At 41.3% G+C, this 109,982-nt stretch overlaps 2 protein-coding genes across 5 annotated transcripts in view; both read right to left on the bottom strand.

Annotated features, from left to right (window-relative positions):
* Positions 1-3,611: 3,611 nt before the first annotated feature.
* Positions 3,612-91,564, bottom strand: ARHGEF6 (Rac/Cdc42 guanine nucleotide exchange factor 6). 4 transcript variants are annotated; one of them, XM_075835910.1, is made up of 22 exons: positions 91,313-91,563; positions 81,063-81,146; positions 78,581-78,665; positions 75,564-75,691; positions 74,551-74,752; positions 72,804-72,874; positions 71,796-71,890; positions 70,478-70,573; positions 67,584-67,706; positions 62,668-62,806; positions 57,409-57,468; positions 44,187-44,333; positions 42,604-42,690; positions 39,142-39,217; positions 37,025-37,164; positions 34,349-34,504; positions 27,578-27,598; positions 18,978-19,071; positions 17,188-17,277; positions 13,508-13,607; positions 11,818-11,872; positions 3,612-9,292 (listed from the first exon to the last, which is right to left on the bottom strand). In XM_075835910.1, the coding sequence occupies exons 1-22, from the start codon at positions 91,475-91,477 to the stop codon at positions 9,170-9,172; spliced, it is 2,337 nt and encodes a 778-aa protein (XP_075692025.1). In that variant the 5' UTR covers positions 91,478-91,563; the 3' UTR covers positions 3,612-9,169. The 4 variants fall into 4 exon arrangements, with proteins under 4 accessions (XP_075692025.1, XP_075692028.1, XP_075692026.1 ...); XM_075835913.1 differs by lacking the exon at positions 91,313-91,563 and adding an exon at positions 85,765-85,833; XM_075835912.1 differs by having other exon boundaries at positions 9,267-9,292; positions 11,818-11,886; positions 91,313-91,564.
* A 17,834-nt stretch (positions 91,565-109,398) lies between these two features.
* The window catches only part of RBMX (RNA binding motif protein X-linked), a 7,192-nt gene continuing 6,608 nt past the window's right edge, over positions 109,399-109,982 (bottom strand). The window contains exon 9 of the mRNA XM_075835909.1: positions 109,399-109,982. This exon is cut by the window's right edge and continues 24 nt beyond it. Within this exon, the coding sequence (XP_075692024.1) occupies positions 109,702-109,982 (281 nt within the window). The 3' untranslated portion in view covers positions 109,399-109,701.

The raw sequence follows: 109,982 nt of genomic DNA, 5'->3' as shown, positions 1-109,982 counted from the left end.
TTCCTACAGGAGTCTATAGGCCTCCCAATTGCTAGTACATGATTTCTGTGATTGTATCCATCCATCTTCTGGTCATCTTTTTTTCTCTTTCTATTTTCCCTTTAACGCTTCAAAAAAACATATTTGTAACGATTGCAGATCAGCCCCATTCACTTTAAGGGTATGTTCACACGGGCTATTTTCAGCATTTTTTTGGGCCGTAAACATCCCGAAAAATCGGAAGCAGAAAGCGTACAAACATCTGCCCATTGATTTCAATGGGAAATACGGCGCTCTGTTCCGTCAGGGCGTTTTTTTTTACACCTCATTTTCAAAAAACGGTGCATAAAAAGACGCCCTGTAAAAAGTGCATGTCACTTCTTGAGCTGTTTTTGTAGCCGTTTTTCATTGAAACGCAGTGGAAAACGCTAATTTCTTAAAAAACAGCTGAAAATCAGGATCGGTTTTCCCTTGAAAACCGCTTTGTATTTTCAGCCATATTTTGTTAAGCGTGTGAACATACCCTTATAGAGCTGAGCTGCAATACCAGATACAACCTATGGACAGGTGTGGTGCTGTTTCTGGCAGAAAGCAGCCTTGTTTTCTAACTCTGGCCAATCACTTTAATCATAGCTATGTCAAGTTTATCTGTGGTCAATCCCTTTTTATGACAAACTGATAACGGTCTTATTGGCATGTGATCACCTACTTCCCCATTGCAATGTTGCTTTCCCATTGCCAGAGGGCATGAAATGACTTACAATGTAATTGTGAGTTAATTCAATGATACTTTTATAAATGAACATAGTCCTAAATAAATGACACAAACGTTATCTGTTGTTGGGATGTCTAACAATGAGGTTGTAATGGTGTACAAGGAATCAGAAGATTTTGTATGTTGTAGTTCTGGCTACTGACATCCGAAGGTTTGAAAAGTGTAGTGAAGCAGATCAGGTTCAGTTTAAGACAAAAATCTTTAAAATTATAATTCAGCTAAATTCAATTCCAATGCCAATGTTGTAACTGTACAAGCTGCCACAATGCGTTTGATGTTTTTGAATTTGATCAAGAAATAGTGCAAAAACATAACACACATGGTAAAGTATTCCTTTCATAGTTTTGTATACTTCAAAAGCATCTCTCTCATGACATGTGTCTGCCTAAGGAATCCTCGCATTTTCTAAATTTTTATACTTTCTATGAACCTAATCAGCCTTAAAGGGTATGTCGACCATTAAAACCATCTTCCATTGCTCCAATGGATATAAAATAAAAAATAAACTTAAATAGTTTTGATTAAAAATATTCTACTAGTTTTAGTATACAGCTTCTTTGCAGACTTATATATACTAGAAAAAATATTTATGTAGTCTAATCTGCAATCACGTTAGGCCCCATGCACACGACCATATTTTCATCTATCCCGAAATACTGTCCGTAAATACGGTCCGTATTGCATCCGTATTCCATCCATATATATTGATCCGTAAAAAAAAAAGGAGGATGCAAATGATGTCATCAGCATGTTGCATAGCAACGCTTCCATAAATACGGACGGTGTACGGATGCACATCAGTAGCTGTCCGTATTTATGGAAGCTCCCATAGACTTCTAGGATAGGTTCTATTACTTTTTCAGCACTGACACCCATTAGTAAAAATACTGAAAGGTGTCCGTGGTCAATAGAAGTGAATGGGTCCGTATTTACGGTCAGTAATTACTGTCCGTAATTACTGATGAAAAATACGGTCGTGTGCATGGGGCTTTACTCTTTTCCGTCTGGTAAGGATTGGTGAGATGAAAAGATGTAACACATGACTGCAAGATCAGACTACACACGGTTTGTTTGTAGTCTGTAACCATGGAGACAAATGGGTCTACATAGGGGCTGCAGACACAAAACTGTATATATATTTTGAATTAAGACTATTTGCATCTCATTTTATTTTTATTATATTAAAGAAACAAAATTGATTGCAAAGATGTACATTCCCTTTGATAATTTCCCAGTCACGATACTATAGTAGGATTATTCAATATATAAAATCAAGCTAAAAGTTATTTAGGTTGGGAGCCCAATTAGAAAAAAAAAACTATGCTACGGTTACATTTATTATATGCAATCTCTATGAGATACAATTCCAATGCTGACGGGTTACTATTGATGAGATTCTTGGATCTCAACAAGGAAAAAAGAGCTAACTGATCCTTCAAGTGTGGTTAGAAGGTATGTTGCAAGATGTATAGACTAAGAATTTCTGTGCTTTTTATGTACATTATAACTATTTATAACGTCATTCAATTGTCAAGTTCTTATAAATGCAAAAGAAATGAATTGTACAGTTTTTAAATTATTACCACTGATGTACATACAAATAAAAAAAGTTGTTTTATCAGGTCTGCTTGTCTTATGTTGTCATTTGTGTTTAAGGGGTTAAAGGAAAATATCTGACTTAGGCCCCATGCACATGACCGTAAAAATCCTCAGTTTGATGGACCCAATCACTTTCATTGAACGCGGACACCTTTCCGTAGCGCTATGGATGAGTGTCCGTGCCGTAGAAATGTTCCGAAAATTATGGAACATGTCCGTTCTTTTGCATTTTGCGGGCCGTGCTCCCATACGTTGTATGGGAGCACGGCCGGAAATGCGGGTGGCAGTCGGCGGCCGGCCGTGCCCGCAATCGGGGGCCGTGATTGCGGGCACGGTCGTTGTGCATCGGGCCTAAGGCTTTATTCACACTGGCCTCATGGCAAACGTTCTTACATGATTCATGACAGTAATTATGGTTTTGATCATTGATCCCATTGACTTATAATGGGTCGATCAGGTTTCATTGTTTTTTGTCAGTCCAGCATGGGCCAGTATTCCCTCTGGGTGGCGACTTTTGAATCACCTGCAGTAATATTTTACACACCTGTTAAAATTTAGGCAAAACTTTCAAAACTGAGAACTAATTTATGAACGATACTGCCCAACCCCTCACCCTATCCCTTTGGTCTCCAAAAAGGTGCCAACAACATATTGTTTGGTTACATTGCTCTGGCTTGTGATCTAGCGTTATTGGCAACGTATGCCTCCAAACATGACATTATCATGGCGTGATGCACATCTTGCTCTGAGCCGTGAACAGCAGCTGCAGAAATTTGCTTTACAACAAAATTAATCAGTTGAAAATTTTGCTAGCAGGTGGAGATTCACTGTGAAGGGAATCTGTGAGCCGTATTGAGCCCTCAAAACTGCTGACCGCGCTTTATACAAGATGGGGAGAGCAGCGCAACGATACCTAGATAGTTGGTCATGCAAGTTGCCAAGAAATCCATGTTTTAATGTCTCAGACGCCGTGATCACAAGTGCCACAGAGGCGACCTCTAATATTTAGCGCTCTGGCCTCTATGTACTGAACGCTGCCAAACCCTCACCTCTGCGTCACAGCTCTAGTGTCCAATCAGGAGAATGCTAGAGTCATCTCTCAGAGCAGGGCACTTACCATCGCTGTGTCTGGGATATAAAAACGTAGATTTGCAACACAGGATCCCTTTAAAGTTGGACACTGCTGGATCATGGACAGATAAAGGTATAACTGCAGTGTAAATGTGTAGAATAATCCAAACAAATGAATACATTTACATTTATTTAAAAAAAAAAGATATTTATTGAAAATGTCAAAAAGCAATAAAAAAGTAATAGCAACAAAACACATCACAACAGGTAAAACGGCTGTTTACATGGTTATAGCATAACAGCAACGCATAGTATTTACATATTCTGTGAACAGGCCTAAAGAAATACATATACGGTGTCTATTATTAAACCCAAGGCTTACCTTCCTTTGGATCTTTGGATTCTAGTGATTGCATAAAAGGTTCTTTAGGAAAATCACCAAAACTGATGTTCCACCTCATTGGAGAAGACCACAGACCTACTGAAGTCTCAATATGTTTATTAAGGATACCTCTATACCGGAAATAACTTAGGCTTGGTTAATAAGAAATAAAGTAATGGTGCTATTACCAGATGTTATTGTACATCAACCCCACAGGATCATTATATTATAAGTAAATACTGATGTTACAATGAAGTTTCATTTAGATGGAAGAGGTCTACAAAAATTTTCAGATGGTTTTGAAGATCTGGATACATCACAAAAAAGTAGAACGTCACAAACTAGATCACAAAAAGGTAAGCCAATACTTATTTGGCCACCATTTAAGAGAAACTACATAGTGATACAGGCCAAACACAAAATTAAAAAGAAAATGTGTCGATTCTGAGAGTTGGCTAATGCAGGAACATCTCTCTTTAAAAAGGGGCTGTCGCACGAAGACAGCCCATTTTGATGGATGTTCCAGGAAGGGGTTCTCTCAGGACCCTCTTAATGGGTCAAGCAGAGAGCTGCTAACATGGCTCTCACTCTAGCGGACCTAGTCCATCTATGTATAACCAAATGGCCATTTATTGAGCGGCAGATATGCATGACTGGGCACAGACTCCTCCAGAAACAACAAAATATCATGGGAGGTTTCTGAAGCTGGAACTGCTGCGATCAGCTTAATTTCCAATAGCGGTTGTCAAGATGAGACCAGCCCTTTAAGTTTCTCTTTTCTATACATCTGCATATACCTAGACATGGTAATATATTGGAGTATAATTCTTGTTAAAGGGGTTTTCCCATCTTGGACATTTGTGCCACAGCCACATGATATGCCATAAATGTCCGATAGATGCGTGTCCCAACTCTGGGTCCCGCACCTACCTCTAGACCGGGACCCCCTGACCCCTGTCCTACCTTCTCTTGCTCTCACTACTCTCCAGCGACTGAATGATGAGGTGGTCAGAAGAGCTAAACTATGCTGTTTCCATCACTCCCATGGAGGTGAATGGGGGTTACTGAAACTGCGTAGCACAGTGGGCCATGCAAATTACATAGCTCCTTAGTTCCGGAAACTGTGTAAATCACGGTGCTATACGGTTTCCATAGCGCACATTCACTTCTATGGGAGTTACAGAAACAGCGTAGCTCAGCGAGCTCGGTTGTTTCCGTACTACTGACCACCTTGTCAGTCAGTAGCCGGAGAGCAGCGAGAGCAAGAGAAGTGAAGACGAGGGTCTACATAGAGGTGCTGGTCCCAGAGGTGGGACCCGCATATACCAGATATTAATGGCATATCCTGTGGATATGCCATAAACGTCCAAGATGGGAATACTTCATTAAGTCACATCTTACAATTCTTTCTTATTTTTTCCCACGGCATGAAGTTCCTGCGACCTACGCACAGCCAACCTGAAACCACATTACTGCTTCCAGTATATTATCCAATAGCTCTAGGCGATTGTCAACGAAGCAGCAGCATTCACATGTATTCCCATTGGGATCATGATGATTTATTAAAGGCGATCAGTCACCAGGACAGACCCCTTTAAATAAATTAATGCAGCCAAATTATGAGGTGTAATTACATCTACCAAAATACTGATTAAGGGGCCTAAATGAAATGCGTCCTATGTGTAAATGTGGCATCCTGTCGGTCAGTGAGCCCTCTTGGCTAGCAAGATGATCAATAAGGGCTCACATGTTTAAATTTTTCGCCATTTTCAAGATCTTTATAGCTGTGAGTGAATAGGATCAGTCCGGTTTGCACTGAAAACCAGTTCAGACAGAGCTAGTCGTGCTCAGATCCTCTGTGAGCTAAACAACTTTGACTCGAAGCTGATCATTTTTACCTTTACTGATGCATTGTAGCAAACTTTTTAGCTCACAGAGGATTGCTTAGACTAGGTACAAGCCTGGACAAGATATCAGCCTCTGGATTTATCCGTTACCTCTCCTGAAATGTGTTTTAGTAAATACTTGTATTCCCCATGAAATAACAATTCTGGGGCACCTTTTCTTATAACTCTGCGTTGTGCCGTTCCTCTTTTATTCCTTTAATATTCCCCATGTCAAAGGGGCGTGTCCTTCATTTTTCACAGTCGGTGAGCACTGATAGGACATTGTCAGTCTGGGTAGGGACACACTCCCAACTGGTAACACCCAGTTATCAATTTATTTATAAATTTGCAGGAGGAATAACAGAGGAACGGTACAACACAGTTCTAAGAAAAGATTCTCCTGAATTGTTATTTTATGGAAAATACAAGTATTTGCTTGGACAGACATCTTAGGAGAGGTGACAGATCCTCTTTAGGAAGGAATGATTTGTGGACAACAAGCAGAGATCTTGAAAATACTGAGGAAATAATGCACTAAATATATCTGAAAGTTTCATAGCTTTTCATTATACATTGAATAAGCTTTATTTACATAAAAAGTAAAAGCCCATTTAAAAGGATCTTTCTTTCCTGTGACAGGATTTTTCATCTTTATCCTTTCGGATTAAAAACATATCACCACCAATCTCTGAGAAATGCAATATCCAAAAGTAACTCCTTGGGGAAGCCAAACATTTGGGCAATGTCTGCTGCGGATATCTAGTTTTATATCAGCCAAAGAAGTTATGTTCTATGTGTTTCACTGAAAGCTTATAAGGAATAAGAAATCAGAAGAAAAGGATATTTTACTTACATTTTACGCAACTGCACTTCCATCAAACTTTTGATATATCATAGAGACCTATCAGAAGCTTTGACGGGCTCACATAGAAAGTCTATGAGCCCGTCTTCAGCCTAACAAGAAGAGCCAATTACAGCTAGAGATGCAGGGCGCTCAGATTAGCGCTTCTGCCCCTCAGTTTTAGATGATGGGGGTCCAATATGACACATCAAAAGTTTCTGAACGTGAAGTTACTCTTCAAAGCTTAAGTTATTTGATGAGCCAGAGTTTATTTAAGTAAAACCTGGCTCATTTTATACCGATATAACAATCAGTACGGTTAGCCGGTACCCAGTGTCCTATGTTCATATCGACCATTTTAGGACTGAGCTTTTAATATTCCCATAAAATAATACAAATAAAATACGGTGGTTAGATGGTTACTTATAATAAGAATACACATATGATTGAGAAGTAATGAACCAAAAGATGTATCACAGTCTATGATTGCACATTAAATCTTATTTAAACTATTAATGTGCAGCTATACAGTCTGATGCCTTCACAGAAAGGTAAAAATGACAGTGCCGAATCCGGTTTATGTACAATTATTACTACCACATGAGCACTAGTGCAGGATAGACGTAAAATAAGGGCCACAAGGACACTTGTCGAAGAAATCACAATGCACTGTGCAATATTGGTGCAGATTATGGCTTAGTTTAAAAAATGAGCTCTGATTGGTTGCGATGAGCAACAAGGCCAGTGTTGATAAATGAGGTCCAATATTTGAGACCTGAAAACATTTTTTACTTTGCTGGTTACCATCGCTCTGCTAATTGGGGAGAGATATTTATTTGGGCTGGTGGTGTTATTATTTTAGAAGTATTGCAAGGAGTCCTAAAATTATGAATATGTAGGTACTGTATAGTAAAAGAGGGAATATTGTGAAGATAGATAGAGAGAGGGAGGGAGGGGGAGAGGGATATAGATAGATAGATAGATAGATATGAGAGAGAGAGGGCGAGAGAGAGAGAGAGAGGGCGAGAGAGAGAGAGAGAGAGAGAGGGCGAGAGAGAGGGCGAGAGAGAGAGAGAGAGAGAGAGAGAGAGAGAGAGAGATTTCCCTCAGTTTCCCTCGGACTCATGTAAAATTCTAAATATAAATACACTGGCCCATAGCAAACAATCAGAAGCCACCTTTGCCTAGTGTAGACTTTCATAGGCCAACTATAATTTTTATCCCAGTAATTCCTCCTTTACTAGGCACAAAATTAAATATCTTGCATTAAAAAGGTCACTTTAAAGGTTTTGTAAAACAAGAAATCACTACTACAGGCACAGCCTGTCCACCAACAATTCCCAACATTTCCAACATAATACATAGGACAAAGGACAAATGTATAAAGACAAGCGTGAGCGGTTTTCCCTACAGACCAACTGGAATCCTGCTGTCATTTTTGTAAGACAAGTTAAAAATATTAAAGTTGGGGTCTTGCAGTTTATTATGGTCAGAACCCCTTGCTTTTGTCTACACTTTTTATTTTTTTTTACTTGGCGAGGCCCATTATCCTTATTATAAAGTCATGAAGGTTTTTCTTGACAATATTGCACTTTTGACTTTAAATATAAATAACCAAACATTTCTTCACAAGTGCTTACAAAATAGGACGTCAATAAAAACAACGTATCACCATGTGAAATTTGTCCCAGCGACACATGGCCAATCCTTCCCCTTAACCTGAGTACCCTGGTTAATGTATTGGGACACGGCCACATCATGAGTGTCAATGTGAATATGTTGAGCAGATGACTATAAACACAATGAATAATTGTTCTAAAGTCAACGGGATGTACCTGCATTCCTGAAAATACTGTGACATATTGCCTTTGTGGCTCCACTTTTTATCTACAACGCTGCATTAGATATGGCCTTTATTTAATTATTTCACCAATGATAAGATTATCCTTAGCTTGATAGAAAGTAGATTCTTCCTAACCTATAGTTACGAATGACAACTCCTAGTGCGATATCCCCAATGTGGATTCCATTTATAGTGCGACTGTTAATATACATTGAACGGCCTGTTAAAATAGTCCAGCTATCAATATCATTGATGTCACTATTGTTGTCCAGTAATTGTAAATAAAGTTTATTGAAACAAGCGCTCTGTGGGCCCTTACTCTGCAATATATTCCTTGGAGGTCTTCGGACCACGGCTTCATAGAGTGTGCAGTTTGTTCACATACAATAAAACCATGGACGAGATGTGAATATATAGGTCAACTTAGCCGTGTTCCCTTAGATCTCCTCTGGGAAAACAAATCAGTTTAGCGATTTTTTTTTGTACAAAGGAGCACAGAAAATGCCTGTTTCAAAAACCAGATAACCCCTTTAAGAGGACAAATAGTCGAGATATGATTCACCGTACAGTGCGATTTAACATTAGTCACACAGAACCTAAATAAGAAGTACAAATAGATCCTGGCCATGTATCTGTTCTTTCTAACACACCATACTGAAGGTTTATGGTGCCCCTCACATGCTGAGAAGGTCACGTATGGCTGCACAGATTCATTATTCCGAGTCCTCCAAAGTTCTTAACATGAAATCCTTACAGTAAGTGTCACTGATGACTTTACAAAATGAAGTTGGAACTAATGTGTGGGGTCGTCACGTGCGGTTTCACTGGTTTGTTTCAACATTTTGCGAACCAACTTTTCTAATTCCTTTCTTGACTTTTGTTCTTCGTCCAAACTTTGCTTCATCCTTTTATTCTCCTGTGTAATTAAATAAACAATAAATATCCCTAGTCAGCAAAATAAAGCATAGGTCCATATGTCTGTATTGACTTCAGATATGTAACCCTTTTTAAAAGAACTACGCCAATCACAACTAGTGTAGGATCTAAATTTAAAGGGGTTGCGGCTTACAAATCCTGTCTGTATGACCTATTAGAGGGGGGGGGGGCACCCTACTCAGGACTCTCCCCTATTAGCTAAGAGCAGCTCCCGTTTTGATGGACATTGTCTGGCCATGTATTACATGGTCATCCATTCACTTGCATATTACATAAGTTGCTACCCACAACATTAAAAAAATGAATCAGCAGCTAATGCCGGGGGTTTGAGAAACCAGAACTGCCGCGATCAGCTGAATGCCAGGACAGCTTTCTTCAAAGACAATCTTTTTAAGTAAAACTTCAAAAAGAACTGTGCTCTGAAACAGGAGGCAACATTTAGCAATTTACATTACGGAGGTAAATATTTGAACTTGGACACTGGAGTCTTTTTTTCTTCTTACATAAGTTGAACCTGCAGTTTCCATGGGCAGCACCTAGAATCTAGGAAAGGGAAACCCATTCTTTCAATGGGCAAAATATTATTGATGAGGGATGAAAAACTGTCAAAAACTCCAGGAAACTCATGCTGGCACAGTAAGAACTAGGTTCACTACTCTACGCTATGGCACATCTGCTAGTACTAAAGTGTGAAAAAGAGACAAATATGTGTTACTACAAACAGAATTTCCCATGAATTATTCTCCTCAGTGCAGTCAAGTGCAAATTATTTTTCTACCTTTATAAATGATTTTGACTTCGAGACAAAGAATCCTTTACTGGACTAAAATATTTCATCTTCCAGTTGCTGTGTAGGAACCCTCACCAAATGGTAATGCACCCAATAGGCCAAACTATAGCTGATGAAATTTACACTTCAGATTGAGCTTATGGACAGATTCCATTGTTCCTCATAATTGTCTTGTTTAATGCAGAATTAATTTTTCTTTCAAGAATCTGAAATAGTTTAGACGCAAAGCACCCCACACATTTCAATACCACAAAGACCTTTGGTATGATGTTCCTACTGGGGTATTTTGTTTTTTACATGAGACCTGTGTAGTCCAAAGAGTTCCAGTCTTGACGTATCTATCCACAGAACATTATCCAAAGCATGATGTGAATTATCAATGTGTTATGTATATTTGTATTATGTGCTTAGGTTAATCCTAGTATTAGCCAAGCATGGATAATACTCTTAGATAGCAGAAGCTTCTGCTCTGTTGTTGGCTAAGAAATCCCAATTTGGACCAGTACCGGAGGCTGAGGAGGTCTTCACCTCTTTGTATATTCTTCTGCAATGTTTTGTGCATGAGCTGTCACTTCACCCTTGGGAGTAATTCTGATGGGCCGGCTACCCCTTGGAAGTGTTTATTATTTTGAGAAATGTCACTGTAATCCTTTCCCAGACTAATATATTATAACAGCTTTTATTCCTTATCTTATGTGTCAGGTTTACTGGGATCAATGCTTGCAAGTATTGAGGCAAAATCAGTTATTAGGTTTAGGGGGCAGTTCTGCTGTCAGCTCTCCTGAAATGTCTATCTTAGTGAATACTTGTATTCCTTATGACATAATTCTGGAGCATCGTTTTCTTAGATCTCTGTGTTGTGCCATTCCTGATATTTCTCTTCGAAATATATGTATAAATTGACAACTGGATGCATATATCCCCCTTGTCAATGGGGCGTGTCCCTACACAGTCTGAGACTGTGAGCACTGATTGGACATTGTCAGTCTGTGTGGGGACACACCCCAACATGGTGGCACACTGTTGTCAATTTAAAGGGGTTGTCCAGTCATAAGAAATTGATAGCCTATCCTCAGGATAGACCATCAATATTTGATCGGTGGAGGTCCGACTACCGGCAGCCCCGTCGATTAGCTGTATTGAAGAGGCCACGGTGCTCGTATGAGTGCTGTGTCCCCTTCATTCCTTACCTGCTCGTACTGTGAATCACTGGCACACTTGTAGCAGCAGTTCACAGTATTGCAGCCTTCTCCCATTCGAGTGGGAGCCGGACCCCTGGCCAGATATTGATGGTCTATCCATTTCTTATGACTGGACAACCCTTTTAATGATGTCTAGTGGAAAGGAGATGAGAGTTGATCGAACAACACCCAACAGCATTTTCCTATCAGGCTCCTCATGATCAATAAGCATTTTTTGAAAACTATGAAACATAGTGCTTAATTTAAAAGGAGGGGGTGGTGACGTTCATTAAATATAATTGCTTTAAAATAAACATGATTTTATGCCTACTACCTATTGGAATCTAGATTCAGATGTCGTAACATACAGTGGCCAAATCTTGGTGTCTTTTATCCACCGTTAGTGATATTATAGGTTTTAGGGGCAATCAGACCTTATGACATTCTGTCTAGAGTATAATATGATATAGGGTACAGAATACAGACAACAGATAGGTCAGCTGTACAGGTTGGATCTTCCCCTATTATTCATACCTGTTTTAATTCCTTGACTTCATCTCGTAACGCATAGACTGTGTCTACAAGACTCCTACAAGGCAAAAACTGCAAATTAGAAGAAATACAAAATAAGCTTTATCTGTCTAAAAATGTTTTAATGTAGAAATAATCAATATTAAATCAGAAAAAGTCAATATACTTGCATGTAGTACTTGAATGGGCAACTTGTGCTTGATACATAACACAGCAATTAAAAATAACCATTTCACAAACTCAATTGTTCTGGCAAACAATAAATTACACACAAAATGATACAAAAATCTAAACAAACAGTAAAGTGTCAGTGAACCAGGCCGAGCTGGGGCTGCAGACATAAAAGACACTTCTTGGTTGGAAAGGGGAAGACTACCTCGAGATCCCATGTTTGTAGCCGTGATAATATACAGTATAAAGAAGGCTAAAATACCTGCACAGTAAGCAGAGTGCTAATATAGACACTGTTAAGGGGATATTTCCTATTGTGATCATTCATTGGTGAATCTTTTATGCCATCTTGCCTGAGCTACTATTCTGCTCTGTGAACAGCAAGCAGTTCAGAGATTTGCTTTACAGCAATAACAAGGCATGCTAAACTGGATTCTAGAGAGGACTTGTATAGGAGAGTGTTGTGGGCATGCTCTGTGCCATGTACAGAGGTCACTGTGCAGGGAGGAAAAGAAGGGGAGCGGTGTCAATCACCTATTGTCAATAGTGGATCCTGTGTTTTCTATATAGAGGTTTTACCTTTCATTGTAATCCTGCCTGTGAGGATGAGTGGGTAAAGTGAAGAAAAAATGGATCTTATGGAGGTGCTGCTGCGTGGAACGGTCAATGGAAATTCAGAGAGATTCAGTCCGATATACAGTATGTTTTATTTAGAACAGGGTGGCTACGCGTTTCGACGCCGGACTGGCGTCTTCATCAGGCCTGAATTTCCTTTGACCGTTCCACGCAGCAGCGCCTCCATAAGATCCATTTTTTCTTCACTTTACCCACTCATTCTGTCAAGCGGTTACCTACGTGAACCGGCACGGATCTGGCAGCAGCACCTGTGGACCACCATTGCGAATTGACTTCTGGCTTTTGGTGAGCATATTAACGTCTGTTCCATACCTGCCTAACCTATTGACCTACACCATGTGGCGCCGTGGTTTTTGCTCTTTTCTTCACTGCCTGTGAGGATGACTTTGTATTCTACTGCTGAACTTTATCCTTAGAGGTTCTCTAACTATTTTTGAGATATCTGCATAATATGAAAGCCTGAGACAGGAACAATTTTTGAAGACCATACAACCTATCCAAATTTGAGCTGATCAATCAAGTTGTGTCTGATTGTCTGGTGCTAAGAATATGATGGGATACACTTCCCAAAACCAGTTTTTCAAAAGGGTTGTCAGGATCCCTAGTAATCAATATGTCTCAGATTACTCCGTCCATTAACGCAAAGTACATTTTCCTCTTACATTAGAGCAGAGGAAGAGCAAGGAGGCTTGACAGCACTTATTCTCCATCTGCTTCTACGGCATGAACTTTATTAAGTAAAATTAATGTAGGTGGAGGACCTCATTAAGGTTTGTCCTAGCAGTGGTCCTGGATGCAAAACCGGCAGGGGGTACAAATATCTGTATAGTTATGTTTTTTCCCAAGGCTTCTCTACCCTATGTTATACAGGTAAAGACTAACTTACTTTTCTTCTGGAACGGTTTGTCCATTGCTCCTCATGTCATCAATGATCAGACTTTCATCCTCAAGTAGCAGGACCTGTGGGATGGAATCTTTGCGAGTACCTGTAATAGAATCACAGAAAGTGAGTAATGATTGCATACTCCAAGTACGTTGCCTAGACTGGATACTATAAATCTACTTCTTAGCCGAGACCAGCATTCGGTATGTCTGGGTTTCAGCCTTTAAATGTTTCTATTCACGGAGAGCAAAAAAATATATTGGTGAGTAATAGAAACGCAATGTATATTGGAAAATATAAAAATTAGAAAACTATTTTGACCCTGGACAACCCCTTATCATCTCACTTCTTTGCAGAGACATGATCACCTTAATTACCAGCCCAAAGCCGGAGGCTTCACTACTGAGAAATGTGTTTGGTGCAACTTTTGAATTACTTTTTATTTAAAAAAAATTAACGTTTTTGAGATCCAGCTGCTTTGTATTCTGTATACAGAGGAGCTGTATCGTGCGCTGAAACCTAAATCCGTCAGGTCAGCGGGACTAACGGGTTCAGTGACCGCGGGTCCTGACACACAGAATCCACCGGTTATCTATTACATCTAAGTTATGAACTTAGATGTGATCGGTAATCGCTCAATCTTGCGCCTGTCAGTGCGGCTGACGTGACCGATTCAGATCTCAGCACACGATACAGCTGCTCTGTATACAGAATACAAAGCAGCTGTATCTCTTAAAGTAAAAATATTTTTTTTATAAAAAGTAATTCGAAAGTTGCACCAAACACACAGATACAGTTTTATTTAAAAAAAAAAAACTAAAAAAAACTTTTTCAAAGGTCTACATAGCCCTTAATGATTCGATCTTTATGGACAATTTCATGTTCTGTAGTGCTGGACGACATAAACACAATGCATCTCTAAAGACAAATGGCAAGATAACTTTCCTCTCTGGCTTTTGTAATCCTATTTTACTGTTGTTTTCTGAATTAAAGGCTATAGGCTGTCAATAAACAGCCCACGAATATGCAAAGCAATGACAGGAAATGTGAACTTTCTCATAGCCCTGACTGTGCATTAGCAGACTGTTACCGCTGCCAACAACTATTGTAGAATTGCTATTTAGGCAATTTCCAGAACATTCCCATGTAGGTTCTCCAAACCATCTCTTATTTCTATTGAAATGATAATGTCAAAATCCCACAAATGTATGTATTGTACCATAAGCCCGCACTTACAGAAGCAAACACTCATGCACTGTCCTTGCATGCACCTCACTAAATGTAACATTTTTGTAGCAACAGAACTATTGATTTAGAGATATTCTTGTTTTGTAGCATACACAGGAAGCAACAAGATTAACATCTCTCACTTACAGATTTAGAAACTTTCTCTTCCTAAGGCTACATTCAGACACTTTCTCCCGTCCGAGGTGCACCCGTGCTTGATGCATAATCACGCATCCCCCATAGACTAGAGTCTATGGAGGGATGCGCGAAGTGCAAAAAAAATAGGACATCTATTTTTTCACAGACCCTTCACACACTCCGTTGAAACAACGGTCGAGTGAATGGCCCCATTGAAATACATGGTTTTTTTATGGAATGAAATTATCCCCAAACAGAACAGTTGGTTATAGATATTCCTAGTTAAATCGTATTACCTGCCTGATTTTCCCTTATATAGAAGTGCAATGGAGTCTTCTATCCTTATTTTTGTTTTCTACATAAGGTACAGTGATTTACAGCCTCACATATAGGAGAATTTGCTACTTCCAAACAGGAAATCAGATGTGTATCTAGGTATGGGGGAGGCGGAATAATCTGCACAGTGAATAACACGCGGCACCACACAACCGCCTAACACTTTAAAGCAACCCATTTCAATCATATAATCAGATTTTTTTTTCTTAAAATGTTTCTTGATTTACTGCAATGAATGACTTAATTATTCATGACTTGACTATTAATGACTTGAGGCAAAAGTTACATCAACGCTTAACTAAGTTGGGCAATCTCACCCTCCTAGAAAACCAGTCACAGAACCACTCAACTCCTTAAAATCAAGGAATGTTCAATACTGCAGGGAAGTGAGTAAGGTGAATCCCCCCCCCCCCACCTTAGCTTGGCTCAAAGACCTATGGGGCTCAGACAAGCTTTTTGGTAGCCCCATAGGGACTTCCGAAGGTATCTTATTTGGTGCTTAATGGTTAAACTTCTGTTATTATTGTTTTACTACTACTGATTGAAGAGGACGTATATGCTATTTTGTAAATTTTATTGTGCAAATAATGTGAAAAAATATACTTGGCAAGTTATTATTTGTCTCTACCCAACTCTTAAAGAGAACCTGTCACTAGGTCCTACAAAGTGAGTTAGTGGTCTCACCTAATAGCCGCTGTGTCTAGCGGTGTTTGTCCTGTACTTGTGCGTCTCTCCGTTGCTGAGCTATGAACCCCTTTATGTAGCGACTAATATGGAAATTACTCGCTGGCTAGCCAAGTGGGTTTGGCCACCAGCTATTCTTAATGGGCGGAGCTACCACGGAGCCTCTAATGCTGACCTATCAGGCTATTAGGTGAGTCTAATAACTCACATTGTAGGACCTAGCGACAGGTCCTCTTTAAGGAAAGAACACCATTGTGCTATGTAATGCATTTATACAGGACTTGTACATGATGTGGAACCATGTCGGAAAAAAAAGCTATTGCTCTTCAGCAACTGTTTCATCAAAAATATTTTCCACACAAAGGGGAACTTTGACCCTGTAAACGTATATTTTCTTTTTCAATCAGTCTTCCATCAGGCAAAATCACACGACCATGAAAAAAAACTGGTGAGTACATCCTGATTACCTGGACACATTGGCAACATCCATAGAAAGGGAGAATTAAATAGAACACATTTTTGTGATATCATCACAATATAAAAAGCTAAGGTATACATGTAAACACTATTGAGACATCACAAATATAGAATACAGTATATGAGTAAAGACAACCACAATTGTGACATTATTCCTTGGCTGTGTTATATATTGAAAATAATATAAAGACAAATAACATTGCGACGTCATCGCAACACAACACAGCCTATAAATGATGACGCACTCTATTGTGACATAGAACACAGCCTATTAATGAAGACACACGCCATTTTGACATCATTACAATAGAGCACAGTTTAGGAATAGAGGCAAACACTATTGTGATATCACCGCAACAGAACACAGCATAGGAATAAATTAGCACTATTGTGATATAACCATTATAGGGTATAACCTATTAATAAAGAAAAGTATTGTGACTTCATCAATATAGAACACGGCCTACTAATTAAGACATACGTTATTGTGGTGACATCTTCACAATATAACACAGCCTATAAATAGAAATGTATTATAAGTCTATCTTATTAATTTAGATACAGGCTTTTGTCACCTCACAATAAATATTTTAGGAATACAGGCAAACAGTGCTAACCCATCACCACCATAGAATACAGGTTAAGACAAAACACAAACCCTATCGTGTCATTATCATAATAGACAAAAGCCTAGAAATACAGGCAAACACTATTGCAAGATCATCTCAATAGAACAGCAATATTAACATTATTAATAAAAGTAAAAATTCTATAAATAAAAAAAAACGATAACGAAACAGAAGACAATGGTGAAGATTTACCAGAATTAAGGCTTTGATGAATGCCTGCTCCTGTGCAATAGGCCTCAATCACTTTGAGAATCTGTGCATCTTCTTCCAATGCTACAGTACCTGTGAGAGAAAGCACATTATTAAATATCTATCTCTTCTTCTAAAACAAACAAATTAGAATTTAAGAAAAATGTGTGGCAACTCTTCAAAAAAGACACTTAGCATAATTTTGGCTAATGTAGTAGCAGGGTTATAGTATCATTCATAAACCTCAGTAGTATCCAAGGGTTCAGCACCTAGGGGAGCAAGATAATACGGGCCACCAATAGACCACAGCTGGACAATGTTGGCAAAGCAGATTCATTTCTATTACCTTTTCGCATTTAGGAGATTTATTGGCCAAATATTAAACCTATTATTTTCTTGCTATACTGATGGACAGAACATCAAATGTAAAACACAGCAAGAGTTACTTACCATACATTACTAACAGTTCTAGAAAGTGGCAAACTAGGCAACTGCCCAGGGCCTTATTTCCTAGACGATTAAGGAGCAACTTGAGAGTGGAGCAGGAAATTATTCTGCTCCACTGTCAGTTTCAGTCAGAGCTGTAATCAGGGCAGTGCAGCCGATACGGTAGTCAGGGGCCCTGCCGCAAAAAAAAAATGCCCGTTAGCATCTATTAGCACCCATCGCTGCATGTTTTTTTAGTAACTTCCAGCAGGGCCCTAGCTGTATGAAGCTGCCAGCATCAGGACCTTGTGAGCAAGGTCCCACCAGTAGTTACCTTGGAAAACAGAATGGTCCCATTACATTAAAGAGCTTGTTACAGATAGGGCCCTGCTCAGTTATGAAGTAATGCAATGGCGGCGGACAGCAGCAGCATGACACATAGTGGAGCTTGAGGTGGGGCCCAGGAGTGATAAAAACATAGAGGTCTGCTCTGGGGTCTGAATTTTTTGGGGGGTGTGGTCTGGTGTCTGATTGATTTAGGGGTCTGGTCTGGGGCCTAAATAAATTAGGGGGTCTGGTCTGGGGTCTGAATTCATTTTTGGGTCTGGTCTAAAGTCTAAATAAATTATTAGGGTCTGGTCTGGGGTCTGAATAAATTATGGGGTCTGTTTTGGGGTTTGAAGAATTTCAGTGAAATAATTTTTTTTATGCTGCCTCCCCTACACCTCCAAAGAACCAATGCACATATGCGGTCTGCCCCCTGCCGCTCCACAGAGCTCCTGTCGCGTTGTGTCTCCCCCCCCCCCCTGGTCTCCCTCAAACCACATGCCCCCTTCTGTTCCCCTTGCCCCCAGAGACCCACCACCTAGTCCCTCCTCTTTGCCACGGACAGAGCCCCTGTCCACCTACGATCTCTGGCCTGCCCCTTCACAGAGTCCTTGCCAGCTTGCGTCTCACCCCTGCCTCCGTTTCCCCTCCCCCTAATGAGAGGCCCAGAGTGCTTGGCCTAGTCGGGCAGAGTAGAGCTTATATGTGTTGTTTTAGCTGTGGAATATAGCTTTGGAAATTACGAGAAAATATGGTGTGCAGGGGGCTCCATTTTCTATTAAACTAACCCTGATTACATGTACCACCAGGACTTCTGGTTCTAACTACAAGAGAGGATAGTGAAAGCTAGGACCCAGTGGTGCTTTGTGGATTTTTCACTAAGTATTTTATAGGTGCAATAGGCTTTGTGTTTCCCTGTTCTTTTATTCATATGGATATTCAGGGAATTTATTTCTATGCAACTTCGTTGTATTTTTGCAAAATGTAACTGAAAACTTCCTGTAAAAGAAAAGTTTCAACATAAAATAAGCGCAGCATACTTTTCCTAAAGGCAGATTCATCGTCAGACGCTTTCCTTTCAGGTTTTCGCTTAGGAAGGAATTTCTTGACATTTTTGGGGCTTTTGCTGGAATCCTGCAAAAATGTTTCAAGAATTTATAAACATTCGCTTAGTCTCCACTTGTTCAGTTAATGTGTTGTGATCAAGTGCTAAGGCATAGAGCAAAAGTACAAATCTGACAAGCTTTACAATGCTTTAAGGATATTGCTTGTAATAGACGAGCAGCAGTAAATCCTAGCAACCTGTAACAAATCAGAGGGTTTGTCAGGTTTTACAGTATGTTTAAAACCCTTAATGATTGTATAATGAAACGTTACATAACTTTCTGATATACCTTACAATTTGTCACCATTTCAAAGATCTTTGCTTGCAGTCAGTGTATGGGAATATTCTTGCGTACACCCAGAGGCTTAAAACCTGTACTTCTAACCAGTATCATAACTTTACGAAGTGAAAAGTTAGCAATGGCACCTGGGTCCTGGTGCCTGGCAGGGGTCCAAAGGCCTTTCTACCACATAAGATGATCACATGGTAGGTAGGGGTCCTGTAATAGATTCTGACAGTAGAGAGTTTGCTACATTTCTACCCAGTCTAAGGTCCTATTCACACGACAGGGATTCTCGGCCGTCCGACAGACGTTTTTTGTGACGGCTACGGTAAGAACAATAGACCCCAAATGGGCCTATTCACACGGCTGATTTTAAAACCGGGCCGTCAAAAAATGGAACATGCCCTATTTTGGGCCATTCTCCCGGCAGCATAGAAGTCTATGGGGCCATGTAAAGCACGGCTGACACTTGGATGTGATCCGAGTGAAGGCTGTGCTTTCTGCCACTCGCTCACTCTCTTCTCCTCCTCACAGTGTGAAGGGCATGTGAAGAGGAAGAGGAGAATTTTTGGCTGGGGATTCCGCCCTAGAAGTCCCTGTCATATATGGACAGTGACGTCAGGGTCTTCTACTGGAACAGTTCCCTACCCCTGCATTATCTACAGGGGGCTGCGTGGCACCATCTACGGGGGGAGCTGCGTGGCACCATCTACGGGGGGGCTGCGTGGCACCATCTACAGGGGGGCTGCGTGGCACCATCTATAGGGGGGCTGCGTGGCACCATCTACAGGGGGGGGCTGCGTGGCACCATCTACAGGGGGCTGCGTGGCACCATCTACAGGGGGAGCTGCGTGGCACCATCTACAGGGGGGGCTGCGTGGCACCATCTACAGGGGGGCTGCGTGGCACCATCTACAGGGGGGCTGCGTGGCACCATCTACAGGGGGGGCTGCGTGGCACCATCTACAGGGGGGGCTGTGTGGCATTAACTACAGAGGGGGCTGTGTGGCATTATCTACAGGGGGCTGTGTGGCATTATCTACAGGGGGCAGTGTGTGGCATTATCTACAGGGAGCAGTGTGTGCCATTATCTACAGGGGGCAATGCGTCGCATTATCTACAGGGATCAGTGAGTGGCAGTATCTACAGGGGGGCTGTGTGGCAGTATCTACAGGGGGGCTGTGTGGCAGTATCTACAGGGGGGCTGTGTGGCAGTATCTACAGGGGGGCTGTGCGGCAGTATCTACAGGGGGGCTGTGCGGCAGTATCTACAGGGGGGCTGTGTGGCATTATCTACAGGGGGGCTGTGTGGCATTATCTCCAGGGGGGCTGTGTGTGGCATTATCTACAGGGGGCTGTGTGGCTTTATCTACAGAGGGAAGTGTGTGGCAAAAAATTGCCAAATTAAATTCATCCATTTTTAAAACGGACATGGAAAAAAACAACTGCAAACCGGGTCAAAATCGTCCGTTAATAACGAAAACACTGTCCTGAAGGGAAACGGGACGGGTGCAAAACTAATACAAAACGTCCGAGAAAGACGGACTAAAACTGCCGTTTCTAAATCGGCCGATACTCGGACCGTGTGGATAGAGCGGCTGGACTTCAAGTTGTTACATTTGACCTACACTGATACATTGTAGCAGGCTATCAGGTCAAGAGATAGATTTGTGGTGCTAACATATTTAGATAAGCAAGGATTGCTTAAGGGCCTCTTACAACGGCCGACACTCGGCCGGTGTAGAGAGCGCCAATCAACGAGACATCTTTGATCGGCGCTCGTTTGCTCCTGTCACACGGAGCTATGGATGGGGACGAGCGGTCGTTACTCCGATCCCTCGTCCCCATACATTATTATCATGTCGACAGCGCGTCTCCCTGTTTACACAGGAAGTTGTGCTGCCGACAACTATAATTTTTTTTAAATGATTTGCTCGTTCATCTGGTGATCGCTGCCCTGATTACACAGGGCAATTATCGGCAACGAGCGTTATGAACGCTTGTCTGCCCGATAAATCGCCCAGTGTAAAACCCCCTTAGACTGGATGCAATTGTAGGAAACTCATCTGGAAGAAACGTCTGTACAGGATTCTAACCTTTTGTCTATAAGCAAGAATGGTTCCACTCACTGTCAGTAAAACAATGATGTTATAAATAGGGGTTGAACTGAAACAAAAAGTATATTAGGAAGGTGCATATGTTTTCATTATACAAAAAAGTAAAGCCCCTTTATCTTCCCACAACCATACATTTGCAACATACAGTATATTATAGTGTGACACATAAAAGCTTTGAGCAGCATTAATTCCAAAGACTGCCGAGACACCATCAACCAAAAAGATTGACCAAAGAAGCAAAGAAATAAAAAAAAAAAAAATGCAGAAGGATAAGTAGCAATTTCCTAATACTACATAATGTTAATAACAGAAAAGTTTACTTTAGATTTGGGAGTATTCCTATGATATGATGCAGGGAAAATCAAATTCCCAATCGTTGTCATATAAAGCTGCTAACAGAATAAAGGCTGCTATTTATAGTGTATAGATTGCCAATCCCATATAGAGTACAGGATTTCATACACTTCTTCTTCTGAACCTGCAGAGGCCACCACAGGGAATTTGAACATTTCTGCAGCCCTGTATTTTATTATTTGCTGCCACAAGGGTAATTCTGATAGTATAAGCTCATGTTATGTTACTGGTCTATTTTATTTACTTACGTATTCACTGAAAAAGTGTAGTATTTGGTAACTCCACAAAATCTGAAGGGTGTACAGTCACTAATGGTGTAGTCAGCACAGCACTCACTTCTATGTATTCTCTGGGTTACAAGGAGTTATGTGGGTTGCAAGTATTAAAATAGAATTGTAAATGTCTGACGTTTATTGTAGTTTCTCGATCTCTGGATATATTTCCACTATTAATGGGAGAGTTTTACTATGCCACAATTTACAGCCATTTCCTGCAATCACTAGTAAATACTAATAATAGTCCTAAGAGGCCGGAATTACTCTTAATCCAGCCTTGTATTCTTGCCCGTCACACCAATGACTGGGGATTTGATGGCAGAGCTAGTCAAGTGGGCGGTGCAGTGTGATACAACGTCTATCAAGCTCTTTCCTCTAGCCAATCAGCATCACAAAAAGTTTTCTCTGCATTGCTGATTGGCCAAGAAAAGGCAAATAGGTATTGACTCGCTTACACGTCACTGCCCTCCCCCTTAATCTGTGGTTTCAGGGGCTATGTAGTCAGTATGCCTAGCTTATGTATATATTTTTGATTTGGAGTTGGAAAGTACTCTCTCACTTAGAGTACCACCAACATACCGACTTTATGTGTTGTTTTATACAATTCATTAATTAATAGATGCTTTATTGACTGACAAAACCCATCATTTGGATTATTTGCCTTCAGATAGCTGTATTACAGATCCCTACGGGAGCATAGTCTACACTACCGTTCAAAAGTTTGGGGCCACCCAGACAATTTTGTGTTTTCCATGAAAACTCACACTTATATTTATCAAATGAGTTGCAAAATGACTAGAAAATATAGTCAAGACATTGACAAGGTTAGAAATAATGATTTTTATTTGAAATAATAATTTTCTCCTTCAAACTTTGCTTTCGTCAAAGAATGCTCCATTTGCAGCAATTACAGCATTGCAGACCTTTGGCATTTTAGCTGTTAATTTGCTGGGGTAATCGGGAGAAATTTCACCCCATGCTTCCAGAAGCCCCTCCCACAAGTTGGATTGGCTTGATGGGCACTTCTTGCGTACCATACGGTCAAGCTGCTCCCACAACAGCTCTATGGGGTTGAGATATGGTGACTGTGCTGGCCACTCCATTACAGATAGAATACCAGCTGCCTGTTTCTTCCCTAAATAGTTCTTGCATAATTTGGAGGTGTGCTTTGGGTCAATGTCCTGTTGTAGGATGAAATTGGCTCCAATCAAGCGCTGTCCACAGGGTATGGCATGGCGTTGCAAAATGGAGTGATAGCCTTCCTTATTCAAAATCCCTTTTACCTTGTACAAATCTCCCACTTTACCAGCACCAAAGCAACCCCAGACCATCACATTACCTCCACCATGCTTGAAAGATGGCGTCAGGCACTCTTCCAGCATCTTTTCAGTTGTTCTGCATCTCACAAATGTTCTTCTGTGTGATCCAAACGCCTCAAACTTCAATTTGTCTGTCCATAACACTTTTTTTCCAATCTTCCTCTGTCCAATGTCTGTGTGCTTTTGCCCATATTAATCTTTTCCTTTTATTAGCCAGTCTCATATATGGCTTTTTCTTTGCCACTCTGCCCTGAAGGCCAGCATCCCGGAGTCGCCTCTTCACTGTAGACGTTGACACTGGCGTTTTGCGGGTACGCTGGACGCTGCCAGTTGAGGACCTGTGAGGCGTCTATTTCTCAAGCTAGAGACTCTAATGTACTTGTCTTGTTGCTCAGTTGTGCAGCGGGGCCTCCCACTTCTCTTTCTACTCTGGTTAGAGCCTGTTTGTGCTGTGCTCTGAAGGGAGTAGTACACACCGTTGTAGGAAATCTTCAGTTTCTTGGCAATTTCTCGCATGGAATAGCCTTCATTTCCAAGAACAAGAATAGACTGTCGAGTTTCACATGAAATCTCTCTTTTTCTAGCCATTGAGAGTTTAATCGAACCCACAAATGTAATGCTCCAGATTCTCAACTAGCTCAAAGGAAGGTCAGTTTTATAGCCCCTCTAAACAGCAAAACTGTTTACAGCGGTGCTAACATAATTGCACAAGGATTTTCAAGTGTTTTCTAATCACAGTTAGCAAACACAATGTACCATTAGAACACTGGAGTGATGGTTGCTGGAAATGAGCCTCTATACACCTATGTAGATATTGCATTAAAAACCAGACATTTGCAGCTAAAATAGTCATTTAGCACATTAACAATGTATAGAGTGTATTTCTGATTAATTTAATGTTATCTTCATTGAAAAAAACTGTGCTTTTCTTTCAAAAATAAGGAAATTTCTAAGTGACCCTAAACTTTTGAACGGTAGTGTATATATCCCATTATTTGGATTATTTGCCTTCAGATAGCTGTATTATAGATCTCTACGGGAGCATAGTTTATATATTCAATCATCTGTCCAGATAACTCATGAACACTAAATGGTTGGCTCATTGCTGTGCATTGGCCAACCACTGGATCCAAGTTGGCAAAACATGTACATTGCAAAATACAATGCATTCAGAAAGTCTTCAGACCCTTACAATTTATTCACATTTTATTGTGTTGAGGCCTTGTGCTAAAATAAAAAAATTCACGTTTTTCCCCATCATTGAGCACTCAATACCCCATAATGACAAAGTGAAAACAGAAGGTTAGTAATCTTTGCCAATCTAATGAAAAGGAAAAACTAAAATATTGCAGTGACATAAGTATTCAGACCCTTTACTCAGTACTTAGTTGAAGCCCCTTTGGCAGCGATAACAGCCTCCAGTCTTCTTGGTTATGATGCCACAAGGTTTGCACACCTGGATTTGGGGATTTTCTGCCATTCTTCTCTGCAGATCATCTCAAGCTCTGTCAGGTTGAATGGGGACCGTCGGTGGACAGACATTTTCAGGTCTCTACCAGAGATGGTCATAACAAAATGTGCAAAAAATTGAAAGGTTCTGAAGACTTTCCGAATGCACTGTATATAGATATGTAGCTGTAGTAGCCACATCCAGCATATACAGGGCCATCAGCAGTCATGGTCTGATTACCAGCAAGGCCAAGAATAAAAATACTGAAAATTTCTATGCGAATATTGTTCAACACAGGGGTATTTTGGGGGCCGCACACACTATCTTGGATTAATATGCTGATATTGCTGCAATTCTCTCAGAATTTGAGGTCTACGCACAATGGCCTTGGAAGACTTCAGTCACCAGTATGAATTATAGTAACGTCACATAAAAAGAAACTGATGTCATCTCAACTAGTCAGACATTGGTTTTCCAACCCACAAAAAAGGAAAAGGCTCTTTTTTGAAAATAACAGTTCCTTTGCTCCAACTCTAGACTGTACGACTGCTTACAAAACAGCGGCAGAAAGATTTTATCATGAAGTAGTCCACCATACGCAACACTTCACTGACATCATGGCTGTACCCAGACGGACTCCTTTCATTGCAATTGGACTAATTTTGGCTTTCCAATCCAGAGTAAGTATAAAGTTTCCTTTCAAAGACAAGTATTGCAAAGCATTTTCTTACAGCATTTAAAAAAGCAAACATAATTTACTCTCATTGTTAATGTAAGATAATGCAAAGAAAAGCAAAGACTGTCTGCAGAAACAGCAATAGAACACACAATACACTATTTAAGCAGAGCCATATTTGTATGCCATAGAGACCCCATTTGCAAGTACTTTACCCTTGTGACCAGATCCACTTTAAATATAACATCTTCACAATTGCCTTGCAAATAAGGAATAATTGATACTAGAGTCCGAAGACATTTTAGCATAGAACATGTATTATTCATAAAGGGAGAATTAGAATAATTTAACCAAATAGTTGGTTTCCATACAGTTCAGACATGATTTTGGTTTTTATATATTTATTTTTACCAACCACCTGTACACAGAGTACATTTTGTTTGCAAATTTGCCCATAAAATCAATAAAATTATCTAGAGATATAATGCCCAAGTCTTCCTCTTGTGTCAAGTTCTTTCTTAGCTGGCCATACACTTAAGATAAAGTCGGGAAGAGGGTTTGTGTGTAATGGTTTTTAAGTCTCCCCATTGAAATAAACACGCACACTTGGCCAAGCTGAGCATGCATGCGTATAGTGGTGCCGAAAGAAATAGATGTCGGCCAAACAACAGCTATCTTAAGTATACGTCAGGATTTAAGGCCCTTTTACACTGGCCAAAGATCGAGCAAATGAGCATTCATATCATTCATAGCGTTCCCGATCATTGTCCTGTGTAAACAGGGCAACGATTAGCCGATTAACAAGAAAACGCTCGTTCATTGGCTGATCATATCGTTTATGCAGCACAAAATATTATCATTGTCATCAGTACATCTCTGTAGACAGGAAAATGTGCTGCCGCCATGATAGAAATGTATGGGGACGAGTAATCGTAGTAACAATCGCTTGACTCCATACATTACCTATCATAGCTCCTTGTGAAAAGAGAAAACGAGCGCAGATCAACGAGCTGTCTCGCCGATCTGCGCTAATTTTTACGGCCAATATTGTCAGGTGTAAAAGGACTCTTATTAAATCTACTCTTTTATCATGGTTGCCTGCATGGATCACAGATGGGATAAAAGTTAATGGGCATATGACAGTAATGTGTGGGAGCCATATGTTATGTGTATATATAAAATATAAATTAGATCAGATCAGTTCCCATCATAGAAAAAAGCAAGGAAAAAAACTTTCCCAAAGGTATTTTTTGGAAAGGTTTTCCTTCTTTCCCATGACTGGATCACATCCCCTACAGCCATATGAATAAAGCCTTACATCTCACAGCAGTGCATGTTTCTATGCAACCCAGGGTCTATGGAAGACCAGGCTACAACCTCTATGGCACGGTTATGCCTCTCATTTGATATGATCACCCTGCATCTGTTACTCATGCATGACGCCACGATAAGGGTATGTTCACATGGCAAACCCAAAACAGCTGTAAAATACGGAGCTGTTTTCAAGGCATACAAAATTTTCTATGCATCAAACGTTTTTTGATGCGTTTTTTACGGCCGTTTTTTAGCTGTTTTTCTATTGAGTCAATGAAAAACTGCTCGAAAAATGGCTCAAGAAGTGACATGCACTTCTTTTTTACGGGGAGTTTTTTTTACGAGCCGTTTTTAGAAACGGTGCATAAAAAAAACGCCCTGTGGGAACGAAACGCCGTTTTTCCCATTAAAATCAATGGGCAGATGTTTGGAGGCGTTCAGCCCCGTATCTTCACCCATTTTTCAGGGCGTTTACGGCCTGAAAAACGGCTGAAAATAGGCCGTGTGAACATGCCCCAACTCAGAGACAACCAAACTGAACATTAAATGTTTCCCACTGGAGGACGACTCAGTGACTTATATTTGCAGGTAATTTTATTAATTCAAGGGAAATATTTTTTTTTTTTTTTGCATTGAATTCTGCATGGACGACACTGGGATTGGCAGATATTAAAACAGAGAGAAGCAGAAAAACTGAAGGCGAGGGAAAGAAGCTTTTTGATAGCAGCGTAATGGTTCTACCCTTACCTTAAAGATATAAGACATCCTCTAAAATAAATATGTAGAAAGAGAAAAGAATACGTGTAAGAAGAGAGCAAACGAAAATGACAGTAATTACTTAACCACCCATTCCAAGAAAAGTATACAGCGCTATGAAGAAACAGCTTTCCTGTGTGTTCTGTGGTGTGAACTTAAAGGCGACTCAGCTATACATTGTTTAACGGTCTTTCCTGTTCCTCCAGGGTGTATATTCATCTGTGAAATTCTGAGTGAAACACTATGAAACATAACTTCAGATACCGCTTACCATTCATGTAGCATTACTGAAAGTCAAAGATGTTAGGAGTAGTAGTGGGCTTAGGACCCGATTTGAGCATTGATGAATTACATGTGCAATAAGAGTTCTGCGATGTAAACTGTGTTGAGTTACTAGGACCACACAAGCATTTCAGCGATCTGTCAACTAAGAGAAGTAACAGACCAAAACTTCTGTGTACCAGAACACCTTTTACTATTTGAGATACAGCTGTTTTGTAGTCTGCAAGATACAGCTGCTCTGTATACATTTTCTCCTGCATCAGTCAGGTCTGTGGTAGCGGTTAACGATCACATCTAAGTTCATAACTTACCGTAGATGTGATCGATTACAGGTGGATCCTGCATGTCAGAGACACATAGGACCCACTGTCACTGAACCCGTCAGTCCCGTGGACCTGACGGATTCAGGTCTTAGCGAAAGATACAGCTGCTCTTTATACAGTATACAAAGCAGCTGCAGCTCAAAAAGTAAAAATGATTTTTAATAACATGTATATAGGAAGTTGCACCAATAACACTGATGCCAAATTTTATTAAACAAAACAAAACAAAAACACAAGAAAACTATGTCAAAAGTGTACATAGCCTTTAACACCTATTGCACATGACGTAGTTTGAGCTGTGAAAAACAGTCCGTGTGTTGGCCACATTACCCGGCCCGCCAGCGGTACAGGTGAGCGGGACTCCTGGCATCATAGACATTTTATTGCTCTGACTCTCCCCGACACCGCTGTTCCGTACAGAACAAAACTATATAGTACAGAACAGCAGTTCCGTGGGGAGGCAGAGACTCCTAGAATCATAAAATGTCTATGATGCCAGGAGTCCCGTTCACCTGTACCGCGGTCTGCTGGGAAATGCGGCCGATACGCATACCGTTTTTCACGACTCGAACTCGGTCGTGTGCAAGAGGTGAAAGGGTATGTTCACATGGCAAACTAAAAATGGCCGTAAAATACGGAGCTGGTTTCAAGGGAAAACAGCCCCTAATTTTCAGCCGTTTATAAAGCATCAAGCGTTTTTTGATGCGTTTTTCTATGGAAGTTTTTGGATCTGTTTTTCTATTGAGACCACGAAAAACGGCTCCAAAAACGGCTCAAGAAGTGGCAAGCACTTTTTACGGGGTGTTTTTTAACGCGCCGTTTTTTCAAACAGCCGCGTAAAAAAAAAACACTCCGTCGGAATGAAACACCGTTTTTCTCATTGAAATTAATGTGCAGATGTTTGGAAGCGTTCAGTCTCCATATTTTGGGCCGGTTTTCAGGGCGTTTACGGCCCGAAAAACGGCTGAAAATAAGCCGTGTGAACATACCCTTAGGGTGAGTGTAATCAGTGTGTCAGTTTTATCCTGTCCGTGTAGCATCAGTGATCATCAGTTTTTCACATCAGTCAAGAAGTAATGCTGCTCTGGCAGTACTTTCTGCTTTCTTTTCAGCATCTGCTAGCGACCCAGCGGTGAAAAAGTTTCTCACTGACTCATTGACTTGAATGGGCAAGTCTTCTGTAAAAATCACACTAAACTGGTGCATGCTGCAATTTTGATCCGTGCAGAAAACCGGACACATGAATTGGCCAAGTGACTTTATAATATGTCAGTGTTCAGTCGGTGTGCGGTCCGTTATATACTCTGAGAGCACACGGACGTGAATAAGGCCTACACCTGCATGACCGATTTGCCTCAGAAAAAATACTGAATGTTTTTCATCCATATGACCGTCCGTGTTGCTTCCGGGTGCTTTTCATGTTTCATCAGTTCGTGTTGTCCATTTCTTTTCTCCTATGCAAGCACTTTCCGGTTTCACTTTTCTTTTTTACTCTTTATTTCTTTAGCAACTGATCTGTGAAAAACGGACAGCACACGGATAACGTCCACATGCTGTCCATTTTTTTCATTCCACTTTCCATTAGTGTTCTATATGACAGCATGCTTCTGTGAGGTTGTCACGTGTGGCGCCAAAATTGATACATCACTCACAAAGTGATGTATAAAGTGGAACAATTTGTGAAACTAGGTTAAATGGACACTGCTATAGGAGCAATTCAGAAAGATTAGCGAGTGGAGCTTCTCAACCGCGTAGAACATCTCTCCCTGAATGTCTGGGATCTTAGGATACCTAGGCCAGTCTCATGCACAGCGAAGAGAGTTTGCCCCGCAGAGCATTCATTAATGGCCCATATGTTACTTTCCTGTAGAGTAAGGCTACATTCACACGAGCGAATCAGATTCACGCGCGTGTAAAAATGCGTGTGTGTGTGTGTGTTGCGTTATGCATCAGTGTGCTTTGCGGGTGGCATGCGTTATTCACGCACTCGCAAAGCACATTTATTTTTTTTTCAATTTAATCGATGCGCAAATCACGCACTGCACACGGATGTGCATCCGTGTGCGGTGCGTGGTTTTCACGCACCCATTGACTTCAATGGGCACGTAGGTTTGTGAAAACGCACCAATATAGGACATGCAGTGAGTTTCACGCAATGGACACACGCTGCGTGAAAACTCACGCATGTGTGAACGGCCCCATTGAAATCAATAAGTCCGTGTGCTGCGCGTGATTTCCATGCGCAGCACATGGAAATTATTCACGTTTGTGTGAATGGGCCCTAAGAGAGCAGCATGTATGTGTTTCATTTCTTTAAACAAGGGCAAATTGTCTGTCATTGTTATGGAGGCACTGTGGCTAACACTGTAATAGGAGCCCTAGAGCTGTCACTGGTATCAGGGGCACTGTGACCATCACAGATATGGAAGCACTGTGACTGTGACCGTCACTGTTATAGAGGCACTGTGACCGTCACTGTTATAGAGGCACTGTGACCGTCACGGTTATAGAGGCACTGTGACCGTCACGGTTATAGAGGCACTGTGACCGTCACTGTTATAGAGGCACTGTGACCGTCACTGTTATAGAGGCACTGTGACCGTCACTGTTATAGAGGCACTGTGACCGTCACTGTTATAGAGGCACTGTGACCGTCACTGTTATAGAGGCACTGTGACCGTCCCTGTTATAGAGGCACTGTGACCGTCACTGTTATAGAGGCACTGTGACCGTCACTGTTATAGAGGCACTGTGACCGTCACTGTTATAGAGGCACTGTGACCGTCACTGTTATAGAGGCACTGTTATAGAAGAACTGTGACTGCCACTGTTATAGAGGTACTGTGACTGTCACTGTTATGCGGACACCGGGTCTGTCATTCTTATAGAAGCACTTGGGCTATCATTGATATACAGGCAATGAGGCTGTAGCACAATGGCTGTCACTATTTTTGGGGTTGTTGTTGCCAAAAGTCTGTCCAGCAGGAGCGTTAGGACATAGACCATCTTCCAGTAATTTATTTCAGATTTAATTAGTTGTTCATATGTCACATTCTTGTAGGGGAAGACCGCAGTGCAGGTGTGTGGAGGGAGAAGGTTTTTCCTTTATTTTCTTCAAACATGGGAATCATCGTTAAAATATGGTTGTTGGGAGCACATCTTCTTGTGTAAACAGGGGATGTGCTACCGACAATAATGTAAACGGATGGGGACGTGCGATCGTATTATGGATCGTTCGTCCCCATACAGTAAAGCATTGGCCTGTGTACAAGGGAAGCGAACAAGTGCCGATCGACTTCTAAACCCATCTTAAGACGGGGCATGAGGTTTATGTCATGTATAATCTGTCATCTTGGTAACTAGGAAGGCAGAAAGTGTCATGTTCCTCAGCCGGACCGCTCACTAAGTGTAAAATAAAGTGTTTGATGGCTTACCACATTTGTAGAAAGAAAGACCCTTGAGAGGATCCAGGCCTCGCACATACTTACACTGCATGTTGGTAATAACAGACAGGAAGTCTGACACTTTCCATAAAATCACACGTGTCATGTCGTCAGCTTTTAGACTCTAAAACTCGCTCTAAGCAAAACTAAATGCGCGTCTCGGGTGACCTTCAAGCGCTTCCTGTTTGCTAGTTGCACATATCCAGTAATAATATGATTCTCTAATTACCATCAAAATAATAATGAAACATAAGCAAAAATCCATGTTGACTATCATAACATCTGTATGAAGCATCCACATGTAAGAATTTCCACAATATATATCTATTGATATTATTTATGTCATGATTAATTGACCACACTATATGTTTTCTTATATCTAGGGCTGGAAAAATCCCAGAAACCAGAAATTCTAGAAACTAGACGTTAGCCACTGCCGTCTAACTTTTTGTATTGTTTTGTAACGTGGTCTATGAAAGTTTTATTGCCTGGCCAATATGCCTAACTTTCTCCAACGGTTCTCTAATTAGCTCTTAAAGGGAGTCCCCGTCAGAACTTTTGCCTCCCCTCTCCTCTTGAGTGATGTCACTCAAGAGCAGAGCGGTTGGGAAGGTATGATTAAACTCGTTGTGTGTGTGTGTGTGTGTGTGTGTGTGTGTGTGTGTGTGTGTGTCGTGAAAACGTGCGTGACACTCAGTGGGATAGAACATGTCCTATTTTTTCACGGACCATTCACACGCTCAGTTGAAACAATGATCGTGTGAACGGCCCCATTAAAATACATGAGTCCGTGTGACGGCGGTGGTTTTAACGGCCGGCACACGGACGTGATACACGCTCGTCTGAATGAGCCCTAAAGTTTACATCATTGGGTCTGAATGTAATCAGGTTATTTCCCATCCGAACATATAGCATTCATATATGATGTGTGATTGACCCCTTAATGCCAGAGGTGTTTAGTACTTCATTATTGGACACTTTTTAGCAATTTTATGTGCTGGTTAAGGTGGACCTGTCAGGTATCCTTACATGTCTGTTTTAGTAAATACTTCTGTTCCCCATGAAATAACAATGCGGGAACATCTTTTCTTAGAACTCTGAGTGATGCCGCCTTCTGTTAATCCTCCTGGAAATGTATGAAGAAATAGACAATTGGGTGGTAAAATTCCCCTTCTTAATAGTGTGTCTCTACACAGTCTGACACTCAACACGGAATGGACAGAGTCAGAGTCTAAAAACAAGGGAATTGTAACACCCAGTTGGCAATTTATTCATATATTTCCTGGAGAATTAAGAAATGGCAGGCATGGTAGAATAGAAGCATTTACTAAAACAGACATGTCAGGAGAAATGGCAGGTTCCCATTAAATGGCTATTATTTTTTTGTTTGTTTGATTAAAAAAATGATTTGGCAGATACGGCTTTATTTCTGTACTATATTTACACACAGCACATTCCTCTTGTTATTTTCATAAAATTATTAGGCTTTTAGTGTGTGAAAAGAGTAAAAGCCATGAAGGTTAGAGTCAGGAACAAGCTGCGATTCCGACCAGACGAAGGTCAAAATTGACACTCTTTTGGCCTCCATCGGGCTATTGAAGCCCTATGTACAGGTTTATCATGTGTATGTCGGAAGCTTTCCCAACATACACACTAAACGGTCAAAACGGGATCTGATCAGGGCCGAATGATAAATCCATTTAGCACTTATTTGATGTATTTTTATATTTTACTGGGTTTGTCAACAGTTTATTATGCTCTCTTCTCTAAAAAATATTAAAGTACCACCTTTGAGCACAATTTTATAGTTTACATATCGAATGAATCTTCATAAAGAGTTGAAAAGCTCTATAAATACACAGCATTTATCTTCTACTGATTCTGGGCTACAGCCTACATTATAGTCCAGAGCTGCAATCGCAATTCTGCAGGCTACAGAGCTGAAATCTCACAGCAGTCTTTGCCCACATTCACTTCAGTGAAGCTGAACTGCAATATCAGACACAACTGACAGGTATGGTGCGGTTTCCTGGAAGAAAACAGACATCCTTTTCTCTTCCTGTACAATACTTTTACGTTCGGCAGAGTAAGGCCTCATGCACAAGACCGTAGTGGTGTGCACGGCCCTGATTTGCGGCTTGGGCGGCCGCTGGGTGTCACCCGCAAATCGCGGGCCGTGCACATGGCCACGTGCATTAATTTCTATGAGCCTGGACCGCAAAAAGCGGCCAAGTCCTATCTTTTTGCGGTCCAGGCTCCTTGGGCAATGTACGAACCATGGAAACCACGGGCGTGTGCATGGGCCCATGGAAATGAATGGGGCCGCAATTCACCTGCAGATTTGTGGGTTAATTGTGGCCGAAAAAATATGTTCGTGTGCATGGGGGCCTTAGGATGCTTAATGTTTTCAGCTTTTTAAGATCTCTCAATGGGCCGAGAAGTCTCAAAGTTAGGTTAACAAAATGCTGAGATATACAGATGTAATTCTGTGAATTAACCATTTCGGCAAGAGGTCCATATACCCTGTAGCAAATACTAGTTGGTGATTTTGGTCAAGGTGTGATCGCTATTGTAGTTTTGCATAGCATTAAAACTGTAACCACAATATAAATTTGCAAAACTAAAATCTCAATCTGTATTCTACTAAATGTCATCATGTTCAATTCAGCTATAGAAGTGTGAAAAACTATTCCGACAAATGTAAACCTTCATACCTCTTTATAGCCAAGTGCCGCAGAGGGTCTGAGTGGAGGAGCTGGCCGGAGACAACTTAGAGACCAGGTTTTATAGATTTTAGAAGGCTCCAGGGGACCCCGAGGAAGTGCCGGAAAGGTGTGATGAGAAGGAGGGGGGTTCTTTTTATCTGTGAACTGGCACAATAAACACAACCAAATAAACATAAAACAATTTTTATCTTTTGGGTAAATAAATTCATCAGTAACTTATACTTATATGATTGGACAATCTATTCAACTTTTTTTTTTTTTAAATAAATAAACCTAAATTGGAAGGAGCGCTGTATACTATATGTGCTCCTGGCTTGTAAAATATGATGTTGTTCAATTCCATTTGTCCCCTGACGATAAACTGTCTGTAGGGTATTCCGCTGCCCATACCCCCCAGTAATCTGCAGGGAACCAGGCAGCAAAATGTTAGCCTGCAGCGCCACCACATGGGAAATAAAGCATTGCATAGTTCCCATTAAAATTATTGGGCTGTGGGACATATGTGATGGGTTCTCCAGAACAGGGGTTACTCTTTGTAGTCGCTCGATGAGGTCAGTCTGAATAGAGTTCTATGTTGAGAAGGCCTTGTTCATGTAGCCACAGCTAGAAAGATACTTTGAATCAGTTTAATTTGCAAAAAAATAAAAAATTGACAATTCCTTTAAAACCACGGTACAATAAAAACGCACGGATTTCATAAAAACACAATAATTAAGTTGCAGAATGAATTTGGAATGCAACCATTAAAGGGTCGTAGGAGATTAGAAAAACCCTTTTGACTCTTAAACTTGCATGAAGTGGATTAACACGAGATCACTAACCATAATGACAATACAACCAGCGACAGAATAAAATATCCACAGGATCTGCCATAAATGTCTGATAGGTGCAGACCCCCTACCGCTGAGACCTGCACCTATCTGGAGCCCCAACCCTCATCTCACCAGGGGAGGATTGGGGGTAAATCTTTATACAGTGTGTTCCTTTTTTAGGAATTCATATGAACTATGAAAGCAGTTTACAACAGGCAATATATTGATAAGGCAATAAGAGCCACTATATTGAGTTAATACTGTAAGTGCCATCAATCAAGAAGTCCTCACATTGAATAGAGAGAGAACAAGGGTGCTCTGTGAAGATTTACATAGACTGCAGCAAAGGAACAGGAGGATCTGCTGGCTCCAAATACTGGTGTAGAGTTTAGTGAAGTATATGTCAGATTTACTGATGTAAGTATCAGCTGTCTGCTTGCAAGGCTATGTTCACGCAGGGCGGATACGCTGCGTAACAGCACACCGCGTATCCTCCCTGGTCGCAGCAGGGAATACCGTCCCAAAAAAACACACCAAATTGTGGTGCAGTTTTTCGGCCAGAATGTCCGCTGTGGACAAGTTTCATACTTATCCATAGCCATGGCGACACGTTCCTCTGCCGCTCGACCTCCCGGGCTGACGTTTCATCCCATGTGACTGCTGCAGCCTGTGATTGGCTGCAGCGGTCACATGGGATGAAACGTCATTTCAGAAGGCTGGCATGGATGAAAAAGCATGAAATTCTGGGTAAGTATAAGATTTATTTGTTTTCTGAGTTGCGATTTTTGCGGCAGAAACGCAGCTTTTCCGCCGCAAAAATCACATCTGCTGTTTGTTGCGGGTTTTAGCTCCGTATTGAATTCAATGCGGAAAATCCGCAACAACAAAATAAAGCAGCGATTACACAAATACTATTGACATGCTGCAGATTAAAAAAAAACTCCCCATTCACATCGTGTTTGTGCTATCCGCTGGGCGTATACGTTTTTTTTTATAAAATGTGGACCATTGAAAACGTATACAAACGTGTACCATTTTCTGTTTACATCTGTGTTTTTTATAGCATGTACGTTTAGCATACATTCATACTTTACCTAAAAAAAATTAGTTATTAATTTTTTTTAAAGTGAACACTGATGGAAAAAAAATAAAAGGAAAAAGCAGCTAGATTTACTGTATGTAAACAGATACAAACGTAAAGAATTACATTTGCATACATCGTCTATTGAGACCAATGCTAAAAAAAAAAACGTTACATCGCGTACATGATTTTCTGAAGTACAGAATAGCGTAGCAGACTACGCTTTTCAGTACTTTAAAAAAAAACAGTATCCCAACGTAAACCATGACAAACAGACAAAACGGATGCGATTTTGGTCTACGTTTGACCCATTATATTCTATGCATACGCCGAGCAATAAGTTTCAATATTTTTTTAGTGTTTAAAAACGTATATAGCACAAACGCAATGTAAATGGGGCCTAAGCGGTTTTTTCCACTTATCGTTTACGCATCGTGTGGATGAGATTTGTTCAAATCTCATCCGCCTTGCTGCTACACCGAAACCCGTTGCGGAAAATTTGCAGTATTTACGCTACGTGTGAACCCGGCCTAAATGTTATCTGAGCTGGGAGGTACACATTGTGATGTTTGTGGGGATGATACAGTTATTGCAGGATGCATGTAAGTTTATGTTAATGTATCTAAGTAAATGTTATTGCTATTATATCAACGATTTTAAATTATTGAACAGGTCAGATTGAAAACGTAAAAAAAAACAACAAAAAAAAAACAACACAAAAACATTTCTTCTGCTGACTAACAACTTACCACTATAATAAATATTACTTACTGAGTGACCTGGCCAGGATGGCGTCTTACACAAAGAGGCGTGTGAACCAGGAGACTTGGTCAGCCGGCACAAATGCTCCTGCCACTCCTGGCAGTCCTGACTATTACCGCAGTAGACGACAATGCGTTCTATCACATGACCTGAATGGAAAGGTAATACATTACATGAGAACAGGCAAGCAAAGTTAAGTACGTGTTACGTTTGATATATAATGAGCTTTAATGATGTTATTTAATTCGATTTTTACCGGACTTAGTTGGAGGAATTATAGCCATAAAATGACTAAAGAAGTAATTTGGTGTCTATGATAAAAAGTCTCTTTTTAAAACACCCCCGTTATATATGAAGCGATTTTGTAGGATAAACTCGTTTTCATGACAGCGCGGCACATCATTTGGAGTTAGTATATCATTCATATAGATATACCACAGGAATCTTTCCTAGATTCAATGTAACTTGCAATTTATTGATTTAAACCCCTGTTCGTTCCGGGCTTATGAGTCTGGAGGGAGGTCCTACTGGATGATTGACAGCTTTCCTAGTAGGAGTGTGAATGTATGAGAGGTCAATTATTCAGCGGGACCGCCCCCAGACTCATAGGTTAGCAGGGACTTAAAGGGGTTTTTCCACAAACACCACATGATTGTTGATAAGTGTCGGATCACAAACTCCCACCGATGACGATAACTGGGGTCCTTTGTCCCATTTGAATGGAGCGGTGGTCAGGCATGCGCGCTGCTGCTCCATTTAATGCTATGAGACTGACTAAGATAGCAGAGTGCTGAAAAAAACCTTAAATCAATAAATTACAAGTTATATTGAATCTTTCCAGCCAAAACTGTTACAATCTGCTCATCGCCTCCTGCTGTATAACATCATGCCAGCATACAGGGCAGCGCACGTCCAATGTGACAAATCGGATTCAACTAAAATATTATGGACCCAAAAAAGTCGGCACTTCTGGTGCACGTGAATTTGTCTTCATATAGGTCAGGAGTCAATATAAGACTCCAGACAGATGGCACGTCCAAAACGGATTGCGGAAAAGGAATTTTATTTCAATATAGTACAGGATTGTCCAGGAAAATGAACATCTATAAAATGACATGAAAAATCATAAAATGAAGTATCGGTCATCCTGGACCTTGTTCACAGTTCTCGCCACAGTAAGAAATCCTCCGTTCCCTCTGGGCACAGCGGCAGGAGCCGTGTCATTCATAATTGGATTTACTACTTTAAAGAGAGTTGTGAACAAAGTCCGTGAAGACCAAAACCTCATGTATGATTTTTCCTGTTCTTTCATTCCGGACATGATTTTTCATGTTCTCTCAATGTTCATTATCGAGGACATCCAGACATTACCAACCCTGTACTATTTTGAAACATTCCTTTTTTGCTCTTGACTTAACTATTACCTACAATATATGGAATTTTCAATTATGTATTTTCCGCATATACAGTAAAGGTCCATCAAAGTATCAAAGATATTTATTTGAAGGTATTACTGTTGAACCAGTGGTAAACCATTAAGGAGCTCTAAACTTACTGAAAGTTCAAAACCATGTCAAGATTTTGTTCCCGAGTTTAAAGGGGTTGCCTTACCAGAGCAACCTCTTCTGAAAATAAACCTGACCGTGCGACCATCTACATCACCACGGGTCTGGCTTCTGAAACTGGTCTGAAGTTGGGGCCAGTCATACATTTCCCCTTTAGTGGATGATGCAGGTGAGATGCAGTATTATATAGTGATTATTCAAATAAATAGCTGTTCATGTAATACACGAACTGATCGAGTGACTCTCCACTCTGACTCATAAAGAGGGGTGGCCCCCAAAGACTTCCATATGCCCTAACAGGGTTTTCTGGAGAGTGGTTGTCTTGAAAGGACTACTCCTTTAAATAATGGGGAACATGAAGATTCATGTGGTGTAGGTTTACTCAAGCTCAGGCTATATATCATCCTATGTGGATGTGCTGCATACATAGAGATCATGGTCAGCAGCGTGTCCATATAAGATGCTATATAGACGTGTGTGGAGACCAATAAAACATGAGCACATATGCCTTCTGTAGTAAAAGTAGAGCATAAAATCCTCTTGCAGAAAAGAATAACTCACCTGAAATTTCAAAAGCATTACTGCTATCAGTCTCCTCCAGCTTATTCACGGACAAACCAGTAAGTGGTAATCTCCCCTTGAAAAAATAATATTGGATTTAAGAAGAAGATGAACAAATCATGGTAGTTGGCAGCTTTAAGAGACCTTTTTCCGAAATGCAATGAACTCCAGCCATGAATCTCAGAGAAAAAGCAATACTCTTTATGGCACAACGATAAGTGATGCAGATTCATATCTGTGGAGTCTGTGTTTGGTGGCGCAGCCTGAGATTAAAAACATGGAGTGGGGGGATTGTGGAACGTACACGTGCAAGGAATGGTAGTAAAACACCCATACAGAGCGTGCATTAAACAGGATATAAGGTCCATAGTGAGGAAATACAAACGCTAGTCACTGAAGAAATACACTAGCCAAAGAGAACATACAAACACTAGCCAATGGTCATTTCCATGTACGCCCTGTTTGCGGGACAGTTTTTATTCCTCAAAATTGAGACAATGTAAGATAGATACAATGATACTCTCCAAAAGACACCCACTTTGAGAAGAGAACCCCTTATTCAGACCAGATTTCCTGCGACCGATTTTCAGTACCATTATTAAAACTGATCATCTCTGTCTGAGAGAACCACCCATTAGAAGACCATTTTTAATGCAGTTTTGGGTGGTCATCTCACATAGGCTTTACTGTACTTGGAACATCTCTTTTTAATTTAAAGGGATTTTCTCATGAAGAAAATGACGATCAGCTTGTATAGCCGGAGGAAGCCACGGACAGCCACAATGGCTGCAGGGGAAATGTAGAATTACATGACGGCCCTCCAGAGCGACTTTCTGTTCGGACACATAGAAAGGCGTCCCGAGCAGGCGATCTCTCTGTAGGAAGTCCATATACCTATATACATGATACCTTCATAACCAGTTAGGCTGGCCATACACTTTAGATGACTGTCAGCCAAAAGGTCATCTGGCCGACGACAGCTATTCCTAACGACTCCCCTATAAAAATAGTGAGAAAGCTGTTGCCAGACTCCTCTGGCAATAACTTATCTCCTTATGAACAAAAGGATTGGGCATGCTGAAATTCAACAGCCCGATCCTTCTCTCCCCCGAAATCGGCGAATAAGGCCAGCTTTAAACTTTCTTGCTTCTCTATTGCGATTACTAATATTTTCAATGCACTGTTTGTTGTGCCTTGAATCTTTTACATAAGGGAAAGATGAGAGGATTAGTCTTTTCTTCCCATCCACGGTTTACCTAGATCTCTAAAACAAGACTATATTCACATGCGGTGGATTTGCTACAGAAATTTCTTTGTCTGTCCCATTCACCTCAATGGGGCTTGCAGAAATCAACGTACATGATGAAGAAATAACCAAAGTTACATGTATGGAATGGATTTTTCAATTGCAGAACTTTCGGCAAATTAATCTTCTGCCTGTGAGCAAACACTTATTGCGGTCTGAAGATCTTTTGGCCGGCACTTAGAAGCAAATATCCCCTCATTTAGATGCAAGATCTGTTTAGAGAAATGTGCATGTGTATCCAGATCTGGAGAGGCAGGAAGGGTGAGGATCTGACCACTCCATCTATTGCGAATTATCAAAACAGATGCCTAAATCTACCCATGAACAATAGTTTGTCCTCTTGATTGCTCGTATGAATGATCTCCACACCAAGATGTCAAACTGACCAAGCCAATCAGGGGACATTAATTTGCAGAATGTAAAAAAAACAAAAACAAAAACAGAATGTAAGTAGTGAACGATCAGTCGGTCCTGAAATCTCTGCATAAAGTTTTTATAAAATCAACTGAAATTTTCAAAATTGCCCATCTTGGATGATTTACATCTATAGTGTATAGGCCCCATAAGAGTCTCTGACAGAGTATCTCGAATAGACAGTAGATATTTCTATGGGCAGCTTAAACGGAAACATGACTTTTAAACACCATCAACATTTCACCGTTTTAACCTACATAAAATGTCATTTGTCAGCTATATGATTTGGACAGGACATCTACTACTAGTGGGGACAAAGTGAAGACTATGGAATATATCAATGGCTTTATGCCATTATGTCGCAACTTATAGGGCTCACCATATTTGCGGATTAATTTGCTACTTTTTTGCATTTTTACTGCCTCGACCACTTTTAAAAAAGTAGGTGGGGCTTGGCGTAAGATTTAGGCCTCTATACAGGTGGAGAAATTCACTATGATATAGAGGTAATCTATGCCAATCTCTTAGCTGGTGTTGATAACACTTTTAGAGATACACCTAATTTATTAAGAGGCGTGTGCCACTTAAATTATGTGCATTTTATTTCAGCGCTCTTTATATTAAAACGCCAGTCTCTATAAATTCCTCCCATTGAACTCCATGAGGGGAATTCATGAAGGGCTTTATGCCAGTTCTCTGACGCAATCTGTCAGCAGTTTTTAGGCCTCAAAACTGATAAAGCGATATAGGGGAGGGAGAGGGTATTTCAAACATACCTTCGTCCTCGGTCATGCAGGTTACATGACTGAGAAACTGATGTTTGATTCCCCCGGCACAGCACTCGCAGGTACTACTCTATGCTCTGAGTGACGGCTCCAGCAGCCAATCACTCAGCTGGTTTTGCCGTTTAGACACATTCACTAGAATTGAACAGAGCTGCGGCGGGGCTAGCAGCGTGCAGTGCACGAGAACTTGCATGTCAAATGCCCGTCTTAGTGGCACTAGCGATCAGCGCACCGGGGGAATTCAAACCCGTTTTCTCGGTCATGCAAGCAACATGACCGAAACAAAAAGGTAAGTTTAAAATGCCCCACCCTCCCCTGTATGGCTCGGTCAGCAGTTTTGAGCCCTCAAAACTGCTGAAAGCTTCCCTTTAAAAAGTTGCAAATGATGGCACAGGCCATAATTGTGCAATAATTTGCAACTGGTGTTTTCCACCGTGTGGATTAGTTAAAGGGACGAAGCCACCCACTGCCTGACAAATTTAGTTTATTTTATGACAGAAACTGGCTTAAATTATAGCAAAAATCTACTCAATCACGCAGCTGACGTCGATTTTACATTGTAGAGCATGGATAGCACAAGATGCGAACAAGAGGCGTGTACTTTTTAATAAAATTGTCGCATCTTACTCCTGCGGGCTTCAGTCCAAGACTGGCGTACGAAACATCCGTCTTAGTAAATTTGCCCCAATGTACCTGTATAAATGTGTATTCTATGTAATAATACATTTATACAATGTTGGGGAATCATTTCTAAATACAATCTAGTGCTATTGACCAGAGCTCTTTCAGCTACCGAGGTACAACCAATTCATATTCATGTGTGTGTCTGATCGTCTCAAGACTGCTATAGTTTGAAGCAAGCTTTGCATGAATCTGTGTGATCTTTAAAAAAAAAGATGCAATTTGCTAAAACTAATATAAAAGGATTACTAAAACTAAAAACATTTTCTACAATACCTGATAAATGAAGCCGCTCATCCGTGGACTGGCAGTCAGCATTACAAGTGCATTTGGAAATAACATAAAATACCGTTCTTCTTTTTCCTTGATTACAGTAGAAAGATAAAATACAATCAGTGTCAAAGACGTAGAGAACGGATCAGGAACATGCTCAGCACCACACCAGAATACAAAATCTAACAAAGACTGGACATAATGGGGGAGATTTACCAATCAACTTTCTGGTGTAACTGCATTAAAAAAAATATGGCGTCCGGCATAAAAGGTCGCCATCTTTTTTGACACAAATTACAAAGTTTGTTTGAAACTGGGACTGACTTGCTGACACTTTCTAAAGTACAACTCCATCAGGTCAACATAACTGCTTACCCCCATCCCCTTGGAATCACGTACAAGAGATGATGCACGATGTGTGCCGGGTGCTCTTTGTTTTTCTCCTTTCACTCTAGATACTTTCTAAAGTATGGCGTTGCTCAGCAATGTGTGTGGTGTTACCCAAAATACGGGCGTGGATGGGTAAGACAGCACATACAACACTAGTTCTTTAGTTGGCGTAGAGATCGGCAGTGTATGAATAATTATCAGTCTATAAATGTGCCCCATTGTATCTTACAAAAAAAAAAAAAAGGAAGCATGGGGGGTTAAATAGGCTCTTCACTGCTGGGAACCCAAAGTGTTCATTTGCTTGCAGCCCCCCCCCCCCCTCCTCCCCACAGGGGAAATAAAGCATTTTGAGGTGAACATTAAAATCAATTGACTGCCATAAAATACACAAACATGCTGGGTTCTCCAGAGTTGTCTTTGTAGCCATTCTCTACTGTGGTGCTGAATAGGGGACCCACAGTATTAGCACATAATTACCTAAAAGGTTTTCTAAACCAGACAACCCCAATAAACCTGTCACCTCTCCTGACATGTCTGTATTAGTAAATAATAGCATTCTTCATGAAATAAATATTCTGGAGCAACTTTTCTTTGAACTCTACTTTGTTCCGTTCTTCTGTTATTCCTCCTGGGTGTTGCCAGTTGGGGGCGTGTCCCTACACAGACTGACAATGTCCAATCAGTGCTGACAAAGTTAGACTGTGTACGGACACACCCCTTTGACAAGGGAAATGGTAACAACCAGTTGTCACTTTATTCATAAATTTTTTGGAGGAATAACAGAGCAACGTCACAAAGCAGAGTTCTAAAAAAAAGAGGTTTCCAGAATTTCATGGGAAATACAAGTATTTATTAAAAATAGACGTGTCAGGAGAGATAACAGGTCTCCCCTGAAATGTTACTCAAATACATCCTAGAGAGCAACAGACAAACACGCAGTTAAAGAAATCCCACAGACAACCTTTTCATAATGGAGCCATTGAAGGACTGTCCATGTAATTCTCCGGACTACATTCTGAAACATTTGGGCCACAGCTTAGCAACATTGGAAGTGGCCCATGGGTGACAACACAGAATCAGCACGTTCTGTGTAGATACAGTGTTGTCACCGATATAGAGATGGAGAGAAGGAGAACCTCTGGTCCCAGCTGTCTAAGAGGAAGATAGAAGCAGATATGGGTATTTCTGTCACATACCTCATTTGCTCCACATTGTACCATAACTTGTGACATATACACGACACTTCCTAATGTCTTAATGTCTTCTCCTTCCCAACACTGGATGGGCTCAGAAAGGATCTGTAGCTCCAATTGCTTTCTCTTCCGCAGGTCCTGACATTGTGCCTAAAACATGCAAGGGTAAAGACATAAGGAATATTTCTGTTTATTGTGTAATAAAATATTTCAGGCCACCGTGTTCACACAGAATATACAGTATATGGCCAAAAGTTTGTAGACACCTGACCATCACACCTATATGAACACTAATCTGGATTTGTGCCCATTCTGCCAACAGAGAATTTGTAAGGTCAGGCATTGATGTTGGTCAAGAAGGTCTGGCTCATAATCTCCATTCCAATTCATCCCAAAGATGTTTGACGGGCTTGAGGTCAGGGCTCTGTACAGCCACTCAATTACCTCCACGCCAAACTCATCACACCATGTGTTTCTGGACCTCGCTTTAAGCACAGGGGCACATGCTGAAATAGTAAATTTCATGAAGCTCCTGAAGCACAGTTTTTGAGTTGCAGTCACTTCCAAAAGCAGTGTGGATCTGTATGGAGTGATGCAACAGAGGATAGGAGATTTTTATGTGCCATGCGCATCAGTCCTCGGTAGTCGTGCTCTGTGAATTGCGGCAAAGGTGACATCGCCACATTTAAAGTCACTGAGCTCTTCAGTACAGCTCATACTATTATCAATGTTTGTCTATGGAGATTGCATGGCTGTGTGCTTGATTTTATGCATCTCTTTGCAATGGGTGTGGCTAAAAACACCTGAACTCAAAAATTAGGAGGGGTGTCCACAAACTTTAGTCCATATAATGTAGGATACCCAAAATCCACAACAATTAATAGGTATTGTTTTTGTCTACCCAGTCCTTCCCCCATCTGCTTTTGCGTGTGTTTATAATATATATATATATTATATATATATATATATATATATATATACACATACACTTTGCACCACAGCCCAAATCAGGGTAGAAGTCATGGCATTATAATGACAATGTACTAATTCTTGGATGTTATAATGATGATGTACATTGGACAAATTGCACATGGGTGTTATTAGTTGGTGTAAATTTATTGGGTTAAACAAACTGCAAAAAATTATGCAGGGGGGAAAGAAAATAAGGAACATTGCATTTTTTTTCTGGTTTCTGTCTACTATTGGCACTACATTACCGACCAAACTGTGATGAAAAATTCTTTTTTTTAAAAAAAAAATTCACCATTAGGCCTCATGCCCACTTCAGTTTTTGTCACTGATAGCACCCTGAACCCATTCATTTCAATGGTCCCATGCACACTTTTGTTATTGTGACTGATCCATTATTCCGTTCCGTCAAAAGTAGAGCATGTCCTACTTTGGTCAATGATTCCGTCACCGTGGAGCCCATAGAAGTCAATGGGTCCGTCAAAAAAACAGACGGCACATGGAAGTCTTCCGTGTGCCCTCCGGTTCTGACGGATCCGTTGCCATAGCAACCGCAGGGCGTGCCAAAGTTCACAGGCTGGGACATGTGACAAGTTCAAATAAAGTTCGATACCTTCCATTTTCTTAACAGAAACACGGAAGCCAAACGGAAGCACAACGTCCTTTGAAACGGAAACACGGAACGGACAGGAAGAACACACGAAAACCACATAACGGACAAACGGATCCGTGAGAAACGGCCGTGAAAACGGTGATGGAAGTGTGCATGAGGCCTTAGAAAGCGACATCCAAAAAGGTTAGATTTTACTGTGGACATTTAGGCACTGGTCACAAAAAGGTTAAATTGATCATAGAATAAATTAGTGTTTTCTGGCACTGTAATAATTAGATAACTTTTGCAAGATTAATAAATAATTCATGACTAAGAAATGCTATTGAGAAGCTTTCACGGTCTTCCTCCTATATTTTTTAATATACACTAGCATGCAATATTTGGAATTGATAAAAATTTCTCATTAAAAGATCTTAAAATTATAGTCATGATTTGGACTTCGATACCGATACTTTGTGTAGTATTGCGATTCTCAATACCAAAACGATAGTTTGCCAACAATAATAAAAATAAAAAATAGAAATCTTCCATTTTCTGATGTGAGGCACGTAGTGTTATGAATTTAGTACTTCCATGTGCCTCATATTAATAGTAATTAACCCCATCATATTTCTCATAGTAATAATGGACAACATTGGGTTAATGGGTGAGGTACATAATGGGGTTAATTACTAATAATGTGAGGCACATGGAGGTACTAAATTCATGACACCTCGTGCCTCATATTAATACGCGAAAGGAGTACGTTTTTTTAATTCATTTTTTTTACAGCATACACATCATAAATTAGACTATAAATTTGTTGTGCAGGTTATTACGATTGTGACGATATCAAATATGTGTGTTTTATTTATGAAAATGTATTATTTTTTTATTTAATATAAATTTTTTATTTTTAAACTTTAAAATGTTCTGGCATATATCTATATGGCAGTACATTAGCCTGTGTACGGAAAGTACACAGGCAGTTGTTAGGACATACCTAATTATGCCTGAACAGGAAATATGGTGGACAGTCCTGAGGTCCTTCAATGGACCATGGGCTGTCTGCCCATATATGGTATGTCCCTCGATCGTGTCACAGGGATTACCTGTGACTTGATCCAAGGGGCATCCCTCCTCATTTTCCCCTTGAATGCTGCGGTCAGCTTTGATCGCAGTATTCAAGGCATTACCTTGAATGAGGTTTCTCTGATCTCCGCTATTGGAGCGGGTCTGCAGTTGTGTAACACAGCCATTGCCCCGCTCCTGACAACTAGTGTGCACGTCAGCATGATGTGATGCGACCAGCGCTGCATTAATGAGCGCCAGCACTGAAGACAGAACATGGGGGTGTTTTGCCATGCACCCACCATGTTCTCTGTCTTCAGTGCCGGCGCTCATTAATGCAGCGCCGGCCGCATCACCTCATGCTGACCGCGCGCGGACACTTGTCAGGAGCGGGGAAATGGTTATATTAGGCTATGTTCACACGGAGTATTTTGGGGGAGGAAGATCTGCCTCAAAATTCCGTTTGGAACTTTGAGACAGATATTCCTCTCCCTGCACGCCGATTTTCGCGGCAATTATCGCGCCGTTTTTCGCCCGCGGCCATTGAGCGCCGCGGGCATAAAACAGCGAGAAATACGCTTTCTCCTGCCTCCCATTGAAGTCAATGGGAGGTCAGAGGCGGAAGCGCCCGAAGATAGGGCATGTCGCTTCTTTTTCCCGCGAGGCAGTTTTACTGCTCGCGGGAAAAAGACGCCGACGCCTCCCATTGAAATCAATGGGAGGCGTTCTCGGGCCGTTTTTGCCAAGTTTTGCGACGCGGTTTCCGCGTCAAAAAACTCGGCAAAATACTCCGTGTGAACATAGCCTTACACAGCTTCAGCCCCGCTCTGACTGCATTCATGTGATACAATACTAAGCAGTATGGCCGCACAGCATAGTATCGAAGTAGATGAATTAACGGTATTGAACCGTTTCAGGTTGCATGGCATCTAAATAGTATCGATATATCATGCTACCCTACAGGAGACTCAAGGCATTACTAATGTTATATATGACTATTACTATAATTATATAACGGTTTCAGAAGTTGGAGTTATAATTTGTTATTCACATGTAACATTTTCCAGGTATCGTGTACTCGCAAGTTCAAAAACTAGGAAGCCGCTTTTTCCCAAAAATTTTTTATTGGTTTTGCCAAATAAACCTTCATGCATCCGATTGCTAAAAAACAAAAAGAAGCTTCCTCAGACCCATGAAGGGCAACTCTGCCAAGATCATCAGTGTGAGGAATAGATCACTGCTTAACTTAGCGGATTTGCATTTCAGGAGACTGAAATGACTGGATAACGAACTCTATGGGAACCAGCGACATAACTATAGAGAGGGCAGAGGTTGCGGTTGTCCCATATGAAGAGACAAGTGCTATAAATGATGCATTGCAGTTGGGGATCACCATTACACATTTTGCATTGGGGCCCAGGAGCTTAAAAAGTTTTCCTTCTGGTGGCAGCAATTTTCACTGTCATCTAGCATTTTCCCCACAATAAAATATCAATGACACAAAAAAGAAGACTTTTTAGGAAAGAAAATAATTAATTTGCACAAATTCTAAGTTGTTTGTGGCTTGCTAGACACGTAGGAAAACCCAGAGAAGTGACAATTACATCTGAACGGGTAGATTATCAGAGAAGGATACGTCTCTTTTGTTCTTTATCTAAATCACCACTTTTTTCCAGCACTACTATTTTCTGAGAAACACACCTGTCCTGTGAATACAACTCATCGCAGAGATGTTGCGGTTTTTCTCACTAGAAAACCCGACCTCAGGGGGAAACAGTATTTCTTCATACAAGGGGCAATCCCGCTTGATGTTGCCAAGCATAGAATTTGTCAATTTATTAATTTCAAATAATTATGAAAGTAGATATTATTTTACGAATTTGAGACAATGAGACACATTACACTCACATAGAAACACAAATACACATATATGATTTACATATATAGAACCTGGCGGGATATTCATAAGACAGTTTTGCACCCAACTATTAGTTAAAGGGCATATGGTTATTAGGGTATATGGACGTCATAGATAGGGGTCCCCTACTGGTATTTCCCCTCTCTCTGAGCCAAAGCAGAGAGCCGCTAACAAGAAGGGGCTCTCACTCCAGCGGACTTGTGTCATCTATGTAGTACTTTGACAGCTATTCATTTGGTGCAATACCAAATTTCCCCTGCAGCGGCAGGATTAACTAGGGATCTAGGTAGCTGGATCAGCCATGATCAGCTGATCGCTGTGGCGGCTCTGATATTAAAGGAGTTGACTGTGATGAGGCAGCTCCTTTAAAGTTGATAAGAGTATGAAGCTGGCCCAACTCTCTTAAAATACTGGGGCATTGGGCAACTGTTCAACTTTTTTCTGCACCAGTTTTCAAAACCAAGATCCAGTATCTCACATCCTAACCATTGCTATTCTCTGTGGTCAACCAATCAGATTCCAGTTAAAAATTTTCTGATACAGTTTGGCTACCTGTAGTCAAATATGCCTTAACTCTTTCTTGACTGGGTGTTTATGACCTTGATGTCCAATGCAAAATGTAACTTTTTGGAACGCTGCATTTTAAACATGTTTTTTTTGCGGGTAGTTAGCCCAATTCATATTATTTACCCTAAAACAAATCATCTAAGTCTCCCATGTACAGCAATGCCAAATATGTGTACACGGCTATCGGTACTATAGCGATATCACATTTTCGTTGAAAACGTAATTTTAGATGTATCTCTCTTTCTAGGCTTTACACGCAGCCCATGCGCATAGGTAATAATCACCCAGAAATAATTGGGTAACGGGGTAGAACAGATACAAATTTGTGGCCAGCATCTGACGCCCATGCAAAATATGTTTGCGTTATGCAGTGGCTCTAAAACTGGTACTTATGGATTAACTTTTTCCTAGTTTTATTTTTGGGGTGAAATAACTCAACTTCTTTTTTTAATTTATATATTTTCCCCATTATCATTAATTTAATTTACAGTTTTATTTATTTTCACTTTTGGGGTACAAGATACAGCTGTCCCTTGTAATGGGGACACTGCAGCATTTGTTTTAATGGGATACTATGGCATCTAAAAGACTTATGTTTACTGTCAAAGGGGGAAATAGATGTGCTGCCAAAAAGGGAAGGGATATGCTGCAAAAGAACAGATAAATTCTATCTGGGAGGAGCCTTAATGACAGTCGTGCCCAATTGGGGAAGAAAGGGAACGCTAACTACATCAATGGCGGGACATCACATGGTGCACAATACGGTTATTTATTGCCATCTGCAGTATACCCAGTCCTGTGCATGAGGCTATACTAATAAAAGACTCCCAGTGATAAAAAGATGAATATTATTTTTTTATTTTTTTTAAGACCCCCATGCTCGTGACAGTAAAAATCATCCATAGTTGCGGTCCGCAATTACGAACCCAGTCACTTCTATTGTCCAGAGACACCTTCCTGTTTATTTACGTGAAGGTGTCCGGGCTGTACAAGTGTACCGCAAAAGATAGAACGTGTCCTATCTTTTGCTTTTGTATGGGAGCACGGGCCGAAAATGCGGGCGGCTCTCCACGGCCGGCCGTTCCCGAAATCTCGGCCCATGATTACAGGCACGTCCGTGTGCATAGGGCTTTAAATCAGAAGTAATTTCTCCATAACAAGGTAACAACTGATCATTGTTATAAAGTTCCTAAAATAACTTTCCGAATTTGCATTTAGAGATCAAAAATTCTACATAGACAAGCAAGGTTTCCATAACTACAGAATGTATAGTGAAGAGTTTAATATACGTTTTCACATTGCATCTTTCCATCGTAGCTCAATTGTCAGTACGTGAGGGAATTTTTATTTTTAGATTCAATAAGTATACGGAACAACCACAAGGTATAACTGGAGAGAAAGGAAACTCTACCCACACAGGTTACACATATGGGAACTCTTCATATTGCAGCACGAACGGTACAACGTGCATCATCCATGCTGGATTAGTCACTTTCCAGGACATACGATAGTACACATGGTATACTCCATTTATCAGTAAATGACAACAAAGACCTGACACAAACATGTAACAAGGTTATAGGCACCTGATAAGACATAGGACCATTTATTAAAAGGTAGGAAATATTGAGGGCTTCTCAACATTCATGACTCAATCAGGGATGGATTTACCCATGTCTATAGGCAGCCACGGAGAGAGGGCGCCTGCTGAAGGGAAAATGTACATATAAAACACCTCACAACGTGCATTCATATAGAACGTATGTGTAGTTATGTTATTTAGGCCATCACTGTGCTGTAGGAATGAACACCTAGAAGGATGCAGATGGTGTTGGATGTTGTGAGAAGCGCACCGCAGTGTAAGGTTTTGTTTTTTTTAAGAGCAGACACTCATTTTACAGCTGTTCATGACTTAAGGTGTGGCCTACTTAATGTGCGGAGTCTAAAGCGCCATCTAATCTGTGCCTACAGGCTCCTGAGATATAAATCCAGTACTGTAGTGTAAACAGCACAATGATACGACAGTTGCAAATATAGAATAGGAACAGCACAGGTTTGTTACATGGACTAGACAATACATTTCAGTGCAAGAATGTCTACTTAAAAAATTGCACTTATATAAAATGGTTTGATCAATTTTGTTTTGCCTTTTCTTTAAATGAAATTTAATAACAGACCATCATGTCAAAGCATCTTCTAAAATACACATCCTGTAATTTAATAATGTAGGATTGTTGTGGTATCTAATTATAACAAAGTGGATCCAGAAGGGGGCACCAAGTTAATATGGACCATTTGGCCAGAGAGACACAGTGGGCCTGCGGTCAACCACACCCTCTTAGACCCCCCGATTGACTTTCCTTTTCTGCTTTCAGTTACATCCTATTACAGTGCTAGTCACAGTGTCCCCTTTACAGTGCCAGGTATAATACCCCCTTACATTACCAGCTACCATAACCCCATTTATGTGCTATTCATTACACAGTGTTGCTTTATAAAAATCACTGCATTAAATGGGTTAAGTCAAGAATCATTTTCATACCAAGAGTCCAGAAATGCTGTTGATAGCGGTTTCTTGCGGATTATACGATACAAAAGGTAACTACAAAGCAAATTTGGCTTCCGATTTGTATGTGTGTTGTCCGGCCTTTATATCATGTTTTACTTTGTTGAGTACTTTAATAAAAGGAATTGAGCCCTTTATGATGTTTCTAGCATTTAAAAATACTATTTTTTTTTGCCTCCTTGTATCTTTCTAGGTGGTGCTGGGGGTGGGCTCTGAGCAGAAACACTTATTTCCCCCCTCTGGCGGCTGATGATATAGTTCCTTCATACTTTCCGTGAAGATAGGTAACATGGGATCTAGAGTAGCGAAGATATATACTGTGTGCAGGAGTGGGATCCCACCAGTTCTCACGAACCGGTTGTTAAAATTGCAGCCGCTTTGGAGACACGGAACCGGTTTCCTGCACACAATTATATCCACGTCCTTAGGACGCGGATGCAATTGATTTGGCTAGCGCGGCTCTAGTGAGGCGTCATCGCGCCGCTGCGACGTTCCGCTGTATGAGGCCTGGCATCGATGGAGAACAGCGTGGGAACGAGGACAGATAAGCATATGTTTGGTTTTTTTCCTTTTACAGTGGGCAGTGTTGGGGGCGCTATCTACAGGGGATGCAAAAGGGGGCCCTATTTACAGGGGACTCTACCGGGGCCACTATCTACAGGGGGCATTGTGAGTGGCACTATCTACAGGGGACACTATTTGTGGTGCATTACTTTACAGTGTTTGACACAATTCTATTCATAGGCACAGTGTATGGTACTATTATTTTCAGGGGCACAGTGTATGGTACTATTATATTCAGGGGCACAGTGTGTAGCACCATGAGAATTTTATCTTCGTTTATAGGAGCTTCCGAAGACATCTGAGCGGCAAACTGCAGAAAAGGGTCGTGGCCAAGAGGCATCATCATAGAGGTCTGGACCGAATGGAAAAGGAAAGAGAAGAGAAAACTAATGACTCCAACCTGAGATGTCACCTGTGAGTAACTAATTGTAAATGTTTATTCTCCCTGTGACTGATCAGCACTGTAGTCACTGTATGATCTGCAGCGAGATGATGGGTGTATCATTCTTTTTTTGTGAAACAGCAACTCCCAGAATATACTTACAATTGTTCTGGCTATACTGGGAGCTGTAGCTTCATGCCATACAAACTTATATTGCAGGGGTTAAACTGAATTTGCAAATGATTTCTGTACGGAGCTGTATTTCTGCTTATGCTGTGTATATGTGCTGAGCTTTGTTCTGGTGCTGTATATATGCACTGAGCTTGGTTCTGGAGTAATATACATCATAACAACCAAGCTCAATACACATGTACAGCACCAAAGAGAAGCTCGGTACATAAATACAACTCCAACAACTCCAGAACCAAGCTCAGCATATAAATAAAGCACCAAAACCAAGCTCAGTACATGTACGGAGCATGGTTTTGTTCTGTATTTATATGCTGAGCTTGGTTCTGGAGTTGTATATATGTACTAAGCTTGGTTCTGGTGTTTTATATATGTAATGATCTTGGTTCTGCTGCTGTGTATATGTACTAAGCTTGGTCCTAGTGCAGTATTTATGTACGGAGCTTGGTTCTGGCGTTGTATATATGTACTACGCTTGGTTCTGGTGTTTTATATACGTAATGAGCTTGGTTCTGCTGCTGTATATATGTACCGAACTTTGTTCTGGTACTGTATACATGTACTGAGCTTGGTTCTGGCACTGTATATACGTACTGAGCTTGGTTCTTGCACTGTATATACACGTGCGGAGCTCGGTTCTAGTGCTGTATTTATATACGGAGCTTTGTTCTGGTGCTGTATTTATGTACTGAGCTTGGTTCTGGTATTGTATACATGTACTGCACTTGGTTCTGGCACTGTATTAGCCGGAAGATTGAGTTTGGTTTTGGTGCTGGTTTTGTATTTATGTGCTGAGCTTTATTCTGGCATTGTACAGTATATATGTACAGCGCTTGGTTCTGGCACTGCATTAGCCGGGAGATTTGTCGTGGCATACTGCGCACGCCACACTGTCCTCCACCCTTCTCACAGTACACAGTGTAATTAAATGCGCTGAGCACGCTTAGGATATCGAATGTGCACATAAAGGTCCATACGTAATGGGTGACTTTAATATAATGAGTGTGGGTAGGTAGGTACGTACGCTTATGTAATTATACACATAGTGTAATGATGGGGGTAGGGAAACGGACAAGTGAGCCCTAATCTACCCGCCACTCTGTCCCTGCCTACTTGCAACGACCCGCCCTAGGCGACGGGGTACAACTGGGCGGCGGTCGCTACGCTCAGTAAGTGCACGAGACAAACAGACAAGGGTACACAAAGCTAAGGGAAAAGGGGCAGTTGCGCACGGCAACACCGTGAGTAACAAGAGTGGTGAACGAGCCGAGTCAAACCAGGAGTGCACGAGGTACCAAACGCAGAGCAGGAGAGTAGTCAGTAAGCCAGGGTCAGTATGGAGCAGGATAAAATAGTAGAAGCTGTAGCTGGGCCAGGAAACCACACGAGAAGAATCACAAGCAAAGGAGGAACAGGAAAGGCAGGTATAAATAGACAGAGGGCGGGAGCTAGCTCCGTCTGGCCAGGCTGTGATAGGCTCTCCCACTCCTAAGCCTGCCATCCTGAGTGGTGGAAGATGGAGTCAGTCTCAGAGACATAAACTCAGGTGCAGACTGATTACCTATGGGCGTATACACAGAAGTTGTGCCTGGCAGATGCTTTACACATAGTGTGGAAATCCAGTAAAACATTCTGGACAGGAAATTTCTTTATTTAAAGTCCACTTTAATATAGGGTGTATTTGGAATATTGTAATTGTTTAATTTGATTATTAGAATAATTTTCCATGATGCGAAACACAGCGACCCCCCTGGCGCGTATTTGTTTTTGTCAGCAAAACGGAGAGCCTGCTAAAAATTTAAATCCCAACTGTGTGACATCCACAGTATGTTGGCATATCCAGGGTTCATATCAGCTGTCAGGATGCAGAACCTAAAAAGCTGAAAATAAGAAATCTCCTCAGCTATACTGCTACAGCAGAGGCTCTGCTCCTTCCCTGACAAGCAGGGCAGAAAAGTATTTCTATTGGCTACTCAACTCAGTAAGTGGACGTGCACATTCCAATGCACTTTGAACACCAGGTAGCGCCGTACTATGTAAGTTTTTGTTTTTTTACAGCATTATAAACAGCAAACATTATCTATACAATTAATATAATAAATGGTGGAACACACCATTTAAAGCCCAAGTCTACTGTTATAACTGCATACACATAGAATAATTAGTATCATATACTTGCAGTATATTCTGGAAGTTGTGGCAGTTCAGGTTACCTAGCAACCACCCGACTTCCTGTCTGAATGACCACTATTTCAGTACATGGTAGGTGTATGGAAGTGGTCACAGGAAGTTTTATCACCTATATAACAAGCTAACTCTGCATATTACAAAAGGTGGGTTAGCTCTTTCCCACCAGAGAACAAGAAAAGTTGCGCAAGAAAAAGCAACTTCAGGACATAACTTACGTTTTCTTGCTGCTATAAATTCCCTCTTCGTCTTGACTGGTTATGTGCAACTTATGCACTGAGAAGGAGGTTTGGGTAGACATTCGGGCAGATTTACCAGTCAAAATGCAACAGAATTCGGGCTCAAATTAAGCAAGGGTGCTTTGCACCACATTTGTTAGCGGTTTTCAAAACTTTTTGTGCGCCTAGTTCGACAAGTGGTGTGTGACTTTGATGAAAAGGTGACTTGGCAAACTGGAATGGTGCATGACTTAACATGCCCCACATATAGCCAAAATTTTGCCACAAAAGATTTCGTCTTAAAAGTAAGCCAACCAAGAGGTGACAAAAAGTTAGACAATGATATCTAAAGATGCGCCAAATTTATCAACCAGCATGAGCCACTGTGAGAAATTTGGCGCACCTAGTCTAATTCTAAGCTCCCTAAACTTAAGACGGTATTTGTAAATCTGCCTCAATGAGTTATGTGTCCAATGCCATACAGAACAGTAGGAGAATATTGCGTCAATGAAGGAATAGTACTAGAACCAGTTTAATATTGTGTAGCCGGAATTTCGATCACATGAAAATTGAGTAATTTTCTAGGAAGTCTCCGCAGTGAAATTTAGTTCCATGTTCATAAAGAAACTGGTTAGTTCCTGTAGCAATGTACAATGTACCAAATGTGAATACAGCATTTTTAGCTTGGAGCTTTTAAAGTAAAGCTCCAGTTTGTAGCCACTAAACATATTAGAGAGGTGAACTTTTCCTATAGTAAGTTTATTATTGGAATCGTTGCCTTTACAATCAGGAGTGATCGGATAGTATCATTGCAGGGCCAGAGAAAAGTTCATATTGCCTGCAGCTGTCCTGGAAGCGCCCTCAGGCTTTCCTGTGATGGGAACCGCTCCAGTTTTTGACAGTCCTTAAAAAGACTGTTAATATGACCACGTGAATGCAGCCTCAGGCCAATTTCAGATGTTGATATGACTTTCGTATTATTCGCATGTTAGTGTTCGTATGACAGCTGCAACACCCAAACCCCATGCAGTTCTACTGGACTGAACTATGTGATCTTAGCTTGGTACAGTAGAACCACAGGGGGTCCATGTGTTACGGCTGTAGTACAGACAATAAAGTACAGGTATAATACACCTATCTGTAGAAGCCTGTATTCTATCAATGAACTGCTCAGAGGGACTGTTGGGATGGTCTAATAGAGACTGCCTGTCCAGTCAGGAAGAAGTTGAAATTTACCTGGACGTCGGCGGAACCCGGCAATTTCAGAGGGACTGGCTGGCGATCTAATGTGTATGACGTCGTCCTGACTTTCCCCCGACACTAGATGCTGGGAAATAGAACGATCGAGCATGATGGATTTCTAGATGCCCAATCATTTTGTTTTGCAAGAAGATAAGCTGCTGCCAGGAGTCTGGCAGCGGCTTTACTCCTTCTCCCTATTGAGAACGCATGCACGTGTATGGGGGAGTCGGGAGGAATAGATGCCGGCCGAAGAATCGTATGGCCAACAAATATCTGGATTGTATGGCCAGCCTTATCAGATAGCTCCCATATGTAAAGATACAGATTTAGGTAATAGCGTTATATCAGGTAATAGCTGGTAACGCAATTCCATAATATTACATTTTAATGTAATTTCTGGTAAAAACCGAAGCTTCCCATTAGACATATTCCTTAGTGTACCCTTTAGACTCCTTAATGATCACCTTCTGCAAGTACTAGACAATAATAAATGCTTACAGGAGAGGCCGACAACCATTAGCTGCTCAGCCTGGTGAAGAAGCTGCTTGGGGGTTGTACAATCATTAAGTGCAAAATAGAGAATTAATAGTAGAAGCGGCTTGGGACTTTTTTCTGAAGTCAGACGTCCCCTCACAATGGAAGTCTGCATCCAGCTCGGTGTCATACTATGCAAGTGGAGAAACGTCAGGCGTGATTCACTCTGCTCAGAACCCAATCACTATATATAAACACGCGGCTTCCGACGAAAGACTGATCTTACCACAAGAGCCTTGAATGATGCAGTGACTCGCAGAAGATCTTTATGATCTGGATGTGCTTCCTAGAACAAGAAGAAGAATCATTGCTATGGTTTAGTTTTTCCTATTGATGGGGACGAGATAAAGTGTAATACAACATACAAATCACTATCTTCATCTCGTCACATACAATTCAACAAAAAAAAAAAAAAGGGGGAAATTTAAGGCACTTTCACTCGTAACGGATTTTAAACATTTTTGTCAGATGTTTCAAATTGCTAGTCATACAATGCAGCATAAAAAGGGCATGTTTTTTAATGCCCCAGTATCTCCTATCGGTTATGGTTCTGCGGTAGTTTTTCCCCAGAGCAGCATTGGAAATGGTTTGTAAAGCAGCTTGCAAAAAAAATTAAACCTTCGCATCACATTTCAAATGATATAACGTGTTTAGGGAATCTACACATATATACATTGAAACTGAAAAAACAATTCCCTAAGACACATCATCTTTTACCAAGATCTCTACCTGTACAAATGGGGTCGATCCACTTAGCTCAATGAAGACAGAAAAATCCTTGGAGCTTCCCTATCTGTACATGGATTTGCCGTCTATTTTAAGCCTGTCCACTGAGTATTTTACTGCAGAAGTCAGATTTTACATTGTAGCAAACAGAATTTAGAAAAGTCTTGCTCTCTACAATGTGTCAGGTATTTTGTTTTTCTAAATCACAGTATACCCATTCACGGACAGGTTTTTTGTAGCCTTGTTGTTTTATTTTTCTCCCCATTGACTTTAATAGGGTATACACTGACGTACAAAAAAATACATGTAAAAATCAGTGTTTGTAATACAGTTTCCCCTAGAAGAAGCTCTAGGTACATTAGTTAGAACGGCTTCATTAAAGGGTAACTAAACTTTCAAAAAAATTCTGACATGTCAGAGACATGTCAGAAATTTTGATAAGTGGGGGTCTGAGCACTGAGACCCCCACCGATCGCTAAAACGAAGATGCAGAGGCGCTCGGGTTAGCCACTTCTTTCTTGTCGGCTTTTCTTGGACTTTCTATTGAGCCTGTACAGCAATTGCTTGGCTTTCCAAGAAAAGACCATCAGAAACCAAGTGGCTCAGCGCTCACCCGAGCGCTTCTGCCGCTTCATTTTAGCGATCGGTGGGGGTCCCAGTGCTCGGACTCCCACTGATCAAAACTTCTGACATATCACTATGACATGTCAGAAGTTTTTCGGAATGTTTAGTTACCCTTTAAGAAAAAAGTGTAAATCTGTGGTATCTCTACATAGAATTGATAGTAGTCCTTTAAGAATCAATATTTTAAAAAACAGCCAATCCTTTTTAAAAGTCATAAGTGAAAGTTAAAGGCTATGTAAACCTTTGAGCATATTTTTCTTTAAAATATATAAAACAACGTATTAGAGGATTTTAGACAACTTTAATTGTTTTTTGACTATGTGTTAATGCTTGTAATTTATTAATGTAAATACATTTGTAATATACTTATATTTTCCAATTTGGCTCCGTTTCCAGATGCTGCCATGGGGTACTTGACGGGTGACGTCACTCTTTGGCCGCTGTGTTGATCTTCAATTCTTTTCCAGGTATACGACACGTCACTTGTGACGTGCCGTGTATGGGCTTTTCTGTTGTACCACCCGTAACACGCATGCGCGGTTCCTGCCGTTATCTCGAGAAAAGCAGGGATCGCGCATGCGCGGTACGGGCTGTACAACAGAAAAAGCCCATACACGGCACGTCACAAGTGACGTGTCATATACCTGGAAAAGAATTGAAGATCAACACAGCGGCCAGAGAGTGACGTCACTCGTCAAGTACCCCACCGCAGCATCTGGAAACGGAGCCAAATTGGAAAATGTAAGTATATTACAAATGGATTTACATGAATAAATTACAAACATTAACACATAGTCATTTTAACTCGGACAACCCCTTTAACAACAGAAAATTGGGCATTTTTGTAAATGCTTTCTTTTTTTTTTTTTTTAAATGCTGTACTTTGTGAGATATCCCGGCTCCATCTTACTGACATCCCCTCTGTTTATTGATCGTTGCCTAGGGATCTGGCCACCGCTGATTTCCTGTAGCGGTGACCACCTATGCGTAATGATATCCTCTCCGTCCTTAGGAGAGGATGTCAGTGTTGTCGTGAACGCGCATATCAGCGCATGTGCATTAGATGCCAGCCCAGCCACCTCTCGGGTGTATGAATCAGTGGTCAGCTCCAGTTGTATGAGTTGTTACAGGTGTTCACACAAGTGGGGTGGGGGGGGGGTTTGTTGCTGCGAGGAGGGTGGGGGGATGCAGCTTATTGAGAGGGGGCGTTGGTGCTGTGAGGGGGAAGCAGGGATTTACAAAGGGGGGACAGGCTTTTGCAAAGAGTGGGGGCGTTGTTGCAGCGAGGTGGGTGTAAGGAGCGGATTGCGAGGGGAGATTTCTGCGAGAGGAATTGACACAGGTGTTCACACGGATCTCCCGTTGCTGCTAGAACAAGATTGTCTAGCAACATCGGGAGAGCGCACAGTGCAGAGCGGATTGATTGACATCGAACCGCACACGCCCCATTTTATAAAAGATAACCAAGCACTAGCGGAGTTATCAACTTGGAAAAAAAGGTAGTTAGGAAAGGAATTTTTAAAAAAAATTTTAACACTAGATTTAGAATTTAATTTAGGTTTAGGATACATTAAAAAAAAATATATGACTCAACTTGGGAATAACCCTTTAACTGTCAGCAGGCACAGGTTAGAATACATCTGAAAACTGAAAAATTGAAGTCGCTCCTCTGTAATTTGGAATTCTACCAGTTGCGAAGGGGGAAGATATTGATAAAAAAAAAAAAAAAACATATCTTGTATGAAATAGTTGTGTAAGCAAATCTCTTATGAATAAGTATAGGTTCACCAGCGATAAATTGACACTTTATAGTGAATGTCCTACTTTAATTTTTTTCTCATCTAAATAGGTCTAATATTCTGGGCTGATTAATTTCATAACATATCTTCATAGCGTTCAAAGCACTGATTTTCTGATACATAGCTCCATATCTCCTGCATAGATATAAAGTTAAATGATACAATTCTAGCTCTCTGAAGCCCCCACTAGGGGGAGCATATTGAATATTGTTTATTTATTGAACTCAATAAAACAGTATGCTCTAAAGGATTTGTCCACTACTGGACAACTGATGACCTATCCACCGGATAGGTCATCAGTACATGATCTGTGGGGGTCTGATACCCGGATCGCACACCGTTAAGCCGCTCCGGCTGCCTCCGGGAACCGGACGTCCATGCCGGAAGAAGGTAGTATTCAAGTGAATAGAAGCAAAGCTGCCGTTCGACAGCACGGCCGCTATGCAATGTACGGAGCCAACTGCTTCCGGCTTAGGACATTGCATGATGTGCCATAACATCCGGTGCCCACAGGCCACCGGAGCAACTGATTGGTGCAGGGTTCGGGTGTCGGACCCGCACCGATGATATACTGATGACATAGTCGCTGGATAGGTCATCAGTTGTCCAGTAGTGGATAACCCCTCTAATCTCTTAAGCTGCCCCTAGTGTTAGCTGCAGAATGTTATCCTTTTTGTCTATGCAGGGGATTTGGAGATCTGTTTTACAAAAAAGGAGCTCCGGCCGCTATAAAAATATAATATGAAATTAATCAGAACAGAATTTTAGACTGAGAAACGACGTGATTATAAAAGGTGGTGATTCCCTTTAAGCATGTCCTGACCCTAAAATACTAAATAATATCAATATTTCTTGTTACAACATTGGAATGCTGTCGATTTGTCCTATTTCTCTCTTTTGCGCCACAATTAAAAAGACAGACAATAATTCCATCGGTTGTTCTGATTGGTTTATTTTATCAAAAGGCACAGTGATATAGAACTAGATTAGTGTGTACCATTTCTGCTGTGTGCATATTATATATCTAGAGGATAAACATTATTATGGGGGCTTTCATGTGTTGGGACGGAGATATCAGAACAGAACAGATTGCTGGGTACTGTGGAAAATCAGTACCGTCTCCTTAACTTTGTTTCTGCGGTTTCTGAAATTGCAGCGATGTAAGGCAATATGCAAATAAAGCCTTTAAGTAGAAATATTCAGCACATCTTTCTGCTGACTGAAGACTAAGCCATTTCCATGCAGAGTGGCTTGCTTTGCTATATTTGTGTGGAGATATAGATATACACACACACATATATATATATATATATATATATATATATATATATATATATATATATATATATATTTCACGGTTGCACATGTTACATGGCAGTAAATCAGATTCTGAATGCCTTCCCTAGAAATGACATTATTCCATAAATTATTCTGTAACATATTATTCAGTAAAAGCTGTAAATTTATTTCCCTATTCAAGAAAGAGCGTGAGAACTTTATTATCTAAAAATGACATTCAGAGTTCTACATATATATTTTACAAGGATCATGACATATTGTAACCGGTCACATACTCAGAGATAATATATACCCAAGATTTAGGTTCTCCACTTAAATATATTTTTAGAAAAATCGGATTAATAATGCAGGGGGAGATAGTGAATTGTACAGAATGACTGCACCGCGGCTAAGCTGCATCCTCTCTGCTGTCACCGGGTTAGCTCAGCTTTGAGTCATTTGAGACAGACTGGTTGCTAAGGACACAAGGTCTAGCAGCTATATGTGGGTGTCAGGCTGTACGCACCTAGCATGTGTGAATAGCCCCATTGAAATCATAGGGTCCATGTGGCACAGAACACGGACGAGAACCACGCTCGTCTGAATGAGCCTTAACAGTCATTTCACTCTTTATACAATATACATTATTATATACTCACTCCTGTATTTCATTTATTGTGCGTAACCTTAGAATCTAAATCACTAAGAGGGTGGAAGAGAAAAATTCTTACAATTTGGCGAGCGATGTTGATTTCTTAGTTGATCTTTCTTTGATTTTGAGGTGTTGTTTTGGTGTTATCGTCAACTTATATGCATGTTATTGTGATTGTATTTTTTATTTTATTTTTAGCAATGTCATGCTGCTTGACTGATTCTGTATAGAATATACTTTCTCTTTTAATATATACACTTTTGTTGGTGTGCTTTTTTGCCGACCGTTCCCTAGAACTTACGTGAAGATATTGTTGTTGTTCAATATTATCATCATTTAATATTATCAATAATAGTATTTCTTAGACACACAATGACATTCTGGCCATATTTCGCGAAGCATTTACCTCCATATGCCTTTCCAGTTCTTGAAGAAGAGTGACATATTTCTCCAGCCTCATAAAGGGTTTGCTGAGACTTGTGGTCAGCATCAGAATTCCTGGATTGGTGCCTCCCTGTCCCTCCATAAACCTCTCCAGTTCATCGCTAATAAAGGAGTCAGTTAGTTGGCGCCATAGTCATCACAGACACAGAGATACACATTACTGTATAGTTGGACACGGCTATATAGGAAACTAGAACAACCCACTACAAACTTTTATAACAAATTAATACTAAACAATGTACAAAATATAGGGGCCAAGTACTTGTAGCATTTGCTGGGTTCTTTTTAGTGTTTTTTTTTTTACACAATCCTCCAAACTTGAGTATATAGAGAGACTTCAATGTACACAGATCATCCATACGATGCTGTACAGAAGTCCAAATGTGAATAATGCACAATCTCCATATAACCATGGCTCCTGAGATTTATAAGAGCACATGTTAAAAGTACAGAACCAATTTTACATTTGTCCTACAAGGACCTAGAGTTCTAGACCACACAATGTCACCCTGTACTCAATAGGTCAGTAGGTAATGATCATGGTAACAACACCGATAAATACAGGGAAATTCAGATAACCTGTATAGATGCAGAAAAGTGCTGGATTATTAGTAACAAGTAAATAGGAGAGCACTTTTATTGGTAACTAAAAACTGCCAGATATATATTATAGTTGTCAACCATTCTGGACTGTCTGGGAGTCTCCGAAAGAATGAAAGTGACACGTTAGTAGCGGCTTGATGACAGCTTACAGGCCTCTTTTTGGCAGAGATACCGGGTGAGAAAGTATTGGCTGGCACTATTAAGAAAGGGGTTTTCCTATCAGGGACATTTATGACATCCACAGGACCCACCTCTGGGACCTGCACCGATCTCTAGAACGGGGCCCCCTTTCAAACCGCTCTGTGCTCCGGCTGACAAGTGTGATTCCCGACCACGAAGAAGAAAACTGGGTGGCTTGCTGAGCTACGCGGTTTCCGTAACTCCCATAATAGTGAATAGCAGTTACGGAAGCAGCGTAGCATGCGAGCTACGATGTTTCTGTAACGACCATTCATTTCTATGAGACTTACGGAAACAGTGTAGCTCAGCGAGCGGAATTCTCTGTAATTACAAGTTTTATATACTTTTAAGCCAGAAAATATCACTTTTTTTTACTCCTTTTGTGAAAATGATGATACTGTCAGGGATCATTACTATGTATATTGTTTGCAAAAACATTATTACTTTATATAAACTAAAAATCAGTATATTACACAAAGATTTGTAAATGAAACAAGATGGAGAATGTATCAGGGGCACGCCTATGGAGACACCGCCCCTGGAATGCAAGAGGAGTGTACAGAAGAACTTACAGCTGAGGAGCCAATGGGGCTTAAGCACGTCCCACCTTCCTACAGAGGAGACTTCTTTGTGTTCTTTGTTCAAATAAAGTTAGTTCACTTCCTACTTGACTGAGGGAAAGAGGTCTACCAATTTGTCTGTGTGGTGTACTTTTTTCCATGCATGCATTCAGTTTTCAATTTACAGAGGTGGTTATTCGGTGTGAAATAACAGGGAGAAGGAAACTACCCTGACAATACGTCTGTTAAGCTGAAGAGCTAATCTTGAGGACTAAAATAAAAGTTCTGTTATTTCTTAAGGTGTACCTAGATCTTCAAAAAACTTTTGACATGTCATAGTGTCAGCAGTTTTGATCGGTCGGGTTGTCCAAGCACTGAGACCCCCACCAAATCGCTAAAACAAAGCTGCTCGGGAATGCTGAGCGAGCGTTGTACGGACTCCTAGACTTTCCGTCGAGCCCGTACACCACTTGCTCGGCTTTTCAAGAAAAGACGAGCAGAAACAAAAGCAGCACAGTGCTCACCTGAGCGGTTCTGCCCGCTTTGTTTTAGTGATCGGTGGGGGTCTCCGTGCTCGGACACCCACCGATCAAAATTTCTGACATGTCACTATGACATGTCAAAAGTTTTTTGTAAGTATAGATGGACTTTAAGGATACTTCTTCAGTTTTGTGACAACTTGTAGTATCACCTTTCACCAGTAAGATGACAGCCCTCCTTCTCAATGACACCAATTATACATTATCAGCAATTGTGAGATTAATTGTATCTAATTTCACCCAATTTCCTGCATGTCTTAGAAAATTGCATAAACAACAATTCCCCAAAATGATGTTATGAACTTAAAACTCTTTATCCATAGGAACAATAGGCGTGACAGTTACAATTCCTAGCAGTTACTTCATCAACAGGAAAGCCTATTGTGTGTGTATAGGACACAGTGTACAGCCTGTACTCTAAAGGTCCTCTTACAACGGCCAATTTTGGCCAGTGCAACGAGCACCGATCATCGTTGATTGGCGCTCGTTTGCTCCTGTCACACGGAGCTATGGATGGAGACGAGCGGTCATTACTCCGATCGCTCGTCCGCATACATTATTATCATGTCGTCAGCACTTCTCCCTGTTTACACAGGGGGATGTCCTGCCGACAACGATAATATTTTCGTTTTCTAAAACGATACAATCAGCAGATGAACGAGCGTTTGCTCGTTCATCTGCTGATCTCTACCCTGTTTACACAGGGCCAGTGTAAAAGGGCCTTAAGGCCTACTGCAAGATATTTGAACTCCCCTTCTACATCTCCTTTGTAACCACATTGCATTACTTAGCTTGTACGATTGTGAGTTACAGTGTGTATTATACTCCAGAGCAGCAATCATGATTCTGATGGCTGCTATTGGAAACAGTCAACAAGCTTGTAGTCAGATACGTTCCTTACAGCTTAGCTCCTATAATGCATTGGGACAGTTAGATTTTTTTCCTACGTCAGATTACTGTATAGTCCCTGGAGTAAAAACTTCCATAATTGAAATCACCAGAGCAAGTTCTGTACAGGCAGTGAGCCAGCGGGGAATGCTGACATTTCAGCTCTGAAGCCTGTAGAATTGTGAATGCAGATCTGGATTGTAATACAGGATGTAATTTATAATAGCTACAAGGTATGAGCACATCACGTTCAATGTCCTGTCAGAGAGAAGATACGCGACACAGGAGACATCGCTGGAGCCTGGAGACATGTGTAAACCATTGGAAAACAGGTATTAAATGGGTATTCCCAACTCACACATTTATGGCATATCCTGCATGCGATAGGTGTGGGTCCCACCTCTGGGACGTGTACCTTTGTGGAAAATGGAGGTCCCCAGATCCCTGTCCCACAAGGTGAGGCGGCCGGCTGCTTCTGCATCCAGTCGGAGAATGAATGCATGAATGGGTGCAGCTCTCTCTATTCAGTTCTATGGGAGTTTCAAAAACAGCCGAGCAAGCCATTATGGATTTGCCCTAAATGTGTGAGCTGGGAATACATATTTAACATCTCCACTTCCCTAGACTACCCAGGAATTGGGTTTTAACACCTCCCCTACCATGCACCACCAGGGAAGCCGGCAGCCGCTCCACCACCCTAGACAACCAAGGAAGCAGACTTTAACCCCTGCAATGACCTAGAAAACCAGGGAAGCAGGCATTAACCCTTTCCCATCGCTAATGTGAATATTTACGTCGGGAAAGGGTATTTAAAGATGGCGCAAGCTCAGAAGTAGAGCGGGCAACATAGCCACCGGCTCTCTGCTGTGTTACACAGCAAGGACCCAGCAGCAATGCTTGCGATGAGAAAAATTTCTGATCGCAAGCATTTAACCCCTCAGATGCCGGTCAGATGTGATGGCATCTGATGGGTTTTTACTGCCCCTTTGGCTTTGGGCCTGTCACCAGCTCCCATGCGGTGAGATCGCGGGAGCCGGTGTACTCCTATAGCAGCTGGGAGACTTGTAAACGCTCCCAGCCCTGCTATAGGAAGATTGCTAGTGAGACCTGCTTGTGGCAAGTCTCAATAGAAATGCACTAATTTTGCCATAGACTGCAACACTGTGATATTGCAGTCTATGGCATAAGCCATCTAATGATCGCAGATTCAAGCCCCCTAGGGGGGCTAAATAAAAGTTTAAAAAAAACAAAAAAAACACATGTAGGAAAAAAAAAAAAAGTTTTAAAAAAAATATTTAAAAAAAAAATTCTAAATCACCCCCCTTTCCCTAGATCACATAGAAAAATGAACAAAAATAAACATAAGCACATTAGGTATCCCCGTGTCCGAAAATGCCCGAACTATAAAACTATTTATCCAAAATGGTCGTAGCAAGGAAAAAGGTCAAAATGGCTGAATTGCCTCTTCAACCCCCACAAAAAATTTAATAAAAAGTTAGCGAAATGCCAGACATTCCCACAAAAGGTATTAATAAAAACAACATCTTTCCACTAACAAAAAGACTCCTTACAGTCTTATATATAGATAAAAAATGGGGGTCACAATATGGCGATGCAAAAAATTTTTCGTTTCTTTCAAACTTTTTTTTTTAATGGTGTTAAAACATAACAAAAACTATATAAATTTGGTATCACTGTTAGAAACCCATAAGAAAATGGCGGAACTGCTGTTTTTTTCCCAATTCCACCCCATTCAGAATTTTTTTCCAGCTTCCCAGTACGTTGCACATAATACTAAATAGTACCATTAGAAAGTACAACTTGTCCCGTAAAAATTAAGCCCTCATATGGCTGTGTCAACGAGTTATGACCTTTTGAAGGCGGGGAGGAAAAAACAAAAGCATAAAAACGAAAATTAGTCTGGCCCTGAAAGGGTTAAACCTTCCACTGCTGTAGACCACCAGCAAAGTAGGCATTTACCCCTCCACTTCCCTAGACCACCAGATTTTAGTCTGCAATCTTTTGTTGCTTATTTTCCTTTATTTGGGAAGGTCTTACAGTCCAGTGTTACTAGAGCTCTTCTAGGAAAGGTAATGTAAGGGACTTACCTGTGCTGATTGAGGACATTGACAGCTATTGGGTGATTTGCACAGTACGTCAAATATAAAGACTTAAACTGATTAAAAAGCGTCAGAAAACAACCTCCAACTTTTTGATGATTTTCTGGCAACCTGTAAGACAATAATGTTAATACATATTAGCACAGCCTGGCAGCTCAGCTGAGGAGGGGATGTGATTTACCAATATATCCTGCATCTAAATACAACCCCAGCATTAATCTCAGGGACTGTAGTTGTAGTGGAAGAAGATAATAAATCATAACTGCCCATACGGACAAGATACAATAGATCCTTATGGACACACACCGATCAGCCAGAACATTAAAACCACCCGCCTAATATTATTATCCCCCTCGTGCCGCCATAACAGCTGTGACCCATCGAGACATGGACTCCACTAGACCTCTGGAGGTGTCCTGTGGTATCTGTCACCAAAACTTTATCAGCAGATCCTTTAAGTCCTGGAAGTGATGAGGTGCGGCCTCCATGGATCGGACTGGTCTTTCCACCACATCCCACAGATGCTCGATTGGATTGGGATCTGGGGAATTTAGAGGCCAAGTCAACACCTTGAGCTCTTCGTCACGTTCCTCAAACCATCCTATTGCCATACAGGGGTGTACTTGGTCTGCAACAATTTTTAGGTAGGTGGTACGTGTCAAAGTAACATCCACATGAATGTCAGGACCCAAGGTATCCTAGCAGAACATTGCCCAGAGAATCACACTGCCTCCGCCAGGCTGCCTTCCTCCCATAGCGCACCCTGGTACCAGGTAAGTGACACCAGGCTATCCACATGATATAAAAGAAAACGTGATTTCTCATACCAGACCACCTTTTTCCATTGCTCCATGGTCAGGTTCTGATGCGCACGTGCCCATTGTAGGCATTTTTGGCATTGTACAGGAGGCAGTTTGTGTTACTGTAGCCCTTCTGTGGGATCGAACAAGACAAACTAGCCTTCGCTCCCCATGTGCATCAACGAGACTTGGGCGTTTATGACCCTGTCGCAGGATCACCAGTTGTCCTTTCCTAAACCACTTTTGGTAGGTATTAACCACCGCATAACAGGAAGACCTGATGTTTTGGAGATGACCCAGTCATCTAGGCATCATGATTTTGCCCTTATCAGTCGCTCAGATCCTTACACGTGCCAATTTTTCCTGCTTCCAACACATCACTTGATGGTTCATTTGCCGCGTAATATATCCCACCCCTTCACTGGCGCCATTGTAACCAGATAATCAATGTTATTCACTTCATCTGTCAGTGGTTTTAATGTCACGGCTGAACAATGTATGCAGAATCTATGGTGAGTGTTTGCAAATAGACATTTCCCTCCATGTAATACCGGATATCTGGGAATACAATTTGGAACAGATTACATTTATATAAAGCTATAAAAAAAAAGTCCATTAATATAATTTCTATGGAATCTGTAATGTGATATTAAATATACATTATTTACTGATTTTATTAAAGATAGATAGATAATTATAGGTTACAGTTATATTAAATGATATTATAGGAAATAATATAATATTATTGTATCGCCCATTCAGAGAGCTGCATTGTAACAGTGACATCTAGTGGAAAAATCTAGGAACTGTTTCGTACAGTCTACCTTTCAAAAGACGATTATTACACCACAATTACATGTCAGGCTATACACAAAGTTTTGTAGCAACTGGTTCGTGCTTCAAGAACGACTTGCAACACCCCCCCCCCCCCCCGTGACTTTTATTGATATATTTGTCACACAATAGTCAATTGAAAATCCTATGAGTTGCATGTACATACGACTCGATGTATTCTTGTAAACAGTAACTGTAGTGCTACGGGAAAACTGCGTGTAGTCCCGCAATTGTTTCGAATTCTAAATTCAAAATGGTTACTTCACTAAAGACCTTTGTTCGATTGGTGGGGCTACAATTGCTGCGACCCCACTGATCACTAGAACAATAATCGTGCTACGGTATTTGTTCAGAGTGCACTAGACCTATAGGAGGTGCACGAATAGGGTCCCAACCCAATCGTATGTAGAGAAGTATTCGGCACACAGACAAATATGATTCAAAAATTCTTTCGTTTTATTTGGCGCCAAAAACGAGCGGTAAGCCGCGATATGAACAGCAGCGCTCATCAGCAGGATACATCCACGCCAACAGGGTTCTAGTGCCTGACGAAGGTCTTCTTGGACCGAAACGTTGCACGCACTCCGCCCATGGCATTTGAATACAATACAAATAAAACGAAAGAATTTTTGAATCATATTTGTCTGTGTGCCGAATACTTCTCTACAATAATCGTAAAAAGAGAGTCTCCGAGGGGCGCTGCTACACTCTGGATGACATACAGACCCGTGAACTGTAATAAGTCACGTATGAGATGCAATTTAATGAAAAAGGTTTATTGTAGATGATAAAAGGCTACGCGTTTCAATGCCGCACCGGCATCTTCATCAGGCCAATTTTCAGAGGCTGCATTGTCGGCCACTGACTATAATGGGCTGACAATGCAGCCTCCAGAAAAAGGCAAAACAAGTCACAGCTTTTTCACAGAGGTCGGATATTAATGGCAGTAATGTCACTCAGGGGTCCGGAAAAGCAGGATGACAACACTTACGGGAGCTGTAACCGAACCGTAATGGTGGTCACTGAAAAGTCCAAGAAGCAGGTAAAAGTAGGAAATAGCTAAAAAGAATATTTAGCAACTTGACCGAAGAAGACAATTCTAGGACTTACATTTACTAATGATTTCTTGAGTTTAGCCAGAAACCTTCCTTAACAATATCACGTTAAGAGTGTTGTCTGACTGCAGGGAGGAAACGAACACACGTTGTCTAACAATGACAGTAATTACTTTGTATCATAGATTCTTACTTTGCACTTTCTTCTAACGTCTGACATAGCGTTTGCTGAAACGTGCCGATTTCCTCAAAATTTCCAAGCAACGATGTAACGTCTCCAGCACATAACCTGCAAAGCAAGGATTTTCTTTAGAAGTAAACCATAGTTAGATCGGTACAGTAATAGAAAGATCTAACAGGGTCAATAACCTACAAGGCTGCTGGGAAGTTCATATTTCCTGAGCTTGCCCGGCAGACCCGTCAGCAGACACACGTTGTCTTATAGTCCCAGAGGGCATGAGCAAACGTTGCGGTACTCACCGATTTTACCAAATCGGTGAGTGCCGCGGCATTTGCTATATTACTGAAGCTACTTTCATTAATGTTGACACAAGGCGAGGTGACATTTTTTCAGAACTGCACGATCACAGCAACAAAAAAAACATACAGATGACAACACAAAAAAAAAAAAAATCCCCTCCATTGAGGTCAACGAGGGGAAAAAAAGCCTACTAGCACATACAGTATCCGTATGCTGCCATATATTTAGGCTAGGACATTACAGCTACACAGAGTTGCCCACAATTTGTGGTACAATTTCATTACCACGCCTCGAAGGGGATTTCAATGCTTTCATAGAGGGGGGAAAAAAAAAGTAACAAGAAACCAAGAAACCACAGCAAAAAAATCTGGCCATGTTGGATTCTTTGAGATTTTTTCAAAGTCACTTGCAACTTATTTGCTCATAAGGCGACGCAAAAGTTGCCACCAAGCTGTAATATTGTTGCAATTGTACCGCAAATCGTGTGTGACCGTGTTATCATGCAATCTACTCACCAATCAGCATCCAGTCATCTATAATTGGCCACAGATATAGCAATTTTTTAGATTTACGGTATAATCTATATTAGAGCCGCCTTTTTCATTGCAAAATAACAAAATTAGCAACAACAAAAAAAAACAAAACGCTAAAATAAATTCTTAAAAGAAACACAGCGAAAATTAGCAATTTTAAAAAAGAAAAAATAAGAAATACACAGCAAGAAGATCATATTTGGAGAAACATCAATATTACGTTGGATTCGAACGCAAAGTTTTTGATGCAGGCTTTTGAGCCGAATCCAGTAGTGGATTCAAAAAGAAGGAACAGTATAAAGAAAAGAGGGATATGTCTCCTCTCTCTTGCATCTACGCCTGTGTTTGGTTAAAAAAACAACTGCACCAAAAACAGCCTTTCTGATGCCATATACACGGCACTGAAGGAAGTAATAAGTAAGGGTTGTGATCATCACACGAGCGATACATGTACATATTTCAAGAAAGATAAAAGTCTAAACTGCCACCTAACTTACTTATCATACGTCTGAAGAGGCCGGAGGTAAGTGGTCAACAGTAATTGAAGTTCTTTCGCATAACTTCGCTCGGTTTCCAGAATATTCTGCAACACCTTTTAATTAAAATAGAGAATTACATTCAGTTCTTAGCATTATAGGAAAAAAATGTGATTATCTCTCTGCTCAATGAGGTTATACTGCTAGACGAGGAACCAGTCTATGGACCATAACTTGTAAATGTATTCCTCCTGTGGTGGATACCAAAAATGGACCAACCATAAGAACCTCGCTGGCAGTGTCTGTCAATGTTGACCAGGCATGGCCAGATTTGAATGTTGGAGGTCAGATCTGATTTGACGATCACATTCATGGCCAAATTGGTCAAGATCTCCTTAGATGAGGTCATCCCACCTAGACTTACAGTGAAAGCTCTCCAAAAGACCACCTCTTTAAGAAATGACCCCTGATCTAGCCTAGATTTTTCACTGATGGATTTTCAATGCCTCCATATACTATGAATATTGGCCTTCTTCTATGAGAGAACCACCCCCTCTAAGAGACCATTTTTCACTGAAATTTTGAAAGGTCGTCTTAAAGCGCTTTCACTGTATTATAGAAAGGATCCGAATGCGTCATTTGACACAACTATGCTTAAATATAAGAAGTTATACTTCATGTCGCTTTTGGGTAAATTATAGGCTTGAAAGATTAGAAACATTATAATAATTTCATGGCAAAACTAATTTTCTAAATATCATTGCAGTGTCCTTATAAAATATAGAATATACATCAAATACCGTCACCCCTGACAGTCCGCCAGCAGAATCCAGGGTTATAAAGGGCGCAATTCTTCTGCTATGAAAACATCAGGAAACTGCTTCTTATTCAATTTCCTAATACATTAGTATAAGTTTACAAAATGCCGCACATTAATATATTAAAATTATCTGTATCTCCTGCGTATCCACTACTAGAATGCAGCAATTATTTCTATGTATTAAACATATTTAAATAGGAAATACTTACCGCTGTGTAATAATTTTTGGTTAGCGGAGCGCTGTCACAACCTTTCAGTCCCTTTGGGGAGAGTGGTTTATCTAGAAGAGCGAATACATTCATATTGACAATGCTGGTGACATGAAGAATGGCTGAATCCAAGTCAAAGTGCAGATTTACTCTCGACAAGCCTAGGGTGTACTTATATTTATTTATTTGTGTTCTCCGCAATTTACGGTTATATTTCCATTATGGGAATGATTTGTTTTAGAAGTGGGAGCGATCTAATAATCTTCTGCAGCTTCCTTGTCAGCCGGTTAGCACGCTGCTGGCGGACATGCTGCCAACGGTGGAGAATTTGATTTCTTAATGGCTCGTTCCCACTCATAAAAAGGACAGATTCCAATAAAAGATTCAGGTCTATGAAGAAAGCTTGTGTGTGTTTTTTGTTTTTTTTAATAGTCTCTAATGCTACAATTAAACAGAGATACGGTGTTCAGGATATTGGCCAATCCCTTTTTTGTTAAAAGATCCCCTGATATTATGCTGATCATACGTTGTCCTGCTGGTGGGGTTCCAGTCATCAGCTCTAATCTCTTGGGGAACCCAGCAGCAAGTATTCAATTCCCCTGCAGCGCCACCACAGGGGAAATGGAGCATTACTCAGTTCCTAAATAAATCAATGGGCTGTCCGCGTAATGCACAGATGTGCTCCAGAGTATGAGAGTCTATATAGTCGCTCCTGGCTTTGGCAAATAGAATTAAATGAAGGGGTGGGGTCCCCTTTTCTGTACTCTTATCTAATTCCCTAATAGGGTCTTCGAAAATGGGTTTTAGACCACCCCTTTAAAGTGTACCTCGCATTAATGCCCCCATATATTTCTCGAAGGTATGTGGATTGAGTTCTGTAATATTCAATGCAGCAGGTCCAAGCTTTATATACTTCTTCAATGTGTCCTGGTCTCTGTATAGGGTCCATGCCGTTGGAAAGCAAATTAATAAATTACTTATTGAAACTAAGCGGTATAAGAGCGCAAGCTGAAAATGTTACAAGTCCATAAAGACAGGGTCCGCTAACTCTGCGCAGACTGTTAGATATTCAGAGCCATGGACATTGGTGGAATATATAGCACAATTACCAAACCAGACAGATATTTTGGTACAGCTATCCACACAATAATCTACTTTGTATGGGAGCTGTCCTACTAAACGAAAATCTGGATTTTAACACGCTGGATCATGCTTTTCCTGAAGAGATAAGGGTATGTGCACACACACTAATTACGTCCGTAATATACGGACGTATTTCGGCCGCAAGTCCCGGACCGAACACAGTGCAGGGAGCCGGGCTCCTAGCATCATACTTATGTACGATGCTAGGAGTCTCTGCCTCGCTGCAGGACAACTGTCCCGTACTGTAATCATGTTTTCAGTACGGGACAGTTGTCCTGCAGCGAGGCAGGGACTCCTAGCATCGTACATAAGTATGATGCTAGGAGCCCGGCTCCCTGCACTGTGTTCGGTCCGGGACTTGCGGCCGAAATACGTCCGTCCATTACGGACGTAATTAGTGTGTGTGCACATACCCTAAGTGTTGCGAGACTGCCATGCAGCCACTTATCCCCCTCCCAAAGGCAGTAAAGATGCAGGTTCTGTCGACCCAATCATGCATGTTTATAGGGGTCTGAGGAGAAAGCCGTCTTATATGAAGTAGCTAAAGAAACATAACTGCAATTTTAAACACTTTCTTTTCGATTGGCCCGAACCGGACACTTACCATTAGATTTGCATTCTTTGACATAGTTACTAGGAAACCAGCCCGTTTTGCCATTCAACGTTCCTTCCCACCAGCCGCCGTCTACTACTTTGTTGACATGGATAGTGTCACCTTTGCAAAATGACAATTCATCTTCATTCACCTGATTGAAATTAAACTTTGCTTTCACAATAAACTGACTGCTGCCATTTCCCGTCATGTCCTGATACGAAACCAAAGAGAAAGGCGTAAAAAGATAAGAAATAAAGTAAATGAACTCAGAATATACAAGACAGGACAGAATAAATTAATACAGTTGGAAAGGTTACTGGTTACCCAATTGACCACTGCCTCCCAATCAGGATGCTCCACCAAATCCCCCCGCTCTTCTGCTCATTCTATTTTTGCCAAAAAGATCGGTCAGGTTTCCCATCTGAGGGCAGCATAGGATAGAGGGGATGATTTTGAGCTTGTGGACATATACTTTTCTATGACTTGATTCAGTATTTTATTGTAAAAAGATGTTTAAATGCTGCCAGGGCTCATAGAAAAAGCCTGTGAGTCCTGCTTCCCCCAGTGATTGACAGCTTGAGAGCTGTCAATCACTGTGTATGGGCGGGGGAAGCAGGACTCACAGGCTCTCTCTATCAGCCCTTTTTACATGAAAATAGTGAATTCATTCATCCTAACTCTACCCTAGCAGAGGATATCTGACACATGCGCTTTAATTCCTTTGCTTACATGCCACACTAGGACAAAATTATGAAAGGATTGACAATTAACGGCTGAGACATCAACATATAGATGTACTACCGTAGTTGTCCCTATGCAGGAAACACTATGGTCACTGGAGATGCTCTTTCCTTGATTAAAAAATTGCTGCAAGTTAAACAGAAAGGGTTAAACCATAAGGGTAAATGTGGCAACTCACATAAGAGGGACCGAAGCCAACAACTGTGGTGAAGCGAATATGATAGCAATTTATGTCAAAAGCCCCATTAAAGTGTGTGCAAGGCTCACATGCAGAGACCTACCATAGGTTTCGATTGCCTCCGTAGCACGCGTGTTACACTATCTGTTCCGTGCGTATTTATCTGGGAGGACGCTGTGAAGCTATGTGAATGTGAAGACGTTCGAGAACATGGCCTCTTTGGCGTCTCTTCTGTCAAACACAACACAGTACAAAGATATAAATATTAGTAAAATAATAATGGACAATAATCAAGAAAAAAGCACAAACGTAGCTAAAATATAATGTACAATAGAGTCTCATATTTAAATAGAATTACTACCATAATCAGGGGATTTCTTTCCTCCTTTTATCTTACAATATCATTATCTGTAATACAATTAATACGGTTTGAATAGAAGAGTCGGCAGATAAAAAAGAGTAACACACGAAACATGGGACTGAATAGGAGCTGTATACACAAAACTAAGATATTTTTAATTATTACCATTTGCAAAGTTGCTTCATTCTTTGTATTTTAGATGCCTCGGAGCAATAAAAAACAAAAACGATTGTAAAAGCGCACATTGTCTCAAAATGTTGTTTAATCCTTAGTTAATATAATAGGGAATTACATAAATAACAATTCTTTAATTCTGAGGCATTTTCAGAGTCGTTCCCTTAAAGGGGTTGTCCACGACCAGACAACTGATGACTTATCAACCGGATAGGTACATGATCTGTGGGGTTCCATACCCGCAACAATTAGCTTCTCTGGCTGTCTCCGGGCAGACGTCCATGCCGGAAGCAGTTGCCTCCAGTCATGGAATAGCGGCCGAGCTGCAGTACTGCAGCTCTGCTCCTATTCAAGTGAATACGAGCAGAACTGCAGTTCAACCCAGCCGTTATGCAATGTACAGAGCCAACTGCTTCCAGCGCCACACATTGCATACTGTGTAATGACATCAGGTGCCCGGAGGCAACCAGAGCAGCTGATTTGTGCGGGGTCTGGGTGTCGGACCCGCACCGATGACATACTGATGACCTATTCGGTGGATAGGTCATCAGTTCTCTGGTAGTGGACAACCCCTTTAAGCAGCTGAAGCATTTAAATAACATAGCCAATTCAAATCCCCATCTACTTCTCTGTCAGCAGTCTATAGGATGTTTTAGCTAAGGTGGTCACAATTTCTGGCAGCAGAAGCGGGTAGGTATTACGTGGCATTAGGCCTCATGCACACGACCGTAAAAACACCCGTTATTACGGGTCGTAATTACGACCCGAAATATCGGGCCCATAGACTTCTGTTGGCCACGGGTACCTTCCCGTTTTCTCACGGGAAGGTGCCCGTCCCGATGAAAAAGATAGAACATGTTCTATTTTTTTCTTTTACGGGCCGTGCTACTATACTTTATAATGGGAGCACGGCTCGGAATAACGGCCGGCTGCCCGTGGCCGGCCGTGCCCGGCCATGCTCGTAATTACGAGCACGGTAGTGTGCATGGGGCCTTAATGTGTGGACAGTCTGATATGGACGTTGGTATTTAACTTAATTCGGGAGTGTCATTGACATCAATATTTGATAACACATTAGTGTAGAGATGGTTCTGGAGGTGTGGCCATGGTTATAGTGGGAGGGGCTTACATTTGAACATTTTATTGCAGTATATGCTTGTCTTTTATTTTTTATTGAGGCTTCTGGTCAGCTGCTAGTTATTGTAAGCCTGCCACTAAGGGTTTATAGAATGTGTACTGTTCCCAAACTGCAGACTGCCACAAGCAGCAGCTTTTATACTGCGGATGGCTTATAAGGTAATGTGAGGTGTGATATTTAGGGTATGTTCACACACAGTTTATTGCAGGCAGAAAAATCTGCCTCAAAAGTCCTTCAGGAATTTTGAGGCAGATTTTGATATGCCTGCACTTTCTTTGCCGTGTATTTTAACGCATTTTTCGGCCACGGTCATTGAGCGTAGTGGGCAAAAAAACTGAGAAAAACACTTTCTCTGCCTCCCATTGATGTCAATGGAAAGTCAGAGAAGGAAACGTGGGAAGAAATAATTTACGCCTCCTGAGGCGGTTTCGGGCTTTTTTTGGTGCGGTTTCCATGTCAAAAACAGAGCAAAAACTCTACGTGAGCTAGAACCTTAGAGCCATGTGATTATTGTTGTTTTGTCATTATTTTGCTGCTTATTATTATTACTACTACTACTTGTTATTATTGCTGTTTTGTCATTATTATTTTTATTCTCATAATTATTACTAGATGTTATTGTTTTATCATTTTTTATAATTACTACTGCTACATGTTATTGTTTTGTCATTATTATTACTACTACATATTATTGTTGTTATTTCATTATGTTTTTTTATTACTATTATAATAATTATTACTACTACATGTTAATATTGTTGTTTTGCCATTGTCTTTTTATTATTACTATTGCTACATGTTATTATTGGATCAGTTCTAAATTGTAAAGTGAGCAATTTTTATAATAGTACTAGATTAGAGAATTATTATTTATGTAGCTCCCCGATATATCCCTCCACTTAGGTTGTAAGCTCATATAGGCAGGGGCCACGTCTTCTACTTTGTATTGCTTCTGTACATGTCGTCTTGATTAAGCACATGCACTGTGTAATATGTTGGTGCTTGATATATTAAAAGGTAAATATGAATATATTCGAATGTGTTAACCAAAGCTGTAGCTAGGTTTGAAGATTAGTTTGCTCCCACACAAACCAAAACATTGACATGAAGCTGTAAGGCTACATTCAGACGAGCGTCGGCAACCTCGAACGTGAAAAACGCACGTTTTTCACGTCCACAGTGCACCCGTGCGGGACGCTTTGTCACGGATTCCCCATAGACTAGAGTCTATGGAGGGATGCGTGACATGCAGTAAAATAGAACATGTCCTATTTTTCCACAGACCCCTCACACGCTCCATTGAAACAAAGGTCGTGTGAACGGCCCTATTGAAATACATGAGTCCGTGTGACGGCCGTTGTTTTAACGGCTGTCACACGGACGAGATACACGCTCGTCTGAATGAGCCCTTAAATAGATGAGAGCTCTGTCGGGTGTCACATCTTACCTTCAGTAGCTCTGCTGACAGCAGTAAGGGTGTTCAATATCTTAGAAAAGTTCTCGCCAGTGTAAAGGTCATGAGCTTCAAATAGCTGTAAACAAAGCACAATACTTATTAATATCAGTCTATCGTTTAAAGATCAAAATGACTAAAGCCCAGATTTCTAAGGTAACCGCAAGTGATCGATCTACATTAACCCTTTGAGGCATGCTGCTTACCACTTACATGTTTTAGAACTTAAGATATTTCGGATATTTGCCTAAAGGCATTCCAGGTAATTGTCTGTAATGCGTCAAGCGAAGTTCTCTCAATATGCATCGAACGTCTAATGCTCAGAGCAGGGGTGCATAGTGCCAAGGTGCTACATGAAACATTTTCCCCTTAATAAGGAGACGTTGTGCCATCTTTGGAAACATGAGAACTCACTTAAAAAGGTGCAGGACAGGTTTGGCTGTAGATAGAACATTCTGCAGCCAGAAGCTAACTACAGATATTGGAAGGAACAGGTTACACCAAGGTAGAAAAGTCAATTTTAGAGGTTATTCTGGTCTGTTTACCCTCAATCATAAAAAGGTAGGATCCTGCATGGAGGGTTGCCATAAACCTCCCCATTCTCATTAAAAATAAATACTCTGTATCTCTATGTGTCTCCAAATTTACCAGGCACCATATGGCGGCAAACAGAGTGCCTATGGGTTGGTAAATTAGACCTGTACGGACACCATGTGCAATTGTACAGGTTCCCTGCACCTCATGACACCACTAAAGAAATCATGACACAACTCTATGCAGGCCCATAGGCTCTCATGCCCCAGAGCAAGAAGGCCAGAAGAACCATCAGGATACCCTTGGGTAGTATGAATTTGAGGGGAGGAACGTAAGGTTTAACTGGGGAAAATAAGAATAATTTTCAGATTTCCCCAAACATTAATTTATGCAAAATATTAGTTACAATACGGAACAAGATAAATAAAGTCATTGACTATAAAAAAAAAAATATATAAAAAAAAAAAAAAAGGGAAAAAAGTTTCCTTTCTTCAAGTCGACGTAGTATTAGAAATCAAGAATGTAACAAATTACACAATGTGCTCAACACGTGTGTTTCTTTACTTTGATATTTTTGGCTTTTTGTACTGGACTCATTTTATACTTCATTTGACTTTACACTGCTTTGTTTGCCTTGGGAGGGGAACAAACAGGATTTTGTCAAAGTAATTTTATTTTTAATACACATTTATAATTAAAAAAAAAAAAAAAGCATATAGAATGTTCTGCACCAACATGCAAGAACTAGAGATAATCTGATAGTCAAAATATATCATCATTCCATATCATACACATTCCTCTGACAAGCCACAACAACAACTAAAACTAAAGGAAAAACAAACAAATGCACTTTGTGGCAATGTATATAAATGTGTGTATTGTCCTATTTTCTTCTCAGCCCCTTGTGGTTACTTTAGGCCAGGAGACTAACAACAGAAACCTCCTGGAATCCACGTAGTCCACGTATCATCAGGTATACAGTTGTTCCTGCTGATGTGTGAACTACTTGGATACCAACAGGTTAGAAGAAGAGCAACCAATAACCACTAACACTTTTTGCCCTGTAGTGCTGCTAATAAACTATTTTTATTTTTTGAGATACAGCAGCTTTGTATCCTGTATACAGAGCAGATCTATTGTGCGCTGAGATCTGAATCCATTCAGTCCGCGGGACTGACAGGTTCAGTGTCAGCGGGTCTGAATGTATTACATCTAAGTTATGAACGTACAGAATACAAAGCAGTTGTATCTCAAAAAGTAAAAATATTTTTAAATAAAACCGAATTAGAAAATTGCACCAAACACACTGATAGCCATTTTTATCGTTTTAAATGCGTACAAAACCTATAATAAATATGGTGTTTGCCATGAACGACATATTTTTGCAAATATCCTAAAAACTGTCATAACTGCATACACTTCCCCCATTGTGTCCACATTACAGCACACCTGAGATAAGTTTGATTAGTTTTAATCATAGGTGACACTACGACGGCACTCCCGGTGGTTGTTTATGTGCACGTAGCATGAGACCGCTGTAGCCAATCGGAGAGCTCACAGGTCATGTGTTATGCAATATGCCAGAAATATGATTTGTCAGCAGCAAGCACCGCTGAGCCCTCTCAAACCACTACCGGAAGCACTGGATCGCCAGGGGCAAGGATAGGTAAATATTGCTATTTTGGTGTATTTATTCCATATCCAGACCCCAATAAAAAAACAAAAAAAAAACATTTCACATCCTGGATAAACCCTTCAAGTAAAATTTCAGGGGTGGGAGATTAGCCCGCCCCAGAACACAACCGGACTGTTTGCATTTACAATAGAAGCTGCATACATAGGTCATACGTGGCATAACCTAGTAGGAACATTCATAGCCTTCTGATGTTACCTGCAGTCCAACTTCATGCATAATAGATGGAAAAGTGATACCGAAACTCACCTCGACATGGAGAGAGCTACATGCTTTTAAGAACTCTCGGATGTTTTCAATGCAGTCAGCTTCACTTTTTGGTTCTGCAACAAACTAAAGACAGAATAAAATTACATAAGTACAAAAACATTCTTTACCACGAGATATCTATATATCTCATATCTATATATCTAACACACACAGTTTCCTTGATAACAAGTATCAGCGATAACTACTAGTTACAAACTACTCGTTGTGTGTCTAATCTATTAATGGGGTTCTCCAGAAGAGTATAAATGGAACTTCACTACCAATGTACTACATATGATCTGATCTCGTAATATAGTTAAAGGGTAACCAAACTTTTAGAAAACTTCTGACATGTCATAGTGACATGTTAGAAGTTTTCATCAGTGGGTGTCCGAGTACTGAGATCCCCACCAATCGCTAAAACGAAGCACCAGATGTGCTTTTCTCAGAAAGCCGATGTAACGGTCTACGGATTCAATAGAAAGTCTATGGGCCCATACACCGTTACATCGGCTTTCCGAGAAAAGCCGATCAGAAACCAAGCGGCTCAGCGCTCACCCTAGTGCTTCTGCCGCTTCGTTATAGTGATCGGTGGGTGTCTTAGTGCTCGGACCCCCACCGATCAAAACTTCCGACATGTCACTATAACATGTCAGAAGTTTTCTGAAAGTTTAGTTACCCTTTACTGTTACAACACTCATCTTGGTGCCTGGAGGAGTGGGAAGGAAAGGTTTGTCACTTAGGCCTCATCCATGTGGACAGTAAGTGAACATAGATCATATAAACGCATATGTTATATCTAGGAATATGTCAGGAATCTAGTACTTATTTAATATTCCTGTAATATTTATATGTACGTAGAGAACACACATCGAGTTTCTGGTGCGCGTACACGACCGTATTGGCTTTGTGGTCTGCAAAACCACGGTTCCGTTGCAGATCGTCGCACTTCAAAAAACCCTTGCTAGACAGAAGTGGATCTAGGAGGAAGAAGTATAAACTCTTCCTTTATATTTCCAATTTCTATCGAATCCACTGGCTGTGGCTGAAAAGAACTGTATCAAAATCTGTACCAAAAACTTGATGTGTTTCCAGCCCTATTAGGGTATGTTCACACGGCCTATTTACGGACGTAAATCGGGCATTTTTGCCCCGAATTACGCCCGAAAATAGCGCCTCAATAGCGCTGACAAACATCTGCCCATTGAAAGCAATGGGCAGACGTTTGTCTGTTCACACGAGGCGTATATTTACGCGCCGCTGTCAAATGACGGCGCGTAAATAGACGCCCGCGTAGAAGTGGTGACCTGTCACTTCTTTGGCCGTAATTGGAGCCGCTATTCATTGACTCCAATGAATAGCAGCGCTAATTACGGCCGTAATTGACGCGGCGTTCAAGCACCTGCACATGTCGGTACGGCTGAAATTACGGGGATGTTTTCAGGCTGAAACATCCCCGTAATTTCAGCCGTTACGGACCCCCGCCGTGTGAACATACCCTAATTGTTACAGTAGCTTAATTGCAATTCATCTGATCACTCTTCATAACAATCTAGTGTTAATGCAAATTGCCACTATAAAAACCGCAGCAGCAAACTTTGTAAAAACTAAAATTTGTGTTAGTGTAAAAACTTTTTGCCAGCGCTGTATACGCACATACATATATACATGCATACATACATACATACATACATGCAGACGCACACATACAATATCTTTGCGGACTTTTGCTCATCAGCAGAAATCAATATCTCCCACCATTTAGTGCATCTTGTCAAAATATCGAAGAGGAAGAGCTACTGTGGCCCAGCATTGCCTGGAGCGGACAATGAAAGGGCACGCTCTCCGGTCCACTGAACAAATGATCGAATAGTAAACAAGTTGTGGGGCCCCCGTCCTAACCATTGCTATGGGGCCCTATGAGTTCTAGTTATGCTCCTAGGTACAGTCTATGGTAATGCTTGAACTCATACAGTACAAAACACTATAGACTATAAGAGCCATTAAGAGCACTCCAATGGCCAATTTGACTTTGCTTTTTGTATCAGGCCATTTGAGTTTTCAAAGACATGGAATCAAAGTAACCAAACAATTCTTTTCAGGGTATACGACACGTCATTTGTGACATGCCGCGTATGGACTGTTCTGCTGTACAGCCCGTAACGTGCATGCGCGGTCCCTGCTGTTCGAGATAACAGCAGGGACCGCGCATGCGCGTTACAACAGAACAGCCCATACACGGCACGTCACAAGTGACGTGTCGTATACCCGGAAAATAATTGAAAATCAACACAGCGGCCAGAGAGTGACATCACCCGTCAAGTACCCCACGGCAGGATCTGGCAACGGGGCCACTTTGGAAAATGTAAGTATATTACAAATGTATTTATATTAATAAAATTACAAGAATTAACACATAGTCATTTTATCTCGGACAACCCCTTTAATACTCCTCTGTTCTCTATCTAGCCTGGCCTCCTGGGATGACGTTTCATCTCATGTGACTGCTCCAGCGAATCACAAGGTGCCGCAATCACATGGGCTGCAGTGTCATCCCATGAGGCCAGGCTGCACGGAGAATGGACAAAGCTATAACAGATAGCAAATAGGTTTTTGGGGTGTATAAAAAGAGAGATAAAAACCCAGGATTCAAATGTAATATTACCCCTGTATAAATCACCTTGTAAGTCCACATTTAGAATATGGAATTCAGTTTTGGGCTCCACATAGTGAAAATGACAGGAGAACTGGAGAGGGTTCAAAGGCGGGTAATGAGATTATTAAATGAGATGGGAGGTGTCTATCTGACATTTATGGCGTATCCTGTGGACACGTCATACATGTCCTTCATGGGAAAACCCCCTTCAATGTTTACTTGCAGAATCATGCAACCATTAATGAATAGGCCCTTATGGCCACATGATTTTGCAGATAACCAGTAGTTTTACCCAAAACACTGCGTGGCCATTAACAGCGTGCCGGTGCGGTTTTGGCTAAACCGCAGCCAAGTCAATGCTGCTCTGCGGAGCTTTAGACCTTACGTACACGACCGGATTGGCTTTGCGGTCTGCAAAACCACGGTTCCGTTGTGGATCGTCGCACTTCAAAAAACCCTTGCTGTGCATCCGTGTGTCATCAGGACTCACAGATCCACAACAATTCACCAGTATTGGTGAATTCGCAAATCCGGACCATAAAATGACATGTCCTGAGTTGCAGTCCGGATTTACATCCCCCGCAATGATCCGTTCAAATCACGATCGTATGCATGGGGCCATAGAAAAGATGTGGATAAATTGCGGTCGTGTGCACGAGACCTTACCCTAAAGCATTTACAAAGGTCAAACTTCCCCATGTGAGAATGCTATAAACTTCAGACGATTATTTAATAGATACAAATATTGATCATCTGTAGATTGTTTTATAAACTGATGGATGAAGTTTTGATAATAACTCTACAGTAACACAAATATTTCCATCTAGCGCAGATCTGCACATACAATTCACTCAGTTATCTCTGGAATCACGGATTTAAATCGGACATTAAACATGAATTGTGCAGGCGACACCACTATGAAAAAGAAATATTTTACGGATAGCGATCTAAGCTACAGCACTAGGATATAGTCACAAACGCCAAACCTCAACATAAATCCTTTATCCAATGCTGTAGTTTGAAGAAAATCTTGTTTTAATTATTGAAAAGAATGCCAAAATTCAAAACAGAATTTTCTGCCTGCAAAAAAACTCTGTGTGAACAGGGCCTACGCCTCTGGCATTACAAACTACAGCATTGTGTGCAGAATACTTATTTTCATTACGATTGGGTTGCGACTCTATTCGTGCACCTATTAAGTCTGGTGCGATCTGAACCCCTACGTACCTATAAATCCTTTATCAGCATCCCCAAATAACCCACCAACGACAGATGTTAAATAGTATAAATTCTGAAACCGTCTCAAAAATGTAACTCGGTTAATTCTTAAAGGGACAGTCTGGTTTCAAAAACAAACTTTTATATACAGTACCCCATTAGGAAATTCTTGAGGTTGCTCGAGGAGGGGGCTCCTGTTCAGGACCTTCATCTATACGTAGGAGCAGAGAGCAGCTACAATGTGGGTAAGGGCCACAACAGCAACACAGCCTCTGATCAGCTTATAGTCGGGGGACCCTTCTAACAAAGTAGGCAACCCCTTTAATTACATTTGTTTCTTCCCTTGCTGGTGACAATGAATTATACAGCTATCACACAGATTTTCCAGACTCCTGACTGACTCTATGCAGCCATATAGGAACGGGGATGTATGACTGGATAACTAGGGAGATTTGCCATTTAAAAATGTCGGAAAGTTGTGTGACAACCTCTACGGTCTCTGTAATAGCAGTCATATTGGTTGTCACCCAGCTTTCCCATAAAGAGATAAAACTAAAAAACAGCAGAGTGGGATTTTTAACAATATGACAAAAAAGAGCGACTTGCGGACCAGTGTTTACTAGTGATTTTTTTTTTCATGTTAGGCTGAAACGCTTTTCTATTCCAACCAGCAGTGCAGATTGCTTGTACATCACATATGTAGGCAGCAGAGTTTGTTAGGCAGATCTGTGATCTATCTCTTCCAACATGACACGGTCTGTAAAGTCTACACAGAACAGATATAAAGCAAAAAGCAATGATGGGTTAATAAAAAAAACATCCACTGACCTTGTATATGGCAGTTTGTAGTTTGCTGCACTGAAGGCTGCTCTGTCCCACAGTGTATACATTCACTGACAGGAAGAGAAAGCAAACTGGGTTGGAAAATTCCTCTGACCAATAAGAAAGTCCCAGAGAACTCACCAATTGCAGTTTCTACACAACTACCAATGACTGCTAGTCTTATATGTCCAGCTTCAGGAAGGAGGCGCAGGAAGAAACATATGAATGACACATTCTATCACTGGGACTGCAAATGTACTGATCCTGCGTGTTACAAAATGTTTTGCTAAAACTTAGAACTTTCCTAAACTAGCACAGAAAAGTTTACTTGTAAATTTTGCAACTAACATAGCTGGTCGTTAATCCAAATTTGGTGTAGAACTACAAGTCCCAGCCAGCAATGTAGTTTCACAGCAGCCAAAGATCAATAGTTTTCCCTACGACGGCCACCAACATGGCGATAAATCAGCCATCGTTCGAAAGGCCTTCATATTGATAATTGGTGCATTTATGGTAACGATCCTCAATCTGTGGCTCTCCAGCTGTTGTGTAACTACAATTCCCAGCGTGCTAATGCTGGGAGTTGTAGTTTTGGAAGAGCTTGTGAAATATAGGCTTACGACCACTCATCTATAGTAACAAAAACAGATGGAAATGTATTCCATAAACCGGGAATTATTTATTTAATAGGCATTTATATATAGGAATAACTTAAAATGCACCTCCATTTACAGAAAACGGTTACTGATGACATATCGATTTGTCAGAAGTTCTCATATGTGGTGGTCTGGGTGTCGAGACCATCACCAGTAGCAGAGCTCAGAAGAGCGCCAGAGTACTTTACTCTAGCTATTGGCAGTGTATCAGTGCCCGGGTCCCCCACTTATAAGAATTGAGATGTCTCTATGACGGGTCAGAAGTTAGCTGAAATGTCAGAATAGAGTACCTGCTATTTATATTTTATTACATACATGACGGCAGCATTTAACACTCATTTCTTAAAGGGGTTCTCTCCAAGGACAACCCCTATACATACGCCCAATTAGGACATATAGACGTTCCATGAGACTGACCGCTCTGGCAGACCTGGCTCATCAATGCATTACATGGTCGCCTTCCATTATGTTTGATCGATCACCAGGACGACTTTTTTTTTTTTTTATATATTGTTTTAGCGGTTGGACCTCCATTTTGCCTATATGTAGCTCCACATTTTCTGCCACTTTAGCAATAGGTAAGCTTCATGTACAGAGGGGCAAACTGAATAAGAATTGTTATCTATTCCACTGACTAAAGGTTGAAGTTCACCTGTGTTGTCCTACTGCCATGGTATATTCAGGTTTGGGACACTATTTGTGCACCTATTAAGTCTGGTGCGATCTGAACCACTACGTACCTATAAATCCTTTATCAGCATCCCCAAATAACCCAACCTTTTGACAGCTGTTGCGCGAATCACGCTGTTCGCACGGAAGTGCTTCCGTGTGACATGCGTGGTTTTCACGCACCCATTGACTTCAATGGATGCGTGATGCGCGAAAAATGCTGAAAAAAACGGACATGTCGTGACTTTTACGCAGTGGACTAACGCTGCGTAAAAATCACGCACATGTCTGCACGGCCCCATAGACTAATATAGGCCCGTGCGACGCGCGGGATTTTACGGACGTATATCCTGTTCGTCTGAATAAGCCCTAAGTCGGCCATACATGAGACAGCTATTTCCTCTGACTCCACCATAATCATGCCGAGCGTCCACGTTTACATTAAAGGGGAAAAGGGAATAAGCCGCTGTCAGACCACTCTTCCCTGGGAGTAAAGGATGGGGCATGTTAAAATCCAATATGCCCAATTCTTTATTCCGAGTAGGGAGGTCCCCATTTACATAGTAGTTTCTGTGACTGTGCATAGTGCCCAACCATATGAGTTTAGATTATACTTAAAGGGTAGCTAAACTTTTTTTTAAAAACGTTTGACGTGTCATAGTGACATGTCAGAAATTTTGATCGGTTTGTGTCCGAGCACAGAGACCCCCACTGATGTGCCGCTTTATTTCCGATCGGCTTTCTTTTGACTCAAAGAAAGTTTATTAGTCCGTACATCGGAAAGCCGATCAGAAACTAGGCGACTCAGTGCTCACCCAAACGCTTCTGCAGCTTCGTTTTAGAGATCGGTGGGGATCTCAGTGCTCACTACGCCATGTCGAAAGTTTTTCGAAAAGTTTAGTTACCCTTCAACAACTCCTATTATACCGGCTGCAGGAAGAGATCCAACACGGTCTTTAGTTGAGGAACGTACACGCAATATCACAGCAGTTGGAGCGGAGATCAGATCTGAATTTACACCATGTGGCTTGGTGTGAAATCGAACTTCCTCATATCTGCAGATGTATAATGTTCAGGCTGCATGCCGTCCCCAGTGTAACACATCAGAAGTCATAAATGCCACACTGTTAGGCCTCATGCACATGGTCATAATACAGATGTGTTGTATGGATACGTTATACGCCCCCGTAGACCACTATGGCCCCATACAGTACCTCCGCATGCCTCTGATTTGACACCATTTTTCATGACATGCCCCAATGCATAGGTATTCTTCCCTAGAAGCATCTTCCAGGAGCAGAATTTGGTGCCCCAAAGAAGCACTATACATTAGTGCAAGGAGTGCCTACTGGTCTGTAATATTCCATACCGGGAGCATGGACCCCTGTTTCAGTAGACGAGTCCCTTGATAACATGCTGATAGCGTGAGGTCCTCCTGCTGAGACCCCCTTTGAAATGTCCGAAAAGATATGAAAAGACGTTTAACCCCTTAAGGACACGGCCAATTTTAGCCTTGAGGACAGAGCGATTTTTTTTACATTTCCCTCTTTGCATGCCGACGCTCATAACGCATTTATTTTTTGTACGACGTAGTTTTATGAGACTTTGTTTTTTGCGGGACGAGTTGTACTTTATGTAGGTACCATTTTTTGGTACAAATACATTATCGTTTAATTTCTATAAATTTTTAATTAGATTAAAATGCAGAAAAAACGCAGTTGTGCAGCAGTTTTAATATTTATTTTTTTACACCATACACCGATCATCATAAATAAGGTCATACATTTATTGTACAGGTTGTTACGGTCGTGGCAATACCAAATATGTCTATATTAATTCATGTTTTGGGACTTATATTTTAAAAAGTTGATTTATTATAAAAAATTTGTATTTCTGTGTATTTTATTTACTTTTTATTTATTTATTTACCATTATTTTTTTTTTACATTCATTTAACTTTTTTTTTTAATCCCATAAAGGGATTTATCATTTTGATTTTGATTTTGTAACTGTAATGTACTGCCATAGATCTATATGCCAGTACATTAGCCTGTTACTGATCGTACACAGGCAGTTGTTAGGGCATACCTCAGTATGCCCTAACAACAGGAAATATGTTCAGACAGCCCTGGGGTCCTTCACTGGACCCTGGGCTGTCTGGCCATATGAGTTATGGGCTTTGATCGCGTCACAGTTATTTTCTGTGACGCGATCAATGTGCAGTCCCCTCTCCTTGAACGCCGCGATCAGCTGTCATTGCGGCGTTCAAAGGGTTAACAGCGGAGAGAAGATGTTTCTCTTCTCTCCGCTGTCAGAGCGGGGCCGTGGCTGTGTATTACAGCCGTTGCCCCGCTCTCGATCGCGCGCACAGTCGCGCGCAGGGACGCTGTCACACAGGACGAGTATGCTCGTCCTAATGCGCGAAGTGCTCGCCGCTCAGGACGAGCGTACTCGTCCTGTGTCGGCAACCAGTTAATAGTGTTAAAAATCATGGCTGATACAGTAAGGGCCCTCTTATATGGCCCGACGTGGGCCGTGTAAATGAGCGCCAATCAACGACACAGTTCTTTGATCGGCACTCGTTTGCTCCTTTCACAAGGAGCTATGTATGGGGACGAGTGCTCGTTACTCCGATCCCTTGTCCCCATCCATTTCTATCATATCGGCAGCACGTCTCCCTGTTTACACAGGGAGATGTGCTGTCGACAACGATTATATTTTAGGCAGCATAAACTATACAATCAGCTGATGAACGAGTGTTTGCTCGTTTATCGGCTGATCGTTGTCCTGTTTACACAGGGCAATAATCAGGAACGAGTGTTCTGTGAACGCTCGTTTGCCCAATAATTGACATGTTTAAAAGGGCCTAAGGCCTTGTTCACACAGTGCAAATTTGCTGCAGATTTTGCATGTATTTTGTAACCTACAACCAGGACTGGAAACTAAACAGAAGCAATGTGTAAAAAGGAAGGCCTTCTAGGTCTACTCTCCTGGATCCAACTCTGGTTTTGGTTTAAAAAATGCACGCAAAATCTGCAGCAAATTTGCATTGTGGGAACAAGGTCTAAGGGTATGTCCCCCACAAACAGGATACGCTGCAGATTTTAAACCGATACCAAAATTAGATCAAGGAGGGAGCAGACCTATAAAGGTCCTGGTTTTGACTTGAAAAATACATGCAAAATCTGCACTGTGGGAACATAACCTAAACATGCTCCAAGTTTTGAATATAGCGTATGTAGGAATTTGGTCCCTAGTTGTGGAGACGGTACTTATTTACTGAAACACATTCACATAGTAATCCATATGGATGTTATACACCCATTGAGGTCTATGGAAGGACCATGTGGGCACGTAAACTAGCAACACCCCACAGCTCAAGTTCCAACATATATTCATCACAGAATATATTACAGAGCATGAGAATAGTTAGCGCTGTTATATGACCCATATTTCCGAAAAAATTATAAAACCCTTTTAAATGCGTTACTTATTAAACCAGTGTAAACTATGCAAAATCTCTCTACTACTTGGATGTTGAATAATAACGTACTTGCAGATATAAGGATACTAAAGAATTTGTGACGCGTGTTTAGGAATGTGCACTTATTGGGTTAATACTTGCATAAACAAAGTTCTCACAGTTCTGCACAAGCTTCCTGACTGTTCTGCCATAGGCAATGCACAAAACATATGTGTGACACAATATAACATACTAAGGACAGGCTGATCTTAAAGGGACACTAACCCTAAAGTCTATCCTTGACCATGACATTTATTGTTCCCTGCTATCAGCCATGTCAGGCTGGGAAGAGACTGACTGATCAGGGACAGGGCATTTAGATCAATTCACTACTTTATTTATCTACCTGAATATGAATATTTATGTTTGCTGAAAGTTTTGACAGTTCAGTATAACTTTCCTGCCTTTCAAAGCACAGAACCCCCAGCCTGATCCTATAGCCCTGCAACTTTCATAAGCCTACAGCTTCCAGCATGCCCTGAGGGCCTCATGCTGAGAGTTGTAGTTCCTGGAGAGCACAGCTCTCACATACCCACCTGGGACTATGGCTGCAGCAGTGGGACATTATCTACAGAGATCAGGGCGTTTCCCTCTTGTCTACAGTCCCATATCACAGCAGTAATGATCCCAATCTATATCTAAATAGAAGTATATATATAGACATAGCTCCCATATATATATAGGTGGGATTTAACCCCATGCTTACCTTGTCCACAGAGCCCGGGAGCAGCCGGGTCATCAGTTTGCACAGCACCACCCCATCCTTGAGGGAGCATTTTAAGAAGTCTTGTGGGTCGCAGATGTTCTTCTTGGGGGAGTTGAGGACCCCCAGGGAGATGAGCCAGGTGACAGTCTGCTCCTCCGGGTTCATGGCTGTGCTGCTGGGACTAGATCAGTGTAATGTGCCCACATCCTGATTACATCTCCGGCTTCTTCCTTTTTCTGCGCACAGGAAGCTGCTGCTTCTTCTGTCACTTACTGGTGAGTTGTGCTGGAGACTCTGCTGAGAAGTGCTGCACCAGTACAGAGCCCTCTCAGCAGTCCTCACTCATCTGCTTCTGGGAAAGCTGGGTGGCAGATAATATGACTGGGGTAATTACTCAGCTTTCTTAGAGTCCTAAGGGCACGTTCAGACTTGTCGGAATTTTTCCGCTGCAAATGTTGGTGCAGATTTGGAGCAATTATGCAACGAATCTGCACCAACATTTGCATATTTGACAGGTAATTCAGACGTTGCAGATATCACAGCGGACTTGCCGCAGATTTCAGTTTTTGCATTGCAAAGGCTGAAATACGCAGTGATATTCCGCTTCTTCTCCGCAATGTAATGAGCATGCTGCGGAGGGGAAATTCTGCACCGCAGCCTGATCTCCGCACAGTTATTTTCTGCAACGTCTGAACTAAGTTTTCTAAAAATGTATAGAAACAAATGTAAAAAAACGGCTGCTGCAGAATTCCACTACGGACTGTCCTCAACGGAATTCAACAGCAATTCCGCCGCGTCTGAATGTGCCCTAAATATCAAACCTAACTAGTAATGCCGAGATACTGGATCAGGTTATTCAACAAATGGGCAGAATTGGAGTCTGGGGAAGTTGTAGCAACACTTGTGGGAGCTGTATATAGTGGCTATAATGGCTACTCAGCTTTCCCAGAATCAGACAATCAAAAAACAGCTGATTTGTATTATAATTTATTTATTATTATCTTTTTACGTTTCAAAGAAGAGAACAACTATGGACTTTGGATATTTCAGGTTAAAATCCATTTGCATGAGGAATAGGAACGGAATGTTATTGAATAACTCACGTAGTGGCTGAATTGTCACAATAATTGGTGGCATACAAAACTGGTGAGTCTAAATGCCTTTTTACGCTGGCCAATTATCGGGCAAATGAGCGTTTATAAAACACTCGTTCACGATAACTGCCCTGTGTAAACAGCACAGCGATCCACAGATGAACGAGCAAACGCTCGTTCATCTGCAGATCGTATCTTTTTAAATTACTAAACTATTATCGTTGTCGGCCGTACATCCCCCGCACTGCAAACACGATAGTTATATATGGTAACGGGCGCTCGTCCCCATACATAGCTCCTTCTGAAAGGAGCAAACGAGAGCCGATCAACGCTCATTGCACCCACCAAAAGGGGCCGGCGTAATAGGGCCGTAATGGTCGTTTAAATGAGCGCCGATCAATAACACAGCTCGCTAATAGGCGCTCGTTTTCTCTTTTCACAAGGAGCTAGTATGGGGGACGAGCGCTGGTTACTCCGATCGCTGGTCCCCATACATTTGTATCATGTCGTCCTGTTTACCCCGGGAGATGCGCTTCCCACAACGATAATATTTTCAGCTGCATAAATGATACAAGCAGCCAATGAACGTACAGGAACTAGCGCTCTGTGAACACTCATTTTCCCGATAATTGACCCAAGTAAAAGGTTTAGACAGTGTCAATTTAGAAAAGGAAATCAAAAGATGTGCGATATTTATTGCAGTATGAGAAATTTGGAACATGTTGCTAGACACTTTTCTCTCCCTTATACCATTTAGGCTAGATTCACATGAACGTGTCCGTTATTCGTCCGCAAAAAACGGACACGCTTGTCATGCGTTGCAGTTCCGCGTGTGCACATTTCTTTTATTTTTTTTCTCTTCATTTCTTATGAGCTCAGAAGTTTCTAAAACAGTTAAAAGCTATGTACACCTTTGAAATCCTTTTTATTAATTTTTTGGTGCATTGGTGTGAACTATCCAAATACCTCTTAATAAAAAATATTTTTACTTTTTGAGATGCAGCTGCTTTGTATCCTGACCTGAATACATAATCGATAGTTATGAACTTAGATGTGATTGATAACAGCTCTATCCTGACCCGCTGAGGTTAAGGCCACACAGAGCAGCCCTGACACGATCGCGACACGGCAAACAACCGCGCCCGCACCATGTTCGGCGCAGCTGTCAATGGCCGCGCGTTATTGCAGGTAAAACGGCCCTTTACCTGCAAAATCATGCGGCCGTAAATGGTGCATTAATTTATGGCCGCACGATTTTGCAGATAAAGGGATGTTTTATCCGCATTAACGCGCGGACATTAACAGGGTATATGACAGCCACGCCAAACATGGTGCCGGCGCAGTTGTTGACCGCCTTGCGACCGTGTAATGGCCACTCAATGTGGCCTCACCCTTAACGTCCCAAGAAGTGACCTGCACTTTTTTTCGCGGACGTTTTTCAAAACGGCCACGTAAAAGACGGACCGTCGGAACAGAACGCCGTTTTTCCCATTTAAATCAATGGGCAGATGTTTGGAGGCATTCTGCTTCAGATTTTACGGCCGTTTACGGTCCGAAAAACGGCCGAAAATAAGCCGTGTGAACATACCCTTACACTGAACCTGTCAGTGCCGCTGACCTGACTGATACAGGTTTCAGCACTAGATACAACTGCTCTGTATACAGGATATGTATCTCAAAAGTAAAAATAATTTTTATTAAAAAGTATTTTGAAAGTTGCACCAATCACACTGATACACATTTTTTTATATATGAAAAAAATTATTTCAAAGGTGTACATAGCCGTTAATAAATGCGGCGTATGGCATATACAACATCAATTCTGGCATACTTGGAGCCATAATTTTGGCACATTTTAAATAGTAAATATGCCACATTGTTTGTGGCACAAAAAGTGTCAGGGGGGTTATTGAATATGGCGTATGTGCTGAACAGAACTCTTCTCAATGGAATTATACACATTGACTTGCAATACCGGTGAATGGGCCGCAGCAGTGGCATCCCAAGGTCCCATTGTGCTCCGGGGTATCATGGTGCCAACCACCACCTCTTTTAATTGTATCTACATTGAATATAGACTGCAGCAAATTCCCTGTGAGCTGGTGAGTGGCATTGTGGTTGGCTCTATGAGTGGGGAAGGGAGTGCCGGAAACTTTTTATGGGGCAACTGACTATTCTGGGGCTTTGCTGTTGTCATTTTTAATGGATTACTGTGGCATATAAAATATTTGTGTGTATTCAGTGCCGGAGAGGTCCACACTGAACCATACAAACATAAGACATTTCCTCTCAAACGTCAACCAACTTTATTTAAAGGTGACATTTAGGGTTTGTCCACACGTAATGGAATTGCTGCAGAAAATTTCTGCGCCAATTCCGTTGAAAGTAGCAGACTTTCCACTGCGGCAAAAGCGCACCATTTCCTGCGTTTTTGACTGCAGAAAATGGTGTGTATTTTGCTGCAATTTTTTCAATTCTGGGAGATGGTGACATTTCCTTTTAAAAACACAACAAATCAGTCCACTTTCTGCAGCAGGAATTGACATGCTGTCGTACGAATAATTCGCACCGCGGGTCAATTTCTGCTCAGAATTTTTACGCAGCGTGTGGATGAGATTTGATAAATCTCACCCACTTTGCTGCTACTGTATTCAGCTGCGCATTTTCCGTCCGCAATTCTGGACAAAAAATAAGCTGCAATTCCGCTACGTGTGGACGAGCCCTTATATGAGGTAACTTTTGTAAGGTACTAATTCTCCGTGCAGAGATCCAGCTTATAGGGAGTTTTACTTAAATGGGATGTCTTGGCACGGAAAACTGATGACCTACCACAGGATAGGTCATCACTGTATTTTCGGTGGGGGTCCGACACCCGGAGCGATCAGCTGCTCCGGGTGCCGGATGTTATGCAGGGTATGCAGTGTTCAGAGCTAGAAGCAGATGGCTCTGACCACTGCATATCAGCCATGCTGCAGAACAGCCACTCTGCTCCTATTCACGCCATCAAGCTTCCGGCGTGGACATCCGGTGCCCGGAGGCGGCCGGAGCAGCTGATCGTGCGGGGTCCTGGTGTCGGACCCCCACCGATCATATAATGATGATCTATCCTGTAGATAGGACATCAGTTGTCCATGCGCGGACAACCCCTTTAAGGGCAATTCTCCCTGGAAAAAAGTATGCAAAAAAGCACTCCTCCAGAAGGAAGAAAACGGCCTCTCTAGTGTCACCTATATGTGACTACCCTGTAAGTCAATGTCTGACTCTTTATAGTGTCAGGTCCGTATTTCAGGGTATCTTCCTTTCCCCTGTTATTTCACACCGAATAACCACCTCTGTAAATTGAAAGCTGAAGGCATGCCTGGAAAGAAGTACACCACACAGACAAATGTTGGTAGACATCTTTCCCTCAGTCCAGCAGGAAGCGAACTGACTTTATTCAGAACAAAGAAACACAGGAAAAAACACATGCCTCCTCCCTAGGGATGTGGGAGTGCCCAAGCCCCCACCGGCTTCTCAGCTGCAAGTTCTCACTCACTCTTCTTGCATTCCAGGGGGCGGTGTCTTCCATAGGTGTGTCCGACATGAACAAAGAACTTATTATATATCAGTATATTACACAAAGAACTGAAATGTATATACATATGTGTGAGGATAATATTTTTGCAAACAATATACATGGTAATGATTCCTGACAATAGAGCCTTGAAACATGACTCATGTGAACAGCTAAACCAGAGACACTCATCTGTAGACAGCACTGTTTCGGAGTTGTTGCTCCTCATCAGTACAGAGTAAGCTTCTGGTGGCATTAGACAGTTTTCTTCCTTCCGGAGGAGAGATATTTTGCATACTTTTTCCCAGGCATTGCCCTTAAGACTCCCTACCAGCAGGATATCCGCAAGGAGAATCAGGACATTCCAGGAGCTGCTTCAAAGGCATCTCATTCAGCCAACCAGAACCCTATTCTGTACGGATGAGGAGCAATAATATATAATATAATATAATATAAAAAAAAAGTATGCAAACAAATGTGCAACAATGAAGTCGTATTAAAGCAAATAGTACAGTATTAAAATCCTAAAAAAGAACTAATAAATAAGTATACAGAGTTACCAACAAATAGTTTTCCTTCAGTTCCATGTGGGAATGGTGTCCCCACACATAAGGCCATCACCTTGGCTTCGTTAGAAGGACCCAGCACTCATCTACCAACACAGGAGCAGTCTTGGCAGTAATGAAGATGAGGGGATACATTCTTGCTTTTGGCACTAAATATAAGGCTCAGAGCCATATTATGTTTGTGCGAACACAGCCTAAAGTTGGCCAGACATGACAGATATTACAGCAGATGGTTCTAGCATGCATGTTTATTGTAGCAGAAAGGGGATAAATAAAATGTGTGTTATTTTTCCTGTTGCTTATATAGCACCAGTGATCCCGGTGGAAACCCAGGCAAACATGGGGAGAATATACAGACACCTTCCAGATGTTATCAATTCAAGGTGACTGATGCCCCACTCCACCGGATCTGAGGTGTCCATATCAAAGGGGTTTTTCACATCACAGACATTTGATAAGCCATTCGTGTCTGATCAATAACCGCCTGGTTCTTCAATGATGCAAAGAAAGAAGGCCATATTTAACCCTTCATCTTGCCCGTGGAGCAATTTAGCAAGGGTTAATCTCGGCTTTCACTGGTGATGAGAACAAATTTAATCCTCTTGATTCCATGATATGTGATACTATATTTATTCCAGTTAAAGAGAACCTTCCACCTGCCCAGCATGTAACGGGCAGGGCTGTACAAACCATGTCTAACTTTAAAAAATGTTCCTATCTTTCTCCATTACTTAGATATCGATGCCGTTAAATATGGCTTACGAACGATATTTAACCCCTTCGGGACAAAGCCATGTTTTGATTTTTCAGTTTCGTCTTTCACAACTCGCATTCCAAGAGCCGTAACTTTTTTTATATTTCCATCAATAGAGTGGTGTGAGGGCTTATTTTTTTGCGGGAGGAGTTGTAGTTTCTTGTGGTACCATTTATAGATCTATATAATGTACTGGGAAACTGAATTTTTTTTATTTGCGGGCTGAAGTTGGAAAAACTTTGATTCCTCAATTGTTTTTTCGGTTTCGTTTTTACGGCTTTCACCGTACGGTAAAAACGACAACGTATCTTTACTCTGTGGCTCAATACGATTACGGGGATAGCAAATTTTATATAGTTTTTTTTTATTTTACTACTTTTATTGATAATAAACTTTTTGTGTCGCCACATTCTGTGAGCCATAACTTTTTTTTTATTTTTTCACCGATTGAGTGGTGTGAGGGCTTATTTTTTTTGCGGGGCGAGCTGCCGTTTTTATCGGTACGTAGAACTTTTTAATCACTTTTTATTACACTTTTTTTAGGGCTTATTCAGATGAACGTGATATACGTCCGTGCAACGCGCGTGATTGTCATGCGTCTCGCACGGACCTATGTTAGTCTATGGGGCCGTGAAGACAGTCTGTGATTTTTGCGCAGCGTGAGTTCGCTGCGTAAAACTCACATGTCCGTTCTTTGTGCGTATTTCGCGCATCACGCACCCATTGAAGTCAATGGGTGCGTGAAAATCACGCGCACCATACGGAAGCACTTCCGTGTAACGCGCGTGATTCGCGCAACAGCAGTAAAACTATGAATGTAAACAGAAAAGCACCACGTGCTTTTCTGTTTACAAACATCCAAACGGAGTGTCATAATGATGGCGGCTGCGCGAAAATCACGCAGCCGCGCATCATATGGTGATGACACACGGAGCTGTTAAGTGCCTTTTGCGCACGCAAAATGCACACGCTCGTGTGAATCCGGCCTTAGAGTTGAGTTGACCAAAAAACAGCAATTTTGTTTACATTTTTTATTTTTTACGGTGTTCACCGTGCACGCTAAATATCGCTATATTGTAATAGTTCAGACTTTTACAGACGCAGCGATACCAATTTTGTTTACTTTTTTTATTTTTTACATTACTTTAGGCAGAAAATGGGAAAAGTTTTTTTTTTTAACTTTTAATATTTTTATTTCTTGTCACTACTAAAAACTTTTTTTCACTTTTTTTTTCTACACTCTTTATCAGCCCCCCTAGGGGATTTGAACCCCGAGACAGATGTGAACGAAAGCTTACTATTTGTTTATTTTCACAATTTTTTTTTATTTTATTACAATTTTTCTTTTATACCATCAGCAAATCCAGAGAAAATGTTTTCTTACATTACATATTTGCCCAGGAAATAAACAGCAGTCCCATTTACAAAGGGAAACAGCCCTGATAATTTGAAAATTGTCCTAATTAGAGCGGTGCTGGGTCTAGACCAAAACATTTATCACATTTTTTTTATAGAGCGCTAATAATTCTGGGACGCTCTACATATGTAAAAATGGTTTAAAAGCTATGGAAACCTTTGACGTGGGAGAAATTATTTTTATATATGTTAGTCTCTGTGCAGATCACATTTTGGCCCTACAATTTGGCCCTCCCGACGTACATGCTAAAAGTGTCCATGAGGCTTCATTAGCTCAAAAGTTTCCTCCGTCAGGCTGGTATACCTTAATTTTGGAGGATTGAATAGTGTAATAGACTGAGCCTTTACATCCTGAGGGGGGGCTGAAGTTTGTTTTTTTTAGAAAATAAAAGTATATGGGAGTCACAGGTATACATTTAATGCATAGCTCATGGGCTTTTCAATAGTCTTTCATGACGTATAAGTTAAACAGATACCATTAGACTCTATGGGCGACGTTTGCGTTAAGGGAATGCCTTATAGTTGTAGTAATCACCCATAAACTATAATTGTATCCGCTTGAAGGTCATGAGAGTTCATGTTATATAGCAGAATCCGCAAAATTCCACCTACCATGAATTTCAATGGGAGTCGGCGCTTCTTTTTCCCCGCTAGCTAGGAGGATTCTGCCCAATCTTCAGAAGGATTCTGCCCGAACCACCCATCGAAGTCAATGGGAAGAGGAATCTTCTTGCCAACGGCAGGAATAATTCTCCAGCAGATTTTGTGGCGGAGCCCACCAAGCAAAATCCACCGTGTGAACTGACCCTTAAACTCTAAGATGAGGAATGCAAATATCAAGACATCCGTCACAGCCAACATGTAACATATATGTCAGGAGCGTTTCCCGGCGTGAGCGTTAAGCGTAGGCAAAAAATGTGTCGTTCAGAGAGCCTTAGTGGTAAGGTAATTCCAGGTAACCACCAAATTTCAGGCTGCAATCTTCATTCATTTTCAGCCTCTGATATTCAGTTTGCATCCAGCTCTTAGTTTCAGACTTGTCTCATGTGGGCACGTCCCTCAGTTATACATGCTGGATGCGAGTCCAGGCTGCTGCTGCCTTCACTAGCTCTAATGTATCAGCACAGCTATCTCTCAGTGTTGTTCTCCCTCTGCTCTCCACTCTATCTACACTCTGATGATACCGGGAGCCCGTGTGATCTGCTTTCCCTGAAGACTTTGAAACACCCCCCCCCCTCTTTGATCTACCATGTACAACCTCTTCCTGCGTCTATTTCTAACACTGAGAGAAGGGCGAAGATGAGGTTAGCCTCCGTCAGGAGAACTATGACTTTGTGTCAGAATTTGCAGGACATAAGCGGTCAACAAGAATACCTCAGACTTTAGGCAGCAAAATGGTAGGACATTTTTAAAGACGAAAATTTTGAAATCAAATGAACAATAAAAATATTAAGTGGAAAGGTTTCCACAGCATTTAAGTACAAAACATGAGACAAAGACATCAATGTACAATAAACATGAGTATGAGAGCCAATAGCACTTGATATAACACAGTGAACAAACATCAGCAGAGGACATGACTCCCCAAACCATCGCTGACTGTGGAAACTTCACACTGGACCGCAAGCAACTTGGATTGACGCCTCTCCACTCTTCCTCCAGACTCTGGGACTTTGGTTTTCAAATGAAATGCAAAATTTTATTTTATCTGAAAACAGGACTTTGGATCACTGAGCAGCAGTGTTGGTCCACTGTGTTGTCAAGTCCAGAGTCAGCGTAGCGTCTACCAGGAAATTTTCAAGCACTTCATGCTTCCCTCTGCTGACGAGCTTTATGGAGATGCGGATTTCATTTTCCAGCAGGACTTGGCACCTGCCCACACTGCCAAATGTACCAACACCTGGTTTAATAACCACAGTATCACAGATTGATTGGCCAGCAAACTCACGTGCCCTAAACACCCTAGAGAATATATGTGGTATTGTCAAGAGCAAGATGAGACACCAGACCCAACAATGCAGATGAGCTGAAGACCGCTATCAAAGCAACCTGGGCTTCCATAACACCTCAGCAGTGCCACAGGCTGATCACCTCCATGCCACGCCGCAGTGATCCTTATAAAAGGAGCCCCGGCCAAGTATTGAGGGCAGATACTGTACGTACTTTTCAGTAGGACAACATTTCGGTATTAAAAATCAATTTTGAAATTGGGCTTTTATAATATTCTAATTTTCTTAAGACACGAAATTTTGGGTTTTCATTAACTGTTACCATAATCATCAACATTAAAAGAAAAAAATGCTGGAAATAGATCACTCTGTGTGTAATGAATCTATGAGGTTCACTTATTGAAGAGAGAGAGTGTGAGTGTGTGTGTGTGTGTGTTTTTTAACATTAAGACTGGGTTGGGGTGTGGATTTGCTGCAGTGTGTGTGGTAAAATCTGCAGGTGAATTGCAGCCCTACTCACTTCTATGGGCCCATGCACACGACCATGGTTTCCACGGTCCGTGCACGGCCCAGGACGTCTTATTACGGCCGTGTTTTGCAGTCCAGGCTCATTGACATTAATGCACGCGGCCAGGTACACAGCCCGCGATTTGCAGCCAGCTCGCGAGTGACGCTCCTTGGCAGTCCCAGCTGTAAATAACAGCCGTGCACACCACTACAGACGTGTGCATGAGGCCTTAAAGAGGCTCTGGCACCAGATTTTGCAACCCCTATCTGCTATTGCAGCAGATAGGCGCTGCAATGTAGATTACAGTAACGTTTTTATTTTTAAAAAACGAGCATTTTTGGCCAAGTTATGACCATTTTTGTAGTTATGCAAATGAGGCTTGCAAAAGTCCAAGTGGGTGTGTATTATGTGCGTACATCGGGGCGTTTTTAATACTTTCACTAGCTGGGCGTTGTGTATAGAAGTAACATCCTCTTCTCTTCAGAACGCCCAGCTTCTGACAGTGCAGATCTGTGACGTCACTCACAGGTCCTGCATCGTGACGGCCACATCGGCACCAGTTGATTCTGCAGCAGCATCAGCGTTTGCAGGTAAGTCGATCTTACCTGCAAACGCTGATGCTGCTGCAGAATCAACTGTAGCCTCTGGTGCCGATGTGGCCGTCACGATGCAGGACCTGTGAGTGACGTCACAGATCTGCACTGTCAGAAGCTGGGCGTTCTGAAGAGAAGAGGATGTTACTTCTCTTCAGAGCGCCCAGCTAGTGAAAGTATTAAAAACGCCCCGATGTACGCACATAATACACGCTCACTTGGACTTTTACTTTTAAACACACCCACTTGGACTTTTGCAAGCCTCATTTGCATAACTACAAAAATGGTCATAACTTGGCCAAAAATGCTCGTTTTTTAAAAATAAAAACGTTACTGTAATCTACATTGCAGCGCCTATCTGCTGCAATAGCAGATAGGGGTTGCAAAATCTGGTGACAGAGCCTCTTTAAGAGAAATGCAGAATGGAAGTAATGCAACTTTGCCTACATAGACACTCTAAACCACATGCGACTAAGTTATTTGCGACAAGTCAGCAAATTTTTATTTTTTTTGGTGTCTTATGGATGTAGCAAAGCCTAAATCACATGCCCCTTATGCAGCTGTTCTACCAAATGTGGCCTAAGTAAAAAATAGCCGGTTACACGCTACAGGACCAAGAGTGCCCAAAGCTCATTGATGCACATGGGGAACAAAGGCTTACCAGTCTGATCCGATCCCACAGTAAAAGTACCATAGCGCAAGTTGCTGAAATAGTGCTCGTTGATAGAAAGGTATCAGAACACCATTCATCGCAGCCTGCTGCATGCATTTGACCAGCCGGCAGCTACACGGAACCAGAAGTGTGAGTGAGTAAACAAAAATATATCACACTTTCTTTTACATCACATGGACAGCAGCCAGGTGCATGCGGTCACTTACCTGGGATAGAGATGGCACCAGGATGCACTATGGAAAGAAGGCAAGCTGGCAGAAGCAGTACGATGGTCAAAGCACTGTTCTGCTGGAAAACCTTGGACCGTCATTGATGTGGATGTTTCTGTCACGTACCGCCTAACTAAACATTGCTGCAAAACCAAGTTTGAGGCACCTGCCAGAGTTCAAGGTGTTGGCTCGGCCTCCATATTTCCCAGATCTTAACCCACTCAAGCATCTGAGGGGTATGCTGGAAAAATTCCACTTCACGGAGACCCCCACCTCAGGATTAGTCTTGGTGCCAGATGCCATAGGACACCTTCAGAGGTCTCAATGCTTTTAAATTCTCTCTCAAGGCCAGGGGGGTTGACCGGGTTTACACATGAGCTGGAGCATTTAAACCCCTTTAGTGCTGTTAACAAATATGATCAAAGTACAATACAAGGGAAGGAGTCCCTGAAAACCACGATGACAGGTCCCAGTAGCTGGGGTTGGCATCACCATGGAGATTGCTCAGACCAACAAATATGCTGGCACACAGATTAATCCAGCATATCATTAAAAGGGATAATCCCCAAATCATAATTTACCAGCTATTCAGTTAAAGGTATGTGCACACGATAACTGCAATTACATCTGAAATTACAGGGCTGTTTTCAGGAGAAACCAGCTCCTGAATTTCAGACGTAATTGCATTTACTCACATTTTGCGGGGCATCTTTTATGGACGTAATTTGTAGCTGTTCTTTGGAATCAATGAAAAACGGCTCCAAATGCGTCCCAAGAAGTGTCCTGCACTTCTTTTGACGAGGCTGTAATTTTACGCTCCATCTTTTGACAGCGACGCGTAAAGGTTGTCGGCACAGTACATCATAAAGCCCATTGAAAGTAATGGGCAGATGTTTGCTGACATTTGAGCCGTTTTTTCAGACGTAATTCAAGGCGTAAAACGCCTCCATTACGTCTGAAAAAAGGTCGTGTGAACCCAGCCTAAGGGTGGTAGCTTATGATGTTACTAGAACAATGATGCCAAATTGCTCACTACACCCCCAGCAGTAAACATGCACCCCATTCAATGTCTAAGAATGTTGGAAATAGCAGAGTGCTGTATTCTGCCTTCTATGGCAGTCCCATAGATTTTGTAGAGCAGCACCACGCACGCTTGTCACCACACTTCTAAAGTTCTCCTCACTGCATTTTTTTTTTTTTAGAAAGAGTGGGGGGGCTTGTTCTAGTGAGCGGTGGAAGTCGTATCAGTGGGGCCCTAAGCAGTTATATCCTCTGGATAGGTAACGTGTCTAGGTGATAAAGCAGTATTGCCAGAATATACATTAAATACATTTGTTCAATTCTTTAAAGTGTTTTCCCCATTAGGGACATTAATGACATATCCACAGGATAGGCCATGTCAGATAGATCCAGAGGTAGGACCCACACCTATCTCTAGAGCAAGGCTCCCTAAACCCCATTCTAGCTTTCTATGTTCCCGCAGCCACTTGGATTTTAGACAATGTATAGAGAAACCAGCATATCTCATATGCTAAGCGGCTTCCGTAACGGACATCCAGTTCTATGGGAGATACGGTAATAACCGCTTTGTTACATAGTCGGAAATCACAAGTGGCAACGGGAACACAAAAGGTTTAAAGCCCCATTCGAGAGATAGGTGCGGATAAAGTCCCCATATAGTCCAAATTTGAATTTTTTTATTTTATAAACACCATAAAATAGTTTCGTTTTATTAAATACAAACATGATTCCAGGCAGGGACCAGTGAAGTCTTTATTCTGTTGTGTGGGAATTATGGAAACAGATGAGCAGCACTCCGCAGTTTCCATAACACAAATACAGGATGGAGTCGCAGACATGCGCAGCCTTCTCCAATGGTCCCTACCTGGAATCTGCAGCTTGCCATCTGCCGTGCCAAGTGGCAGTGGGTGACCCCCATACTCAATATAGGAACAGGTTCCCAGAGCTGGAACCCACATCTATCAGACATATGTGGCATGTTTTGTGGATATGCAATTAATGTCTACGTTGGGAATACCCCTTTAAAGAAAACATTGACGAAAAATTCTTAAAGGGAAAGAATTACATGAGAATTTTAAAGTGTCACAGCAATACTTTAACAACTATGTAATCAGTTGTTATTCCAGAGTTTGTCCAGTATGAATGCATTAAAAACTGCTGCATCCAACTTCTCCAGTGCACGGCCAGAATGAGGCCTTTAGACTTATACCATAAAAAGGTGACAAGTGTAACTGCATGTTGCGGCTGCCGTACTGGTAGACTGTTCGTAGACAGATAGTTTAACATTTGTGTCTAAGCAATTTGATACAATTTATGATTAAGTATCTACTGCAGACCTTACTAATCTACTTAGAAATATGGAGTGTAAAGCCAAATAGCAACATTACCATTTTTTTCATAAGTAGCTCAGGTAAAAGAAACACAGACAAATCTCAAATGTAGAATGTGGAGTTTATTACTTGTATTATCATCCGTTATATTTGATATTCTAGAAGTTTATTAAGTGCATATGCAGATTCCAGCAGTAAGAGAAAAAAAAAAAGCATGCAAAAACGAAGAATGTCTCTACTACTATTTGGAGCAAAGAGCTGATCTTTATTTCAGTTTTTTGGTGTCGCTTTGTAAAGATCTAGAGGACACTTTATATAAATTGTGGTTTGGTATTGAAACCAGAGAGTTTCGGGTACAGATTAAAAGAATGTGCACAGTATGCCACCAACTCCTGACCACACTGTCTCTTCTGCACTATGAGTGGCACTTCATGGTGGAGGCAGTAAGTCCTTTTTGCCCAGTCTGTATAACAGATTCCCTTTTATGCCAATGGAATGCCAGTTGCCATTTTACATGACTAGCATGAATGTCCATAGCTGAAAACTTTCTGCCAAAGGGCAGCATCAATAAGCCATAAAGAAAGAGTGGCTCCATACAGCAGCTCTCTGACTGAGGGGGGGGGGGGGGGGGTTCTGAACAGGGACCATAGCATTGTAGTGGCAAAATCTTTCATAATTGGCAGTATTAGTTTGCAATTCCTGAGGTGGGGTGAAGGGACCACTTTCAATGGTTTTACTATTGGACACGAAGGCCATGTGTGCACGATGGATTCACACAGATCCCATAGATTAATAGGAAATCCACAAGGTAGTGCCTAAAACTCAAGTTTTAAAATCTGCATTGTGGGGAAGGGGGGGGGGGGGAGCTAGGACATGTCAGTTCTTTATGCAGAAACCGCATCTAATGGCCACAGACACTAATTATCCTCATTGATTGTGGCTAATCAACCTCAGCTTTATGCCAAGGATTCTGGGGCAAATCTACAACACTTTCCCCCGTCAATTTTTTTTGTTGTTGTGTGAGCGTACCATACACTAACAGCACAGGCATAAGCTTCAGGTGTACCAACTCCTTTATGGGATGAAGCATAGTTTTAGTCTAGTAAGTTTGTGCATGCTACCCTCAATATGTCACTAGCCATAAGAAGCAAAGCCAAACCCTACTAAGCAAGATGTTCAATGCTCTAATCTTAAGGCTTCATTCACAATGGCAGTATGAACAGTGTGAGCCTACGCCACGTGCAAAAGAAGCATAGCTCCCCACAACACGCATACAGGCACAACAGAATTCAGATTCCATTTTAAATGAAGCTTAAATGCAGACTACAATGCTTATATAGATATCATGTAGGGTGGGGAGACCACTTACTCCGTATCCCCACACAACTGGTAGAACACACCTACATCCATCCAAAGCTGGTCAAGCGATCACTTCACAGGACTCCAGGGTGTCCATGCCATCTGGAACATCTACAGAAAGGTATTTAAAAATAAAATTATTTGATCCCAGGTCCAGCAAACGAAATTTGCAACATTAAGCCTATGACACCCCAAGTTATATGTAGATTTTGATTTAAGAAAATTGGATGGATAGGTAGAACAGGTGGATTCCTTTGCGAATTTTGGTGCAGATTTGTAGGCCGGCTTAACTGTGTAATTTTTACGCAGAGTGTAAACTCAGCCTTACAACGGTGCATGACTTCCAGTCCTCTGTACTAAATATACAGCTGTATACACACATTGAGCTGTAATACAATTGTTAGACCTAAGCCATAGGAGGGATTGCTTGATTCAAAAATGAGTCCTAGGACACTAACAGCAGTATTGTGCTTCAGTATTGGTACGCCTAGACAAGGAGGGGCCAAAACTTGGAGATCTCTCTAGTATACTTTTTCACTATGTAGATTCCACTACTGGTTTTGGCTTTCAAATACAAAAACTGCTGTGTTAGTGATCTAAGGGCAAGTTTACACTTAGCAGATTTGTCACAAATTTCTGACTGAAGATCCTGTACACCTGAATGACATTATCTCCAGCTTGTGAAAGGATTTTAGAAACTCCATTCAGAGATGTGAACAGACGACTTTCTGCAACAAATGTACCACGTGGAGTAAGGCCAGAACAAGTAAGGCCGGAGGCAGCACTTAAAAGACGGCGGACCTGGGGGCCTTCATTAGACCCCCAGGCAGCAATAGCAACCATCGCCCCCCTGTAATTGCATTGCAGGGGGCACGATGAGCTGTTAAGAGGGGGTTACCCCCTCTAACGATTTAAATGCTGCGGTCACTATTGAGTTAAACGAGCGGGATCGCTCATTACTCTGAAGTGTCGGCTGTAACAGAGCAGATACCAGCATCATATGGAGCGGGTTCACTCAGTGAGCACGTTCCATATCTCCTCTATCCGACTTTGACGTACAGCTGCTCTGTGTTGCCTTACCCTTAAAGTTCAAGCTTTATTGGCCAGTTCACACACTATTTACGGACGTAATTCAGGCGTTTTAACCTCGAATTACGTCCGAAAATATGGCTCCAATGCGCCGGCAAACAGCTGCCCATTCATTTGAATGGGCTTTACGATGTTCTGTACTGACGGTCATTTTTTTTTTTTATGCGCCGCTGTCAAAAGACGGCGCGTAAAAAAAGACGCCCGTGTCAAAGTAGTGCCTGTCACTTCTTGGGACGTAATTGGAGCAGTTTTCCATTAGAACCATAGAAAAACAGCTCCAATTACGTCCGTAATGGACGCAGCGAAAAACGCCTGCACATGCTATTAAGTCTGAAATGCCGGAGCTGTTTTCTCCTGAAAACAACTCCGTGATTTCAGCCGTAATGGACGCTGCCGTGTGAACATACCCTTACAATGCAGTGCAAAGTCACATGATAGACTAGCTGCCAGCAAGTAAAGGCGCCCGCTAAATAAAACTATTAAGAGTGCAGGAACCTCTAATAAATATACAAAAGCAGCCATAATGATTTAGATAAAGTTAAGCTGTACGTGGCCTTTAAGCCATACCTCCTCAGCAGTTTGATCGACTAACATCGAAAGTAGTCAGGGGGAAATTAGCATCCGATTCTTTTGCATGATTTCCACAGATTCAGGAATATAAAAATACTGCAGACTGACAGGGAGGCCAAGTTTATCTCTGGTTTACTTTTGTTATTCATTTCTAGGTTTAGGGTTCACTTAAGTCGGTCAAAATAAACACCAAGCGGAGTCGAATTGGGCAATAAACATGCTCATCTCTCTAGTAGTAAATTGACTATGCACGAAGAAAAAAAAAAAGTATCAGCCTACTATCATACCTTAAACTCCCTGGGAGCACAGACTGTCTCTTCCTACAATCCAACGCACTCTGGAATGTTTAACCTGCAACAAAACAATTATAAGGTTTATAAGAGACAACCCCTAATCCACAGCACCCAACCCAATCTGTAGTTGTAACTTTTCAATGACATCCAGGCGCCATTTGTTTGGAAAGGAACATTGGGATGACTTAGCGTGTAGTTTCCATTGTGCACTGCCATGATTAGCTTAGGCTTTTTGTAGATCTCCAGTATATTCGGGTTTGAAACGTCAAGCGTTGAGGTGTCAAAACATTTACACGTGGCAATAAGCTGCTTTTTGTTTCAATTTTTTTTTTTGTTTAAAAATCTAGAAGTGCGTATTTGTTGGAACTTCCGAGGCTAGAGTCAAGTCAGAGCATTTTACTTACAATCACTAGTTTAAAGTGAAACCTCACTCTCCTATTGAAAGTTGGCATCCATTTCCATACTAAGTTATTTTAATCCAAGCATAATGTGGGTTGTATTTAGTTATCCAGCAGTGCCTTTCCAGGTTTAATCTCCATAATGTAAAGAACTCTGTACCATGAGACATATGCAGCAAGTTTGACTTAGACTGAAAACAAAAATTGGTTGTCTTTGCTTACCCTCAGCAGTTTCTCAGGAATATGATGGTTTACAGTAGAAAGATGCACTTGTTTTAGGCTTTCATGTTCTTTGAGGAGACATCATTTGCTTCTTCATTAGCCTTTAGAGTCAATCCTTTAAAAGTGACACTACAGATTTGCAAACACATTGAAACAGTAAAAGTACATATGGTTTGGAAGCTTCTTTGAATGAACGGACTATTTGTGAACCGTGTGTCAAATTCATTAGAGTGGGTGTGCAAGGAGTCCGTTTTGTTTGACAATTGTTGGCGAGTTGGGTATGCATAATCCAGGTTTAGAGGGTTTAAATCTTAGGATCCTTTATATACCCATTTGACATAAGTTTGTAGATTCGGGTTTGTTGCGTTAGCAGCATACTCATTTACAAATATATATATAAACAAGTTGCATTATTTCTCATTTTGGCGTTTCCATTGCAACTCGTGTGTGCTCATTTATGGGGATACCATTACGAAATAAGCGGAGATGTGGCGTTTCACTGAAACTTTACTTTTTGAAAAAAAAGTTACAACACTAATACACAACTTACACTACACATTGTACATTTCAGAGAAAAGCTAACAAAATGTGAAGGTTAAGCATTTCAACTTCCTCAAATGAACACAAGATTCATGGGAGGATGGGAAAAAAGTTAAAAAAAGTAAAGATAAATAAAAAAAAAAAAACAAAACAAACTCCTTTTATAGTAGTCCGCTGGTGGTAAAGGCAGAGCATATGCCACATTGTCATTTAATAAAAGGTCTTTGGTCCATGTTTTGTGTTTTTTTAACTTTAGTATCTGCTTCTGCCACCTCCTCTATCAGATCTGCTTCCTCCACGGCCACCACCGCGGGGGACACCCCGACTTGAACTGCTGTATGAATCACGTGGAGGTGGATAGCCTCTATCCATTGATGGCATGCCACGTTCCTGTCTGCCAACTCTGTCACGTCCACTTGAGTAGATATCATTTCTGCTGCTTGAGTAACTGTCTCTGCCTCCATATCCATCCCGATTGCTGCTGTAATCATCATAGCGACTGCTTCCACCATATGATGGAGGTGGCCCTCTTG

This window comes from Rhinoderma darwinii, chromosome 8 (genome assembly GCF_050947455.1).
Source record: "Rhinoderma darwinii isolate aRhiDar2 chromosome 8, aRhiDar2.hap1, whole genome shotgun sequence".
Lineage (NCBI taxonomy): Eukaryota > Metazoa > Chordata > Amphibia > Anura > Rhinodermatidae > Rhinoderma > Rhinoderma darwinii.
The sequence above is the reverse complement of the archived record's forward strand: the minus strand, read 5'-3'. Positions and strand labels throughout refer to the sequence as shown.

Coding starts and splice junctions, on each gene's coding strand:
- ARHGEF6 (XM_075835910.1), bottom strand. CDS start 91,477: ATGAACCCGGAGGAGCAGACTGTCACCTGGCTCATCTCCCTGGGGGTC. Junction 71,891..72,803: donor CCAAAAATTATTACACAGCG/GTAAGTATTTCC, acceptor TTTAATTAAAAG/GTGTTGCAGAATATTCTGGA. Junction 44,334..57,408: donor CATCATTCAAGGCTCTTGTG/GTAAGATCAGTC, acceptor TGCATGTTTTAG/GCACAATGTCAGGACCTGCG.